General features: G+C 39.3%; 6 protein-coding genes and 1 long non-coding RNA gene across 15 annotated transcripts in view; 3 read left to right on the plus strand and 4 right to left on the minus strand.

The window, feature by feature from the left end:
- Nucleotides 1–706: 706 nt before the first annotated feature.
- Nucleotides 707–38,335, minus strand: slc38a3b (solute carrier family 38 member 3b). 2 transcript variants are annotated; one of them, XM_012855984.3, is made up of 17 exons: nucleotides 38,061–38,335; nucleotides 18,819–18,994; nucleotides 18,445–18,465; nucleotides 18,259–18,340; nucleotides 17,917–18,032; nucleotides 14,912–14,985; nucleotides 13,967–14,059; nucleotides 13,034–13,115; nucleotides 8,128–8,210; nucleotides 6,054–6,112; nucleotides 5,798–5,971; nucleotides 5,598–5,677; nucleotides 5,407–5,507; nucleotides 3,550–3,674; nucleotides 3,306–3,450; nucleotides 2,070–2,173; nucleotides 707–1,956 (listed from the first exon to the last, which is right to left on the minus strand). In XM_012855984.3, the coding sequence occupies exons 2-17, from the start codon at nucleotides 18,920–18,922 to the stop codon at nucleotides 1,852–1,854; spliced, it is 1,548 nt and encodes a 515-aa protein (XP_012711438.2). In that variant the 5' UTR covers nucleotides 18,923–18,994; nucleotides 38,061–38,335; the 3' UTR covers nucleotides 707–1,851. The 2 variants fall into 2 exon arrangements, with proteins under 2 accessions (XP_012711438.2, XP_012711439.2); XM_012855985.3 differs by lacking the exon at nucleotides 18,445–18,465 and having other exon boundaries at nucleotides 38,061–38,332.
- On the plus strand, nucleotides 36,221–47,759 carry LOC110367267. Of its 4 annotated transcripts, none has more exons than XR_002427347.2 (3): nucleotides 36,221–36,887; nucleotides 42,699–42,777; nucleotides 47,673–47,759. It is a non-coding gene; the product is annotated as an uncharacterized LOC110367267 (long non-coding RNA). The 4 variants fall into 4 exon arrangements; XR_002427348.2 differs by having other exon boundaries at nucleotides 42,699–42,795; nucleotides 47,673–47,752; XR_002427346.2 differs by lacking the exon at nucleotides 47,673–47,759 and adding an exon at nucleotides 45,212–45,433 and having other exon boundaries at nucleotides 42,699–42,795.
- On the minus strand, nucleotides 44,118–53,044 carry rbm5 (RNA binding motif protein 5). Of its 4 annotated transcripts, none has more exons than XM_021312559.2 (25): nucleotides 52,891–53,043; nucleotides 52,588–52,635; nucleotides 50,937–51,111; nucleotides 50,703–50,858; nucleotides 50,536–50,605; nucleotides 50,055–50,128; nucleotides 49,297–49,380; nucleotides 48,988–49,048; nucleotides 48,511–48,576; nucleotides 48,266–48,426; nucleotides 48,053–48,150; nucleotides 47,853–47,940; nucleotides 47,702–47,770; nucleotides 47,443–47,512; nucleotides 46,896–46,990; nucleotides 46,686–46,815; nucleotides 46,220–46,311; nucleotides 45,950–46,129; nucleotides 45,730–45,870; nucleotides 45,547–45,633; nucleotides 45,247–45,435; nucleotides 45,082–45,156; nucleotides 44,897–44,997; nucleotides 44,665–44,794; nucleotides 44,118–44,569 (listed from the first exon to the last, which is right to left on the minus strand). In XM_021312559.2, the coding sequence occupies exons 2-25, from the start codon at nucleotides 52,602–52,604 to the stop codon at nucleotides 44,444–44,446; spliced, it is 2,535 nt and encodes an 844-aa protein (XP_021168234.2). In that variant the 5' UTR covers nucleotides 52,605–52,635; nucleotides 52,891–53,043; the 3' UTR covers nucleotides 44,118–44,443. The 4 variants fall into 4 exon arrangements, with proteins under 4 accessions (XP_021168234.2, XP_012711442.2, XP_036007240.1 ...); XM_012855988.3 differs by having other exon boundaries at nucleotides 50,703–50,861; nucleotides 52,891–53,042; XM_036151347.1 differs by having other exon boundaries at nucleotides 45,547–45,630; nucleotides 50,703–51,111; nucleotides 52,891–53,044.
- A 757-nt stretch (nucleotides 53,045–53,801) lies between these two features.
- Nucleotides 53,802–57,059, minus strand: brk1 (BRICK1 subunit of SCAR/WAVE actin nucleating complex). Its single transcript, XM_012855991.3, has 3 exons — nucleotides 56,894–57,059; nucleotides 54,621–54,703; nucleotides 53,802–54,538 (listed from the first exon to the last, which is right to left on the minus strand). The coding sequence occupies exons 1-3, from the start codon at nucleotides 57,009–57,011 to the stop codon at nucleotides 54,512–54,514; spliced, it is 228 nt and encodes a 75-aa protein (XP_012711445.1). The 5' UTR covers nucleotides 57,012–57,059; the 3' UTR covers nucleotides 53,802–54,511.
- A 1,258-nt stretch (nucleotides 57,060–58,317) lies between these two features.
- Nucleotides 58,318–59,692, minus strand: gpx1a (glutathione peroxidase 1a). The gene is made up of 2 exons (XM_012855992.3): nucleotides 59,367–59,692; nucleotides 58,318–59,048 (listed from the first exon to the last, which is right to left on the minus strand). Exons 1-2 carry the CDS (start codon nucleotides 59,589–59,591, stop codon nucleotides 58,698–58,700), a joined length of 576 nt encoding a protein of 191 aa, XP_012711446.2. The 5' UTR covers nucleotides 59,592–59,692; the 3' UTR covers nucleotides 58,318–58,697.
- A 1,496-nt stretch (nucleotides 59,693–61,188) lies between these two features.
- On the plus strand, nucleotides 61,189–113,391 carry LOC105920391 (testis-expressed protein 264). The gene is made up of 4 exons (XM_036151349.1): nucleotides 61,189–61,651; nucleotides 70,631–70,852; nucleotides 99,359–99,524; nucleotides 111,825–113,391. The coding sequence occupies exons 1-4, from the start codon at nucleotides 61,400–61,402 to the stop codon at nucleotides 112,082–112,084; spliced, it is 900 nt and encodes a 299-aa protein (XP_036007242.1). The 5' UTR covers nucleotides 61,189–61,399; the 3' UTR covers nucleotides 112,085–113,391.
- A 7,423-nt stretch (nucleotides 113,392–120,814) lies between these two features.
- grm2b (glutamate receptor, metabotropic 2b) overlaps nucleotides 120,815–144,179 on the plus strand; it is a 49,683-nt gene continuing 26,318 nt past the window's right edge. Inside the window, exons 1-2 of one of the 2 annotated variants that reach the window (XM_036151680.1) lie at nucleotides 120,815–121,409; nucleotides 125,905–126,520. In XM_036151680.1, coding sequence (XP_036007573.1) covers nucleotides 126,011–126,520 — 510 coding nt within the window. In that variant the 5' untranslated portion in view covers nucleotides 120,815–121,409; nucleotides 125,905–126,010. The remainder of the gene's footprint in view (nucleotides 121,410–125,904; nucleotides 126,521–144,179) is intronic. The other variant, XM_036151679.1, reaches the window with a different exon arrangement.

The raw sequence follows: 144,179 nt of genomic DNA on the forward strand, positions 1-144,179 counted from the left end.
AGTATTGTAACGCAATTTCGGTTCAGAATTTCAGTTTGTGGAGGTATTTGGTTAAATCTGCAATATAATAATTTTTTTTTACAGTCTTCATTATACTACAGCACAGACTAAAAGTATATTATAACATCGAAAGACGAATAAGTCACTTTGCAGTTCACTACAAAGGACAATAACATCGTAGAAAGGCTGTCGGTTCAGATCTAAGCATGTACCTTTAAAAGCACAATAAACCAGTATCATCAAAACTCTGCAGCAGAATCACAAAGGCACAGCACTACTACAAACTACCCACTGCGGGCCAGGCACAATTTAAATCAGCACATTTGCCTTGTAGTTTATAAACATGCAGAAAGGTGTGGTTAAATTACTTTAAGCTGTGTACAAAAAAGAGTTCAAAGTCAAATCACCAGTGACTTTTAGACTTCTGAATTTGGGTTTATGTTAGTGTTCAGATATCAGTGGGACTATAGTATCAGTCTCATATAATTACCCTAAACATTTACTGTGACCCCAACCCTGGTAAATATGTGTAAAAACTATCAAAATTAATTCATTTTTGTAGCACCAATGAAAAAAAATTAATAATAAAAAATGTATTTAACTTGTATATTTACTGAATGAAGGGAACATAGCTAAGTTTTTTTAAATACTTGTATTTACCTTACCACTAATAATCCCCAATAAAATTATAGTAAACACTCTTTACTTAAATCATTCTGACTTTTAATCTTGATCGGAGGTTCAAGGTTTAATTAGTAATCAACGACTTTCCCTGAGGTATACATATGACCCAGTGATCAGTTTTGACCAGTCATTCTGCGAAATGGGAAAAACTAAACAACACGCCTAGTCAAGTAAAGCAGAAGCATGTTAATCTTTATAATTTTATGATATATAATTTATTTTAAGGCTTTTTACACCTCTTTACCAGGGATGCCCATAAATGAGGAATGGAAATATTACAAATACATGTTATTTAACTAGTAAGGTCAGCATAATCTACAGTAGGCTTATTATCAAATCCCAGGATGTTTGGCCTAGAGATTTGATAAGAAGAAGTATCAAATTCCTAAATCATTTATACAGCCTTGTCAGTCTGTAATGCTTTCAAAAATAAAAATCAAGTACAATGCATTGATTTTTTAGATGTGATCATACACAGCAGTTAAATACACATGATTTTAAATCATTAAATCATAAAAGGACATATCTCTTAACTAAATAAATATACAGTTTTGAATGTGTGCGTGCCACTCTGAATGATAAAAGGCACAGCGGTTTTAATGCATACGCAGAAAAAGCTTACAGAAAAGTACAAACATCACTTCACTTTAAAAGTCTTAAAGCTTTTCATAGTCTTAATTCCACACGATGATGTTGAGCAGCTCAGACTGATTCTTGGTTCTAGGTGAGATCACCTCACTGCTTTGTGCGTCACATTGAGAATAATTGAAATATTTTTCGTTTTCTAACTCTCTGCACAGATTCAGCTGATTGCGTGTACGTAAAGCCTTAGCAGCAGGACGGGACCATTTCACCATCCCAGGTGGATTCTGTTGTGTAACCGTGAGCAACTGTATTAGAAATTCTATGTAATATCAAAAATAAATTACAAAATGCAGCAAAGACAATATTTTTGCTTAGATATTTGACAAGATACAATAACGGTATTGATTCCTTCCACATAATCTTCATTATAGTGTGTATTTTGTATTGGTGGCAAACCCAGACTCGTGTGCTGGAAAGCCCGCTAATGCGTTCGACTGAGGTGACAGCACTCCCATTTCCGCTGAACATACCGAACGACTCTTTTCCAAACACCGCACACACAAGCATGCACGGAGGCTGCTGTTAGTGACCTCCCGCAGCCAGGCTGTTCCCTGACATCCAGTCGATGAAAATGAAGCTCAGACTCATCACCATGAAGGAAACGCCCAGAGCGGCAAAACAAACAGCCTTAAAAAAAAACAACACAGAAAGCATAATTACTTAGTTTTCAACACGTTTTAAGCTGTCAAATATCTGAAATGAGAAATAGAAATGTCTAATGAAAAATGTTTATCCCTCACCAGTATTTTCGAAGTGGAGGTCATGGGTTCATCCTCTTTGGGAACGATGCGGATGTAGAAGACGGCGGGGAAAATGAAAATGAGGCAGGGAGCTGATGTGGCGCCTGAAGTACATAAAGATAGAAAACTGGTTTTAGGAACTTAACATGTTTCTGTTTGAAAGGCTTTATTTGACCCCCTGTCATGAACTTAGTGAATGGCACCTGCTAACGTTATACCCTGCCATGATCCAGAACAATTTGTTTTGACCTATCTGTATAATCTGATTGATTTTGTAAAGTGCCTCGAGATGACATGTTTCATAAATTGGTGCTATATAAATAAAATTGAATTGAACAAACAGGTCATCATATTTGGTCATGTAGCTGTGTGAGTTTTTATGTGATATATATATATATATATATATATATATATATATATATATATATACATACATACATACATACATACATACATACATACATATATATATATCACATAAAAACTCTCAATATCTATATCTATATCTATATATATATATATATCTATATATATATATATATATATATATATATAGATAGATAGATATCGAGAGTTTTTATATATATATATATATATGTATATATATATCGATTTATTGACATACACCGGATGTCACCTTTCTAATCAAATTACTTTCTATAAATATGTAAATATAATAGGCTAGTTGACATGGGAGCTATTTATGAAGGCTGCATCATCGTTCTTGTTCTCGGTTTATGCGTTTATGTATGCTCCAGGTGTCATGTATGCTATAAATTTTTGTTGGAGCAGGTAGAGCTGGTTTGAAGATGCTCTCTGAGGTCTTTGATGTTTTTTGCCTTACAGCCCACTAAATGTGGCCTCTGCTCAAGGGACAAGCTGTGACATAATATTGATTCTGTCTGTCACTCTTTCCAAGAGCGAACACGTGGTGGTCACATGTTTTAGTCTTCACTTCTAAGCACTTTCCTGAGCGGGCAGGAGTCAATAATGCATAAACCTACAGCGCAAACTAAAGAGTGTTCATAATCGGCTACCTTTGTATGCTTTCTGAATGTATAAAAGATTCTATCCATCTTGGTAGGGGAGATGTTTTTTTTTTTTCTCCTTTCTCAACCATGTTTAATCATGGAAGATTTAAACATTAGGAAAAGGAGACAAAGCCAGTGATTCTGTGTAATACACTCTGCACGTAGAGAAGTTTTAATTTCGCACAATTTCCTGTAATATACTAACCAATGATGCCGAAGATTCCCAGAATGTTCGGAGCAAATATCACGAGCAGGTTGATGAGGACGAGCAGAACGAAGGCAATGCCAAAGTGACGTAACCAGTTGAAAGTCTTGCTGGGAAATATCATCTCCAGGATGGCTCTACGCACCTGCGGACACACATTTTACTATGAGATTAAAATACACCAATATTATTACATATATTATGTTTGTTTAAATTTCAGAAACAAAAAATGGTTCTAACTTACAGGGAACAAAACAATTGGCACTGTCAGCGTCACAGCGGTGAGGACGGCCACTCGAACACACAGGATCAAAACGTCGTAGGGATCGATGCGGCTGTAAGTATGCAGCAGCTCGGGCTCCACGTTATCTGCAGGGACATCAAAATAAAACTTAGTCATAGAAACATTTGACCAATACCTCTGACTGTGGATTGGGCAGAACTTTATAAGAGCAACCACTAGAGGGCGCCTGCAACCTGTGTACAGGATTAGCTTCTCCATCATGCAGGGAAGAAAGTCAAATGTTTTGCCACGTTAAATTATTGCAAGTTACTTTATTTCAGCAATCATTTATGTTTTCAGAAATAAAATAAAAAATTAAACAAACACTTAAAATATATCACTCAGAGTTTAACCAGTCTTCTGGATTATATCACTGAAATAAACTTTTCAACAACTTTCACATTTTTTGAGATGCCTCTCTTGGTGACAAATTCATTCCAGAAGGAAAACTTTTTTCCCTTTTTAGCAATATGTATAATAATTATAACTATACATTATCTGCTGCTATCGCTGCCATTATCTTTCTCGTTTTTTAAAAATAATCATAGAGAGTACACCTGACCTAGCATTTCTGTTGAGCTGTGATACCTACCTGAAGGGCCCCATGGGTTGAACTATTGCTGCTTTGCCATTTTGTGTTTCTGTTCTATAGGCCAACTGTAGGAGCTATAGCTGTGACTACCTATTTGTACTTCGTTTCATCCTGTGGGTTTTTCTGCAGACCACATGCATGCTCGATAGAGGGATTTCTGGAAAGTGAACAACTTGGTGGAATCAACTGCCCACTGTGGCCACATGCTTGTTCAGGAGGAGGGATTGGTGTAAAGTCAGTGACTTAAGTCAATAGGCTGGGTTTACTTACACAGAAAACGCTGTAAACAAAGGGGGTTTGAAGACCAGGCTCACTTTGAGTAATTCCTGAAGTTAGCTGTCCTTTGAAAACAGATCGTCTCTGGGTTATATTACATCTAAAGCATAGCAGCATATTCCTCTCACTCACTTATGTTTTCATTGGAAAAAAATTGCTCTCACTGAAATATTCAGTCTGGGCATTATTAATTGTGTTTCTGGTTAAATTCAGGGTAGGGGTTGTTGATTTGTCAAAAAAAAAAATGTTATATTGTTTACAATAAAACAGCTATCTTGATTCAGCCACAACTACAAAAAACACAGTCCTTAAGCAAAATACAAGACAGCATTCAGCATTCTAACCCTAACCCAGAGAACATATGAGTACCCAAATTGTGTCATTTAAAATTAACATTTCTAAATAATCCTTAAGACTTAATTAAATCTTGAGTTAAAAAAGAAACATAATTATTCTAAAGGTAAACAACAGCAGGAAGACTCAGGGAGAGTGCAGTTCCTACAGAAAAGCTAGTTTATGAAGCTGAGGGAAAGGGAGGAAAACAAAAATGAGTCTGAGCAAGAGCATAGAACCGTAATGAACAGAATGAACCCTACAGTCAGTGTTGTGATCTCTGCTTTTCAGCTCATCAACATTTTCTAATCCTTCACAATCTACTACTTTCATATTGTTCACCTTCTAATTTAAGGGCAGCTAATGAAAACATTTCAGGATTAAGTGTTACAATTGGGCCAAGGCAATCATCTTGCTTCTTCTTTTGCTAGTTTCATAACAATAAATATATGGACCCAAAATCAGTCCGAAGATAGAGCGTTCCACAGTTAAAAAGCAATGTACGTAAACGGTCAGTTCTGTGGATACGTACTGAACTTTATATTAGGTCAAACAAACGATAAAAAGAGTTAACTGTCTGCCATTCTGTTTCTCTATTGGTTGTCAGCTGCTCTCACCATAAAATGTCAGGTAGCCAAAGAGAGCAGCCAGAAAGTACATGGTGTACATAACAAGGATGGAGACGTTGGAAACCTTCTGCATCTTCTTCTTTGATGGACTGAAATCAGAGATTGGAAAGTTATGCGAATGCCACGTTCTGCAACTGCCGTGTTTTTAAATATCAAAGGGCGAAGTGGGGGCGACTCACTTGCGTAGCTCGGTGTAGATGGGCAGGACCTCGGGATGGCAAACGAAGGCGAAAGCCAGGATGGGGATTGTGTACGCCGTCTGTAAAGGAGTGCACAATCACACAATGATCTGTTCAGCAACCTTATACCCATGGTTTAAAAAAAACAAAAAACGAGACGTGAACAAACGAGCCAACGTTTCTTCACTTCAGCTGCCCACCTGTGAGTTGATGGTGAACATGCGTGGGGTGCAGTGCGAGTCGTTGTCTTCGTGAAGCAAACTGTTGCTGTGGTCGTGGCTGAGGCTGGAATCATTCAGGCCGAGATGCCCAGCGGTGCTGTTGGCCGAGAACTCCTCAAACGGGCAAAGGATCTGAAACTTCTTGTAGGTGACCTGCGTTGAGAAAAGCAGGGAAATGTCGTCAGACAAAAGTCTCCAAGGATGCTGCTTTTATGTGAGAGCTGGGCTGACTTACAGCAGACAGAAAGAACACCATGCAGCTGAGGGAAAAGCCACTGGTGTAGCCAAGGTAACCTGTAATTAAAAAAATGAAGTAGTGGGCAATAGAGCACAATAAACTGAATTTATACCCCTGATTCCCATGAAAAAGAAACCTACAAGCTTGTCTCACTAGTATTAAAGGCGCTACAAAAAGCCTCCGTCAGAGCCACCTCACCGCTTTGACAGACGGGGAAATAACATGTTTTTGATTTTTGGTCATGGACGGATTATACTGGACGTGAGGGCGTGATTATCTCAGGGTAATTCGGCAGAACCTGCTGCTCTCGCAGCTGGCAGCAGGATAAAAACACGCTAATTGCTTCGTGTCGATGTAAGAGCTCCATCAGAGTGTAATTATGAGAGCTGGCTTAATGTAAAAGGACATCTCTGATTAATCTGTGCTTAACAGAACTAATGTTGGGCGATGAAACAAACTTCGGTGAAAATCTAAACATGTTCCAGCTGTTTTAATTTACATTTTGTCCGTTAAAGATCCCACACAGGTCAGATTTGAGCAACGTTAAAAAAATTATTAAAATTAACAATAAAATAACTGTACAAACACTACATTCTCGATACTACAGTGAGGATTTAAAAAAGGACCCCAGTGTCTGCTTTTTTTGGACCGAAAAACTAAAGAGAGTGTGTTTTCCTGCATGACTTCTGCTCTTATTTAAAGAACACACTGGTCTGTTATGAGGAAATGTTTAAGAGGTGCCAGATAGAGAGAACGCTGTGAAGCAAACATGTCAACAAGCGTTAGTACTGCTCCTCCTCTCAGAAGAGAGCTTCTAAAGCATGCCAAAAAAAACACATTTATGTCAATCTATATTAGAAATTAATCATCCATAGATTATGTATAATAAATACTGTGTGAAAAGACAGGCAGCGCTTCTTCATCACAGTCTAAGAAAAGAGTTTCAATGTTTTAGGTCAGTTAACATTCCTAAATTCCATTTTATTTGCTACAAGCCAGATGATACATATTTATTGCCTTTTTAAAAAGTCAAAAGTGCCCAAAATTTAAGCTTTTAACCAATTAAGGAAAGCTCAGATAATGATGTCATGGCTTAGTAAGCTTCTAATAGGTTAATCCCAATCATTGTAGTTAACTAACTGTGAGGTACAGAAGGGGAAGCATCGTGATGTTGAGTTGTTTGTTGCAGGAGGGACAGATGAACTTTACAAGCATGTAAATGGCATCATGGGAAAGGAACATTACGTGAAAATATTGAAGAAACACTTCAGTACATCAGCCAGGAAGCTAAAGCTGGGGCACAATTGGTCTTCTAAATGGATAACGACCCTAAACCACAGCACCAAATTACTTACAAAGTCATCTAAGGACAAAACTAAATCAGTGTTTCAGAGTGACCATCACTATCTCAATTCCATTGAACAATTTTTGGGCCCCGCCATGCGAGCAACAAAAGAGACTGAACTGCACTGGAGAACTGAAAGAGATCCTCAGATAAAAGTCACTTTTATTTGGTCCCTCTTGTCCCTCTTGGCTCCTGCTCTGCCATGTTTGGCATCAGTTTGAACATAATACCATAAAAGCATTGAAATAAATCAAGAGCTGGGCGACAAGGGAGGATTTTTAGACTCCCTTGGTAAAGCAAATATGTTTGACGTAACTACGGCAGGCGGAGCACCATTCTGCTTACCATGAAGCCAGATATGACAAGGGAAAAAATGAAAAAGAAAAAGAGGAATGGGCCAAAACTTCAGCATTATTGAGGAAGAATTTCTCGTGTTAAAGGTAGTTTTACCAAAAACTACAGAAATGTATCTAAACTGTGGAATTGAATTAAGCAAAACTATATTTCTCTGTATCTTTTTTGGGCCAAATAGAAATATTTGAATAACTGCAACTGACCTAAGGCAGGAAATATAAGCATGATTAATGTCTTAGTGTAGAAAAAATATACGTGTTTATAGACAGCATACGAGAGTAGCTGGTTTATTCTGTATATGCTTACAGAAAACTAATAACTCCTTAATGCACGATTGTCATAAATCCAAGTTAATACGTTAAAATTACTCACCAAGTTGCTTCATCAGAGCTAGGGGCAGGATGATGCTGGCTGACACCATGATGACCAGATAGTTTCCGTTCAAGTACCACAGACTGTTTGGAGAGAAGTGTAGTTTACTTTGGTGAGTTCAGTCTTACAAACATTGACACTGAGAGACAGAGGGAGAAACACACACAGAGGAATGTTCAGGATGTTAAACAAATGGTAAAACAGTTTGTTTATGAATAGCCATGAAGCAACCGAAGTTACAAAATCTGCAGCGGTTCTAATGTCTGACTAATGCTAACCTGCTGGAAACATCCTCGGCCCTGTGGAAAGAACGCGTGTGCTTCAGTTGCTATCATCAAAAGTACTGGAATAGAGCATTACATAACTGAACCAACCAAACGCTAAAAATATTCAGCAAGTATGCTAGCGCCGACATCTGTCAAACGTCTTCATTTTTTCAAGCAAGGCAATGAAACAACGGGGGTGGAAGGACTTATATGATCATGGACTGCTTGAGCTATTTGCTCTTTTCAAAACCAACATCCTGTGGTTGGTCCTAATCAAAGAGGTCCGTCATGCATGTACCATAGGCATCCCGTGTAAAGTGTGCTCTTCACTAAAGCAGTCGGAAGTTTACATCTGAACTAATGTTTTGTTTCGAACCAACACAGAGGTCCTGTTTACCAAATCGATGGTGAAAGGTTTGCGAACACTCACCGTCAGCAAAAAAAAAATATCCCTGGATTTAGAACAGCACAGAAATTGTTCAGTTGCACAAAAAAAACAGCTTTGGTGAATGTAAAAAAAAAAAACAAGAACAGTTTGAGCTAGTTTGAATTAATTTTAGGTATTCTTTAATCAGATATTTACTTCACCCCCACTAATATTTTGCTGAAGACCCCAAAGCAAGTTTCACACCGACTACCATGTTTTTACTGCTATTAGCAAAATGTCTGCTAAAATTCTGGCTGAATGTCTACACACTCTTGTTGCTTCTTGACAGAAATGGTCGAGTTTATTTAAAGTGCTTGTTTCTTGGGTGGGACCCTGGAGTTTGAACATGGTCAACATCAATAGGGTTTAGTTCAGGGCTTTGGATATGCAACTTCGGGGGGCAAAATATTAGCCTACTTTATCCAAACTCAGGGCCATGTTCCCAAAATGTTACTCTTAGAGAAACTTTGGTTATTATTTTTCAAGATCAGGCCAGCAAAGACACAGAATCAAGTCTGACATAAATTGAAAATTGCTGGAAGACTAGTGTCACCATCCACAGAGAGTGCAGGCCAAGAAAGAAGTCCTCACTCCAAAATTGACACCTAAAATGTGAAGCTACCCATATGGATTCAAAAGCCTTCTGGAAACTGGTTGTATGGTCACACAAGACAAAGAGGTGTGTTTGGATGAGTCAAGGTGAGGGTTTCACAGTTGAGGACACTACAACCAAGCATGGCGGTGGCAGCATCATGCTATGGGTCCAATTAGCTGCCAGTGGTACATTAGAAAGTTTGTGGGATAATGAAGATGCAGAACTGCTTTCAAATTCCTGTACTTTACCTCAAATCAACAGACGGAGGGGTATAACTTTGGTTTTAACAGGAAAGAGATCCCAAACACATCAAAACTGGTTTTTGAATGGCTAAAGCATGAAGCTTCTATAATGACCCCAAATATGGCCTTACTAAAAAAACTGTTTAAAGGCCATGTCCATGCCAGGTGATCAGTTTCATCGAACTCTGTCAATTCTACTGATAGGAGCGGTCAAATATACAACCAGGATTACTGTATGTCAGAAGCATTTAAGGTAGTGATTATTTCTTTTCTTGTTTTATTGCACACAGGAAACAAATAGCAGGAGGTTCACATGATTAAAAAAAAAATACTGTCTTTATTCATGTGCAATACATTTTAAACCATCACTGGCGGGGGGGAGTCATCTCACAAGCGACAAGCAGCTTAAATACATTACTGTCAATCCATTTAGTGCTATTGTTGCCTAAATCCTGTGCACAGAGAGGTCTTTGTGCCCCCAGAGCCGCCTGGACTTTTTAAGCTGCTGAGCCTGTTATTCTTGACCCTGAAGGAAACACAAGCAGGGGGGATAAACTGTCTGTTACAGGTCTAAAGACCTGAGCGTCCAATGATGTCTGACATAAGCTGTGTGCGCGTGCGTGTGTGCGTGCTTGGAAGAGTCCCTTGAAAGCACAGGAAGTCACACATATAACAGGTCATGAGTTTCTCTAGCCTTTTGCTCGGCTTTCACCAGCAAGAGTCACGAACGGAGTCCGTTCCAGCCTGCAGTTTAGCACAAAGTCAAGTACTTCAAGGTCAGTCCAAAGCTGTATTTGAGTCTCTGTCAGAGTCTTTAGGGTTTCTGAATTGCAGCGGGTAACATTGAGTTCAGACTGATTTTGATCACACTACAAGCATGTTTTAGAATAAACTCAGTTTGGACTCATATGGAACATCTAACACGGTTTCTTTTTTGTTGCAAATCCATGTCTAAATTAAATTCAAGAGAGATTTTAACCACCTCCAAATGTGTGCTAAACTTCACAGAACACCTCAAATTTAATGTAATCACCTAATCTATAAACTCATCTCCCAGCCGGTGCAGCACATGCAATGGGTTGAAGAGTCCAGCCATTTGCCACAGGTCATTGCTGCCCATTTACAGAACCACGGGTCATAAATAAAGCTCCTGGCCAACCACGCAGCTCCCATTAATTTCTGCTCCTTTGACGCCACTCATTTGGAAAACGGTGGGAGCGTCGGGTGGAGACAAATAGTCAGAGCCGGCCCTAAGCTGTCCTGTCCTTATGCTCAGCTTTGGAATTTGGCAGCGCAGTTTCACGCCACCTGCTGCCGTCGCTTGAGCGAGTGCGTGTGTACAAAACAGTCATAACACTTCATGCATCAGTTTTAACTGTAATGAGACCGCAGAGGCACCTAATAGTTGTGCGGATCCAAGAAGCTAAATGAAACTGCGATTGTCATGCAGTCCCAGGGCAAACCTGTCTGAGTCTTCGTGGAATCACGGAAGAACTCGACCAGCTCAGGATTAGAAGAAGGGCACACCATCTGTTGCAAAGATTTCTCCAGTTGCTCAGGACAGTTCTTTATCTGATTCCAAATTTGGGACTTGCCTGGCGCTACCGTGTGATGGATGGTGTTCTAAATATACTTATTCACTGTGCAAAATGAATCAGCAGTACAGGATACCACCCCATGTCAGACACACAGTACACTGCAAATCTTTTAAACCTTCTTTCCTAGATTTTTCGTTACAAGCAGCCAGACTTTTTATTTATTTTTTTATTATGATAATTTTTTCCTCTGTCTTTCTAAACATCTTACAAAGTTTGTTTTTCCCCCTTTATTTCCTGCCAACTCCTTGCACGCTGGCTTTTAACTTCAGACATGCCGATCAGTAGGCCAGCCTTTGCCTTGTGTTTTCCTTTTCATTGTGAATTTTATTGTTTTTATTGTGTTGGCATTGCTTACTGCTTCTATTATTATGGTTCTACCTGTGCAGCTGTTTGGGTGGCTTATGATATGTTAACGCACGTTTTATATAAAGTTTTGATTTATTGACTGATTGATCATGACAGAAGATTTTAGAGTGTGCATACTTAAAAAGCAAGAAAAATGACAAGTGAGGTCAAAATAATATGCTTTAGGCTGCAAAACAAAACTTACTACCAAACATTATCAATATCTTAGAGTGATATCTTTAAAAATTAGGAAAATAATAGTTCAAGACTTTCTTATAATTATTATTGTAATAAGGTCCGGCTGATTGGAAGCCATTTATTCAGAATTAAGGGTTAAGTTAACGGTACTTAACGTAAATTCCAGGATTTTTGCAGACCTCTGCCCCCTCTGGCAACAAGTTGAAATGAAATCAGTGTTGTGCCCATGCATGGGAGAAGAGGAAAAACATCTGCCACTCTACTGGTTTTTGGTTTAGAGGTGAGATGTCTTCTGAGGTAAGAAAATTATAAATATTTAAGTTAGACCCTGTTCTCTCGCTAATGCATCGATTACGACGGAGACTCAACAAAGTAACCAGGTGAATGAGAGCGTGCAACGCATCACACCCACGCACATGCCCAGTGAATTCGGCCCCAGTCACTCACTCGTAAACCTGACTAATCCAGCCAACAGAGGCAACTGCGGCAAAGAGGATTTTACACATCAAGCAATTGTAAGGGCATGTATGGGAAAGAAAATCAATAATATTTAACTAGTCACCTTTAAGGATTCTGTGCAGTAAGTGGCCATTTTTAATATGGGCAGTGTGGCTTTCTGTCCAGGGCAGCATATCACAGGGTGGTACGAAGAGCAAAAATAAATAATGAACATATCAGTTGCTCATTGATGGTTTTCTACGCCTTATTTGCAATTCCATTGAGCAGCATTGGGTAACCCTGCCTGCACAGTGCAAGCAATGTAAAAATGAAAAAAATAAAACTAAATAAAATACTGTTGTGACTTATGAGGCAGAAGTTGATATGTGGTTAGCAGCTTATGAATCTAGAGATAATATTTGAGAAGTTAAGGTATTAATGGTCTAGGGATGACGCGTTGAACACTACTTACTAATTACTAATTTCAAGTACTTTTTTGATAACCGTATTAAACAGGATATTCATCAAAGACAAAAACATCCTTATCATTGACCTATATATTTACAATCAAGACCTTCCTAAAGCGCAACCAATTCTAAGCATTCACTTTTTTTCACACCCCGAACGTGACTGAATCAACAACATGTGGAAAGCAAAACTTTTGCCCCACAAACAACCGCCAGGCCCCCTGTCCCACACACAGAAACTATAGTCCGGGTCAACGACCAGCGGGACGCACGTGCCTTTCACTGGAACTGGCCCACTGACGTCTGTGATGACGAGCAAACAATACTCACTCAGAGTTGGGGTCCGCCTTCAGGAAAGCTTGGATGACCAGCGGCAGCTCTGATTTAACGATGTACAGGTAGCTGGACATGGCTGTGAAAAGAAAACCAGAAGATGCAAACTAAAGGTTATTCAAAGCTAGCCTGAAAGCAGCTACCGTGGCATATTGATCACACCCACATAGCAAATGCTATGTCACGCAAACACTTATCAAGCCTGGTTTACGAATGCGGCAGCATGGCGTCAACTGCTGATGACAGAGCAGTGATTCAGCTTAAGGTTTTAGTAGCCTGGTAGAGGTGACTATTATCACTAATCTAACTTTTTTTCACAGTTGAAACATTAATTTGAGCTGTTTATTAAAATAGTAGAAAGAAAAAAAAAGGCAGAAATCTAAAGCGATTGTTTTTTAACAACTATTTACACAGCCCTGTCACTGCCTGGGGTTACTAAAGTACTTTCCACTCAGCTTTTAGACTGGATGCACATTTAATAACCCATTCATGTCCAATAATCTTACCTCTAAATTCATTGGGTTAATTGGATCTCTTTGTGCTGAAAACGTTTCATAAAAACCTGCCAAAAGTCATTAATCACAAATTTTAGCACAGAAGCCAGTCTGTCTCTGAAATGCTTCAGTCTGAGATTTCAAGCCACACATGCTGTCCCCGTACTACAAGCGGCTGTCTTTAACTTACCCACCACAAACAATAAAGCTTTTTACCAGCAGATTTTTAACTGTTTTCTCGTAAGACTTCCCCCACACCCCATACTTATAACTAAGAACAAAAACGAAAGTAATGCCGGTGGCTTAAGCGGCTGTCGTTGTCTGTTTTGGGGTTTAAAGTCAAACCACTTTAATGGTCCATAATTCTTGCTTTGACAGTCTAACTGTAAACAATCAAACTCCCAAAGGACATCACAAATTCAATGAGTGCGCTCACCGCCAATGTTCTGCAGGGTGATTGCGATGCCAGCAGCCATTTTTCCAGGAGTACCAAAGGCCCTGTTGCCCAGCTGTTCATAAGAACGAATACCTGGAAGCAGATTACTGGCAATTACATCCAGACAAAGCTGCTGAGATGGCCCTCAAAGCAACGCAATAAAATCACAGTAAAAAAAACAATAAAACATAATCGGATTGGTCCGATTCACTGGTTCAATATTTGTCAAGACATTTTAAAATTTGCTTTATGTTACATGATATTTTTCATTATAAGGTTCTCTCCATATGAGCTATTCAAGCTTTCAAAAAAGTTACCAGGTAACCTAATCTGTTAAATGCAAAGCTGTGTGGCATGGACGGAGTTAAACAAAATGACCAAAATCTTTGCGCCAGTGTTGTTTTGTCCATAAACTTTCAATTAAAGTTCCAATGGCTTCTTTTACAGTCATATTCAATAAACTAGAATATGCAGTTCCAAGAGGCTTGTTTGTCAGATTAAAAGTACCTTTTAACTAACAAAAAAAAAAAAAAAAAAAGACAGGTATGAATCATTCTTTTCATTAAACCCCCATTTCTGCCTGAAAAATGTTTTATTGGTCTTTATTTATCTTCTAGTCCTAAATGTTGTGTATTTATTAGCTGGATGTAGGGAAAAAAATCATAATTAACAGAAATAAAAGCTTTAAAATATCATCAGTTTGTGCTAATTGATATGTTTCCTTTAGTGAACGGAGTTACTGAAATAAATTGTTGTTTCAATAATATTCCAATTTATTTAATATGACTGCATATTAAGAACGGATTCAGTTTAAAAAAAGAGTTTAAATGCAAAAAAAGTATATATTTTCATCAATATCCGATAGAAATCGTCTAACCTTCATAGACTCTAGAAACAGGTTCAGGATTTGATTACAAAAAAGGTGAAAAGTGACACAAAACTCACCCACGATGCCAGAAGATTTGAGCAGTAGATGAATGGAGTAGGACGATAAGGCTGCAACTGCAGTCAAAAGAAACCTGCAACAAAGGTTCACCAGAGACAAACACAAAGTTGATTGTAAACCTGTTAATATGTCAAGATTAATTTGTATTTTGCTTCTACACCTTATTCTATATGTGTTTTCCGGTCTGATCTTTTTCTTTTAAGTCTTAGTCTATATCTAATATAACTGATATATAACCTGGAAGAGTACTTAAATGATGGAGATCAATTCTCATTTACACGCTGTTTCCTATGTTGTCTATAAACGCACAGAAACCAAAACACGTTTGAGCACGAATCTCAGGTCATTCCTGCATTCCTGAAAAGTCAGGCTTCGTTCATGACCCCATCCTTACACAGACCTTCCGAAAGTGACTTACATGCATTATTATATATTGGATTATCGCGGCCACGGCAAATATAAAAGTCATTACAACTGAGCCAGAGGAACTGATATGTTGCATCAATAAAGTTATTTTAACCTGGAGTTTCTGAACTGTTTGGAAATGACTGCTTCTCAGTGTGAACATTTGGTTTTGGTTTCAGAAGCTATTAAACATGACAGAAGTTTTACTCTCAGTCATTATTTTGGGAAAATAATAGTTTCATATGATAAGGAATAATTTTCTGAAATAAATTAAATAAAATTTAGAAATAAATGTTGGCCCAAATTGTCAATGATTTATTGAGAGCTATGGGATTTGACACTAATAACACCTGATCACAGTATAAATGTACATCTACAAGGATACTTAGCATTTATTTAAGACAAGGTTCATACTTTTGGTGTATTTAGAATACACCAAACGTATTTAGAATATATAAATATGGAAACACTTAAGTAGCTGATTGATTCAAATATAATATTACCTTGAATACATATATATATTTATAGAGAATGTTTTGAGGGAACTAATGTATAAATAAAATTGATTGGTATATACTGCTTGAAAGAGTCTCTTGGGTCTTCCCTATATTTTATCAGTTTCATGATGATCTGTTTTGGTTCTTGTTCAAACTCAAAAAAAAAAAATTGCAGCTTTTATTATGTTTATAACCAATAAAAAGCCCACATAAATGTACAAAAATATTTTTTTTACTGCCAGATCCATGCTTTGCACATTTACAGTAATCACATACATGATTTTTTTTTTCTTTCACAGTTGATATTTTCTTTACCCTGCACTCCATTCAGCCCTTTGCGTTCTCGTCTGCTACACAAACACAGACTACACGACTGAGACGTTGAGAATCGTGGCGTGACAGCAGCAGTCTGCACAGAGCGGAGGAAAGTAAACGAGCAGTCCACATGTCTCACTGCCGTCTGGAGGTTTGGTTATTCTGAGACGTGTCTTTTGCCTGACCTATCTTTGGCAGCTAGGGTAGGATCAGGGTCTGAGAAAAAGACAGTGTGACTAGAAGTGGGCATATCACAGAGTGCTTTTTAAGCAATATGCTCAGTGACAGGCTGTAAATTAGCCCATCACAGAACGGCAGCATCAATACAGGCTGCTTGTTTAGATTTGATTAAGCAGCTCATCGCAACAATGACTAAGGATTATTAGAAAAGATTTAGCTAAACAGCCAAATCTAGTGCTAAGCCTTTCTAGTAGAAATTTCTAGCGATATTTTTAGCAACATGTATGAGAGCTTTTGACTTATTACTGCAGGAACATCATAAGCAGAACACACTACAATGGCTGCTAGATGATAAAAACCATCTGATGACTTTTGAAGCAACGTAAAACTTAAAGGAACTATACCTGATTCTGCACGAATTGGAATTGTGAGTGACGAGAACAGTTTACTTTGAACTGTAAGCCCCGCCCTCAGCAGTTTTTTTTTTTCCAAATGAGAAACCCTAGACATGCATGAGACATACACATAACACGCGCCTCAAGCTTGTGCGTAATACTCTGGAGGAAACAAGGCTACTTCGAGGGACTTTTCTTCATTTTCTTAGACATAAATAGCTATGTCTCGGGTAAATGATATTTTCCTTTGTTAGTGGTCGACCCTTACATGCTGTTCTGTTTACATACCCTGTCATGCTCGCGATGGAGGAGCTGCTGCTTAGTAACGGCTCTGCAGCTCATTGTGCCATTGGCAGAGAAAATGCCGCAGGGTGTCCCCAGTTCACTGCTATTTCCTACTAAAAAAACAACCTGGACTTGCTTGATCACACTATCAATTAGTCAATTTTTATTATCAAATTATGTCTTTTAATTCATAATACATTGCATTCTTGATCAGGCAAAAATAAAACCAGGTATAGTTCCTTTAAATTTTTGAACCGCTACCTGTCTAACTTCCTGCATCAGTTAGCTGTGCTGCAGGGCCGCCTATCGCTTGTGCGTTAAGGGGAACAAATAGGGATATCAAGGTATGGATTTTATTTGATGTTCGATTCACAATAAAAAAAAAACATCTTTAAAGCTGCATCATCTGTAAACCAAATGGTGCAAACTTTCAAACAATCCACTTTAATCCCAAGTTGATCCTCAATTATGAAAAGCAGATGATAAAACCAGGCAGTGCTGTCACAGCAGAGTTTTGTACCCCATTATGAGACAGTAGAACACTGAATACCACACCATTGATCCCAATACTCACACTCTATTTTTCCTTAAAAAGGAACAAACTTCAAAAACAGGAATTTATGATCCACAAATCTATGTAATTTGTTCATGCCTTGACCCATGTGACATACAACTTTCAATGTGCAACATACTTGGGATAGCATGCTTTAAATATTAGGAACAAAAATACAAGACAGTGACGTCACAACGATACCCAGGAAACAGTGTGACCACTGCTTTAGCATCAAACTCCAGACATTAAGGTAAATTAGCTTTTTTCCCTGTTGTCTAGCATTTGAGAAACTGTTCTGGACGTGCACAAATTAAAGTCATGTAATTCAAAATCACCTAGGAAGTTGCAGTTAAAATGAAAAATGATTTACTCACAAAAAGAGAAGTATGCCAGTGTTAGCCATGGCATAAGCCAGTCCTAGGATGCCACTGCCCATAATCGCATTGCCAAGGTTGAAGACTGACATACCAAAGGAAGTCTTTCCTTCAAACTGGGAACGAGTTTGATAAAACGGAACAAGTGAGCTCAGACTACTCCTTAGCAAACTAACATTAAACATAATAAACCTGACAGGGTGCTGTCGTTCACTTGAATTTAATGTTACTACCCTCTCATTCCCAAATATACATTCCCAAAGCCAAATCGGTGATATTTTTAAATAAAATGTTATGACAGCAAACATGAAGCTACAGTGTCCTTGAATTAAAAACACTTACATCAGTGAAACGTGTGGGCTTCTTTCCATCTGTGCTGGGCAAGAACTCCTCACACTCAAGTGCTCCTTCTGGGTCATCAAATCTGGAGACCAAAAGTAAATAGATGAATTTGTAGTCAAACCACCTCTGACTTGTGAACACATCAGAAAAAGAAAAAAAACTCCTCATAGTTCTTAACAAACCTACCTGACAGATTCAGTACCATTTCTGCACAAGGATCCATCAGATGAGGTGAGCACAAAAACAAGGCAAACATGCATTTAAAGAAATAGAAATGTACACAAGAGTCATACTTTATGTTTCTAACCACACCTTTTATCCCACTCGTTGTTAAACATAAATGCAGAGGTCAGTTTTATTATTTGCAAATAAAAGAGAGCTATTGGCTCACTAAGTTTACTGTACAGTACCAAGGATGTGGTTTTCGCATAAGTATAACCACAGAGAGGCAACAAGGAGGAAAGAAGAGTAAAAGTTTTTGCTACATGCAGTGTTAAAAAAACAAGGCAGCCATTCATCTATGTGTAAAAAAAAAAAAAAAGAAATGTAAGCAAACTCACTGATCCTCTGCTAGCAACGTCTTCATTGGCACACCCATGTCATCTCCAAGATCATGGGGTTTCCCGTTGGATAATATGTTCATCTCTGACTCAGCAGGCTCCATCTTCCGAGAAATATCAGATTCTCTTTGGCCTGTGTGTGCGTTCACTGAAGGAGGGCTTCAGATCTTGAATTTCTAAAAACAAAGCAGTAGAAATGTAAGTAAGACTGTTTATTTATGTATAGGTATGGACAGGTACAGTGTAGGGTTCTCACAGAAGGATAACCTTAAGTAAAAAAAATACACGGGTTTCATGATAAAACCGTATCAACACAAAAGCTTCAAATCAAAACTTCACTTGATGTGACTGTTTTTATTTCAGAACAGAAAAGCAACAATTATTCCTCCTAATAACAAATTGACTACTATAGTTAGAATTATGTTATCTGTGCTCTCTTCTAAGTAGTCCATGTCATTAACCACACCTTTCCTCAGTATATAGGCTCACTGGTGGGTTTGTTCCCGTTTGTTCCCCGTAACCTTTGTTTATTTTTTCTTGTTAAAACCCGATAATTTTACTGCTCTGCATTTTGGTTCTTCCTAAACTGAACCAAGACACTGGCAGTGTGCAGCAACAGGAGGGGTGAGGGAAGCGCTTTTGGTACCCTATCCTTCATAGAGCTACAGAAAACTCTAGTAACAGCACTTTTGCTGGAATCTTAATAAAGTTTTTTTTTTTTTATCAGAATAAAGATGCTGGTCAGAACTGGAGCACAGCTAGCTATGTGTAGTCTTAAGGCTGCCCAATTCTTAGCGTTTCTTGTTACAATTTTTGGCACAGGTGGTCATTCATCATTGAACAACAAACAGCAGACTGGGCTCATCCTAATGGGGTTTTAAGTTTCACTGCAGAGCGCTGGTTTTGTCAATCTCCAAACGACTGCACTCAGACAACATTTCCACTAACTTTCTCCCCACTGGGTAAATCAGCCTGGAAATCTTCACTTTATCACTTCAAATTTAACCTAGAGGCCTTGCTATCACTATTAATGGCTTCGGTGGTCATTGTATTTCGAGTGATGCCGTGCTGTACACTGTTCTGCAACTTTTGTTATTGTACAGCTTGTTCTGGGGATTTTTTTAAATGAATTATAGATTGAAATGGGTTCAAATTTAAATTCTAATTACAGTAATTGTGGTTTTGACCGTTTATAAAACATTTGATTTAATTTAAACTAATTTCACTTCAATTTGAAAGAGAGTTTGGAGCAAGCACATATGACATAACCTGACAACAGCCAGCTGCATGTATCGCTCCGCCTAGCTCCACTCACATACATCTGGGACACGGCTCATTGAAAATGATTTCCCCAACCAAATTTTTGGTCTGGCCAATCAGGACGCAGGGCGGGTGTTTCATGGATGTGACGTAGTGGAGAAGCCACCGTGAGATTCCAACAACAATGGCGGCTCGCATCGAGGAAGCAAGCGTTAGCATTGATGCTGCTATTTCTTCCGTGTTGTCCAATCTACCTAATATTGTTTCATTAAAAGAACATCAGAGAACGGCTCGGGCGGTCAGCCCGGGATCGACTCCGACCCGCGGCGCTTTGCCGCCTGTCTTCCCCCCTCTTCTTAGCGCCTCGGCTCGCGGAGCGGGGGGGTGTACGACACGTTTTCCGCGGACCGGCTCGCGGAGCGGGGGGGGGGGGGGGGGGGGGTGGACGACACCTTTTCCGCGGCCGCCTTGCCAAGATAGCGCTGCGGGAAACCCTGCACTACAGCCGCAAACACATAAAAAAATAATAAAAGTTGTTTTTTTTTCCGCGTTTAGCACGTCGATAAAGATGACAGACAAGTGGCTTATCCAATCATATGCAAGGAGTTTTGATAAGGCCCAGCCTTCAGTAAAGGCAATGCCTATGGCCGTGTCCCAGATGTATGTGAGTGGAGCTAGGCGGAGCGATACATGCAGCTGGCTGTTGTCAGGTTACATATGCCTAACCTGGCTCTGCCAGATAGATTTGCTCCGCATATCCATCTGGAAACCTTCCGTTGAAGTAATTTTGGGAAGGGGCGAAAATACTGGTTAGCTGATTGGCCTGTGTTGGTGATAGACGGGCCAAATAAACCAATCAGATTCGTCGTCGCTTACGAGCGACGACGAAAACACAACCACAAGCCAAGCTACTCTTGCTGCTGCAGGTAAAGGCTCGTTAGCTCAGCAAAGAAATACTCTGTAATTCCGATAAAACTTGCTCGATAGCCACGCTAACGCTAGTTTCATCTGCTGAAGCCGCCATGTTGTTTAGACTGAACTGACGCGCTTCCCGTTGCGTCACACCTCAACCCGCCTCAAAGCCAACGCTGATTGGACGTTCGTTTGGTGAACGGCTCCAAATTTTCTTCAACGGAGAGTAGCCAGACTGATCTGCGAGTGAAACCTTGAAAGCTCGCGAGATCAGGATGGTCTCACGAGGCTAACATATGACAGGCATTAAGAAAATTAAATAGCACAGTTTTGGAGCTTGTTTCGCATGCAGGTGAATAACTAACAGACTTCAGTTCAGCAGAAAGCGTATTCCACAGACTTAGTTGAGAAGTATCTCTATCATACTTGAATCTGATTCAATTAGAGCTCACTGTGACACTACAGCTGATTTTTTTTCTGCGAATTGGGTCATCAGTGTCAGACTGAGGCAATTTATCTGTTTTATATCTGTCTGTTCAGTACACAGACAGCAATCACTAACTTTTGACATAGTGACCCAACAGACTAAAGGACCTGCCGTCTTTTGGTTCTCATTCTTATCTTTGCTGAAACATTTTGCAATACATACACTCATGGAGAAGGCTTAGACCTGAAAAGAATCACAAGCTGTGATAATATCCTGAAAAGTTTGTAGGAGTCTCATGTTTCAGTTTGGAGTAAAGCAAACAAGTCAAGGTTATCACCACACAGTCAGAGGTCAAAGTCTGTTCGAGTTTTCAGAATTTTGTTTGCCCATTCATGCAGTAAAGACCTACAGATTGTCTGTGCTACTTTCAAAACGTCACAAAAAGCCAAGGTTGTACAGTACTGTGATAAAGTATTGACCTCCTTAAAGATTTCCTTTGCTTTTGTTTTTTTGACACATTTACATATTTAGAAAGTTTAAACAAATCTTAATCAGGCAAAGAAAACCAGAAATGCAGAAACAAAATTCAGTTTTGAATAATAATTTCAACCTGTTAAAATATAATAATCTATCTAAACCCACCTGACTCTTTGTGAAAAAAATACCCCCATCCATCTGAATCAGATTTAAGTCTGGACTTTGACTAGGCCACTCATTTCTTTTGAGCCATTGAGAGGTAGATTTGCTGGTGTGCGCCAAACCATCAAAGAAGTGTTTCAGTAGTCCACTGAATATACCCCAAAATGTCTTGAGGGTTAATCAAGATGCATTTGTGTTTGTTTTAGTCAGCTGAGTTTTAGCCTTGGTGCTCTTTCGTGGAAGCCATTTTTGCCCTGTCTCTTTCTTTTTGTTGAATCATGGACGCTAACCTTACTGTAACTGAGGCAAGTAAGGTCTGCAGTGCTTTATGTGTTCGTTTGGGTTCTATTGTGACCCCCTGGGTAAGGGGTTGTTCACCTCTGTTCCGTGTGTTCGCCATTTGTGGATGATGGCTCTTACTTTGGTTCACTCATGTTCCAAAGCCTTAAAAAAAAGCTTCGTAACCCTCTTAGACCGATTCATAACTGCAGCTTTGCATCTCGTCTGTTCATCAATTTATTCAGATCAGGGCATGATGTGTTGCTTTTGAAATCTTTTAGCCTATTTTCCGTCATCAGACATGTTCTATCAAAGTGATTTCTAGTTTGTAAAAGACCAGCTTTATTTAAAGATTTGGGTGTGGCTTGCGAAGTTTAACTCAGCTTTCCAAAAACTGTTGTTAGTCATTTTATTCATTATTTAATACAAGAGAAATATAATTTTGCAAATAGAACAGGATTTGGATATTTTTCCCTTAGATGTTATCATTTAAAAACTGCATTTTGTGTTTACTCGTGTTTTCATGCTTGAAACATTTAAAAAACTGAATACACTTAACATCCTTTTTCACAGCACTCTATTTATTGTGAAATATACTAAAGGGATTAAACAGTCTATAAATCGCTCACAACATGCCTAAAATTCCTGAAACAATATTCATTACTGTAACCTTTAAATCTCTTTATTATAAGATCGTATTCACTAGGGCTGCTTAAAAAAAACAATTCTCCAATTATGAACCAAAATTCAAGGAGTGGATTTGGTCCTTACAGTCGCCATAACTATTTATTTTCTTTATTAATTTGCTGTTAAATGTTAATATAATACTAGTATCAAAATGTTGCATAACTATACAGTCATGTAATTCAGGTAACAGCTAAATACATTTTTAATACCAGCAATCCGAATTGAGATTGGATCGGATCGAAAAGAAGCGATTCTAAATCTTGAGAATCGGAATTGAATAGATTCTTGAAATATAAATCAATACCCAGCCCTAGTATTCACGGTAATACATATTCATTGCCATAAAAAGGCGAAAAAAGGAGAAGAAAAAATGTAATGTGTTGTAACCAGTTGAAATTCCCATTGTAGCATTGCAGAAGGCATCCCTATAATCAGCTGTACATCCGTCCTATACATCGCCTCTCAAGGCCTCAGTAGCACAAATTAATATTCTTCACAGTTGTACAGTGTTAACTTACGTAGATTGTGTTTTGTTAGCAGCTTCCTCTGTGAATTATGTACAATGTTCTCATTGTCCTCTCACTATAAGATCGTTCATGGTGCTAGTCATACTGTACAATCAATTCAGACACAATTCAGCTGCAGCTATAGCAGAAACCTGAGGTATAAGACAAATAATGTAACACTGCATAAAACTTAAACACAGATGAGGCCATTAGGGGCCACGTTTTCATTTACAATGAAAAGTTAAATTGGAAAAGTAAAAGATTATGGCCTATTTTCTGAATGAGTCATTTGGTTTGCTCAAGTTAACCTTTCCCTTATCAAAGCTTCAAAACTTAAGTCCCTGCTAGGGCTGGACGATATAGGAATAAAAAAGCACATCGATAAAATAGAACTCATATTGAGCAATATTGATAATTATCAACAAATTCAAAACATTTATTTTAAGTGCACCCCTGGCTATTTTATGCTGTTGCTTAGGGACCTATTTTTAGATACAGAACACACAAACACTGAATTCAAACTCAACCAACCTTTACCAAAACTGCAAGTTTTTAAAAAAGAAACATAAACATGTGGTCTGTGAACTCTTTGAAGGGAGATGGAGCGTGGTGACGGAGTGTTTCCTGGGTCTGTGTTTGTGATTGGTTGGGAGGATGTAATGATATAATATAAACCTACATGGCTAGAATGCAAAAGGAAGGAAAACTGTTATTCTATTTAACTTTTTATTTACCCTTTTTTCTATCATCGATATACGTCTATTGATCGATATATAATGTTATGGAATTATCGTCCAGCCCTGGTCGCTGCATCCTGTTTCAGCACTGTACACTGATAGTGATAATTTGTAGGTGGAAAAATATTTGATGTGCCGATTCAAATCTAAGTCACACTGAGGATTTAAATTCTGAGACAACCCCCTCTTGCAGCTGATGAATGAATTAGGATGCTTCTACACCAGGACAGTCCAGGGAACTGGGCCTGGCATAGAAAGGTGTGCCGAAAAAGTTTTAAACCTTCATTTTGTTTTGTTTACTTTGACGTTGCACTTTTAAAAGAGCACCAAACCGTGTAGACAACTTGATGCAGTTACAACAGCTGCACCGCTCTTTTGAGGCGCTATCACGACAAGCTACCCAGGTGAAGTTACACGCATGTTGCTCTGTTCACAAGATATGATTGCAGCAGTACCTACAAGGACTGCAGCAAGCGACAGACTATTGACTCATTCTCAGAAGTCAGATTTTCCAGGTTCTCAGACTGAAAATTAAGGGGGAATCCCAACTGTAGTCAAAGTTTCTATTTATTAGCTCTTTTGACTGTTGATATCTAATTAAACTAGAAACACGCATTGTGCTTTACATTATTTATTTGTGGACATGTTCTTTCTGTGTTTGAATGGACAAAATTGGGAGAAACACACTATTATCACCTTGTATTGTTAATAGTAGCATCAAAACAAATCCCTCTTTTCCAACTTCTCGTGTTGACTTTCCCTCTTGAAAGTCTGACTTCAGCTGGTGGTCTTGTTGTTTCGACAGGCAACAGAGAGCAACATGTGACTTTCTGCTTTGATTAGACAGACAGACTGAAGTATTGAAAGGTTTTTAACGTTTTCAGGTCACATATATGTGTCTGTAAATCATACGTCACTTCCTCCATTTGGTTCACCTTCTGTTTCTGGATCACTGGATAGGCTGTTGCTTTTTCTTTGCAAGAAAACCAAACTTCCAACTAAACCATGACCCACGTTTTCAGGCGTACCAGAGTTCACTTGTTCGGCCGCACCCGTAATTAAATGAGATTTCACACCTGCCCAAATGAAGTGGCCAACCCAAGGTACAAGCTCTGCCCTGGTTAAAGTGGACCAAACGGGGCTGGTGTGAAAGCGCATTTAGGGAAATAACACAAACAGTGTTATCACACCTAACCCCGGAGAGATCATAACCACTGTTTTCATTTCATGGACATAATTAAGAGGATTAGTGACTTTACAGTAAATACAGAAGGAGGTCCGTTATCGGTGCTGGTTCTTAACCGTCTCTAACATTTATCACGTTCAATTAGATCAGTTCAGTGCAGGAAATTAATATGCAATGGAATAACCTGAAGTTCGGAATCACACATGTAAAGGCTGAAAAGTACATTTAAACCATAAAACACACGTACTCTATGACTTTAAAAGCTTTCCTTGTGGAGAAAGCAAATCATATCTGTTCTTTATCTTTGCAGCAGCAGAGTTTAAAGAAACCACTGAGGAAATCCATTAATGAAAGAGACAGTGTCTTTCACATTTACTGGAATTAGTTCCTAGTTTATTATGGTAGCATGATGCCACACAGAAAAATGTCCACGCAGTTTCCCAACGGTGAGCTTTGGAGATATATTTTTAACTCTCTTATCATCCTGCTCATTGTTCATGGTGGCAAGATAACATGGGGTCCTACTCCAATCTGGTTTTCATTAATGCAGACGGTAAATGTGGGGCAGTTCAGGATCGTATTTTCCCTGTGACTTTTTTATAAAATATCAATATCGACATATTTGTGCTTTACTTGAATGGTATGTTCTCTTGCCTTTCCTATTTTGAAAAGTGGTTTAGAAAAATGGGCTTTCATGCAATGTTATATTTAAACCACAGAAAGCAGCACGTGGTGAAAGTATTCATCTATGTATAAATATTTGGAACAAAAGCCATTAGAGAAGCTTAAAATATAAGAACTAACGAAAGATAAAAACACACCCCTCATTTAGAAATCTTGCAGTCATAACAGAAATTATGGAAATAGCACATCAAATTGTCACCCGTCACAATTTAAACACACAATCATCAGAGTCACATCGACTATTATGGCCTTTATTCTGCAGAGACAAACTATATCGGCTATCTGAATGGAGAAATTAGTAGTATAATTTCTGTCATTTGTATGAGAGCTAGTAATTTGACAGATGTAATGCATGATGTGATTATTGTGAAATCTGTTTTATTTTATTGTGATTACAGTATTGTTAAAAACTGCTGAGAAACTAACATTTATGCTCCTGTTAGGGTTAACCCACCCATGCATTTTCCGTCTGATCAAACATTTTAGGCACTAAAATCTGAATGTGTTCATGTGTTCATCGGTTGCAGTGGAAGCCAACACAACAGGCCAAATATTGTGTATTTGGCCTGTTGTGTTGAAATGAATAAAAATTAATTTCATGTACTGTAAAGTATAAATGCAACAGAAAAACAATAGCCAACCAAATATTGCAAACAACCAGCTGTTTGCTACAACAGAGTCCCACACATTGATACACAATAATAATTGGGATTTAATAGATTGTACAGGTCCATCTGTGATTATTATAATTGCCAGTATTTATATTTATTATGTTTAAAGTAAACGTTTTGAAGAAAGTTTGGATTTTTTAAATAATTGAATTATCAATGAATAATAATTTTGAAAAAATTTAAGTTGATAACACTATAACCTACATAAACTTCAACCTGGTATATTAGGCTGTCCTCGTTTAACTTATTCTGGGTTCATATCTTGTGCGGCCAATGGATAAACAAGCCATTTTCACAGAAAGCAAAATGTAAACTCCATCAAAGCCCTGAATGTCGCTTGATCATTGCACCGTTAAAAACAGATAAATAAACCAAAAAGCTAACTTGTGAATTAACCCAATCCATGCTGAATTAATAAATAGTTTTTAATGGCAACAGAAATATGTCTTAAAAGTATTAATTCTTATTTATGAGAATGGACACCGTTTAATGCTGCTTAACTGGGAGAAAAGGGTCAGTTTGATATTTTCCTGACAACCAGAAAAACGACCTTAAAGGTTCCTGGAGCTGGACTCGGTTCTGTTGTGCAACAAACCAGCCCCTGGCATCACATGAAAGTTAAAGGTCACATTTAGTACTACTGGATCTGTGTGACATTTGAAAGGTTTGAACAAGAAGATGGGTGCATTCTGTTTCCTGTTTTGGTTCTGTTTTTATAACATGAAATGTTCGTTTAAGCTGTGAGTGAAATAAATAATTAAATCAAATCAAACGAATAACACTTACTGAAGGTGATCTTACATTGTTACAGGGCAAGTCCCTGTTAATAAGTATCAAAACATATGGAGCATTCCTCCATAATTAGTTGCCGTTTATTCGTGCACTGTTTTAAAAGCAGGCAGCAATGACTGTGGCGGCAGTTTGTGGGGCACTGGTGCGTGGACGTGAGGAAACGCACAAGGTTCCGTCAAGTGCGTCTGGCAGCACCATCTTATCCCACAACACGTAACTGCTGTGAATAAAGCTACCCGTGCTCACGTCCTGTGTTATCAGCACCACCTGAACTCAACTGGATGCTAACTAAACCCTGTGTTTACAACACTTCCCACTAACCAAAGCCCTGGGAATTCATCCCGCTGTTTATACCTCTAAGCAAGTCGATGAAAAATACACTACATTGCCACAAGTATTTGCTCACCTGCCTTGACTCGCATATGAATTTAAGTGATATCCTATTCTTAATCCACAGGTTTCAATATAACGTTGCTAGATGGAAAACTTTGATTCGTCACCCCGGAGAACGTTCTTCCACTGCGCTAGAGTCCAGTGGCAGCCTGCTTTACACCACCACCTTCAATGCTTTTCATTGCACTTGGTGATGTATGGCTTGGATGCAGCTGCTCGATCATGGAAACCCATTCCATGAAGCTCTCTATGCACTGTTGCTGAGCTCCTCTAAAGGCCACCTGAAGCTTAGAGATTTGTAGTGATTGTCTCTGCAGAATGTTGCCGACTTCTGAACACTATCTTCCTCACCATCTGTTGCCCCCACTCAGTCACTTTCCATGGCTTACCACTTCATGGTTGAGTTGCTGTTGTTCCCAATAGCTTCCACTTTGTCATAGTACCACGGACAGTTGATTATGAAATATTCAGAAGACAGAAAACTTTGTGACTGAATTTGCTGCACAGGACCTATCAGAGAACCACAACGGAGTTCACTGAGCTCCTGAGAGAGACCTATTCATTCACAAATGTTTGCAGAAACCGTCTGCATGTCTGGTGCCTGTTATACACATGTGGCCCTGCTGGAACAACTCATTTCCATAATTTGGATGAATGAATGAATATATTTGGCAGTATAGTGGTAGATTGTAAATGGCTTGTACTTGTATAGTGCTTTATCAACTCTGACAACCCCAAAGAGCTTTACACTACAGTCATTCACCCATTCACAGCCTGCCTGTGGTGAGCTATGTTTGTAGCAACAGGTGCCCTGGGGCAGATTGACAGAAACAATAGTACATTTTCAATATGCATCAATATTGCAAATTAACCATCATTAAAGTAGATTATTCAAAACTGACCACATCTAAATTGATAAATACATTTTGTGTCCCAGCAATTGCATCATTTACCCAAATTCTGAATTTACAATATATTGTTGAACATACCCTACTTTCTAAAGTTTTTTTTTTTTTTTTTTTTGGAGACGTATTAAAAATAAAGCATGTATTTTACATACAATCAAGCCACAAATTAATTTTATCCTTGTCATGTTTCAGTTTAGATTGAATTTCCAATAACCAAGAAGATTGTCTGTGATTGGAAACAGGATACATGTCTCTCAAAAGATAGCAAAGCAATGGAATTGGGTATTTATTTGGGGGGGGGGGTATGTTTTTATTTATATTTCAGTAAACAATGACTTGATGTCAAAACTTGTTTATACTCTTAAAAAATCATAAAGAATATTAGCATTATAACAAAACACTTCTCATAAATCCTGACCTTTTGGCAAGTTTCTTCTAGTATTTCAAAGATTTCTCTTTGGCGATGAGCACCAAGTCGTTGAGGCTGGAAGGCCTCCATACCTTCATCCTAATCTTTAGTCCCCTCCAAAGACTGTCAAACAGATTCATATTAGGACTCTGGCTGTCATGGATTGTGATGAAGGACCAAAGCGACAGCAAGACATCGGCAGGTGCATATTGGAGAGAATACTATTTAATGGAACTGAAGCACACTAAACTCAGTAACAGGGATGGAAAACAGACGATGCAACAAGAAAGGAACAGAAACACGGAACTTAAATGCAACTGGGAATCAACGGAAATTTCGTACAATACAGGTGAGTGCGATTAACTAATTAAGACCAACAGCCAAGGATCATGACTGTGGCTGTGCAACTCCAAAATGTTCATATTACTTTCAATCAGATGAAACATGTAAACATTAACTTTACATTTGCCTGGGGTATGAATAATTCTTGCTGTGACTGTAATACCCAACACAACTGTGAGGACAGACAGCAATGTCTTGACGGAAGCAAGAAATCACTCACTATGTTATGGCTAAAACTGCATTACAAAGGAATACTGGGATAAATTTGTGGATATGGTTCTAGGCTGCTTCCTTTATTGATTAATACTGTGGGCTATTAGTTGCTGCACTCCTTTTCAAATGCAATAAGAGCTAAAGATCTGTGTACGTCAGAAACCATTGATGCCCATTTTAATGACAATGGATCAGTATACCGACTAATGAAGACTGACTCTTTTTATTTGAATGTCTCAGTCCAAAAAATATATATAAAATCATCTCAGCTGAACAGCAGACAGGAAGCAAAACCATGGTTTATTATGTTTTCCAAGCAGTAAATACGGTTTGCGTTGGCAAAGGATTTAGAGAAGATCTCCAAACTCAATCTGATGATGATCTGCAGAGCAACTTCAAAACAACACAGCAATCCATTAGGGTTCTATTGGTCCAATTTAGGTGGACTCACAAATAATTACAGAAAAACAGCCCAGGAAGTTGGAATGATTGCTCGGGATGTATGCAGGAAGCACATCTCTACTAAATGCTGATAACAGTTGCTCTACTCCTACGGGATGTGTGTGGATCTACTGCTTGTGTTCTCATTAATGTGTCATTTAAATTGCTTTGAATAAAAGAAATTGACAGAAAAGACAAGATCATCAGTATAAAAAGAAGGCTTCGAGTCACATTTGCAGTCCACACCAAGACACCAGATTTTACCTTTGACCTAAAAAAATGCTTTCTACCAAGTCCCTTTAAACTGCCTTTGCAGGATGTTTAAAATCTAAAGACAATCTTTTATTTCTCACTTGGTGACCCTGAATGTGCATAATATGATTACTTTTATGACATCAAGAGTTATCCATGCAGTTGAATGAGCAATTATTGCATCATATATTTTAAGTTTATCCCCACCTCCACTGTCAATAAAAGTCAAAGTCTCTTTAGAAAGTCAAAGAAAGCTTTTGGGGGGAAATCATAGCTAGTGATAACTTTAAGAACTGATTGTCCTAAACTCTGAAATGTGAACCTGTCATTCTATTAAACTGAACAATCACATATTTGAAACCTTGAATGTAAAAACAAACCCATCGTGAGTTAGTTATTTTATCTACTGTGACAGTTTGTTGACATTTTTGGGTTTGTATCTGGTCTAAATAATGTGGTTCGAAAGAAGGAACTTTTTTTCATTGCCGTATAGCCCATATGTAATCCAAAGTTCATTTCTGATTGACTGATCAGTCTCTCATCATATCTTTTCTCCTGAAAGCTTCGGCTACAGAGGACTTTTGCTGTATTGGCGAAGACTCAACCGCCCAGAACCTGATAACACAGCAAGAAGCTCTGCCCAACCAGGACTGATCTCCCTCCCTGATTCGTTTTTTTTATTTTATTTTTGCATTGTATGCTTTGCTACATTCGTCAATTTGTTTTCTAATCGCCCAAGAAGAGTGTGCATCGTCACTTTCTTCCTCCAAGAGCATTCTTCCCTGGTCTCCAACTAGATTTTATGTTTAAGGGGAGGAACTATACCAACACATCCAATGAACTGATCCACAACTGGCAAATAATTACTATATATTTTTTACTATATATTTTATTGACAATAATATATTCATTGTGGATTACACTGACTGTCAGCTCTAGGCAATTTTTTTTCCAACCTTTTTTTTGCAATTTATGTGTAATCACGTTTTTGTTCATCTTACATAAATCTTATATCTTGATAAATATCCAAGAAGCTCTTCATTCTTCTTTAAATAGTTCAGTAGATTGGTAAATAATTCCTTCACCAGACAGATTTTTTTTAGAATTACAACACATTCATGTCAAACAATACTTTTTGATATATATAGAAGCAACCCACATTGTTCTGAAACTCTGGCTTTAGAGTCTTTGACACCGAAGCCAGCGACTGTTACTGCACTACTCTTCATTAAGCCAGATTTGTTGTCTACACTTTCCTTTTTACCTACAAATATTGGGAAATATTTTTTATTAAAAAAAACAACATTCCAATAAAATATCACTTTGAGTATCTCTTAGCTTTTTTCTTTTCAGTAATTGTGTTTTGGTCCCATACTTGCTTACTAAAAAACAAAACCTTTGTCAGTTACATAAAAAGTCAATTACCTCGAATTAACTGTGAGTGTTGTTGAAATGTGACAGGACTTTCACCCTCTGAAAAAAGCAGCAGCTAACAGCAGGAGACACTCGGCAATTATTCCCCAGAAAGCTTGGAGCACATGGGTCCACTCTGAAACTACATACAGTCTCTCTTTGACTTAAATTTTAAATGCTCTACTAATATAATTTTATATGATATTTTAGGGCTGCTCGATAATTCAATAACAATATATATCTTGATCGATAGACGAATATCGACGATAGAAGAAAAAGGCTCAATAAAAAGTTCAATAGAATAATATTACAGTCATTACATCCTCCCAACCAATCACAAACGCAGACCCAGGAACCAAGCTCCGCCCCCTTGAAAGAGTTCAGAGAGCCCGCGCTCTTTTTTTCTTTTTTTAAAACTTGCAGTTTTGGTAAATAGTTGGTTGAACAAAGGGTTGAGTTTGAATTCAGTGTTTGTGTGTTCTGTATCTAAAATTAGATCACTAAGCAACAGCATAAAATGGCCAGGGCTGAACTTAAAATATATGTTTTGAATTTGTTGATAATTATCGATTTCAATCAATATGATTTCTATGTTATCGATATGCTTTTTTTCTATATCGTCCAGCCCTATGATATTTTACAATATATAACACTTCTAAACAATAAAATGGCTTTTTAATAATCTTGCAAACTTTTTTAATGTACATTTCTCTGCATATTACACAAATGTTTACAGAGAAAACAAGAGAGGTGTTGATGGTGCTATTATGTGCTTTAGGTTTGGGGAGAATTCACAGTAGTAGCCGGCACTGTAATCAACACACAGTAGCGTTGAAAATGCCTATAAATAATCAGATATTGAATGTGATTTCAATGCAGATTTAACATGTTTATGCAACAGCTTGATAAAACTCACTGGTTCATTTTATATTTTAAATCAAAATACCATCCCATCAGGAAAATCTGCATCGAACTGGAGGTCCGGATATCAGGGTATGAATATGATAAAGGCATATCATATGGTATATAAAGTATCTCAAGATTGTAAACCCATAATAAATGTTTCCTTTGTAGGACCATAAAGTAAAGCTAAGCCGGCCCTCCCCCACCTATTGCTGTGCACTTCCAGTCGACTGGCTGAAAGAAGACTACTACACTACAATATACCAGCTAATATGAGCGTATTACAGTTGCATTGCCTAATAAAGGGGAGAATGTCAAAAAAGGATTATGTTCCGTGCAATAAGCACTTTACTACTGCCAAATCTTTGTTTAAGTCAGTGTTATAGAATGACAACAACAGATAAATGTTCTTTATAACATTTATGCAGTTTAATTAGTTTTTGTAAATCATTTTAGCTGTGGTATGTCTAAATATAGTTTCTTGTTTATAACGATTCATTGCATTAGACATTTTGGTTTAACTACTTTGAAACCATGGTATTTTTCCTCAATTTATACCCTTAGAATCTCATACCCCAACACAATATGCAAAGTGTGGTCCCTCATACCTACAATATCAGAAGACATCAAGTCTCTGATGAGTCAGAAATTAGAACACATTCCTGCAAGGATAACGTTTTTTTCTGCCTTCCAACCATTAACATAGCTTGCACTTAAACACTTAAAAGTTGCAGAATTGCTGTCTTTGTTAATTGATTTTAACTCGTCAAAAGTGCTGTCAAACTAAAAAAAAAAAATAACCCTATAGTTAAAAACCCAAATAGTTGTGTTTTTCAGATTTCTAACAAAAACAAGAATTTAAAGCAGCTATGAGGAAGAAAAAAAAAGCCTAGCTTGAACGACAGTTAAATATGCATCCCTTCAGAAACAACACTCAAATTTTTTCCGAAACAAAAACGACCCCTTTGAAACATGCCAAATTATTAATTTGAAAAGTATTTATAAATGGCACCAGTGTAGCAAGGTTCATGTGACATAAAGCAGGAAGTATTTTGTCCCATATAAGACCTGCTGATGAAACAACTCTTTGTGGCTTGAAAGGAGTCTCTTGTTTGACAAAAAGTGAGGATAATTGTTTCTCGTCATTCTCACATCGTTTAGATCCAGAATGAGGCAGGATAAATGTATAATTATTTAAGAGACAAGTGTGTCCATCTGTCACTCTTCTACCCACAGCAGGATAAAACGGGAAAAAATAACTCCGAACTCAGACCCATATTTAGCCTGTGCACCCAAAAATTCTAATGTGGCTGGAAACTATTATCAGACATAATTCTTCTGGTGAGTAAACTTGATGCCAGAATGCAGCCTAAATCAGTCTGATTTACCAATGTGAGATCAAGTCCCAAATTTATTGGAGTCCTGAGGGAAAATATTAGCCAAAAATGAGCAAAAAAAATGCAGACATAAGAGTAGCTATGTGCTGGACAAACATGCCCACATGTTTTACTGAAAACATGAACAAGTTTGGCCTTCAGTGGGTGTTTGTCCTTAACTCGTCATCATAACATGAGGTTGTTACTTAAATACCTTCTGGAACATTACTTCTATGCTGCGGTTTTCATGTTTTTAGTCAAATATTTCACCCTTACCGCTGACCTACTTTTACTCAATGTTTTTTTTTTTTTTACTTATATATAAATAGTTTGCCTGCTACTAAATGTAGCTTTAAGCGAGAAGTAAAACAACACAGTTTCAGTACAGAAGAGGATATAACTTATATAGGAACAAACTCTATGTGTACCAGTGGAATAAAAATAGATATTTTAGCACTGAAAGCTTCCAGGGTCAGAAGGAAAAAGCTCAAATCATTACCGTGTAGAAGATCTACTTTAAATACATTAAATTCCTTACAAAATGACTTGCAATGACTCCAAAATAAATCCTACACAGCACATGATACAGTCGGGTTCAGCTCGCACAGATTATGAGCCCCATGACAAAGATAATTATAAACCCTGGAGGGGCTGACACTCAACACTCGGGCAGACTCAGATACAGATATCCGCGCATCTCCTTGGTGGGACTGCAAAGCAGCTGGCTGTGTCAGGAACGGATAAAACATTGACTTCCACACACTGTGCACCTGTCCGCTTGCTGTCATTTTGACCGCCGCACGTGTCGAGGTCACTGACAGCACAAGGGTTTGTCCGTTCTTTTCTAAATGTGATCAACCCACCGCTGAATATCTCTAAGAGGGCTTTAAACGGCGACACAGAATAAAAACAGGAGCTCCAACTTTCTCTCTCCTTCCTCGGCGGCTATGAAAAATCTTTTGCAATGTGTCCGGTGTACCAAAAAAAAAAAGAAAAAAAAAAAGGTTGCTTTACCCAGGTTGGTGTCACTGTGATGTCAAGTCAACGCCCACATTTGAGCAGGTGGGGGTTATGGACCTCATTTCCTGCCATGTCAACAGTTATTGCAACAGCTGCTCCACGTCCCAAGGCTGGAAAACATCTAAACTACCAGCTACACTAAAACGGCTTATGAATATGAAACAAGTCATCTTTTGGAATAGGAAAGTATCTCGATATGACTCTGAATCTTCAAGAGCATGGCAAATGTAAGCTACAGTATAATAAATAGAAAAAAGGACAATAACCAGGCCATCAATTCACTCTTTTTCACTACTATTGTTTTAAATAAACTCAGGTTCGATCGACTCCACATTGACTGCTTGCGTTCAGCTTCAATCAATACAGCGAAGACACATGATGTTAAAAAACAGTTCAGAATGATAACAAGCTTGCAGGCTACGACATGTAGAGCATTGCTTAAGCTTTAGATGGTGAAAAGTGGTCGTGATCAATATTTATGATTAATAATTTATTATAATGGCTCAGATGATTAGAATTTGTTGCCAAAGGGATCTTGTGGCGTAATAAACCAACAGAGACCATCTCCTCTTTCAAGCTTAAAAGAACATGTTTAATCAAATTTTATTATAGTTTACTGAATAGGAAAATGCTTGTATTTGCGCAAACTAAAATTAGAATAAAGCTCAACACATCTAAAGGGAGAGGCAACCAGCGGAGGATCCACTAAGACCATTGGATATCGTTCCTATTCTCTCTTCTAGTTAATATCCAGAGTAAGCTAAAAAAAACACACTTATAATTATATAGCACATTTGATCAGTTTAACAACTTGCTAAACACATTTTAACACACTGAGAGACCAAGGCAAGGTAGCACTTAATTGTGATGTGAAAGGAAAAATGTTCTTGAAATGTTATAAAATGAAGAATCTGAATTTGTATTCCTTTTTTTTTTTTTTTTTTGCATTTATGGCTGCCAGCTTTACACCAATAACACCTAAAACCAAAAAGAATACTTCCTGAAGTCAGGAATCTGACTGGGGAATTTGAAGCAGCCCCAAGTTCAGTAACCAATATGACTGTGTGCATATTGAACGTTGTTGCTGGTATTAAGTATTTACTAGCGCTTCTCAGGGTTTGTAGCTCTTTTTGGTTTGTAGCTAGGTCACGGTCTCGCTAATCGGGGCTGTCGCTGTTTGTGGAGCCAATCAGTGTCCCTGGAGTTGAGCCAGGCTCCTCTGTCTGTTCTCCATGAGGAACCTCAGCAGCTTTAAGTCCTCCTCGATGATGCCAATAGCGGGGTTGGCCAAGGATGTGGCGGCGAGCCAAGACGCATGGGGTCGGTAGGTGCATTCCCGGGGGTCCTGGTTGGAGACGTGATAATACCATCTGTTGGTCACAACAGACCCGGGAGCCCTGCTGTCAAAACCGTCGACTCCCTCCACCGGTGTCGTTTCGAAGGCCAAACTTCAGGTCGCTAAAGGAGAAACGGAGAGGATTGCCACACCACACGCAGCTCTGTCTAGTGGGAGACAGACCGATCGTGGCGGAGGGGCTTCCGGAGAGACCACGTGGCTGCAGCTGCTGGACTCCGTCTGCAGCCTTTAGGTGACCGTTGTTGGTGATAGAGGAGTCAAGGTAAATAAAGGTGCAGCACCTACACTTGCTTTAAGCCTTCACACGTATAAGCTATGGCGAGCTGGTATATGACATCGCCGTTTATGATTGTAGTGCGACTAAACGTTATACAACTTCAAGGTGCGTAAAGCATAAGTCTTAGGTAATCCATTGATATTTACAGTGCTAATGTTTTTTTTTTTTTGAGAGCCTAATAAGTACCACTGGTGGGACTCGCACCACAGTTTGAGAACCATAAAAGCCCTCTCCCTTTCGCGATCATCAGGCACACAATAAAAACTCATTAACGAAACGGGAGACGGGAGCTATGAGTGAAAATGTGTATCCGTGTATCCACTTCCCACACAGGGCGCTCTTTGCCTTCTCTCCCTCTGCCTCCACATGGCTATGTTTAGGCTACAATAACAAAAGGAGAGGCGCTTTAAATGGCCTGCCCTCGGTAATGGTGTTTGCTTTGCTCGTGTATGGAAGAAAAGAAAGACACCATCTCTCGCTCGCTGGCTGGAACGGTGGATAGTATTCTCGGCAGTGAGGAGAAAAGTAGATCAGAGAAGATGTAGGACTGACTGGGAAATTGTCTCACTTAGAAGCAAGAAAGTGACGTCACGGCACGTCGAAGTTAAAAAAAAAAAAAACAATCTGGCCTCGCAAACCCGAAAAACTGGGGGATTACCTGAGCATGCGGCAGAAATGTGTTTGCGTGTCACACTATGAGACTCCTGCAACTTTAACCAGGCGGCTTACAGGGGAAAGTTTGACTCCTCGAGGCTCGTGGGGGGAAACGAACGCCCCGCGAACAAAAGATGGACACCAGCAGTTTGTCACTTAAAGCGCCACATGGTCCTCCTGACACATCCGAGGCTGGCGCTCACAGAAAGCGGGGGAAGCAAGCATTGTCCTTATTGATCAGCTCCGACAGAGAAAAAAACACCCGTTCCTGCGGCCGTTTCACCGTCCAACCATTACGCGCAAGAGTTTCCACCTATTTCTGCTGAGATCATTGCTCTCACCGGGTCTCACAAATGATGACTCCCAGCAGACCTCTTCACTTATCTAGCCTTAAATATAAATAAAAGCAGTTGATTACGAATGATAACCTGAGCCGAGTTACAAGTGACAATTTCCCTTTAATCGGAAATTTAAAAAAAAAAAATCAAAATTATTGACTCTTACCATGCGCGCCTGTCTTGGAGGAGTTATTCCACTGATCTTCTGGGATATGAGAACGAGCAGCGTTGTTTCCGTTTCTGGGAATAACCTCTCCCCTTTTCTGTGTTTTCTGGTCTGCCTGCTTCCGTGCAGGTTTTCTGTGTCTTTGGTATATTGGGTTTTTTTTTTTTACGCGCAGACGGATTGTGTCTCTTCAACGCGACGGGTTCAAGTGTGCTCTGGGAAATGGTCGGGATCGTAAAACCATCTTCAAGCAGAGCAGTGGGGGTCGCAACATAGGTCCGCCTCCTGAGTGCGCACCCCACCACCCCACCCCTCTCCCTCCCTCCATCCCACCCACTGCGCGTCCGTGAAGCCACTGAGGGAGGTGAGGTTTCCACACTTTTGGGAAGAAGGGAACACAGCTGATAAGACTGAAGACCTACTGACTCTGCAGTGCCCATTGGAAAACTCACACTTTTGCACGTTTATTACCTGCCTGACATAGAATAGCCATTTCTTCCAAGGTATAAGTGCGCAAAACGCGCGCTCAAAGTCGACAACCTCCTATCTCGAAGAAACGGGAAACTTTTAAGTTCTGTGCTGTCTGTAAAAGTGGTCCAGCAGCCTTATTTGGCAGCTTTCAGTGGAATGTGCTCTGCTCATGGGTAAACAATAGATGGGCAATTATTGAAGAGGTTAGTAGGTTGGACTTATTATAATTTTTGCTTTTAACTTCTTACTGTCCCGCAGGAAACGATGACTGAACCAACTTATTGCGTGTGGCAGCTGTGTAAAAACGTAGTTCTAAACTTGATTCTAAACCATGTTTATACACAAAATTACCTTCAGAAATAATACAAAATTTTGAATCCAAAAATTTTGAATAAAATCAATGAGGTCATCAAACAGAAAATAATCTTTTCTTAGTAAAAAAAAAAAAAAAAAAGTCTCTTTAGCGGCCTCTAGAGGCCAATCTGGTGTCGAAGCCCAAATGCCGAACAGTAGGCTACAGTAAATTAAAGTAATTGTATCTGATAATCTAAACAAAATGGTAATGCATGCATTTAATAAACAAATGTATTTATCCTTATTGTAAAAACGATGTAATGATTTATAAAGTATATTAAAATATTTGCTGTGGGGTAGCAGAGTTATGTTACAGCCTGCATGTTAAAATAAGGGCTGTAGGGTGGTCAACCTGGTGGCATGGGTAAGTATCATGGTTCCAATCCCAACACAGGCTAACTCTGCCTTAAGTTTACATGTTCTCCTTGTGTTAACTGTTAACATGTTAACTGGTTAATGGTTGTTTTTCCTGTCTGTCTCTGTTGCCCTGTGATGGTCTGGTGACCTGTCCAGGATATACTTTGCCTCTCGCCAAGTAATTGCTGAAGACAGGTACCAGTCTCTCTCCCCCCCCCCCCCCCCCCCACACACACACACACACACACACAGACACACATAATCCTAGACCATAGAGGATATTTCAAGAATTGCAAGTAGAAATCATAAATTAAGATCTGAATTCACCATACAATACGAGCATCATTATTTCAGTATTTATTTAATCATAAATTATACTGTGCTGTGCCAAGGACCACAATCCAACTAGTGGTTTGTTAAATAATTATTTGAATATGTAGAAGAATGGAATAGAATAGCAACATCTTTTATTGTTATATTCAAAAGGCACTTTAACCTGGCACTGAGCCTCATCTGTTTAATATGAGAACACTGAGAACACAAACATACAATTAATCAACAGCCTTGTCTTAGAAATACTAAATATTTCATACAGACTGTCTTTCTTGTGCACTTGTATTTCATCTTTCATAGTTGTGCAAGGCCTCCATAATCCTTCATGATGGAGGATGCTGATAGATGAACTGATCCAGATTAGACCAATAAAAATAAAGTTTTAATCATAGACTGGAAAGTAAACTCTGCTTGTGTCCTTGGAAGGCAGCAAGCTCCCCGGTTCAAATCCAACACACTGCCCTAGCTGTGTGCTGCCACTGTGTTGGACTGGTGACCTGTCCAGTTGTACTCCTTTGTCTCACGTAATGTCTGCCGGGATAGGTTCCTGACCAGTAGTTCTCGAAAGTACAGCTGACAACAAGATGAAATTAAATAAAGATTTTCCAAAATAAGAACAATTTCACAACAGGAGAATTTTTTTAAACTTAACATTTCACAAAATAGAGTAAAAGCAGAAAGCAAAATCACAGAACCATCTTGCTGTTTACATTCATGTGACCGAAACCCCTGTGCAGACCCCCTGCAATTTCTTCCTCACATGTTTAAAACTGAATCAGTCAAAGTTCTGTAGACATTTAACCATTAAGTTGATGTAACCACAAGCGCTGAATTTTAAATAAACAAACTAAAGCTCAGCAGGGTAATGCCAAATACAGCTTATAGGACTGGACTTTTGATCCTGTGAAACAAATCGCTGGTGACAGAGTTAGAATCAAAACTTTAATTGCCGATAAGTGGCTCTGCTTAAATGAGGCGAGTCGAAACATACTTTTACACTTACTAATCACCTCTGACTAATAATAACCCATCCTGCTTCTTCATTCGTAGAGCAGAAACCTTGTAACGGCATGCCCCGACTCCCCAATTTAACACAGCTCAGTTTGTGTTTTTATCTTTAAAAGAGGTCTTACTTTAAAAACCTTTTTGTGAGTCCGCGCTAAACGTTGAAATATTATAAAACATGTGAACTGCTGAGCCGGCTCTCACATTCTTTAAACGTGTTTGAGCTGGTATGGACTGGATGGACTGGAAACACAGACTGCCGAAGGAATCTTTATAAATAAATTTGGCTCGGGGACAGAACAAAATAGGAGTTCAGAGTAATGCACTATAGTTTATTGCATATTCTCATCAGACTACATATTACAGTGCCTCGCTAAAATGTTGAAATATCTTGATGTATTTTTTTGATTGTTTCTGTCAGATTATAATAATACACTTTAATGGATTTTATTGTGGATTTGGGTGATAGATCAGCCCAAGGTAGTGTATAGTGGAGAAGTGGAAGAAAATATAATTTTTTTAAAATGCAGCATCCAAGTTGTATGGATGTGACCTGTAACCTGTGAAAAAAAATCCAGTGCAAGCGATTGCCTTTAAGAAGGCCCCTGATTAGTTGATATAGTATGTGATTTACTCTGTGTAGTAATGCAACCATTTTCATGAAGAATTCAGAGGGTTTTTTTGGGAGTAACACTGAGGAACAAGAATCATGAAGACCACTTTGGGGAGGCTTAAGGCGGACAAATCATGCTTTTTAATTCCTTCTATTTCACATTTAAATCATTCAGTTGTGGTCTATATAAAGTGGAAATGCAAAGCTTTGGCCTGAATTCCTCATTATTGTTTCCCCACAGCCACTCTTTTGCTCTGGTTCTGTTCCACTCCACCTCGTTCGGCCATTTTTGTAGGAAGCTATGGGACGATGTAATGAATGTTTGTTAAAACACTCAACAGCCTAACCATTTCACTTATCCACCTGTAGCTTCGGCATCCTTTAGTTCGGAATACAACATCGCTCAGAGAAATAAAAATTTGAGGATTTGGGACACTGGTAAACTGGATGCCCCTTGCCTTATACAGCAGCTCCGCAAGAAATACTGTGATGCAATTGTTAAAAAAAAACATAATAGGGAATAGAGAAAACTGAACGGCTTTAAAAATATGACCAAAACATGTGGGGGAAGTTTTGGTCTGGTTAGAGCATTGAGCCTGTGTCCCCTTTAAAGCAGGGTTAGGTTAGATTTGAGAATCTCATAGAGCAGTTTTCAAATCTGAATGTGGAGAGAGTATGCCATAACCTTTACACCTATGAGAGCAGAATATGAATAATAATAAAAAAAACAGCTAAAAAGCTTATGGTAACTCTGGAGGAACTACATGAAGACACCACCCCTACAGTGAAACACGGCGGCGGCAGTATCATGCTGCAGTGATGCTTTCCTGCACGAGTGACAAAGAAGTTGGTCAGAGTTGATTGGAAGCTGGCTGAACATATTGCCATCCAGGAAAAAAACAAACAGTAGGGTAGAGATTTACCCTTGAACAGGACAACAACCCCAAACATACGGCCAGGGCTACAATGAAATGATGTGGAAAAAACACATGCATGTGTTAGAATGGCCCAGTCAAAGTTCAGGCCTGAATCCAATTGAAAATCTGTGACAAAATGTCAAAGTTGATGCCCACAAACACTTCCATCCAAAAACCACCTCAGATTGGACAAATTGTCTAAATGTTCAATGAGACATTCACCAAAAGACCAGCAGCTGTCATGGCACTGAACGGTGGTTCTGCAAGTATTTACCCTGTAGAGCTGATTAAAAATGCACACCACACTTTTCAGATTTGATGTTCAGTATTTTTTTTTTGTTCACTCCATGTTTACGCATTAGTCACTTTTGATTTGTCAGTAAAAGAAAATATATCCAAGTAAACTACAGTCAAGTTTGTGGTTGTAACCTGACAAAATGATAAAAAGAAGTTCAATGAGTATGAGTGGTTCTGCAGAGCACTGTAACTGAGGTATTCCACAGTTCTGAGGCTCTGTGAGGATCAGAGTGCACAAATAAAAAGTAATGCAAACAAACCCTGCTATTGTACTTTACTGCTTCATTACAGCCGCTGTGCAGCGGTGGACGTGAGATTCAGAACATCGCTACCCTGAGGCGAAACTCCCAGGAACCTTGGAGAACAAGAGGTTCATGAAAACACCAGGGTGATGTACTGCATTATGGGTCATTTGATAATGTACACAGTTTAAATAAGGAATGCCAGCAGGGGAACAGGCAGACTGAGCGCCTAAAACTCGTAGTGAAAGACATTTCCTCTGGCAGCAGTCATAACTGAACTTGAATTAGGGGTTTTCACTGATGGACTCCAAATGTCCAGATTTGACTTCTCAGGCACTGCTGAATGTACATTAACTCCTGGGAATTTTGTTCCTAAACATAAAAACTAAGGTAGTTCCGTAAGTCCAACATCTCGTTAAGTGTAGGTCTTAGTATTATAACAGTGATAAGTGATTTTAGCAAACACCTTGAGAACATAATCGGGATGGAAACGGACATGAAAGTGTTTTAAAGTGTAGTTTAAAGATTCTGTTAGGAGCCAACTGGTGCAAATCTCCATTTAGAATAAAAATAAAAGCAGTAAAACACATAGTGGGACCTACTCTGTGACCTGGATCATATTTATGTTTTATAAAAGCAGATGTTAAGCAACTCCACGTTGCAACTCTCATTTAACAATAATCCATACATCCTCTGTGGTTAGAAGTCTGCTGACCCGACAAGCAGTTCTATGACTAGAGCAGGTATTGGTGCCTTTGGCAGTGTGGGCAGGTGCCAAGCCCTATTAGAAGATACAATCATGATCTTTAAGCTCATTAGCAGAGGTAAGCATGGATTGTGCTACCACTGGACAATGGACTTGATAAAAAACAACAAAAAAAAAAAAACAATGGACCACCACCAGCAAATGACCTGGCCGCCATTTAACTACTGACTGGAAACTTTACAATGGACCTCTAGTGACTTTGATTTGATAAGACTCTGCTCTGTACTCTGGGACCTTGATTTTCAATTAAACATTCACTCATCTAAAAACCTGAGGAACAGTCCAGTCCTTTTGCTCCTTAACCTGGGATAGATGCTTCTGAAGTTGCCTCTGGTTTAAGAGTGAGTTATGTCCCACGATCGTTCCTAGACCAGCGAGAATAGATCTCATGGTTCTGTTGGTATCCCTCATAAATTATTAAAAACCAGCAATGGTTTTAATTTTTTTTTAAAACTCATTATCTGTGCGCAACAGTAACTGCACCGCATTCAATGTGAGCCCGGGGCAAATGCCAGCTAAAACCAATCCCCCATTATAGGTGTTATGTATCCAACTTGAGAAAATGCAGGCCATACCCCTTCTGTTAACAGATATAGTCTGAATGTGTATCGTTGTAATGAGTCTATAAATGCACACAAGCTTCACTGTCTGAGTTGAATTACTTTAGTAAATTAACATTAATACAAAAGATCTGCAACCTTATACAATGATCCCAACTGAAATCTTGCCTTTTATTTTCTTTACATTTTGACAAGATCTAGTATAAACTGTACATTCATAGCATGCCAAGACAAGAAAAAGAAATAGCCATGTAAAACAATCAAGACACTCACTACTGATATGTACAATTTATAAATTATATCATTTACAACATCAGGTAACATTAACATGTTTCATGGTCCATTTTGTGACAAAGTAGATCCAATCTAAATTTACAGGGAGCTGGTATTTATTAGCAAGTCCATGGTCTTCTGTGGTTCAGCAGATATTTCACAGCTCTAATCAACACCATCTAGTCGGAAAACGACTCATTCCAGTTCTGTGAAGCGGGCGAACATGGCTTTCCGGACTGCGTCTTTGTACGTATCTGAAGCGGACAGGGTGTAGTTGGTGCCCTTGGTGCCGAGCCCAGCTCCTTTGGTTCTTAACTGAGCCTGAGGAGGAAAAAGGCATATTGGCTCTTTAGATTTTACTGTAATTTATGACGGTTAACCAGATAAAAGGCCCACATCAGGTTTGTCGCACGTACCTCAATCGGAGCCGTGATGCCCTGCTGGTTGCGACCAAGTCCTTTGCCCTCCTTCCAGCCCATGGCCTGCAGCATTTTGTTTCCAATATTATCACTGGTAAGGCCGTCTTTGGTGGGCTGCTCGTAGTTCCTGCACAAGGGGGAGAAAAAAAAGGAACAAAAAGCATTATTATTGTGTAAAAAAAAAGAATAAAATACAATTTGTGTCGGCAAAAATTAACAGAGAACTTACACAGCTGGTGTTGGCTGGCTGAATTTCTTCTTCTTAGGAACAGGCGGTTCTGGGATGCCGTATTTCTCTCTCCTCTCTGCTGCTCTGTCCCTGTATTTTTGCTGATAAGGTGGAAAAAATAAGCCATTTTAAAATTTGAAATAGTTCAAACTAAGATAAACATGTAAATGAGTGCTTGCTCAAACCTCTGTTTCTTTCCTTTCCAACTCTTCCAGCTCTGCTTCACTCATTTTGGATCTTCGGAGAACTTCTAGGTTTTTCTAAGAGAGAAACCAGAGAATTGTTTTTATTTATTTTGCCCGTCGAAATTTGCAGCGAAGCAGTCTGAAGACGACAAATGACGGCGATACCTTGTGAAGGTCGGACAGCTGCTGATGTCTTATCAAACCGTCTTTGTTGGGAAACTGTCTCCTACACAGCAGACAAGCCATCTTCTTCCAGTCGGTGAGCTTGTCCAGACTCATGTCGCCAGCGTCGGATTCTGCCGCTCCTCCTTCCTCTGGGTCACTGTCTCCGCTGTAGGCTGCCACCAGGCCACACTAAACCACAAACAAAGAAGCAATGTCCCAGTTAACATAAATCCCAGCACCTAACTCGGTTGGGTTATGCCCAATAAAAAAAAAAAAAAAAACTCCAGAAAGAGGAAATACCTTGGAAGAACTGGCAGAGCTTAAGGGAAGCGCTTCCTCTTCAGCGCACCTCGCCACCTCTTGCATGAGTCTGTCTAGACCTGCCTGCTGAGAAATAAAAAAAATAAATAAAAAAAAATCCATCAGCATCTTAATATACGGTAATCAAGCTCTGACATTAAGCTCGCGGATGTTATGGGATACCTTCTTCTCGAACAATGTGTATCCAGCATCTGCAGCCGCTGCCTCTTTCCTGTCTTCTTGACTAATAGGCTGAAAGCTACTTTTAAAGTTTTCTTTCTGCTTATTGAGACTTTTAGCCCACCGCTCCATGTCTTTAGCAATCTGAAACATTCATTCAAGCATAAAGTCAAAATACAGTGATAAACCAGACCAGATGACGGATTCTAACGTATTAACATACCTGCTGGGCAGTCTTGCTCTTAGGCTTCTCCTTTTTCTCTTTGGGCTCCTTGTTGCCTCCTGCTGAGCCATTTGCTGTTTTATCATTCTGCCCAGTGTTCATGTTGCCAGGGACCGGTACGTAGGTCTGTTTCTCACTGTCCCAGTACAGGTACTGCTGAGTCTGAGTGTTGTAATAATACTGAAAAACAACACAGTGATGTACATTATCAAAACAATATCAGATATCACCCACAACACGGGCTGATATTGAGGACTGCGTGTTACCTACATGTGAATTTGGGTCATAGTAGAGGCCGGTCTGAGGGTCATAATAATAGCCAGAGGACTCATCATATTGGTAGGCAGATGTATCAGGAACAGCTGTCAAATGTAAAAACATCCAGTCAAACTGTTAAAATCCTGTAATTCACATTAAAATGCCGTAATATCACCACAATCGGATAGTTTATTACGGTTGTTTAAGACACTAATGAAAGATTCAGCAGAAGTGCCTCAGGTTTATCTGCCCTGATCAGTGAGTAGAGGACCGACTCAGTGATACTAAAATATGATAAACCAAGTTGATTAAAAGTCAGAGGAAGAAAAGCTACTGAAAAGGAAACCATTTTCCATTCCGCTCACAAACAAATCATATTTTCAAAGCCTTGGTAATACAAAACAAATCTACAGAAATACAATTCTCCACATTTAGCAACACAACAGAACTGATTTTAAGGCAGCAGATTAGTCCATACCACTGGAGGTCTCGGCCGTCTGTCCTGAGGCTGGGATTGCGCTGCCTGCATTAACGGGGGCAGCCGCAGATTCAACAGCTGCCAGTCCTGCCTGAGGTTTAGCATCCAGATGTTGGGCCAGAGGCAGCGCCTGGAATTAGTGTTTAGGTCATTTACAGACTGACAGTTTTTTTCAATTTGATGTTATTCATTACAACTGACTAATATTACCTGTATAGCGGGCTGTGCAATGATATGTGGTTGGTAGACTTGTGGACTCTGTGATATCACAACGGCAGCCGGGACAAGCTTTATACCCGGAGCAGCTAAAACGACAAAACAAGTCAAATTATTAGCGCATTTAGAGTCCTTACGGCCTTAAAGGAGCGAAAAGACTCAAGAGTGTTGCTGTGTTATGTGCTTAAAGTTGTCATGCACATTTTAAAATGTGTCCCTCTTTCACCACAGCTGAATAAAATGTATGGTTTATTTACAGGCCTCTGCAAAACCTCACATGCTGAGGACATTCAGCCATTTTGTTAAAGCGAGAACAGATCTAAAACATTAAAATCAAGAAAAAAAATCTAAAACATGAATGACATCCGCCCTCAGGGATCGCAGTTAAATATTCCCGCTCACATAAAGCTCAAATCTAGCCTTACTCTGACGCAATGGCAGAACATTGCAGTCGAGACAAAAAACATAAAAAAAAAAAAAAAAAAGTTAAACCATTACAGTTACATGATCTAATGTGAAAAAACACAAAAACAACATTTACCTCCTAGGATTCCATTTCCCGGACAAGTGCTGGCTGCTACTGCTCCTTGTTGATAGTATGTCTGGTATTCCTGTAAAACATCCAGAGCAAATGTTAATGCATACCATTCAAAAATGTATTATGAGATCTTCCATCAGTTAAAACACAATTCGCTGTTTTTGATCCCTTTTGCTATTCAAAATACAAAACCCACACCAACACATTTCAAACGCATCTGCTTTCATTTGCAGATCAAGACACTTTGGTCTGATGAACCGACCTGTGAGAGAGGGGCGTAGCCTTCTTGCAGACAGGCATACTCCGACATCCCATCTGAGCTCTGCTGCGGCTGTAAGGTGCAAAACGAGTCGTTAATGTCGGGACCGTGACAGCAGGAAGTTAAACAAGGTGTTCAGAGAAAATAGGCCAACCTGAGCTGATGACCACTGCGCTGCTGCAATGGCTGTGCTGGCCACAGAAAAAGCACTGACGCGATTCCCATCAGGCAGTAAAAGGTCTCTGGGTTAGACGAAAGGTTGAATCACTTCTCAGTGTGCAACAAAACGGGTCATTCCATAAATATACTCAATGTGTCAAATTGCCAGTTTAAAGCATTACCGGAATTACTCACTTTCTAGCACTCTTGGCATAATCCACCCCGATTGTTTTGCCGTCCAGTTTCAGGGGAGGCTGCAGGCCCTGTAAGATGGTCAGCAGCTGGGAAGCCTCCTGTCAAACGTTGCAAATTAAACATATTTAAACTGTGAACATTTACTTTTAGACCACTGGGTTGTGGTCTGTGTTTGACAAATGTCTGAGATGAATGTATTTAAGGTGTTTTTACCAGAGGGGAGGACAGCTGTACAAAAGCAAAACCTCTGTTCTGGCCCGTCTGCTTGTCCTTTATAAGGCGAATGTTATTGAACGACAAATTGGCATACGGTGCCAGTGCTGTCAAAATGGCGTCCACCGTTGTCAGAGGAGCAATATTTCTCAAGATGATCGCTGTAAGGGGAAGACAGGACTCCCATCAAGAACAGCCCGCACAACTGTTTGAGATACTGAAGCTGTAAAGAGAAGGGCGCTTACTGTCGCCATAAAAATCCCCAGTGGGTTGAAGTTCAGTGACCCCGGTGACACCGCCGGCTTCACCTTCTGTTAAGGGAGTCATAGAAATAAAAGCTTCATTAACATAACATTTAAAATGTATAAAAAAAGAAATAAGCTAGGAAGACCAAGTTTGGGTCATTAAAAATATAAAACGCAAAGTTAGAGTTATTAGGTATAATAACTAATAACTAGTTGTTAGCTACCTAGCATATGGTAGCTAACAACTACACTCTTTTTGGCATTGCCATACTTCAGGGACATAAGACAAAATACTCGAACAAAGGATTTCCCCTCCTGCTTAAGACGTTTCCTTCTCCAAATCTTAATGACAACAGATTTAAGAGTCAAAGTCCTTTTTACGGTTCTACAACACATGTTGTGCTGGACCTCAGCACTTTTAGCCCGGGCTGTCTGGACGTCTGCAGTGGGTGGCCTCTTGCTGATTCAACTACTTACCGGCTTTGGCAGCTCCACACCTGAAGCACTTCAACCTCCTCCGGAAATTGTACAGGCCACACTGCAAGTAACCGTTCAGATCATTTTTATTAAACAGCTACTGAAGCCCAGAACAGTGGTGCCGCACAGAAAAGGAAGTCTTACTTTAAAAGCTCTACCAACCCGAGACATCTTAACCTTTAACAATTATACTAATGCAGAAGAGATGGAAGGACTGAAAAGTTACAGCTAGCAAGCTAAATACGTGTGGCTGATGTTCAAGTGAAGCATCGCCTGGATAAATGTGACCGTGTCGACAGATTTACTTACAGTGTTGCAGAGCCAGTCTTCGTACTTGTTTCTAGGGTGACTGTAGTGCATGTCCACGACTTTGCCTTGGATGACCAGACGTTTCTGAAAGAGGAAAGAAAAATCAGTCAAGGGTTCATGGTGAGCTAACATCTAATCAATTGGGGCAAGCAGTGTTGGAAGGGAGAGAATGGGGAGAGGGACCCCCAACAGACAGCCTTTGAGTTAAAGACAGGCACATGATGTATAAATGAGCATGATGTAAAAGAGGTTTCTTTAAGTGTTTGGGACCCGCGTGCCCAGACTAGGCTGGAGCAGAGTGTATAATGTGATCCTAAAAGACACTGCTGACTGCTTTAAAAAAAAAAAGAAAAAAGAAAGAAAAAGTATGGGAGTTTCTATTAAAAAAGAAAAAACATTTAAAAGTTCCCATTTATTGAAGGCTAAAGCATTAAAAAATTATGACACTTAAGTCGTCAAAGGACATGAAAGTGCACATAATCCTTAAATACAGGGCTCACAAAATGTGTCAAATCTGCTGTTTAGTATCAGTGCTAACAGTAAAACTAAACACTGTTAATATCAGAAGATTTCAGATCAAAATCATCCAGACATCTCTGGTTATATTTTAGTCAGTAACAGTTTTTGATGTGTGGTATTCATTTTATGAGTTATTTTTCCTAGTTTCCACACTTCATATTGAACACATTCTGGTTGCCTTTAGAGTCATTTCTCCAGATCCCCAAGATTAAAACTAGACTTGGCGATTGTGAAGCAACCTGATTGGTCTCCATCCATCTGGTAGCATCTTGCAAGTGATAAAAGTCCACGAAGGCGAAACCACGGCTTATACCTAGAGACAGCATTCAAATATAGACGGGAGGTGTGTTAGTTAAGAGTCCATGGGCATATTATTCAAAGTCTTCCACAAACTGCTTCACGACCCAGGCCAAGTTTGGTACACAAAAGGCCACTCCTTGGGAGTTTTACCATAGCAAGAAACCCTGCTGAATACCGCACTCTTAAAGTGGGTCAGTCAACTGACTTCTCAATAACTATTATTGCCGTTCTTACTTACCTTGAACAGATCCACAAAGTACTGAAACATTAGGTCTTGCATCAAAGTTTTTACATCTGTTTGTTTCACACAACTCTCCTATGTGCTATGGGAAAATGGGTCTGAATGGAAGCAGATTGGCCCTATGGTCAAAGCCTGGGGGGGTTGGGGAGTTAAGGGTCTGGGATTCAGCTGGTTCTCACCTGTTCTCTTTTTCATCAGTCTGACATCTACTGGCTGGGGTCCCTCCAGTTGGTCAATGGCAAAACGAATCTAAATGACACAAGAATAGTAAACTTTACATTAGGACATCCACACAAAAATAAATAAAATCACCCAAAATAAGATGAATATGCATAAAAACACCTACATCTTCCTCAGTACTTTGAGAAGACAACCCTCCAAGCATGATAGTCTTACTCTTCTTCTCATCCCCTGGGTCTCGTCTATAATCCTGCTCTTGATAGTCACCATCTGAGTGATAACCATCTTCTGATCTATCACTGTTTCGCCGTTTCCTCTCTCTCTGCTTCAAAACAAAAGCGTCAAAGGTTAACATCAGGTACCAAAATAAAATCAAAAGTCTGGACACTTGGACAGATACCTCCGGGCTGTCTCGTGGTCCTCTACGGTCTCCATCATAACGATCGCGCCTCTCTTCACTCCAGCGGCGCGAGTTGTGGTCACGCTCTTGGTCTCTGTCCCGCCTGCCTCGCCAGTCTGGATCATCACGGGGCTGCTCTGAACCATATCTACCGCTACGCTCAGTTCGACTGATCCTTTGAGACAGCAGAGAAAAAAAGATTAAAAAAAGTCATTACAAACAACCACCAGACACTTTATCATTCTTAAAACATATTACTCTATATCTAAACAAAACTGATACTTTAATAAAACAAACTGTTTTCCATTATTAAAACCAGGAATAATTGGTAGTCGCCACCAAGTTGAAAGTAATGAATCACACGTTGCTAGAGTTACACTGTTGGTCTTGGCAGGACAGTGGCCATTAACCAAGCTGAAATAAAATGGGTCACTCGCCCTGTTGCAATTAATTTAAGGTGCCTTTTCACCGTCTATTGGATCTTTTCCACCAAACTGGTCCAAGTGCACTTATATAGCATTAGCTTTTGTTAAACTGAGACAAAACCCTAGATATAAGCAAAGAAAACCGATTCTGTCCCAGCCCCAGTTCACAGATTGATTAATCAATTGGTGAGAGGAAAGGAACGCTTTCCTCAGAAGATTGGGGGGGAGGGGGTGTCATGGAGAACAACAAGCATTTAAAAACACCGTAAGCCCCATGTTTAAAACCCTAGACTTTAGCCTTTGAATATTCAAATATGGAACATAATAGCAGAAACGCTGCACTTCAATAAAAGGAAATAAAATACCAGGGATAAAAGCACCGTCTCATATTCCCTGCAGTTGTTCTTGAAATACCCATACCTGTTATTTCCAACTCAGTTCTTTAACTCGTGTGTCTAACCCTTTAGACTGGGAAAAGCTCACCAGTACGATATTGCTGGCTTGACTTGTGATTTATCAAACGCCAAGAGAGGGGCTTGGCTTTGCTGGGTCATGCAAACACATTGTGTGCTTCAGGACTCTGGCATGCCACCAGCTGTAAAGGCAAAATTTACAGCTATATGTGCATGAAACATTCGTTGATTTTAACATTTAGACTACGTACTCTATAGCGTCAGCTATGGCTCTAGCTAGCCCATTCGCATTTATTATAACCATCTAAGAATGTGATTCTAAAATTTTCTTTTATTCATCTCCAACATGGTGGTTGTTGGTTAGTAGGGAACAACAAAACAAATCACTACCTCAGCAACAAATGTGGCTGTGGACACGTATTCGATTTATATTCGTTATTTAAATGCATAACATTGAATTTGGAAAAAACAACAACATTATCTCCAAATTTGGCCTTGACATCAACGAGGTCCTAACTGAAGCAGATATGTGAAACAAGCCGACTGCAGCCGCTAAATGGAAATAAATGCGGACTGATCAAGCATATAATAAATATTAGCACTAATTCCCTATACAGCCATGATGTTAGCATCGACGTCCATGTCTGCATAGTTTCGAGTCGAGGACACATAAGCAGTTTCCGCGTTACCATTGATGTAACTAGTGCACCATTTTACAATCGAGCTCGGCCGTTTCCTAAAATACCTATAGGCTGGAGGCCATCTTGTGTGTCAATAACACTGAAATAAGAATCACTTCGGTTAAAAACTTACCTTTTATCGGCGCCCATTTTCTCAACGGACTCGCCACTCCCGCAAAACCTAGACGACAGAAACCAGCCGACGTTTACTTCCTTTCTCTTGAAACAGTCTGTCTATTGTGCTATTTCATATTATACAAATTCATCGATAAACCAATTTGCTTAGAGTCAAATGAACGCCGTGGTGACAACAAAGTTGTTGTAAATCGTAACATGGAGCCCGAATTTACGTTTGAAGAAAGGACAAAAAAAAACGCAACGCCACCGAGACACAAGAAGCTGCGATAAATTCAAGCTTAAAAGCCCGATAACTCACCGATGTGTGTATTGTTTGCAACAATACTCGTTTTCAATGTTTACTCCCTCGCAAAAATTGTCGTTAAATTACAAGAAATAAAACTAATTTCACGTCGAAGGACTGCTGACGACATAGACGACGATAGAACCTTCTTTATCCCAAGATGCATCGGGGCAGAGCCTGGAGAAGACGAGTTTTTTTTATTCCCTATTTTTGCCTCACAGGCAGTCATTAGTCTCGAAATGACTTTTAAAATTGATGCCATTGTTTTGCCTTTGACGTTGCGTATAAATTTAATACCACACTCGACTAGAAAATAGTTTTAAAAACTGGATTTTCATGTTTCATGGTTAAACAAGTGACTGTGTACCAGTGGGTGTTCTTTGGATTCTGCCTGCAAGGCATTACCGAGGGATATAATACCAACAGCTCCATTTTGCCCGAGCCATAGTCATTATGTAACTTTTAGATTTTTTTGTGGAATACACCGTCTCCCTTTTTATGTATATATATATATATATATATATATATATATATATATATATATATATATATATATATATATATATATATATATACCGTGCCTGTGTTCAGTATGTTTTAAAGAGTTAGTTTCCATGTCATTTCACATAGAAGCCTTTAAGTTTCTCCATGGGACTGCGATTTAAGTGGGTTTTTCTGTCCAGATGGACCTAATCTAAGGCCAGAAAAGCCTTACAATCTAGTTTTTAATCAATGTACTATTTATTGACGTTAATATTTCACAAACCAAAAACAGTTTTCTTTTAGAAACTGCCTTGGAATGTGCCCTTTAATATGGTGCTACTTCTGAAACAGCTTATTGAGTGATAATTTCAATATCAGCACCAAACTATGATCTAATAGCTCCACAATGTGACATTTATCTTTCATAAAACATGACATTGATGTACTAGTAATTATTTTTTATTAAAAAGAAACAGATTGCACCCCGTTTACAGAAGAGCAGCCAATGCTGCACACATTTGTCACATAGAATGTACGTAAGCTTTATGTGTATTTAGGAGTTGTATACGTTGCCCCTCGTATTGCTCATTGCAGAACGTTGGATCCATTGGAGTTCTTAAAAGTTATGTTCTTGATTATATATCATCTATTTCACATATCAATTTTAGCTGTAAGCAGAGATGAAACAAAACAACTGTTTATAATTTATTACAGTATTTAAATTTTCATTAACACTAAACAGTTAATGTACAGGCAGGTTTTCAATAAAGGTGACTACACAATTGTTCAACTTGGCACACAAGAATGTTTCCCCTTTTTTTTCTCCATTAATCTCTGGTTTGGTAATGACACTGTGTACATAATGTTTACAGCAAAAAAACATCACTTAGCCCCAGAACCTGTTGAAACCAATACTTGGGCTTAATTTCAAAAGAAATAATGATGCTTGTATCACACAAACCCATATTTTATACAAATGTGTCATGAGATTAAAAATAACGCAAAATTCTGCCGTATAATATAAAAAAAAAATGGTCCACATGATCCCCCCCCCCCCAAAAAAGTTGGTGGAGTCCAGCACATTTAGTTCAAAAGCTTCAGGGTGGAGGTTGGGGAAGTAGTTTGAAGACATTAGGAATTCCCATGATGAGATCTAGGTCAGGGTCTCTCCTTTGGTCACCTGTAAGAAGATACAGTTTAATTTTACTGTTAGATCACTTTGAGTATACCGGGCACAAGGTCAGTCTGGTTCCTATACTTACTCTGGCCTCTATGTATTCGATCCTCCTCTCCAATGCTGTTAACTTCTCGTTGAGGGTAGCCAGACGAGACCGACAAGACATATCTGTTGGGGTTAGAATAAAATAAGAAGTTAGGGTTTGATGGTATCTTTTTAGCATGCCTGAGATACAGATTTTTAAGTATGAATTTTGATTTTTTATCAATCATGTTAATTTAGTGTAATACGTTGGGACAAAACCACAGTGAAGTAATAAAAGCGGCCAAAGAGCAGTATGTAAACACGTAAACTTACATACAAAATGAAACATGTATGCAAATAAAAAGAACATAAAGCAGGTCGACTGTTGATTCTAGCACTCATAATGTACAAAAAAAACCAAAGCGAATGGATAAATTGGTTAGGTAGCTCAGGATGCTAAGAAATGCTAATCACCCATGTATCACGATGTGTCCTGACCTTATTTTGGTTGTTTTGAGAATCATGGAATCCATGTGATTATTTTTAGGGAGAAATTAGAACATTTTGATTTGTGTATTAGAAATGTACACATAAGAATGAGAAACGCGTCATACAATCGTTCTCAGATTTATATTTACTGATTATAACTTCAGGTATGATAAGCTGTCATTTCTTCAAAATTTCTAAGAGAAAGCAGAATAAAAAAAAAACCTAAACTGCGGCTGAACACAATCTTACAAAAAGAGCAGCTAGTTCAAGCATCAGTGTAAGTGGAAACAGTTGCATTAAAATGGGCTGATCTTACAATGAACTTCAATTTTCTTTGAGATACAAAACTAATGAGGAATTAACCAAGCTTTTTTTCAACTTAGATTGGTAAAATATATTTTGGATACCATCTTGATTTGATACGGGAATACTGTCACTTTGTCTTTACCTTTAGTGTCTCTTAGGCAAACTTCTCCAATTTTGATATTTTGTGGTTGAGTGCTCATAGTTCAGTGAGTTAAATGGTGTTTCATGTGCTCATCTAAACCCGGGGGGATTGTTTCTTTAACAGAGATCAGTTCATTTAAGATCAAATAACATATTTTTGAGGTTTAAAACAAGATACGACATTTTAAAAGTACTTTTGCCAACAGAAAAGCCTTCATAGCCACGTGAAACGTTTATGTTATTCAGATGTGTTGAGCCAAGAAAACATCAAAGACATCCAGGACACCCGCTTTTATATGTCCTCTGTCAATAAAAGACATCCACCACTGTCCATAGATTGCCTTTAAATCAATAACCAAACTGCCCTCCCTCGTCAGCCACAATAATTAGTTTGAGCTTTTCGAGTTTAAACGCAGTGACGCACAACTTCCTCAAATTACTGTTCAGACTCCTAAACTTCTGTAATGTAATAAAACACACAAAAGACTAATTATGTGAAAAGATACTTCCACTTTTAAATCACAGGGTAGGGTGCCAGTTGGTTAGGTCTTATTATTAAGACAAAATTTTGCCTGATGATAAATGGAAATATTAAACTTTACTTTCTGAACTTAAATTCAGACAAGAGTCTTTGTCAGGTGTCAACTGTATTATGCAGGTTCACAGTTTAAAACATAAGGTTATCACTCTTTGACAACTTTTTTGCTGTGCTCTTGGCTGCCTTGTGCTTTTTAAAATGTATTTATTTTATTAATTTATCAATTTTGGTTCTGAAAATTAAAAGTCATTATGATCTATAGGCTTAAACATCATTGAATATTGAATATTATGATATGAGCCTTTTAAATTTAAACGGGGGCAATTTAGCTCTTTGAAAAGAGGAAGAAATGGAAAAAAAAAAAATCACCATCGTCAAATGGATCTTTAATTAAAACAATTCCATTTCCAATCTAGGCCTTATTATACTTTGTTCGTTAACAGTAACATCACAAAGTTATTCTTGACAATATACATATGGGCAAAAATACTTAACAGGCCAGCTGGTGAGATTTAGATGCAGCTCTAGCTATCAGCTGTTTGACCAATAAACACGGCCGACGAAACGAGTGAAACCTGTTTAAGACAAACATAGCGCTATTTACACTGTACTGTCTTTCGAAATTTGAACTAATTTTAATTCTAAATCTAACAAAAAACAAAACAAAGATTAGCCTCAAATCGGCGTTTAGATGTCCCAAAAATGCAGGAAGCTCGAAGCTAACAGCTAGCTGGGAGTGGCCATTAAAGACATCAACAGCTAGCAGCTAACAGCAGCTACACGGCTAGCTCGACTAGCTAACCTGAGCTTTCCAATCACATTTTACACACTATTCGGGACTTCGTTCGCTGGAATCTTACCAAACGAGTTGAGGAAGTCAGCGATTTTCTTAATGCTGCTTGTAATCACTTCTATGTACTCTCGATTCGCCCAATCTTGATGGATCTCTCTCTGCACGGGATCTTCCTGGCCAGCCATGTTGGAGGATGAGATGCAGCCGCGGCTCGGCGTAGCCTTCAAGCAGGAAGCGTCTCTGTCCACTGTCACAAAACAAAACAAAAATACAGACAAGAATTTCAATCAATGGGGACGCTTACTCGGAACTTTTTTATTTTTATTTTTTAAGACAGCATTTCCCTGCTACTTATGCTTCACCTGTATTTTAGTAGTTTTCAAAAAAGCAGTGAACATAAGTTAGGTAATCAGTGACCTAACTTATTTAATTTTGAGATTTTTGGACTATGCTGACGTCATGGCTTAATGGTATTATTATTATTTCACTACCCAACACCTTTCAACCACACACCCTCTGTTCTTTACGTCATACACTCACCTCCGACCACTTTATTAGGCACAGCTTGCCAGGAGAAGTGGCTCCCCTTTTGCCCTCTGACCTACCTGAATTCTCCTTGGCACAGATTCAACAAGGTCTTGCAATCACCTCACACATTTGTGTCCACATTTTACACGTTAGAACGTCCTAATTCCAATAACCCGATTATTTGAACTTTGTGACCCGGGTTATTCTTATCAGAAATTGTCTTCGTTGTTATTGTTGTGGACCTTTGTGCTTTGCTTTTACTGATTACCTCACACAAAAATGGTGAAACTCTACATATAAACTATTTAGTATTGTGATTTAGATCCACCCAATGTCAGTGAGACACACAGAACATTCGCCTATTCATGCACAAACTCACACTTAAGGGGGAGTAAGAGCCCAATTAATTTAGAAGTCATGTTTTTAGACTGAGGGGGCAGAGTACCCAGATTGCACCCACACATGCACAGGCAGAACATGAAAACTCCATAAAGACCTCAGGCTGGGATTTGTAGCTGACCGACCAACTGTGCCACCGTGGAGCCCTGTAGAGATTTAGATGTCATCCTTATATTCTTAAGTGACAATAAGAATATATTACAGCTATGTAAAGACTTTCGCTGCACATTCTGATTGTAATTAAGAGCCTGTTCTCATTGATTTAAATTTCTAGATGACTTTGACACAACAATGTAACCCTGTTTTGTTTTTTGATATATTTGGATTGTGTTCATTCCTATTTGACAATATATATGTTTTTTGTATTCTTGGTTTGCTTCCTTTTTCTTTACAGCACTTTCTCCCACCTTGCTTGGTTTTAAATGTAACTTTTAAATAAACCGACATAGTCTTGGACAACCCTGCAACACAACAAATGCATAGATATGTAATAATCGGTTTCTGATTTTTTCTGCCAGAAGAATCTGTAAATAGATTACACAACACTTTCTTTGTACACACAACTTATCTGCATTTAGCATATATGCTTTTTATTGCAATATAAAAAGAACGTCTTACAAAAAACATGCACAAATTTATCTTTTTGTCCAAATATTGTAATTGTGGTACAGACAGCGGTAAAGGCAAACATTTACATCTGCATCAGAAACTCCCTACACAAAAACGGTTTCCAGGAGTGTCGTCATTAAGTAAATGGGTTCAGGAACCAAGTGCGTATACCACTGAAGGTATCACAATCTTCAGAATGCGGTTTTACTGAAGCTGTGAGCTGGGAAAAGCTTGATAAAAGTACCCAAAAAGTAGGTGTGCCTGCTGATAAGTGTGTCTGAGTTGGAGTGGTCGATATCTTCAACAACCAGACCACCAGAGTGTCGTTGCACATTCTACTTGGTCCTCTTCAGCAGCTCTTTGATGTCTCCCTCAAGATCAATGGTGAGGAAGTTTCTGCTGTAGCGCTTGTAAGGCTCCCCGTCAGCGCCGATCAGGAACTTCTCAAAGTTCCAGGAGACGTCGCTCCTGCACACGGGGCTCCAGATGACGAACTTTGGATCAGTCATGAGAGACACGGCGTCGTCGCTGGGGACTGGAAGCTTCTCCTTCAGATAGACAAACAGGGGGTGGGCCTCCTTTCCATTCACGTCCACCTTTTCAAGGAGCTGGAAGTTTGGTTCGAAGCCATTCCCTGGACGGACGTACTTTAGGCATTTTAGAATTTCGTCGTTCCTGCCATTCTCCTGTTGTGCAGAAACATTAACATGGATATAGATGAGTTGAAACGCATCAGAGAAAACAGAACAGGGCTCCCATGTGCATTGAAAAATAAGAGTAAAATAAGCAATGCAATAAATAGTTTGCCTCATGTAATCAAGTGAGATTTGGTAGTTTAGGGAAATAAAGTTAATCCAACAAATTCAGCCTACTGCTTTATTAATATTTTCAAATAACACATAAACAGTAAAAGGCATAATAAACCCTTATTCCGCCAACTTGTATACACAGTCTATATGTTAAATATATTATTAAAGATTGAAATATATTTATTTATTTTTTACCTGATGTCCAAACTGATTGCAGGGGACACCCAGGATAACGAGTCCCTCTGCGGAGTAGCGAGAGTGAAGCTCGTTCATCTGCGTGTAGTCCCTGATGGTTGTTCCTCAGAGAGACGCCACATTCTCAATGAGAACTACCTTCCCCTTCAGCGCCGAGAAACTGAACGGGTCACCGGACAGCAGCTTGGCTGTCAGGTCGTAAAACCTTTTAACGCTCCCAGCCATTTTTTGCGATTAAAAAAAAAAGTTGGATAGAGACGCTGTGTACTTTCCCTGTCAACAACTTTTCCTCGACTCCAACAACGCTTTGAAGGGAGCGGGGCGGGGCAGGGCAAGCTGAATCAAGCGCTCTTCAAGGTTTACGTGCTGCCTTCACGTCGCCTCGGAAGTCGGAACTCCGTTCTGACAGGTGTCAGACCCTAGGTTAGTAATAGGGCTAAGAGAACAAGCCTTTACAAAAAGATAAACGACATATGCCCATAACACTACAAAAACCTAAACAATTTACGCTTGAGGGCTTAATATAGTTTCTCAAAGACAGTCATATTTAGCATAGATGTGGCATGTGAACTAGTTTTCTGACATACGTGTTATACGGCCTTGAGTCCAGTCGTGATATTTCAACAAGATATTCCACAGCCAAGACGTTTTGGAAAATGTCATGCCCCCGACTTTGTGATGATGGCCCTTTTCTGTTTCAACATGATTAAGTGAACAAAGTTCTTTAAAGACATTAATAAGCATATTTTGGCATGGAAAAACTTAACTTGCAAGCTGTCCTGACCTCAACGCGACATAAGACTTTTTGGATAAATTAGAGCCGAGACGGAGTGAAAGAATGGTAAAAAAAGAAAAAAAAATCCCATAAATACAGTCCTTTGCACAAGAGTTGAAGCTGTTATAGACTTTCATGTCCATATAAATTAAATTGTGCAGCACTGTCATTCAACTTATTTGTGCTATGTGAATATAGTTAATATTGATATTAACATATAACTGTGTGCCAAAAACATGTAACATCCTATGTATTAAGATTGGTATTCCACTCGAGCTCATGACTTTGTGAAAATGCAGCAGATGTCACCATTTTTTACAAAACGTTTATTCTATATATTTATTTTTTGGCAGAAACAACCAAAACTGGACATTTTTGAAAAGACAAAGGGCAAAACATGGACCGATACTGTGTATGGTTCAATGCAATACCAACTGTTAAAAGTGTAAATTTTATTCACACCTTTGGATAAATCTCTTAACTGCAGAAGTCATACTGGATAATACGCTTAAATAGGTGGCTCAGGTAGCTACCTTCAACTTAATTCCGACTTGGAAAGTTAGGGGGGGCCGTTGTATTTCATGTTCCTACTTGAAGCTCTTAAATTCCGAGTTTAACTTGAACTCACCATTACTCTTACGAGCTACTTTTTGATTTCTCCCTATTTTTAATGATGAATTAGCGGCAAATAAATATCTCCTAACATAAAACTCCTACTAACAAGGAAAATATTATTCATAATAATAACAATAAAAAAAGAAGTGTACTTTGTGCAATATTTTTTGTTTTTAAGACATACGATAGAAGATATAATATAGTTTGACGGTAAAGTAGCAGCGGTTGTATACTGTTTGTTTTATTTACCAACAGTAAACGCGAACAGGAAGTCACGGAGAGGAAATGAATCACACAAATTTGCAAATTTGATGAAACGGCGGACACACATCCCCGCAACACCGACTCGTTTCCTTTACAAGATTTGAAACTGTCACGTCCTTCACCCCTTTCTTTTCGGCATAAATGGTACATTCCAGGAAGTCCCTTACAATGTGTAATCCAGTGTTTTTTTTTTTAATCGGGTCTTTGTGGGAGGAAAAAAAAAACATTTTGAGTAGCCTAAACGACGTATTTAAACAACAACAACAACGACGACCAAACACGTTTCGATGCATGGTCGGCCCTTGAAAGAAATCCCAAAATAGTTTCCAGAGTTCAGCAGCCGCTGAACCGGTGCGCGGTCTGCTGGAGAGGAGCTATCATGCCAGACTGCTTCGGTCTGTGCGCGGTCCTACTGGCTCTCCTCGTTTTAACCGTAGCAGGCTGTGTTTTTTACTCAGGACTCTTTGCGGATATCGTTGTGCAAACCTGCTCCCCTGCCATAAAAAAGCTAACTTTCGCCTATAAGTTCAAAGAAGGAGCATACAGAGACAGCGGGGAACTTTTTAACGAGGCTCGCAGAGTCGGACTTGGACTCCCGTGTCTTGGAGTGTTTTATAGCCATCCTAAAAAGGTAAACATGATTTTTATCCCCCACCTCCTCCTTAATGTTTTAGATCTGTTTTCTTTAGATACTTTAATTCAAAAGAGATGGGAAAACGACTCTGACCGCATGTGGACAACCAAATAAAGATATCTGTTCATTAACCCAATATCAAAAACAAACAGATACTTTCCTCAGACTACGTTTGTTATTAATGCAACTATTTGTTTTTTTTTAATTAAAATATTTTCTAAAAAGGGAAATAATTTGTCCATCATACAATGAAGGTGTATGACAGACAAGCAGTTGTCTGTTTAATTCACGATTTACTGAAATGTCAACTTAAGATATACCGAATAGCATGCGCATATGTATTTTCTTTATAACTAATATACAATAAAGTGTAGGTATATTATTTCTGAGCATGACATATGTAGATTAGTTTACTCAGGCGGCCGCTAGATGGAGATAATGTCATTCTGGAATCCCTTACCTAAACAATAGATTAATAAAATTGTGAGATCCTGTAGTTTCTTTTTTGTTATACTCTTACATTTGGGACATAAATCAAAAAAGATGTTTACATTTCGATTTTTAAAATCTCTTTTTATCTAAGCACTAGTTTATGCAAACATGATTTATATTCCAAAAGTCGATATAAAGTTGTGGATGTGTTATAGTATTTAATGTTTGACATAATGTATATGTTTCAGGCTTATAATGTTATTAATGTTTTTATCAAGAGGGGTTAAGTAAATCATGGCTTATGATCTAAATGTGTAATTCTCAATAGTTGTTGTTTTAAACTGAACCTATAGGTTAAGTTATGTTGTAGTTTTTAATCCTTTTTTTTTTTTATTTATTTTTTTTTTTAGTATGTTGCTTCCCTAAATGATTTGTGTAAAACGCTGTAAAGCTGCACTTTTGTTTTTCCTGTGTTTATCATCATTGCTGGCATGAAATGTTGCCCAAAATTTCAGATTTAGAGATGTGGTCTTAAATCCTGCTGTGTTCAATTTAAATGAAAAATATCTGCTGCAGGATCATTTCAGCAGTAGCCACATAGAGTGTGTGAGTCACAAACAACAACAAAAAGTCGGCTATGGGATGCAATGGGTACATTTGAGTGGCTATATAGTTATGTGGCAAATGTTACAACTGTTGTGTAATTTTGCATTTATTTATTAGTGAGTACAGCAACTTTTCTGCCTTGTTTTGCTGAAAATACCCTGTGACAGAAAGTTGCCTGGCTTATCCTGTTAGTTGTCACCAGCTATAATGAAGTGATGTCATATGCAATTTTATGCTGATGGACTCAAATAATGAAGATCATATTATTACAGATACAGTTCGAACAAAGCAATTACAATTGCCACTGCAATGTAGATTTGCATAGCAATTAGAAAGTCAGTGAACTGCAGCTAATATTATCTTAACAGTTTTAAAATGCAATAAAACCCCAAAATTATGGGTTTCAAGGCTGTCAAACATTTTACAGCCAGTCTTTGTTATCTTGGATGGTTCATTGAAAGGATCAGAGATATTTAAATATTAATTTAATCCTTTAAGTCTTAGTTTGTAGTTTTAGCTTATGTATATGGAGTTAGCTTTTAATTTGCAGCTCTTCATAAAGTTTAAGTTCTGCAAAAGGAAAGGATATATGTTCAAAGTATTGAACATATAAACATGTTTTTTTTGTAAATGTGTCTGATGGAGCTGTTGAGATTAAGCTTATATTGCATAACAGCAACAACCAAAGTAATCCACAAAATTTCCCCATAAATGAAGTTATGTGTAATAAAATGGAATGAAGGAGAATGGAAATTGAACACATTAACCCTTTCAGGACTTGAATGAAATGAACCTGGATTTATTTAGATTTTTACTGAGTTGTCCAAAAACATGGTGGATGGAGTGACAACTCCAATTTTCAGTTTCAGTTAGTTATTCAGTATCACTTTGTGTTTTTGATCGTGAGAAACAATTTTAAAGGGAAAACAAAAGCAGCAACTTGTGATGGGTCAATACAGAGACCTCTCAAGACTTTTGCAAACCGTCTTTGCAAACCATTTTGTCGAAACCCCCCCCAAATAGATAGTTGCAGAATTGCTTCTAAACCTCTACATTGACACGAAAGACCAGGTGTTTTCACAGGTTTTGTGACAGGAGTCGGAAAATAATCTGAGGAGTTGTTTTACGTTTGCAGCACAACATTTGGACAAGCCAGTGGTAAATGATGTGGGAGTAAATTCAGGTCAGATGACAATAAAATTTAATTATTTGGATGTCATTGTACACACTAGTTTGAGAGGAAATAACACAGGATATCACCTGAAAACCAAGTCTAACGGCGAGTTGCCTTTACCTCTGTTTTTATATTTTAAATCATCATATTTGGCATGCTTTTTGGAGGACAGTTAAAGCCTTATTGTTTGGTTATAAGATGAAGTACTCAGCTGTTGTCTTGTGGCGCGCTTGTCTCATTCAGCGTAAGCCTGTCTCTTCACTTCAACATTCACCTACAATATACAAACACAGAGATAGATTCATATAACATAGCACAATCTCTTTTGGTTGAGTGCTGTGCATGTTTGGATAAGTCTGGTAATTGTCAGGTAGTAAATCACAACTTTTATTCACAACTGCTGTTTCCTGGTTTCAGTGTTGTGAATGAAGAAAACTGGTTCCATGGACCTGCAAATAATTTATTGGTTCTGGGAGGATGAGAATAGAGTATAAAAATGTATTCATTCACAGTATAATTATCATTCATTATTATTTTAAATGTAGGGAGAGTTATAAATATTTGTATACGGTTTAAATAATGACGATATATATACACAAATTATAAAACTGTATGTGTGTGTATGTTATTATGACTTACACAGTAACATGCATAATAATAAAATGTTGCATAATATGTAAAAAAATTTGCATCATCTATAGTTCTGCGTGTGCCCTGCAAAATGTTTCAGTCCAGTTAGTGGAAAATCCTGTAAGGTTATTAAAAACTTTCTGCTCCATTCAATTATGAAGGCTGTGGGATGGTGATGTGAAAAGTGTTTTGGATCACGGTGTTGCATCTTGACTGTTTGCCTCCATGGCGGCTTGACCAAGCTAACACCAAGCATAAGTGGAAGTTTGGAAGTGGGAACATCATCACTGCTTCAGCATATGTTTACAGGTATAAAATTGAGGGAAGGTTCAATGGGTAATTTTATAGAGATATTATTGACAATAATCTAAAGCTAAAACAAAGGTGGAATTTAAAGAAAGACTATGACACTGGAAACAAGCGCGGACAATTAACTGTGTTTTTTTTTTTTTAGAGGAAGAGCTGTTGGAATAGCCCAAGTAACTTCTGACTTGAATCCGATTTAAAATCAATGAAAAAAGAAGTATATCAGAGAACATAGAAGAAGGGCCCCAGAAACTTCTTAAACCAAAGATAGAATGACTCAAAGTTTTACCAGATGGGTTCATGGGATTCGTTCCTCCATTAGGGAGACATTGAGATCACTGAAATTGTCATTTCCAGAAAAAGTTTTTTTCCTTAAAGCATTTCTTAAATCTCAGTGTTCAATATCTATTGCCTATGTTGTTCCACTTTAATACACAAGGTATTGATTAATTTGTTTCAATTTGTACATGTGGAATACTTGTATTATTACCAATATTGAGAGGTAAACTTAATGTCAGTTGCCCCTTCAGAAATATATTCAGTGAGAAAAAAAGCTGGCATGTTTAACACTTATTTTACCCGCTGTAAGTTTTGGAAAGCTTTGCCTAGAAACTGTGGGCAGTATTTTGAGTGTAGATGCATGTAGTTTACCAACAACAAAGTCACAAAGGAGCTTTCAGATTAATATCATCAATGTTATAACGGCCAAACCCAAACATGTTGATGAGACACTGAAACTCATCAAGCCCTGGAGCATTAACAGTTAAGGCCGATCTCTTTCGCGAAGATCTTCTTTGCTAAATCTCCTTGCCCATCCGTTTTAATAGAAAGATACTGTAGACATACATTTCACAGTGAAATATTCAAGCCATAAGTCAACTTGAACCTTAGATTCAAAAGTTATTATTACTAACTTAAACAATACAACATTAGTGACACTGTGCAAACTTCCCATAGCAACCTGATGGAATGTAACCAGAGTTTAGAGATAAACTCTTTCCAGCTCTGCTTCAAAACGCCTTTGTTATGCTCATCCCATTTTTTTTTCTTTCCCCAAGCCTGCAATTAGAGCGGTGGGTCCTGTTTCCTCTGCACAGTCACAGCCAAGTCTTGATCTAAGTTGGAATAATTGTCGTAATGATCTCGGCTCATTAGCGACTGAGCCTCGGGATGTCATTCAGTAGCCGGAGAGAGTGCTCTCATACAGGAGCACTCTGGTATTTGGTGTCCAAGCAGGCAGACGCAGTCCGCTGACATTTGCAACGGGAAGCTCTTGTGAAAAAAGTCCCGCTGACAGAGGACGCACACCTGCGTGGCTCTCATATTCTGATGTCTACGTCCTCACTTTTACCTACTTTAATCACTTCCTTTGGAGAAACAAAAGACCTCGATGAGAACTTGATTTGGTCCTGAGATTGTTGCCATGGATACGGGGCTCGAGCAGCTCGGTCTCTGCTCCTTAAAACGGCGAGCTTCACATTCTGGGCTACGCTCACTGAAGCTTCTCCAATCAGCCTCTTCACAGCCTTCAGCTCTACCTCTAAGGCTCAAAGTATAAATCCAGGTGTGAGGGAAAACCCTTTGTCCTCGAGGAGTCTGTAGGAGAATTAAGCACAAATGTTGTAATAAATACTTGCATTCTATATATGAAGGTCAAGGAAATAATTCCTTTACTTGCAGCATATGCTGGATGTTGTGTACATATATTTAGCCCCTTTTACTCTCATACTGCTAAATAAAATTCCCTGCATCCGATTCCTTCCGATGTACACATAGTCCTTCTGTGTGTAATTTATTCTCAGTAAGTCCAGCTGTTCTGTGACGGCCTCCGATGTTTGTTAGAGCACATTACTGATCAAACAGCACCATCAAGTCCAAGGAAAACAGCAGAAAGGTCAGCGATAAAGTTGGGGAGAAAGGTTAGGTTATGAAGCAGTACACCATGTTCAGAACATCTCCTGGTGCACTGTTCAATCCATCATCCCTGTTGTGCAATTAAGCGTGTTTAAAGTTATTTAATGTTTATTAAATAACTCTCGGTCTGTTATTGTCCGGTGAATATTAGCTCAATCAGCTGATATTAGGACAATAGTTTAAAGGATGAATCGAGCACTGGCATTTGTGTAGCTGCACACTCTGCACACGTATGGAATAAATGAGTGACAATTTCTCTTCAAGTACAAGAACAGAAATAAATGAGCATCCAGAGAACTCCATGATATAAAGTTTTCCTGAATTAACTATATATATTTCAATCAACAGATCCTCTCTGGCTAGTGAACTTAACTAAACTACTAAGCAAAATTAAGAAACTAAGGAATTATGTACCCGCAAAAAAACAAAAGGACAAACAAAAAATCGCCATTAGAATGATTCAGTGAATCATGGGTTCATTGCAGATCTAAGTTAGAGAACCAAAGTTCATCTTAAAGAATATGGAATGAGGTTAGGTTAGCTTAACTAATTTAGAAAAACCTTTGGCATCTGTTCATCCCATTCACCATGCAACTCCCAAGTTAGATAAAATATTATTTGAGGAAATAACATTTTAAAGAATGAAGAATCCCCCGGTGAACGCTGGAGATAGGCATCAGCAACCCCATGAGGGATTAAGCAGGTCAGAAAATGGATGGATGGATGGATTTGCTAAACAGAAATTAATAAATTTAAGACACTCAATTTTTATCCAGAAAATAATTAAGACTCAGAGTGGTGACTTAAGATGCTAGAGGGCGCTGTAGGCGAAAGATTGACTGGAAATGATGTGTCAGGGCACATCTGAGTCATGTGGTCATTAGCTTGATGAGTTAATCTTAATTTACACAAAACACCATTAAATTGACATTAATGTTCCCTATTAATGCTGTGCTAATGCCGTGGCACTGTCGGACGATGGTGGAGTGAAACAATAGCGAGCATTATGTTTTAACAAACCGTAGTTATGTTTAACGGGTTGGTAGCAAGTTATTAAGGAGGCTGAGAAACAAACAGCCAATTTCCGTGGTAGTCGGCTGCATAGTTGTCAACGTTGACTTCACAGAGGGCAGGCTGTCCTTAGCTTCGATTCTAGCCTGCGCACATGTGGTTGCGGGTCTCCAAACTCCATTAGGGCCCGCGGTCGCTTTGTCCTTCTCCTCACGAGATCCATGGAAAAGAGAAAGCGTCTCTCCACATGCAGCTGGCCTTATAGTTTCAGTAAGCACCCTGCTGTGAGAGGCAGTCCCTTGAGGAGGGAGTCTCTGCTGCTTCTTTTAGCATGAAAAACTGTCTTATTTTATTTTACTTGGCTGAAATCACAACATCAAAAAGTGAAAAGCATCTTGCGCAACTGCAAATGCACCAAGATACATGGTTGGCACAAGCCGTGTCGGGGGACACAGAAAACATTTGGGATGAGATGCTCTCGTCAGATGAGACCAAAATTCAAAGCTCCTTGCAAAATGCTATGTGTGAAACAAAAATAGCCCTGCACCTCACCCTGAATACAGCCTGGTCACAGTGGCACATGCTGGTGGCAGCATCATGCGGTGAGGATAGTTTGTCAGGGAGGCTGGTCAGAATCGATGGGAGGATGAATGGAGCTAAAAACAGAGCAATCCTGGAAGAAAATCTGTTAGAAGATGCTACAAACATATGCAGAGCTTCACCTTCCAGCCGAACAATGACTCCAACATACAGCCAATGGAGATTAAAGCTAATCAAGGATGTGTTTAAATGTTTACAAAGCACTAAAACCACTCAGAAGTGAGAAATAATCATAACCATCATATAACAAAGACTGAGGTTTTAAGCTTCTTCTTCTTCTTTAACTTCCTGCAGTAAGTCGCTGTGCTGCAGCACAGTGCTTTCAACTGTTCCTTTTAAATTCACATTTGAAGTGTAAAAAGTGCCTTCATTGTTAAAGACTGCACTTTGTTTACTATTTTGAAGAATTAGTGGAAAAAAAATCTAATTAAAGATTATAAATTATACAGCTGGTATTCATACCTCCAAATTGAGACTACGTGAGTTTGTATTGTGTTAACTAACACCAGGCATTATAGCGACAGTAAACGATTCATATTAAAAAAACGACGGTACTTTATTCATGAGCATAGTTTTTTTTTTTTTTTAAAGAAACAACAAAGGAAAGTGAATACATGAGGGGGGTGTCTGCAAGATGCACTGTACAAGACACCGAGAAATGTGATTTATTCACAGAAGAATTTCTGACACCAGTGAAAATACAACAGAAGACAATCCAACAAATACCCAGATGAAAGTAATGGGTAGATCATACTGGAATACTTGATACTCCTTTTCAGTGTTTTAGGGCAGTGTTTTGGGATCTTGGGAGAAAGATTGAGTGAGATGACAAGTAGAAAAGCTGCAGATTGACAAATGCGGTTGCCCATCATCTGGGAATGATGTCCGTGTCACGGCGTGATGAAAGCTGTGGGGATGGCAGCGGGTTGAGGGGACGCTCAGGAAATGAATGTCAGTCTTTGGGGCAACTGATGAAATCTCCTCTGTACTTGTTCTTTTAGAAAGTTATTTTTTAAACATTTAAGACTGAAGCTTTACACAATCTGAGAGCATAAAAATGCTTTGTATGCTGGAGAAGACACTCAAACTGTATTTTTTTCTGTCTCCTCTTGCTTCAGCAATGCATATTCTGCTTCTGCGCAACTGAGACTAAAGACTACAAGATTCCTGGAGTTAAATTTTTAAAAAATTTTGATTTTTTTTTTTTTTAGAGCCATCAATGTATTGAAGAAACATCATAAGGTATCACAGCTCAAGCAGTGAAAACAAAGACTGAACTCCTATTAGTGTGAGGCATAGGCAGATTGTTTACTGCACCGTCTACCCTTAAATGGTCTCTCCTGTTAACCGAGGCTGCCAGAAAACGTTAAATAATACCAAGTTTGATAGTTCCACCATATTTACTAAATAATCCCCCAGTTGTTCTCCTCTCATTGCAGTCGAGGAAACTCTTGCCTTTCTGTGGAGCATTCATTTAGAGAGTGTCTCTTTTAAAGTGGGAGTAAGGAACAGGGACTGCTTTTCTGCCAATTACCCCAAATGCTGCTCAAATAAACACATTTATCTTTTACTTAGGAGTCTGGCTGACAGCTCAAGATTTTAAAATTTGTGTTCTCTAACTTCATTGAAACTGTTGCTTTTCATAAATGCTTTCATTAACGTTGAATTTAAGGATTATTGTCAATAAAACCAGATGATCTGAAAATTTAGAATAAAATATTGTTTCTATAATTCAACTTTATAAACTTAAGTTTTTCAAACCATATTTTTCTTTTTACAAACAAGAGGCTTTCCGCTGGTGACATGCCCCTAACAAAGCATACGAGTTCAGTGTTTTTCTATTTCCGCAGTCATGAACTTGAAGATTTAACATGATAAGAGAGGCCTTTAGAACTTCTTAAGATGTTGTTCCTGCTTTTTTTTCTTCTTTTTAAAAAAAATATCTCACCTCACTGGATGAGCATGTTTGCTTGGACGTGCGCTCCTGGGAAGACTGGCAGCTGTCTTAAATATTTTACACTTGTGAATAAGCTTTGTTGCTGTGGGATGATGGACTTTATCATTGAGAAATGCCCTTCACAGACATCTTTAAAGGTCATTGCTGATACCTTTCCGGCTAGGCATCGTGCGCACACCTGACTGAAGTTTGCTGGTCCGGGAAAATACAATGATCACTGTACAACAAATTCACTTGTTGAAGATGTCAAAACAAATATATTTATCTTCAATATACTCCTTTTTTTGGGTAGCTTTGGCTTTGTATTAATTATTATTAATACATTTTAAAAATCTTTTTTTCATAGATATCTGCTCCACTGTGCCGCTATGCTGTTGGCTGTATTCTGAGTGAGGGAGAAAACAAAGTTGACGAGGAACTTCTACAACACTGCAAGGCGTCGGGGTTTAATGTCTTCTCCTTCCCCCAAGTCACCCATGTGATCGCTACCTCATTCCCTCACCGAGCGCTTTTTTCTACGTTCTTCAGAGAGAGAAGAGTCTACCCACAGCTTGAGAACTACATCAAGGTATGTAGAGTTTAGGGCTCTTTGTGACAACTGAGGTTTTGTATGAAAAGTAATATCATCGAAATTATGCACTGAATTTTTATTTTTCAGTTCAACTGTAGGGAAATATTTAAAAAAAAATTAACACTATAACAGCTGAAATAGATTTCAAAAGTAAAACTTTTAAGTTTATGGAAAAATCTATACTAAAACCTGAAACATTTTACAATACAAACTAATGTTTGAAAATGCATTAATCCACAAAGCTGTAAAATCATATTTGAACATTTTAACAAACAGCAAAACAGAATGTGTAACCAGTGCTCTAAGTGGCCCGGTGTTATGCTGAAAAGTGCATGCCTCCCGAGATTTGCATGCTTTGTCCCTGGAGTGCGCGGATTAAAATATGAAGGTGTTGCTTGTTCTTATATTGCTTATATTAACGCATTTCTTTTCTCTATACCTCTTGGAAAAACAGTGGTAATTTGGCATATTAGTTCACAACAGTATGGTTTATGAACACTATTAATTCCAAAGTTTTAAATGTCTTTGCACCGGGGTTTAAAAATACAGTTTAGATTCCCTGCTTTTCCACCAACAGAACAATATTTGAAGCACTGTGTCACAGAACGTTTTCTGTAGCTGCCCCCTCCCTTTGGAACGCCCTCCCCAAACACATCCGAGACTGCACTGCTTTAAATCTCTGATAAAAACCCACCGTTTTAAAACTTGCTTTTAAAGTGTAGCTCGGTGTAACTGTTTTGTGTTTGAGTGTGTTCAGTATATTATTTCATACTGTTTTGTTGATTTGATGCACTTTTTTGTGAAGTGTCTTTGAGTGTTCAGAAAAGCACTTTTAAATAAAATATATAATTATTATTATTATTATTATTATATGAAAGACATTATTGCGTTCATGCATTTGGACTCAAGGTGTGTTATTCACCGTTATACAATTTCAAGACACTAAGTTGGAGGCTCAAAACAAAAAACAAACAAACCATTAATTAAGTAGAATATAATGATCTCTCATAATTAATCGTTCTGGTAAGGAAATAAATTAAATACTTTCTGCTGGAGTTATTTTTTTAGACGATGAATACATTTGCAGCCTTTTTTATTTTAAAGCATCTATAATATTACTGTGATCAAAGGACCAATTTACCTTTCAATACTCCTCTATTCTCCTCTCAGAGCTGTGCGGAAAGAGACGTTCCTCCTCTCGTTTTTTTTTTCACTTTTTTTCTCTATTTTATGCTGGTTGTTTTGCCAAATATGACCGCTTTATACAAGCAGGCAATCTCAAGAACATGCTGACAGGTGAGTGCGAATTAATTTCAAATAAATTAAGTGGTTAAATGACCAGTATGGTGAGTAAACATAACAAGTACATCAAAAATAATGATGAGGATGTAAATAAGGTACATTCAAACATTTTGTGCTGTGTGACAATTATTGAATTTCGCTAAGTATTTTCATTATGTCACACATTTCTATCCAGTTAATTTTTTCTAGGAGCACATTTGTGTGTGTGTTTTGGTTCTAGCAACCAATCAGAGCTATTAAAAGACTCCTCACTAAAAATTAAACAAAAAAATTCTGTCGTCTCCTTACTCAGAGTCGCTCTTAGCAGCTTTCTGAATCATCCATCCATCCATTTTCTAACACGTCTATCCCTGTTGGGGTCGCGAGGTGTGCTGGTGCCTATCTCCAGCTATCAGTGGGCGAGAGGCGGGGTACACCCTGGACAGGTCCTTTCTGAATCACTCTTAAGCTAAGATTCCTTGGTAGGAATTTTTAGGCCAAGATAGTAAGAGCTCTCTCTGAGGACTGAAAATCTTTGTGAAGCAAAGTTTTTTTTATGGTAAAAAGTCCTTCATTTAGAAGAAAAATATTGCTTTACAAAACCAAACTTAATATAGCATTAAATGCTATATAGGAAATCTGTGGGGTGAATCAACTGCAATAATGTGGGTGCTACAAGATAAGAAAATAAATGATTTTATTGTCCCACAATGGGGAAATTCAGACATGACAGTGGTGAAACACAGACAGGTACACCCGATTTTCTAACAAACAAGCTAATCTAATCTAAAGGTAGCTCTAAAACAACAGAGGATGAGCCTATCAGAAGCCAAAATAAAAGTGAAAATAAATACTAGAGTAATTATTGCACAATTATTGATAACATTACATACACAGGTAACAAAAAATGAAATATTGAAGTTAAACTGATGAAAAACACCAACCTATTTACAGAACATTATGAGATAATATGCAATATGCGTGATAGTACAGCAGCATCTGGGAGTAGCATAGTGTACCTTAGCATTTGAGAGACAGTGTAAACAATTCATGGGCAGATCAGAACCTGTGCATTAGCATGTTGTAAACATTTGTTGAGTCTGTTGTGAGCAGCAAAGATTCTAAAGTCTAGCAGCAGCTGGGAGGAACGACCTGTGGAAGTGCTCCTTAGAGCATCTGGGGTGCAGCAGTGTGTCACTAAAAGAGCTCATCTGCTCTGCAACAGCTCTGTGCATGGGGTGGGGGAGATTGGCCGTCAGTGATGTGATGTTTCTTATAGTCCTTTTGTTGTCCCACCGCCTGCATTGGGTCCAGGTGGCATCCCAGGACAGAGCTGGCCCTCCTGATGAGATTGTCCAGCCTGCAGAGGCTGTTGTAGGTAGATTTTCAAACCTACCTACACTCGAACAACCGTCAAACATGGTGATGGCAACATCACACGGTGGAGCTTGTTTAGCAGTCAGCAGGATTGGTGTGTTGCTTTAAGAGTCAATGGAGTAAAGAGGAAGGGCATCTATTGCAGTCACCTCAAATGAATGCCTAGTGTTGTGGCCATTTATGATAAATTTTGTGGATTGTAATTTCTACCAATTTAGTTTTCTTCTTTGGGTAGTTAGAATATATTTAAGGTAGTTTGGAATCAAAACTTGTAATTCATTTTTATATTTGGAATTGTTTGAATTAGGTTGTTAATTGTTAGACCCTCCCATTAATTTGAGTAATTAAGAACACACCGGGTGCTTTGTGCAGGGCTATTGTTTGGTAAATGTCAGGTGTGTTGATGGGAGGTTTTGTAAATTATTTTTTGACCACTTTTAGAGCTTCAAAGAGCAAATTGAGATTATTTTTCGTATTCAACAAGTTGCAAGATATTTTTTAGTCATTACTTTGTCTATATTTTTTCAAGAAATAAATCACATATTTTTACAAATCAATCAAGTCGGAAGTGCGTGCAAATCAAACCACCTGTTACCACCCACGGCCTATGTTGGAATTTTTGTTTTTTTTGGAACATGGAAGGCCGCGACACCTAGATAGTTGAGACAAGGATATAGTAAGCTGTTCTACCAGAAAAGTTTTTTTTCTTTGTGGATTTCATGATTTGTACTATAAATACTGAAATAAAAACAGCAAGAAATGTAATACTCATTGTTCACATACATAGAAAACATTTGTTTTGATTAGAATTTGACATTTGCTTACTGCAAACTCCATTCAATTCAATTTTATTTATATAGCGCCAATATTCAATAGATAATTAGGAAATGTATCAATGTAGCCATTTCTATATTTAGTAAAAATTATGAATACAATCAGCTTTGTTTGCCAAGTATGTGTACACAGACAAGATATTAATCTTCAGTTTTGCTTCTGGTCTTAGTGAAGATGTTTTAAATATGAATATATATAAAGGAAGTAGAAATAATTTTTTTTGTAAATACTGCATAAATATAATGATTATACTAAACTGTAAGCTGTAACTGACAGACAAAAGACAGAACAGCAGAAAAAGGAGAAAACTTAAGAACTTTTTAGTTGTCTTGTTAAAAACAACCAATTAAGAATTGAGGGTTTAAAAAATATTTTTTTCCTCACTATTACTGTTTTCACTTAGATTTTTACTTTATAAAAATTGTTTTTGAAGTTTAAATAATCCTTTTGCAAATGTTATAATAAATAAGCTTTATATTGTGCCTTCTTTGTGGTTATTTAAGGGAAGGGAACGTTTGATATAGTGAATCACTGCAAACTCTAAGCAAGCCTTGCTTCGACCAATGCAAGTAAATGATCAATATTTAACCTCCTGATCCCTTCATGCATGACTAAGCCTATCTGAGTTTTTTTTCACTGGTGGAAACAAAAAGTATCTCTCGAAAGGTTTTGCACATGAATACTTTTTAATATGCATCCTTTTTTTTGCAAGATCCTGTGGAGGATTGGACTCTTGTGTTAGGAAGACATTTATAACAGATGAAGAGACGGAGATGTGATGTGATCGTGAACACAGACGAAGAAGAGAAAAGATGAAAACAACAGTAGGAGTGTTTTGTGAATGATGTATCTAAGTGCTGCCAAAAGGATGTTAAGAAAGTGAGTCGGTCTGTGATGAGCGGAGGACTCCATGAGTATGGTGGAACAGTGAAGTGTGCTAAAACAGGTGGCATCGCCGTAGGCTGTCTCAATCGCTGTACGCCTGCTGAAGGGAGGGAAATGTTTGCGTGACCTGTCTGCCATCTGCTTGGAAGCTGTTTCAACCTGGCTTTCCTCCAGTGACACTTAGCCTGTATGAAAGGTCAGCTTATTAGCTAGTCCTACTTGTAGAGCTCAGTATCATTTGAAGCTCTGTCACATTTCATTCATTAGTATTTTTTTAAGCATTTAAACAGAAATATAAAATGTGTAATTTGTTGATAGGGTTACTTATTTTTGTAGTTATTATCATACCTAATTTGAACGTTTTCTTAACGAGCTTGTGTCAGTCTAAGCTAATTTCATAGTGCATTTATTTTCATTAATTTTGGAGACTGTTATTAATAAAGTTGTGGGCACAGCTTTGTTTTCTCGAATTTCACACCAACCATTGCATTTCCTGTGATTTCTAATAGCATTAACTTTCATGAAAATCTTGCAGTGCCCAACATCTTATTCATTCTGATAGACCGATTCTTTCGAATTGCATTATTCATCCACCATAGACTTTTTAGCTTTGAAGAAACTTTGTGAGGCAAGAAACTTAAAGGGTCATCACAGGTTTAAGTCATCTGTGAAGTGAGTCATTAAAAGTTGAAGTGTATTAGCATAAGAAAGGAAGTTTAAACAGGGTTTGTCTGTTTCCTGGAAAAACCTTAAGTTTGATTTTAACAATTTCTAAGTCTTGATAAGGACAAAGAAATTGTGATGAAATAAACTGCAGCCTGAATTTTATGACACTGCTACAACGAGCTTGTCTTTTACATAGATTCCATCCATCCATCCATCCATCCATCCATCCATCCATCCATCCATCCATCCATCCATCCATCCATCCATCCATCCATCCATCCATCCATCCATCCGTCCATCTTCAAATATTTATATTCTATCTAAAGGGCCATATTCCTAGAATAAATTGCTGTTATTGAAAGAATATTTACAAAAGAAACAGATGAGTGAGGAAAGTTTTCCGTAGCTTTCTTTCTGTGAATAAGTATTCTGTTGGTGGTTCAACATATCCCAAATGAGGAGACCTTTTCAAACAAGCTCATTAGCATTTAGCATGCTTAGCTTGTCATGGCAGAATGATTTCTGTCTGTTACACTTTGAATGGTTGCCCCATGGCCAGGCGTGATATTTGCCCTGTCAGACCATCGATTGGCCCCAGTGTTTTTCTTCTGTGCCTTGGCTCTTTCGTCTTGGGTTAGATCACAGAAGCATTAGCATCTTGAGATTTTGTTTTCTTGCATAGTGGCCAGGCCTGCAGATGGGGGTGGATACTAAAGAGGGAGGGCGATATTGCTGACATTCACAGAGATCTAAAGTTTGTGAAAGGCAGATGATGGAACATTTGTTTGCTTGGGGCCACTAAAGTTTCTCGCCAGCACAGAGGTCCTGTGTTGAATGTGAAGCAAGATTTTCTTTGCTCAGTAGAATTGACTGGTTTTAGACTTGTGCTCTGATTAAACTCTGCACAAAGGCTTCTTCTGTTGGCCAAGAGAGGGATTCAAGGGTTAGGTTTTGGACTTGCTGCGCTTGCTCTCAGATTGTGTCTTCTTGTTATTTAAATGCGTGAGGTGGATGTGAAGAATAGCATAGATGCTGGTCCACAGGGCTTGTTAAACATGCAGACTTTAGCCAGCTGTGACGTCCATTCAGAAAGGTCAGAAAAGGTTGTTGGGTTTACATACTCGAAAATGTCATGAAGTCAGTTTCCTGCTAAAAAATGTAGAAGGGTGGTTAAATTGTATAGAAAGGTTGCTTTCAAGATTATATTTTTATGCACACTTTCAAATGTATGGAGTCCTGTTAACATTATTAAAACCTTTGAAATCTTTTAATCCTGTGGGTTTTACTCCAATGTGAACTTTTACGCAGACATCCCTGTCTTCCTAACAGAAACTATTGGTATTCTTTATTTGTCCAAGGGGCTTTCTTTTGTTCTATGTCTGCCATTTCTGCTGCATTGCAGCACTGAGTTGGCCAAAATGTAGACAAGTGTTATAAAACTTCTTTCTAAACATAAAAAACTAAAAATATAAAAATAAATGATGTTAAAAAAATCTAAGTGTCACTCCTTTCACACTGTTATCTCTCTGCTTTTCTCTACATAAATCAATTTCAAGCTATCCTTCACTGTCTGCACTGACAAAAGTTCTTTCACCTAAGCATGTTTATATTTCAGTAAAATTGATGGCTTGATCCCTTTCTGATTAGTTGGGCCAGTAATGATCTGAATGCTTGAGGATACTCATCTAATAGTCAAAGTTTAGTTCCCTGATGTTCTACCCACAGCTTTCTTTAAGAAAGTTTTGCCTGTCATAGCGTCTGATTTGACTCAGATAATAAACACGCCCCTTCTGTCAGGAGTTTGCCCCCAGTTCCTTAAAACAGCAATTATCAAACCACTACTGAAAAAGAACAATTTAGACAAACTACTACTCCAGAACTACAGGCCCATCTCAAACCTCCCCTTTATCAGTAAGATTATTGGAAAACCTGTGTTTCAACAATTAAACAATGAACAGCCGCTTTGACGTTTTTCAGGCAGATTTCCGTGCTCACCACAGTACAGAGAGCCTCGCCTCTGTCAGTCTGCCCCAGGGCAGCTGTAGCTACTAACATAACTCACCACCGTCAGGGTGTGAATGTGTGTGTGTGAATGGGTAAATGACTAAACTGTAGTGTGAAGCACTTTGGAGGTTGTCAAGACTAGTTAAAGCGCTATACAAGTACAAGCCATTTCCCATTTATCCTGATACACGGCACCTCCTTCAGGATACAATGCTTGAACCATTGGATGCTCATGGTCCTCCAGAATGGTTTAGTAGTCCTAGTAGTGACGCGCCCATCTAGCACATGTATGGGGCCAAGGGAATGCCATGATATGGCAGCCCGAACCATCACTGATCCACCCCCATGCTTCACTCTGGGCATGCAATAGTCTGAGTGGTACGCTTCTTTGGGGCTTCTCCACACCGTAACTCTCCCGGATGTGGGGAAAACAGTAAAGGTAGACTCATCAGAGAACAATACATGTTTCAAATTGTCCACAGCCCAAGATTTGCACTCCTTGCACCATTGAAACCGACGTTTGGCATTGGCACGAATGACCAAAGGTTTGGCTATAGCAGCCCAGCCGTATATATTGACCCTGTGGAGCTCCCAACGGACAGTTTTGGTGGAAACAGGAGAGTTAAGGTGCACATTTAATTCTGCCATGATTTGGGGAGCCGTGGTTTTATGTTTTTTTCTTGGTGGTATGCTGACATTACCCTGGATGCCGTGGCTCTTGATACATCACAAAGACTTGCTGTCTTGGTCACAGATGCGCCAGCAAGACGTGCACCAACAATTTGTCCTCTTTTGAACTCTGTTATGTCACCCATAATGTTGTGTGCATTGCAATTTTTTGAGCAAAACTGCTCTTACCCTGCTAATTGGACCTTCACACTCTGCTCTTACTGGTTCAATGTGCAGTCAATGAAGATTGGCCACCAGGCTGGTCCAATTTAGCCATGAAACCTCCCACACTAAAATGAGAGGTGTTTCAGTTTCATTGTCCAACCCCTGTAATCTAGCATTTAAAGGTAGAGTCTGGGATTTTTCTAGAAGTTTCCCCAAGTCCCTTTTTGAATAACTGTGCATGTGCAAGACCTTCATACCTGCTCTTCCCCTCCTCACGGGGATCGTGTGAAAATAAATCTCCCACATTCACTCTGGTCTTATTTCGTTCTACTGAGGCTTCCTCTTCTTCTCATAAACTTGTACGTGGTTTGCTTCTTGTGACTGTCAGCCATCTTCAAAGTCTACAGGGAGAGCAGCGGCACTACAATGAAAGGGGAGCACCGAAGCTAACTGCTAAGATAACTGCTAAGCTAACCGGCTACATAAACACTAGAAGTGCGCATGCGCAGCCAGCAAGCGGAAACTAACAAGCAAGGTGCAAGCACTCTGGTCTTAGCACGTCTCAATGATTGGCATATGGGATAACCGGACTTAAGGGACAGAAGGGTGTGTGGTTAGGACCAAAACCTGCCAGATTTGTCAGAGTTTTTACAGGCCTGCAGCTTTCACAGAAATCTAATTATTTAACCTCCTTTTTCTGATTTCTCATTACATGTATATACTATTGTCAGGATTTAAGGACCATTTTACCCAGTTTAACAAAAAGTGTGTCTGAGCAAGATTACCAACTATAGTTTTAAGAAATGTTCATCTTCAGACTCACTATAAGGTCAATCTGGTGCCTATTGCCATTTCTAATTGGTATTCAAACAAGACAAGTAGCCAATTATGTATTGTCGCTGCAAATTCAGTAGACCAACCAAAGGTTGCTGAGAGGCTGAGATCGAGCCATTCTTTGTCTGGTTAAAAATTTACTTCAAACGGTTCAATAAATCTGCACATGAGAAATATTTTCTTTTGTTTTTGTTCTTTTGCTTTTAAAAGCGATATAATTTCAGGAATAAGAGCTTTATTGTTGTTCACAGCAGCTTTTCAAAAGCTTTTGCTTTTCAACTTTATTCACCAAAGCCTTGGGAGTCAGTTTTATTTCTCCTTTACAGCTTTCCATTGCAGCATCCAAGCTTGTTAAACTCCTTTTCAAACTTCAACTTCAGATTTCAGCAAATTTGTTGCATCAGAACATCCACAGATCACAATTCGTCCAATAGAATTAGATACAGAAGCATCTTCACATACAGTGCAGAAAACTTAATTTATGATGAAAGGACTCTCAACACAGAGGATCCTCGTGAGCACCCTTTGGACATAAACTCTCAGCAGGTAATCAAAACTTTGCAGAAAAGCAGTCAGCACTGCACAAGCCACATCCTTTGGCTGTTCATGAACAGCTTTACAAACTCACCCACAGGTGTGCTCACCTAGTTTCCAATGTATTCATGGTATGCCGCTCCAAGAGTTGATTAATGTACCTCTAAATGGTACATTAAGCGTCCTTTATCTGCAGCTGATTCCTCATGCTGTTTTGTTTTGACAATCTTGCAGCGACCTCTGGAGACAAACACAAGGCCATTGAGAGTTTTAGGGTTAAAAACAGGACAGCTGACACCAAACACAGACTTTAATAAATTTATTAGGGGAAACAAATAAACAGCTTAGAATAACATCTCCAAAATATAGCTTTACAAAAAATAATTGCAGTTTTCCCAGTAGATGGTGATGTCAAGTCAAGTGAAATGGTAGTGGCACTCAAACAGCGGCTATAAAACCTTCTGCTGACCTATATGTTGATAATTAAATAATAAGAAAACTAGATCATTTCTAAACACAAACAAATAAACATCTGTCAAATTACCTTAACTTATTTATGGCTTCTACATACATTTATACACAATTTAGAATCTTGTGTAGTAATAAAACGGTGATACTAAGTGGGGCAAGGGGAGAAAACCAAAACGGAGACAATGCCATGAAGACAATAATAGATGGCTTTCAGTTTAAAAAAAGCTATATAGTTTTGATTTAAACTTTTACAGCTATGATCAACTATATCTAATTCTGTTCCTATGCATTATTTGTATTTTAAACGATGACTATTCTAACTCATCCGGCCAGTGCTGCGACAGGATAAAGGCAGGTTTTCTTTCATTTATGAAAATGTTGTGAAGTTGTATTATATGTGTTATAGTAGTAGAATTGTTTTTTTCTTAAACCAACACCTAAATGTGGTTGAACAGTCTTGCTACTTTCTTGTTTTCTCTAAACCTAAAATCAATCTTTGCTGCCATACAGCTATCCATTTCTTTACATTTCCGCAGTTATACATTTCTTTTAAAGTTTGATTCGGTATAAGAAAATTTGATTTATTTTGACTTGAGACAGTTTTATTAAATCAGCATCCCTTGTACTGTATATGGATTCATTTTTAACAAATTATTCACATTAACATAACATTTCAATGGGCCTCTTTCTATTCAATTGTGTTGTATCACGACCCTGCAAGCCAACTCTTCCCTCAGGAGGTCCTGCCTGTTAAATGTTCAAACATGACTTTAATCCAGCAGCAGCTGGGAATCTACTGTTGGTGCTAAATGTCACATCTACATATGATTGATCTGATTTAAACTTTATTCACTGTTGCTCCGTCGCTCTGAATTAAGATCAGGCAGCGGGGTGTGACTGCATTTTTGGAGGCTCGGTTATTTTTAGATTTGTGACAAACAGTTTTCGTGCCTGTGGCCGACCTATCAGTTCATTAAGGAGCGGCAAATGGAGCAAAACTTAAAGGACATATGCAGTCTGTGTTGATGCTATGAGTCTGTTACTAGGGGTTGTAAAAGGTTTCACTCGCTTGAAATGTGGACGCATATGTCAAAGAAAACAACTAGAGCTGTTTCCTAAATAAACAACACGATCAAGCTGTACTGACTAAATAGAAATTACAAAAAACTGAGCTTATAGTTCACATCTGGCGTCTTTAGAGCTGCTGGCAGCTGTACGCACATAACATCTCAATCTGTTTTCAAAAATTAAGTATGACTGATCAGATGTCACATGAAAATTGGTTAAAATAAGAAGACTACAAGGACATACCTGGATATATACTTCCTTTAAAAGTTTACTTATCCTTGGCATGAATATTAGACTACCTTTGTGTGTTTGATGATTTATTTGAACAATTTTTTTCCTCATAATAATTATTAATGGACTCCACAAGCTTGGATTTATTTTGTGGGTTTTCCTTTAATCCACATCGGGTCAGAATTACATACAGGTAAATACAGACTCAGCTTTATGCAGTACATAACGCCCATTGATATTTTCATAAATGTCTCTTAGCAAGCTGCAGAAATTTAAACTTAACTAATTTATTGTTTTTAATAATCACTGAAGTTTGATGTTGTGTAATCATTCCACTCTGTTCAAGTTAATGGACTAAAATGAATATAACATCAATTCTGATAATGACTAGATGTAAAGTTTCGACTGCAACTATTCTTTGGCATTAAGAGCTGAGAGTTCTGGGATTTTGGATGATTCACCAAAGGGACATCCAAACATCTTTCACAGATTGTGAAATATGTTGCTCTGTTGGGGCAACATTCTTTTTAAATGAAAATACTTTCAACACCATCTGTGATTATGGCTCTGCTATAGAAAATAGCAGACATAAAACACACACACACGCACATCCTTGTTTAAAATACAAAGTGAGGACCGTGCCTTGACTTTTATTCCTTTTCAAACCTTTCTATGGCCTAATCCTGAGTCTAAACCTAACCCTTTAACCCTCACCCTAACCTAATTGACACCTTAGTACTAAACCCACCCCCATCCTAGCCCCGAAAAAAGGTGAGGACCAAAAAAGGTCCTCACATTACATCTAAGTCCTAACTTTAGTAGTAAAATGAGCAAAAATGTTCTCGCTCAGCTGCAAGTACAAGAACACACACATACACACACACATCTATTCTTTGTCTGCGTCCTTTATTGAAGTAGATATGCAAATTAAATAAATTTGCTTAGTGTCCTCTTGAGGGATTTTCTAAAAAGTAATTCAAGAAGCAATTTTAAACCGTTCAAGTATGAGTCCGACAACTGGGTGGGGGCATCTCACCAAGGTGTGGGGTTTTAGGACCCTTAGTGAATGAAATAAAGAAAATGGGAAAGATAAAAGAAGGGGGACTTAAGCCTTAACTGCTCTGTTCTGCTCAGTGACTTCAGACAGGGCTTGGTCATTTGTCAAGGTTGAATACATTTTTGCAAAGACTGTCACTGCTTGACTGACACCTGGATTGTTCCTCCTGGCAGCGACTACTGTTTCTTATCCTGCTTCAGACTCTTTCAACCATTGTTTTCCTTCACTTTTATGAAATGAAACGAAGGCTGTAATTGGGTTGTAGAGATACCGTGTTCCCTAATTCTGTTCTTTATGCGGAGCTATCAGACTCTGAGCAGACTGCTCTACTGTTGGAGAATCACTTGTCATTCTGCTGCTTGACATTTGAAAAAAAAAAAAAAAAAAGCAGCGAACAAAGCAAACTGGTGAGCTAATAGCACTAATATTAGTGGATTAACAGTTTGGCATAAAGTTGAAAAATAAATAAAGACAAAGTGAGCAGTGAGAGGAGGCAAGGACATGTGCCTCTGATGGACTAGTGTCTCGCCAAGCTTACCCTTCCCTCTTAACAACATGAAACCGTTAAATGTCACATAATTACTCATTCTGTTTTCCAGCTGAATGCATGCACTTTCATCGCAGTGCCTCCTCGGCTGTATATTACGTATTTAAACAGATTAAAAAAAAACAGTGTAAGGCAACTAATTCAAAACAAGTACATTTTTCTAATCTCTTTCAGAATAATACTTTAGACATTTTTGGGACCCCTTAAATGTAATTTACATCTTTCTTAGCAATTGGAGTCAGCCTAAAAAATCCTTCTTCAAACTGAATAAAAAAAGGTTTATTTTAAGAGAAACTGTTTGAACCATTTTCAAAAAATTGGTTCCAAATTTCAGATTGCAGTGCAGGAACATGAGTATGCTGACTCGCTCAGGGGTCAACCTGGATCTTCTCTTTGATGCATTACCCCCAGCCGCTGAGAAGAGACAATTGGTGGAAGTAAAAATTGCAGGAGTGAAGAAGATTTATTATTTTGCCAGTGAGGCCAAAGTAGGCTATTTCCCTTGATTAGCTTACACTAACATGACAGACTTTATGTCTTTAAGATAAGTTTCTGTGTGACAGGCCTCAGCCCATACCATTGAACAATTAAGAATGAACACTAACATAATTTACAAAATATACATTCACCTATTTTTTGTTTTTCCTGTGAAATGCTTCCAAATGATTAAATCGTACCTATTAAGAGTTTCTGGGTGCTTGTGTTTTGAAAGATGCCCTGGAAGGGAAGCTCTAATTTGCAAAATACACATTCACCTCTTTCTCGTTTTTTCTGTGAAACGCTTCCACACATTTTGGAGTCTTGCTGACATTTCTTCCATCTTTTTCCTCTCTCCACTTTGCCTTTGCTGTGTTTCTATTTGCCCTGAGCACACTGATAGCAGATAATGAAGGATGACCTTCCCCCTCAACCTTACTGTCATGGATTAGTTAAAAGAAAAAACATTTAATAATTTATAGTGTATTGTTTTCACTAATAATTGGAACAATAATGGAATTGCCAAAAATCTAATTGACTCCTACCGCATCATATATTTGTCATATATTGCACTTGCTAATCATCTGAGATCATCATTCTTTGATTAGAAGCAGCCAAAACAACTCAGGTAAAAAATGTTTTTACAGTCGGTACAGGTTTTTCTTTTTGGGATATTTTTTTAGATATTACATTCAAACTAGACCAAAGCATTTCTAAAGAGATTTACTTTGGTTCCCTTGGAAAACATTCCCAGTGCAGTCTGTTGTGCTGTTGACTCTCATGGCTCTTTCAATTTTGATGCATCTCTTGCCCTTTGTCCTTGGAGGCTGTCTTACTTATGTGCTTACCATGATAACTAAACTTCCTCTCTAGGCACCTCGAGCCCATCCTGCAACTCTTTTGTGTCATTGATTGAAGTCCTTTTTCCTCACAATGTACATCGACCATATTTCTTTCTTTTATCCTTTTTTTTCCCAAGATCTCTTGGTCAGTGTCTGGATAACATCATAAACTGTTAAAACTTAGCTGTTATTACCTCTTTACCAGTGCCATATAGTCTTTGGAATATAATAAATAATGTGATTTGGGTTAAGAATTTTTTAACTCCATGTTGTGTTCTGTATAAGAAAAATGTTTTGCTGTTTAAAGAACTTTGTAGAAAAACTTTCCAGTTTTGCTTAATTGACTGACTGATTTGTCTTCCTGAAGATACAGCAAATTCTGCTATTGGGATTTGAAAATGCCAATAAATCTGAAAGGACTGTATATTAAAGAAAGGTTGTGTAAGACCTCTAGATTCTCCCGAGATATCCACATGATGAATTGCCTTTGACATAACCTGAGGCAACAATGGCAGGGGAAGGATTTGAAATTAAAATAATCCTGAGATGTGGAGTTACAGTGAATTCTGTAACTTGTTTGAGTGACATTTTTGCTGTGCATTAAACTATCATGAGTTATAAGCTGTAAAGACACACACACATATGTGTGTCTGTGTGTGTGCGTGCTTGTGTATGTGTGCGTGTATATATATATATATATATATATAATATATAATATATATATATATATATATATATATATTGTGTAGATATATATATATTATAATAATGTGTGTATCTATATAATATATATATATGTGTATATATCATATATGTGTATATCATCTGCTATATTCATCTATGTTGTATCTCTCTCTAAACTGTGGATCTCTTCTCTCTCTCTATCTCTATCTCCTGTGGTGTTCTACTGTCCTCCTGTCGTGTACCTCTCTCTTGTCCATCTCTCTATCTCTCTCTCTCGCTCTCTCTCTCTGTGTGTGTGTGTACTGTACTGTCATGTTAATGTGTGGTGTGAAGTGTGTGTGTGTGTGTGTAATTAAAGCAACACTTTAAGAGCACATCAGATCTCAGAAGAAATGGAATGATTAATGTGTTAATAACAAAAGAACACCACATCATTTGATGAAAAGGAATCTTTTTAACCCACAGTGGGTTTAATCTGACCAGACCAAGAAAGTGGAACTGGAAAACTGATGCAGGCGGCTATTCTATGAGATCATGGATGTGTTCCTGGGGCATGTCTTCTCTGACCCTGACCAGAACATCACTGAGTTCCCAGACGGTCTGAGGTATAGCGCTGAAAGGGCCTCAACATGATGCTCCAGAGATGTTCTATTAGATTTAGGTCAGGGGAACGTGGAGGCCAGTCAATGTTATTAGGTCCTTCATCCTCCGGGGACTATGGCCATATTCTTTCCACATGAGTCTGGGCATTATCATGCATCAGGAGGAACCCAGGACCGAATGATGTAACAATTGGTCTAAGGTTTTTATCCCAATACCAAAAGGCAGTCAGGATGCCATTGTGTATCTTGTACAGGTCTGAGCTACACTCTATGGATGTGCCTCCCCAGACTAACACTGAACCACCACCACCAAGCTGATCATATTGAACAATGATGCAGGCAACATAACATTTACTGCAGCTTCTACAGACCCTTTCTTGTCAGTCACATCAGCTCAGAGAGAACCTGCTCTCAGCTGTGAAAAGAACAGGGTGCCAGTGCTGAACCTGCCAAGTCCAGTGTTCTCTAGTGAATGCCAGTCAAACTCCACAGTGCCAGGCACGGAGCACAGGACCTACCACAGGACGCCAGGCCCCCAGGCCACCCTCGTGAAGTCTGTTTCTAACGGTTTGGTCAGAAACATTCATGCCGGTGGCTCTCTGGAGGTCACTTTTTATGCCTCTGGCAGTACTCTTCCTGTTCCTTCTTGCACAAAGTAGCAGATACCAGTCCTGCTGATAGGTTAAAGACCTCTGACAGCACTGTCCAGCTATCCTGGGGTAACTCCCCGTCTCCTGAAATCTCCTCCATGCTCTTGATATGGTGCCCAGCAAACCCCCTGGCAATGGCACACATTAATGTGCCATCCTGGTGGAGTTGGTGTGCCTGTGCAACCTCTGTGGGGTCTGTAGGGTATCGCCTCATTCTATCAGTAGTGACACTGATCCTGGTCAAACGCAAACTACTGAAAGCCATCCAAAAAATGAAAGAGAAAAAATGCCTGTGGCCTTCACCTGCAAAACAATTCCTGTTTTGTTGCCCCTTTGTTACACCTGTCGTTAATTTAATTAACTCCAAAATGGCTTAACAATCCCCTCTACTATTTAACTGACCAGAATACTATTCCAGAAGTTTAACTGAGTTAATGTTATATTAGTCAACTCATAAAAAATTAAAAGGTGTTACTTATTTTTAAATATATTTGTATACATATCACTGTCATGTAAGATCCATGTATAATGTCCTAAGACAAAACTCTTAAAAGTTTGTGATATTTATTGTCATCCTCTAGCAAAGCGACTGCAACTTTGAATGGGATCATGTTCAAAGAAAACAACTCAAAAAGCATTGTTCAATCTCATGCCAAATGAAATGTTTGTTATTCTGCAAACAACAAGATGTTGTAGGTTTGCCAGGATCAGCTCTGTATGCATGTGTCTGGCAGCTTCACAAAGACCACAGACGGGAAAGTGTTGCTTGGGAAGAAATAGCAGAAGGAATTCAGCTATTTCAGTGTTGAGAGCAAAATCCAACATGATGTTGCATCCATTTCTTTAAAAGTCATGCCACAAACTCTTGGTGTTGTTGAACATGCCACACGAAAGAAGGGGGTACCTTAGTTTAGATCACCTAATAGAAAGTCATTTAGAATAGATTGGAGTTGTTTCCACAGTTGAGTTTACAAAATCCACTGATGGACAGAAAGCATGTACACTTAGTTCTTCATTTGTGGATAATAGATGGCTTTTAAGGTGGTTCACTAGAACCTCTTTAGAAGTAACCTTTTTGCCTTTCTCAGACTGATAGATGTCAATTACTTTGTTTCTCATCTTTTTCAAAATGTTGAACAAACTGGCTTTAAATCTGATTAAGATGGGTTACTTTTTGAGATGTTTTAATTTACAGGTTATATTAAGGAGATTTATTGATTTGATAAGTCTGGCTATAATCAGGCCTAATGTGAAACTGAAATTAACTTTCCAAATAATGCGATTAACCATAGTTATTTCATGATTTAACTAGTGCCTTAATCCATTGACCCATCATTTGAAAAGAGCATTTTGTATTTACTCTGGCTTAAGATGTTTTTAACAACACTTCTTAATTTTACAGATTATCCATCTCCATCTCAAAGCAGAGCAATAATAGGAGAGTATTTCTGCTTCTAGAAGTCTGCTTGGCACACTGCAGTCTAAAACTAAGTCCTTTTTAATGCCTCACAGAACGGAAGAAGTCATACAGTTTTTGTACAGCCCTTTTAATGTCTTATTACTGAAAAGTGCTATATTAATAAACTTACCTTACCCTTACAGCAGTTAGCCAGTGAGGGTGGGTAGGTGAAGTGGCTTGACAGAAATCACTTTCCAGGATCGGCCCTATGATGATGTCTTGGTGACCTTCTACCATGACAGTAAAGCATTTTATGAGGCCATAGAGCTGAGACAGGAGTTGGTTCTTGAGTTGTCCTTTTCATATTTTGATGTGAGTCGGCAACCAGCTGAAAGAGGTTGCACAGACCCTTTGACAATTTGCTGTCTGATGAAGCAACACTACTGAAACCTGATAAATGTTCAATTGAGAGCTCGTCTATGGCTCCTCTTGCGGAATCCCCTTGTCAATGTGCATGACTCACATCACACAGTGGAAATTTAGTGAGAAATGCAAAAAAACAACAGCAAAAGCAAACATTTGTGCATGTAGATTCATAAACAAAATGATAATTTAATTCACCCAAAACCAGGAGCACAATAATCTAGGAAGGTTTGAAAACCTTTTAAAATCAGCTGCATATTGTGTTTGCCTGATCTTTGCCCCTTTGCTCAGCTTAAGTCTGGCAATTCTTGACAACTAGATTCATATTGAGAAAAGCTGCTGTAAAAGTGTAACCTGAAAAGCCACTTGTAACATTACATCATCCTCCCTTGTAATTATTTTTCAATACCATCAACTTCAAATATGCTTAGAGCCATATAGGACAACACTTTGGAATAATTAAATGAAAATGGAGAACCGTGGACATTTTAAATCAATTCCATCTCTTATTGTAGAAATGTCTGTAAGTTACTTTTATTAAAACCACCCCCCCAGAATCTAACAATAACTTGCCGGTGAGATTGGATCCTGTTTTCATGTGTCTGTGTAAACCGGTCAGTTTCATTTTCCAATTTCTGCTGCTCTTTGTTCAGAAAAATTGCAGTGTCCTTTGGATGGGAGGAGCAGCACATAGTTGTGTTATCTATAAAGAGATTCTCAATTCCCCACAGCTATTGAAGGCTGCTGGTAATATCGACCATAAAGCGATTTTTTTTAATAACATTTGAGGTCTTCTTAACTTCAAACTTTAGAAGCAAGTTATCTCATGTTTGCTCTGTTATGTACAGTCGCTGAAGTTCTTTCTATGCTGCAAGCATTTCTTAAGCTAAACCTGATGTATGTCTGCATTTCCACTGAACAGTATCAACAGTTATCTGAACTCAAACATGCCTCTGGAGATGTGACCAGAGTGAACCTGAAATGCCAACTGCTCTCAAAATTGAGACAAATATATTCCCTTTGTGGAGTCTCAGTACATGTCAAGAAATATGAACAGTGTTCACATTCTCTAATAGTTTTTAATCCCCTATGAAGAGCATAGGGGATATGAACTATGAGCCATTGAAACATTTCTGTGATCACTTGTAAGAGATGCTAACTCTTCTCCACAGAAATGGCATGTCAGCTCATAACAGCACCTCGTGTGGTTGTAACTTTATTCTGACATAGTTTGGCTAAATCCAAGCAGTTGTTATTGGATTCATCTGCTAGTTACAGAATCCCCATAACAAATACCAAGTCTGAGCACAAATTGATAGTGTTACTTGCTACTGGGCCACATTGGGGCAAAGACTGATGAACAATGTTGTTGTAATATAATTTGATCTGAGGTGTTATGCCTCAGAAACTCAGGTAAATTGATGGGTAGAGTTGTCAACTGAAGTTTGATCCAGTGGCAAGGGGTGCTGGCAGATAGATCCGGGAAAGCCAGATGACTGCTGGGAGTGAACTAGGATTGGTGAAAGACAATGTTCAGGAGGTTTTTAACTCACTGCTGGGAGATATTTTCTTATGTTGGTGGAAGTTGGGCGTATGGAAGATGAATGAACCATGTTCCGAACCCCCATTGCAGATTTGGTGTAAGGAAGCTCTGACCTGAAAGTCTTTGATGCTTATTGTGGTGGCAACACAGGACTGGATTGTGGACACCAGGGCTGATGGAAACCATCAGTCTGAAGAAGGATGTCTTAAAACTCTTTTTTTTTTCTAGGGAGTCCTGAAACTGCAGACTAAAACGTATTTGATTACCTATAGGCAAAGATCTGGGTTGAGAGGGATTTGGGTGGGTATGGGGGAATATACCAAAATGGGACTGTAGAATGTGTTGCAACCACTGCACTCACCACTTAACCTCCCAGAGAAAGCCTACTCTAATTATTAAAAAAAAAAATGTCTACTTCATCCTGCTGATGGAACAGTGGGCTGTATGTTTACAGTATAGTTACCAAGGTAGTTTGTGTTTGTAGATGTGGATAAGGCTAAAGACTGTGTTGCCAGAGGCCTTTTGTGAGGTGTGATGTGGTTATGCAGTGTGCCGGGGATGCTCTAAATTGGAATCTGGTCTTTGCAAAACCATGTCATGGGTGCTGCCAAAGTGGGTTGGACTCCACCAGGGCCGCCCCTAGACTTCAATCACCTGTTGTGGTAAAGAAGGAGCTGAGCCAAAAATGAAAGCTCTTGATTTACTGGCCCGTTCAGGGTTCTGGCCAGCACATTTTGGTGTGTTGGCGCTGTCAGTTATGAAAATTAAGCTGTAATTAGGCTGTTACGCTGATTGAAATTTGACTGACATTTAAGCTCCCTTTTCACAGGGTTTCTCCCACATCTACCCAAATTGTTGCACTTCTCAGATAGTTACACAGTAACTGCATAAACTGAATTATCAATGTGTAAAAGACCACAATTAAGCATATGCAAAGATTCTACAGCCTTTTGGAAACTGGTGGAACCGGTGAATGCTGATTGCAGGCGGGATGTAGCTGAGCAGGTGATATGAGTGACTGATCATCACATGACCTGGTCATTTGACCTGCAAAAATCAGATTTGGGCCACATTTGCCTGCAGTGGGAATGGGCCTAATTGACCTAATTTATTCAGTAAGAACATGTTGGAATCATTGTTATGTGGTATTGGTTACTAGCGATTCAATTTAATCAATCATTTTAGGAGCTGCTGAAGACCAAATCATTAAGACCTTAGTGCTAACTAAAGTTGTACCCTGTTTGTGTGCTGCATTTGGGATATCTAAGCAGAATTCCACTGAATGTATCCTCTCCCAGTCTGTTTTTGTTTCAAACTTCTCTTTTGGGATCGTCTAGCAACAAAATGTAGGACTTTACTACTAGTAATAATTGTATTTACCTGTAATCCATTTGGTGCCTAGGTGCTACTAAATGGTTATTTTGCTGTCTTTGGAATCAGAATAATAGATTTTTCATTAAATTTACAGTGGTATTTTACTGAGCAAAGATCTTTCTACAGTAAGCAGTAGCAATTAATAATAATTTTTTATCGTTGTAGTATCTGGTTAGCTCTGTCCAAGTGACACATACATCTTTGTGTCTGTGATTTATTATAGTGCATTTATTTGGCTTAAAAGTTTATCCCAAGAATTTATAAGACTGGGAAAGTTTGCAACAAGCTTTTAGTTTATAACAGTTTAAATAACTTGGTTTTGTGACATGCTTGTTATCAATAATGATGCACTGTGCTCAGACCATGTGCACACAACTGACTTATATTTTAAATGGTCTGTTACAAATAGTTGATAATAAAAGAAAGGTGTTGATATGTCATTTCCTGTGCCTGGACTTGTAATGAGGCTAAAACACAATCATGTTTTCGTGCCAGAGAAATTAAAGAGCTGATTTTTCTCTGTCCAAATAGCCTTTCCTGTGCTGCCAGGGAAAAACACACACACACACCTTTAATTGACCCTGTTACTGTGGACTGCCAGAAGGGCCCTCCTGGGCCCTGAGGTCATCATACTGCTGGGAGGGTGAAAGAAGAAAATCAAACAAAAAATAATAAAAAACACCTAGCACAATCCTCTACGCAATTATAAGCTCTAATATTAACCGCCTGTCTTTTCCTTCAAGGATTCTATTTAAGATGCAGAGAAACTGACCTCATTGTATAGTTAGAGCTAGTGGGTCAGTCTTTTGTTTTACTCCCCTGCCAGTGACATAAAAGCTGTGGGGTGCATGCAGGGATGCACAACCAAAGCAAAAGTGCTCTCAACAATAACAATACAAATTTCAAAAGGCTGTAGTATCTTGCTTAATTGTGGTCTTTTACACATTGATAATTCAGTTTATGCAGTTACTGCGTAGCTATCTGAATGGGTGAATGGGAAACTTAAAAACCACATTATCCTTAATATAAGTTCTCAGGCTTTTAAAAATACATATTTTGGCTTATTTTCATGTCGGCAACCACTCGTCTTATAAAAAAAAAAAGCCTATTTTAAAATAACTATGCATTTAAGTAAAGATGGTGAAATATATGGAAAGTTGTCTCACCTGCCACTTCTGTGTTGATCTGTCATGACACTAAAATCATAAAGGCCAACACACCATCTGCAGATTCTTAGATTCATAACGTTGTTAAAAATTCATCACACGACCAAGAGGGAAAGCAATGCGTTGCTGGAGAGGATTACTTCAAGGTAACAAGAGACATCTTAATTTAAAAGCACGTCAAGGATCGAATGTCTAAATTAATTTTCTTTCTCACCCTTTCAGTTTGACTCAGAGTCGTTGCTCAGTCATTACTTGCGTTTCACTTTAAATGCAGGTGCATTTCATTACATTAGAATATAATATAAATCACAGAAAACTAAATTGATTTTCATAAATCTACTGAAAAAGTGAAACTCATTCATTAAACATAGAGGGAGATATTTGCAGTTAATTTAGATGATTATTGCTTACGACTACTAAACACCTACAATTCAGCTTCTCTAAAACTGTGTATTATATAAGAGTAGTACAGCATTCTTTGCATAAAGAAAGGTTCTGTTATGAGAAAGGTATTATATTAAACTGACACTCCACTCTAGGACAGCGAGTTACAAATGATCATTTCCAAAGAAGCCGGCCTTTCCGAATGCTGAATCCTAGCATGTTAATGGAAAGTTGAGTGGAAGGAAAAAGTATGGCAGTAAAAGGTACTCAAGCAACTGTAAATGGACTGAACTTATATAGTGCTCACTCAAAGCGCATTATACTATAGCCACATTCACTCAGTCACACTCACTACACACTCACATTTATACGCCGACGCGCGGATCTGTTGGCAACTTGGGGTTAAGTGCCTTGCCCAGGGACACACTGATATGCAACAGGGAGAATCTAGAATCAAACCCACAACCTTCCAATTGTAAGAAAACTAATCTACCCATTGAGCCACAGTCGCCCCACAGAATTGCAAAGCAAAGCCTATTCAATAGTTTGAGGATAATTCAGGAGGTGTAGACTGTAGTTGGAATCAATGCCTCAAGAGCTGCCACACAGACATTTCAAGGGCATGGACTACAACTGTCACAGTCCTTTTATAAAGCCACTTCTCTTCCAGAGACAACATCATAAGTGTCTTACCTGAATTTAGGACAACAAGGACTACACTGCTGTTTGGTCATCCAACGCATTCAGATTAAAGTCGATTTTGGTTTTCATTTGGAAGATCTCAGAGTCTGAAAGAAGAATGGAAAGGCCCAGAATCCAAGTCGCATGAAGTCCAGAGTAAGGTGCCCACAGTCTCCACTTTCAAACACTTTATGTGTCCCTGGTGAGAAGCTTTATGGAGATGCTGATTTCATTTTCCTGCAGGACCTGGCACCTGCCCACACTGCCGAAAGTACTGATACTTGCTTGAATGGGCAGGGTTTAACTTTGCTTAATTGGCCAGCAATCTCGCCTGAACCAAACTACACTTGACCTGTGGACTATTATTGAGAGGAAGATGAGCGACACCAGAGCCAACAACACAGGCGAGCTGAAGCTAAAGGCTTTAAAGCAAACTTGGCTTCCATTACCCCTCAGCAGAATCACAGGCTGGTGGCCTCTATGCTGCGGCACACGCATTAATTCATGCAAAAGAAGCCCGATTAAGTATTAAGTGCATATACTGCACAGAACATAGAAATATATTTGAATAAGACATCAGTTCTATATTATAAATCCTTTTTTATTGGTCAAATTTCTTTCTAAGAAGGTTTTTCTTTAGCTGTAAGCCAAATTAATTAGAATTATTATCGTATTATGTAACAATGAATCTTTATGAGTTTTACTTTTGGAGTTCAGTGACTTCAATAAATTAACGTTTCAATTATATAATTATATATATTGTTTAAATGCTCATTTTTACAGTTTATATGCTATTTGCACAGTCATTGCTGCCAGAATAGTTGCTTTTTTTTTGCCTTACCATAGCATTTAGTGTACCATATAACTTTAACTTTTTATCATGTTTATAAATATATTATCTGCTCTGTTGTCTAGTAAAATGTAACATTATTTATATAAGCGAGTAGAAACTGTTGGACCTGTGAAGCTGTTAGATGTCAAAAACGAAATCTTTATCATCTTGTATTTACCAATAAACAAAGATCTTATTTTAGACACCAGGCTGAAACTGCACGAACACAGTATTTGTATTTTTTTCAATATGTCTATACAGAATTGATTATCCTTCAGCTAATGTTTTGCTTCGCTAACATGAAAATGTCAGGGGCATTAATTGGCTTATTTTCTACCGCGGAGCTTTTTTGTTTTGACGATAATGAAAATGACATTTGCTCTGGTGCAGCTTCTGTCTATATTTTTTTAAACTATTAATCAATCTGAATTGTGACTGATTTCTAGTAAATCTAGATCTAGTTCTATTTGGTTATTAAAATAGATGTAAGTATGAATCACTCAGCTTTACTCAAATTTTTTCCAAGGTAATTTTTCCCCCAGATAATGACCAGCATGACACTTCCTTTTGAACCTTATTTTCACGTTGCTCTGCATTCCAAACGATTACACTTTGTAATCCAGGGTAGACGTTGCAGTTATAGAATGACTCCTTTTTAAATAATTATGTTTTACTTTCTGTGCTGACTTATGTTTAGCCTGTTTTACCTGATTGCATTCATAAACATCATGACAAGGTAAATTCCCCCACAGAAAGCCATATATTGCTTGCTATTTTCTCTTAAATTTCCTTTTCACTTCTGATCAATAATTGATTGTATCTATTCTTGCAAACACGTCTGTATATATCCATGGAGATCTATTCATAAGTCTGTGTTTAGTCTCAGGATGATGGAGGAAGTCAACGTGACTGTCCCCATATTTCAGCGGAAAAAGGCACCAATAATTCATACTGTTGAAATTTCGGCAACTGACAGCATTGTTCCTGTTGACAGCAGCGAGGGAGATTGCGTCTGCTGCCATAATTGGGTTGAGACAGATGGTAAGAGAGTTGATTGGACATACTTCGTCTCTCTTCTCTCTAAAAGCCTGTCTTGCATTGGTTTGTCAAATCTACAAACCTGATTGTCAGATGTCTGCTGTATTCCCCCATATAAGTGTCGTTGGCTGCCATTTCTCCCACCTTGCTTGAATCTGGAACAGCAGCTGGAGGCGCTGAGACTGTAGTCGTAGGAACTGTCAAGAAAGAGTTATCAAAATATTCAACTTGGGGAGAGCAGAGATGGAGAAATGATAACTTCTTTCGTGCTTGTGCTAAAATATTAATGATAATTATTATTACAGACGCAGGTGGTGTTTGTTAGCCACCATATGTGTTGTTTTTGGCATTGCAGCAGTTTAAGCCAGAATGTTTTGGCTGTGCATATGTAACCACAGCATAGCATACAGTATGTTTATGAAACATAGGGAGGGAGGTAAGGCCAGGAGTAGTTTGAAACAAATAGAGTGACACTGTGGAATACATTCACAGTGATGGCTTGAAGAAATTGAAGTTGAGGTACTTGAGAGAGCTTTTCCTCATATTTTTTTAGTTGCTAATGAAATCAAACGATACAAATAAAAATGTTTCGGTTACAATTGACTGAAGGAACAACTGAGGGCACTGCACATATAGATATACTTTTAAGTAGTCTGACATTTCTGTATTAATACCCTTTTTCCATTGTACTTATGCAGTACTCTAATTTTCAGAGAGAATGTAATTGGTGTTTTCATTAACTGTACACCATAATCATAAAAATTACCAAAAAAATAAAAACTTGAATACATATGAATACAATTGTCACTTTTAACCTAAAATCACATTTTTACTATGTGCTAATTTGGTAAGATTCGCCCATATTAGTGTAAAGGCACAATCTGAGGTTTATTTAGCTACTTAAAAAAGATACATGATTTCTCTAGAGACAGTGGCACTGAAACGGTCTGTTTCAATAAGGTGACAAACAGCTTCAGGCTGAACCCTAACCCTGGCTATTGGAGTTTTGCGACCCTGGGAGGGAAAAACTTGCCGTCTAATGGGACAGACGATGGCAGGTTGGCAGAAACATTTCCCCTAGAGCGGAATGAGGTTCACGCCCTGTGTTCCTTCAGAGTGTAGTACGTGTGGAGCTGCAGGAATAAATGGCCAGCAGGTTGTCAGTCCTCAGTTTAGGAGATGCAGTGTGTGCTTTTTGTTGTGGAGCTCTGACTGAGCTCTTTACCCTCATAAGGATCATGGAGGAGGCCACTTTGGCTCACACCTGTATCAGACAGGACTGAGAGGAGGCGATGTATTATTATGTTGATGCGGCACATGCAGATTATAAATCCAATTTAAGATTTCATTAGTGAATGGCACTGTGTTACATCAAGCTGTGTAAGCATATAGTAATGTTCACAGTCCAATTTGTCACAAATCAATCAGGAGGATCAATCCATTTCCTTTTATTTCACAATATCTGTTACATACTAAACAGAGAATCAGGAGATTCTGTATATTCCTCAGGAATTTGATTTCATTAAGTATTAATAATAAAAATGATTAATTCAACTGAATATTATAATCAGAATCCACAACAACTGAAACAAAATCAATAATCTATTTAATGATCAACTAATATCTACCCGTTACTGATTAACCAAAATAAATGTGATGTGTTCAGGAGAGCTATGAGAAACGGGGCTTTCAGTTGTTCTGATGCTTGCCACAGAAATACTTGAAAAACTCGAATAGTACTAGTATTGCCACTTTAGACTGCAAATGTAAAAAAGCACAATATATTGAATACATTTGGTGTAATGCCCAGCCCTACCTTCATTGTCTATGGAGGACACTGGAATCTTGGACAACTTTACTAAAAATAAAGAAATGTAGCAATGTGTCTGGTACACACAAACAGTCAAATCCTTTAATAGAGCACTTGTGACCTTCTTAATGGGGACTTAGTTTTGAAGTATCCGAATTCTGATCATTAGCTAAATCAAATTCTGGGGGAGGAGTCATCACGAGGGACTGATCAACTAATCTGTTCAAATGGACTTGGGGTAACATGAGAGCTGCGTCATGTTAGACAGCCGTGAATGAATGGATTCTAGCTTTTTTTTTTTTTGAAACACCTCTCTTAGACTTCAGAGAAACCTCCTCTACATATTTCTACAGCCATTAAAACTACTGAACCAGATTAAGCCATTTTAATCGTCCATTCCAGTGAATGAAAGACAGATTAAAAGTTTGACACTTTGAACATAATAATATTGATGGTTCCTTATGGGTTATTTTAAAACTAAAAATAAACAGAATCTGATTATTCAATCCATCCATCCATCCATCCATCCAAAAGAAACTTTTCACAACTGTTGGCCAATAAAGAGCAACGCCACAAGAACTCTGGTTGTGTTGAGCGATAAAGATTGACAAACCTATCTGTTAAACACAGAGGCTAAGACTACAGATTTTGTTTCTAACCTTAAAAAAACTGTTTAGAAATTATGAAATTGATCTGCAATCATCTACTGAATATGTATACTCACAATTAGAGAAAAAAAAAAAACAATGTGTAACAACTTGTTGATTAATTCACACAGTTTTAATGTGCAGATCTGCATTGATTGATGCAGGTTTTATGTTCAGATGCCTGTCAGGTTTGTTCATTGCATCCTTTTCAGTTGCTTTTATATTATAATTTTAGCTAAGTTAATTTGATGCTACTTTCAAGAATAGTTGTTTGATAAAAAAAATAAAATACTATAGCTATATTGTCACATGCAACAAACCAAAACCAAAAAAAACCAAAATGACAGTTTCCAAAAAAGCACCACCTTATTCTTTTGTTTTTGTTGACATAAGTCAGGACTGGCCGTCAAACTCACCTGACGTCCCTCATCTGGTTTGGGAATCCCTCCATGTGCCGCCTGATCAAGCGGAGCATTTTGTTTTTAGGGAAGATGGTCAGGAGAGCACAGTTTATTCAAAAGTTAAACGTTTCTTATAAATAGGATGCATTTTATTGTCTTTAATCGTATTTGCACAACGTTTGTGGGAATCCTATGAAACATTTAAATTGATCTTAATTCAATTTATATTATGTATCATTTCAATTTAGATTTTGCTTCTGTTTCAGAGTTTATGTTTAACAATATGTGATTTTATGTTTCATTTTTTCTTTTGTATTTGCTAAGGAAGTATGAAATTGATTAAAAGTAAGAATTTAAAGGCTTTTAAAGTGTTTAAATCGATCTCTGGTATTTCTTTATTACAATTATGGATTTATTTTCTCATATCTAAAGATTCAATTTTGTCTTTGAGTTGTTTAACAATTATTGTTTGGTTCTTTTATATTAGGATTTTCCTGTGTTAGTGTTGATTGTACCTTGTGTTACATTTGACTGTATACAAAATTTACATAAAGTCGGATTTATTTATGACTTGGTCAACCAGTCCCACAATGGCACTCATTTGAAGCAACAGCATAGGAAAGAAGCTTGTTAAATATCAACATAAAGACAGTTTTACTAAAATACTCTACAATCTGTAATCTACGGTTTTCGTCAGGTCATTATTATCATCCTCAAAAGAATCTAAATGTCTCCTCCACTTAAAACTTGGAATTATGTAAAGCAGCTAGACTGTCTTCCTTTTTATCCAGTGGCATATTATTTTACCTGTCAAATAAATGGTTTGACATTTAAAGCACAATTAACTTTTTTACGTTGACTTAATCACCTACTTAAAGTATTTCTTGCATATCAGTAACCACATTTTGTGCTCTGTTTCTCCCACAGGAACGTAGGCTGTGTGCTCACCCGTTCCTTGAGCTCTACAGAGATGGTCAGATTCAGTTCATCGTCCCCCTGGCTCGGCAGGGGGATTTCTATGTGCCTGAGGTACGACAGGCAGAGAGAAGGCTGTCAGAACAAGAGGAATCTCACAGTGATACAGACATCTCAGGTACACCGTCCATTTGTATGCCGTGCTGCACTGGCACAAACAGATGTCAGCGTTTTTCTTAGTTTTCCGTGTCTGAAAAGTCACATGGCTTGAAGCTTTTCATGTGAATGAAGGTTTGGTATGATGAGAAAAAGGGCACATTTCGCTTTTTTTTTTTTTTTTTTTTTTTACTTTTTCCAGTTACAACCACAATCTTTATGTCTTTTATTGTTTTTTTTTGTGATAGTTCAACACAATGTAGCTCATGATTGTGAAGGGGAGAAAAATGGTATGCAATGTTTTTTTTTAAATAATGGAAATCGGAAAAGGGTCATGTGCATTTCAATTAAGCTCCCCAATAAAATCCAAGGCAGCCAACTGTCTTGAGAAATCACCTTATTAAGAAATAGTATCTGTTTATTGCGGCGTGACAAAAAGAATAACATTGTTGGAAGAAAGTCCTAAATCTGTGGTGACTAACCATTTTGCCATGAGGGCCAAAACTGTCAAGTTGAAAGCACATGGGGCTCACAAACAAATGTTTTTTTTTTTTTTTTTTTAAGTTTAAAAAAATGACTGTCTTTTGTGGAAGAGGGACTTGTAATTTGTTGTAGATCCAACACAAAGAGAGTTTTTTTTTTTATTTCACGACAGTGTTATACTTTTTCTGGGTAAAATATGTTTTTTTTGTCTAAGTTCAGCAACATCAAATGGAACATGGGTCACTCTCCTCTAAAGCACTGGCTGCATTAATCAATTTTGAGGGGCACCAAAGTGTTAAGTAGACATTAAGATAAAGGATACAAAAAAAAAATGTCCATCTGTATCAACGGCCTTTGCTTGCATGGCAGATTTGCTCAATTCCAAAACTGTGATTGAAGACCAAAAAAATTATTCAGAGGGCTGCAAATGGCCCCCGGGCAACACTTTGGCCAACCCCTGGCTTAAGTTGTCCCATGTGCAGAAACATGGCCACAGGTCCTGCAGGAAGCAGAAGAAGGTCCCCTTTTCAGATGAGATAAAAACTGAACATTTAGCTTCCCTAGTGGGGCTTAAGACAAATGCACGATATACATTTCAGATTTTAGTTTTGTAAAATAAATTAAGAACTATGTTTATTTTTTTCTTCCTCTTTCCAATCCTGCACAATTTTGTGTTGTTCTGTGACATAGAACCCCTATAATAAAACTGTATAAATCAAGTTTATAGCTGCATTATGAAAAAAATGTCAACGAATAACAATTCAAGGTATAAATACTTTAGCAAAGCACTGTATCTGTGTTATGTAATTTCTGTTACTGACAGTATAGTACTCATTCAAGCATAATACATTAATGGAAAAGCAAACTTATTGAATTTCACTGTTGTTATTTTCCAAGAGACCCTTTCCCCCCAATTTCCAATTAGGAATTGCTTCCGTTAAGCAGCTAACCTCAAGCACAGCATTGCTCCACACCGTGAAATTCAACCTGATCTTCCTACATCCAGTGCTACACTGTGGCCACTATAATGCACACAGCTGCCATAGTTGTTTTTTTCAATATCCAGTCTGTTCGTTTCTCCTCCAAACTCCTGAGGGAAATATCTTGCTGTTAAGCTGCTGTTTGCTTCACTATGTTTTCAAGCTCAGAGCCTTCCAGCTGGGGAAAATTAAACAAAAAACAGGCAAGACTGTAAATGCAAATCAGTTGAACTGATGGACCTTTAAAAAGCTGCACATAAATTGAAGAGAGGAGCTGCTTTCTAAGAAGGCCCTCTTGCTCTGCCGTCTGTTCCGTCGGGGTCCTTGATGTTTTTGGCTGGAGTGGGAGAAGTGGACCCTGTCTTGAGAGCTGGTTTGTTTATAGGCAGCTCTGCAGAGGTAAACCGTTACTGACACCTTCTTAGGTGTTAATGAAAAGCCCAAACACAACAGCTTCCGCTGGTGATGTGCTGCCGCTCACCAAGAGGGCGGCCGCAGCTTGCAGGACACCATATGGAAACCCTGCTCTCAGAGAAACTGCCGCGCACTCACTTAAACAAAACTCATACTATGAGGTATAAATGATCTTAAAGAAGTGGATGGCGTTATCATTGGTGGATTAAGCCAGTGGCGACAGCTTTGTAACAGGATTAATGCTGCTTTTATGCCACAACGCTTTGTTCACTTCAAGTCAACCTTGCATTAGGAAGATAGCAGGTGGTTAGCAACAGCAGTTTCACCGAAGCTAGTTAGTTAGTTCTTAGGAATATAAACAAAAATGTACAATAATTTTAGCTTGGGGTTTAAAATGACGACCAGTCTCCCTTTGTAGCGGCTCAGCTTCAACTCTTCTGGGAAAGTTTTCTGCACGTTTTAGGGCTATGTCTAGGGGAATATCTCACCATTGCTCTTGGACAGGGGTCCTCAAGGTTCAGTGTGCTGGAACATTTAAATGTGTGATCCAACACACTTGAATCAAATAATCAGCTCATTAGCAGGACTCTGGAGGACATGTCTAAAAGTTCAAGGACACCGGACCTCGAGGATCGGGATTGAGGACCACTGTTCTAAGAGAACCTTTGCGAGGACACACACTGATGTTGATCGAAGGGGCCTGCCTCAAAGTGGGGCACAGGATTTGGTGGAGACCACTCAAGAATATCCACACCAAACTCATTAATCAATGTCTTTATGTCTCTTGCTTTGTGAGCTGGTGGACTGTTATGCTGGAACAAGAAGGGGTCCATCCACAAAACGTTCCCAAAGAGTCAGGAGCTGTGACGAAAACGACACCGAACCAAAATAAACATGGCAGAGCAGAAGGATGCACGCATAGCTGCTTTTTTTGTGTTTTTTCTTCATGCATGCTGCTTACGTTTTCATTTGATACCGTGTTCCACCAATGAAATCCTTTCCATGAGTTTCCAGGCTTGTGGCTACTGACTGAGCAGAAGGTTGGTGAGCTCTGTGCACTATGAGCCTCCCCTGTTTTTTTTTTTTATATGGCTTATCACTTAATGATTGGGTTGCTGCAGTACAAAATTGCTTCCACTTTGCTATAATGCCACTATCAGCTGACTGTGATATATATATTGTCAAGGACATTTTACAATTGGATTTATTGCACAGGAAGTATCCTATCCCAGTACAGAACTGGGATTCACTGGGATCCTTAGCAGGCACACACACAACAGTACTCTGTTGTTTTAAATAGATTTTAGTGTCTCAAAAAAAAAAAAAAAAAACATACACACGCAGACAAAAGCTACTACACAAGTGCAACTCTAATTTGAAATATTATGCAAACTGAGAATCATAAAGCCAAACAACATGATACTGATATAATTAATTTATTCTGCTTCTGGGCCCGCTGATCATATTTAATGTTTCAAATTTGTTCTAAAATAACTAATTTCCAAAGTTATTACTGATATGAAATTGCTTTTTTTTTCATAAACAAGAATTTCCTTGCATAACTTAAAATCTGATGCACCAGTCGATCAAACAATAATCAACAATCCTCATAGAAAAGCTAATGCAACTCCATCTGTGTATTTTTGGGTAAATTCTTAAGAAATAAACAATAGCTACTACAACAAAATCAATAATTTTAGTCTTTATAAGTTAAAACGATTGTAGACTCTGGGTTAGGGGCACTTTAAAACGTATTATTGGGTGTTTATGTTTATCAGCATGTATTCCAAAGCCAGCTGTTTGACATTCACAGATTTCTAATGCAATACATTTTATTATTTTAATGTAGGGGTTTGAATATAATTTGACAAATCATCATACAAGCAAGAAATAGGTTTCCACCTTTGTTTTAAAAAGTGTCTGACAATGTAAGATCTTTTTTTTTTCTTTAAAGGGTGTATTGTCTTTGTGTCGCCAGATGTTCCCAGTAACTCTCGCATGGATTTGTTTGTTTTTAACACCCTAAAAATAGCTTTGCAGCAATGAGAGCTTCTTGACTGCACTGAGGTTTTAAACTGTTACCAAATAAGAATGGCGGAGATCATAATCATTTTCAAATTTTGTAACATCTTAACTAATTAAATCCCTCTTGTTGATAAGGTATTCAAATTTAGTCTTGGAGTGAGATGACTGTTCTTAAAATTGAATAATTTCAGCAACCCCTTTGCAACCTTTTTCTGAAAATCATTCGGATGTTGCTCTTTAATAATAATATAAGGCTGATGTTTTGTTGAAAACTAAAATGTCTAAATAGCACCGGAGCCTGAATTGGTTAGAAAAAAACAGTAACAATACAAATCAAGCAAAAACATGTGGCAGAATTTTAAGACATACCTCGTAAGATTTAATTTCTATTTCTATCCACCCAAATTTGGGTCAAATTTCTCTTCCAATCTCCCTCTGAGTTTGAACATAAGACCAGACCTTAAAAAGTTCCCCTCTGAATCTTCTCTATTTATATATATATTTTTTTTTTCTAAAGCGGAGAAAACAAGAGCGCTGCTGACAAATCCCGCTTCTCGTGTGTCACGGCCACAGTGCAGAGTGGAAGTGACATTCAGGTCCATGCCTCTGAATGATAATGTGACAGATAGTTGTGCTCCTGTCACGCTGGGATCTGCTCAGCCAGAGTGAGCCAGCGGAGCATTCAGGCCACTGGAAGCTGCCTCGGTCTATTGACACCCCGCTTCACACGCAACTCGCACTCGACCACCCGCCACCGCCTCAACCCCCCCAAACACTCGATACCAATCCTGTCTCGGTGACCTTATCAACCCCCCCCCAGTCTCTGCACACAGGCCTCCTCGTACTGCCAGCCAGCATTCTAACAATTATCCTGTCAATCCCTGCCATACTTTACTCAGCTGCAAAACTGGTGTTGCATTTTGGATCAGTGGTAGGTATTTAGAACCATGTTGGAAGTGCTGCCTTGATTTGATGTTTAAGGCTTTTGGGAATAGTTTTACTTGAAGCATCAGATAAGATTAAGGGCATAACTCACAGTAGAATATATATATGATTTAGAGCTCAATAGTTTGTTTCATTTCTGTTCATGAACCTATTTTATTTGTGCACTTCTGTCTATTCACCCCCTTTAATACAATTTTACATTTCAATTTACCTAACGACTTAATGAAAATCATAGACAAGAGAAGCAAGCAACTGCTCCTAAAATGTTACTACGTAAAAGCAAATAGGTAAATGTCACCAAACGTACACTCACCCGCCTCTTTATTAGGGACACCTTGCTAGTATTGGGTTGGATCCGCTTATCCCTTCTCATCTGCTTTACTTTTGCACGCTGTAGTTTCTACAAGTTATTGGAAACAGTCCTCAGAGATTTTAGTCCATACTGACGTGATAGCATCCTCCAAACCCTAAAACTATTCTCTGTAAGTCTCAGTAGGATCTGGATTGGAAGACTCTGGAGGCCATTAGAGCGCAGCACACTTGTTGTCATGTTCCAAAAGCTAGTTTGAGATGATTTGAGCTATATGACATGGTGCTAGATCCTCCTGGGAGTATCTACCAGAAGATGGGCACAGTGTGTCCATAAAGAAATCCATGTTGTCAGTGACAAAAGTCAGGCAGGCGGTGGTGTTTAAACAATGCTCAGTTGGTGTTTAGTCACCCAAAGCATGGCAAGAAAATATCCTCCACACCATGAAACCACCAGCCAGAACCGCTGAAACAAGGCTCCATGGATCCATGCTTTCATGTTGTTTACCACAAATTCTGAAACAAGCGCCTGAATGCTGCCGCTAAGACGGAAACTCATCAAACCAAATATCCTTTTTTTTCCAGTTTATTGATGTTGAACATTACGGAGGCAGTACAACATGTAGCCTCACCTCTTAGTTCTGACCTAACAGCATTAGGACCCAATGTGATACTCTGCTGCTGTGGCTCATCTGCATCAAGGTTCAACATGCTGGCTGTTCAGAGTTTGTTCTTTTCCAATCCTGCTTGTAATTTGTCGTGATTTGAGCTACTACTGCTTTTCTATCATCTCAAACCAGTCTTCCCATTCTCTTCTGACTTTTAAACAACTGCTGCTCCCTGGATATTTTTTTCTTTTTCAGACGGTTCTCCCTAAACCCAAGAGATGGTTGTGTGTGTGGAAATCCCAGTAGATCAACAGTATTAAGCTAATCTGGCACCAACAACCATGCCTTCTTAAAAGTTACAAACACATGTACTTAATAAACTGACTGTAGAATGTATATTTCTTATGGTCACTAAGTCTAACATCTATTCTTACAGAAACAACATAAAAAACCTGCCACATCCCCATTTCATACAGCCACTTTGCCATTTCGGGCCTACCTAGTTTCACTTGGTACCCATACAAAGGGTATTTCATAGCTGTCTACCAAACTGTTGAGGATCAGTAGCTTTCTCTTGGGAATTAGGTGTTCGGATTCATTATGCAGATAAATGTTCAGACAAATCCCCAAATCCAGCGTGCAGTTCTGAAACATCTAGAAAAGTAAGGAATTTCATTTGTTCATTATCCAGGTCCGGATAAGTATGAAAATAAGAAAATGTATGGAATTGTTTCTAAACTTTATTTGTTATTCTGTTATTTAAATGCAAATTATGTCCTTTATCTTTGGATTCCAACATTTTTTTCTTCCAACATGTAAGACTACATTGTCATTGTTGTTTTTTAGGGCTCCTATGAAATCCCATAACATTTTTGATACTGTTTTCTTTCTCCGAAATGTTTTTTTTGTCCTGGTTTTCTGAATTCTTTGTTTCAGGAAGTGATCACATTTCTTTCAAAAAGTAAATGTGAAATTTGGTGTAAAAAAACAAGCAGAAAGAAATTAAAAGGGGTTTTACATGGCCCTTGTTGACCAAGAAACACACCAAAAAAACATTGATTATTATTTTTTTTTTTTAAAAAGACAGTTTTGCTCCTTTTTTGGCATCTAGACCTTCTTGGATCAGTTTTAGACTGGTTTCAAAATTAGTTTTGGTTTAGAAATCAAACTAAGCACTGTAAGTCCTGTTTTTTACACTTTTACAAATATGAAGTATCAAAAATCAAGAAACTATTCTCAAGGCAGGCTTTATTTATTGTAGGATATGCAATTCAGATTTTACAATTCAAAGTTTTTACAATTTGAGCTAGATGTGATTTTACTTTGGCCCAAAAATAATTCTAACAACTATACTTCCGCTGATCAGCAGCCAGTCTCAGCAAAACATAGCTTTATAATTTATAGATCATACATTATTCTTTGTACTCCAGATGTCCAGAAATAAAATAGAAATTTGCATTTCGAAAAGTATTTAAATTGTAGACGAATAAATTTAGGAACTCTTTCAAATCTCGCGTTTAACTGAACTTGATGTTACTCCTAAGGATCTTTTATTACATCCTAGCTCCATTGACTGTGGTTTTAGTCTTGTTTGAGCCACACTTTATGAAATATGGAAGATTTTGGATCCTGACATAAAAAATTATGAGGGTGCTCTTGCTGGTAGATGATTAAATGTAGGTCACATAAGCACATTTTTTATTTTATTTTTTTTACAACAGGCTGTTATTTGATTGTATACAGTTGATTTAAATCATTGGTTGTCAAAGCAGGTGACAAATGCCGTCATGGTGGATAAGAATAGATGCATTTTCAGCATGACACATCCCGTGGAGGATGGTTCCTTTTCGTTCCCCAAAAAGTAGGACAAGAAATGGCGAAGAAGTGAAATGATCAGAAACCCGCACCCCCACTCAAGGGAAATTGTGGGAGTTATTAAAAAAAGACTATGATAAGAGATTAAATAGTTTTTTTTTTATATTTTTGAGGTTAGGAAGAGTAGGAATAAGATTATGAAAATTTTATTAATAAAATATAACACAGTAATATTAGAATCTGCTCCTGCATTAGATACAACTATTTTGCGTAGCAGCTTTTCCCATTGATGTTATTTTGCTCACAAAGTAGCAATTTTCCTCACAACGCGGCTTCTCACTTACTTTCCCTTCTTGTCACCGAGGAAACCTTCACAGTTTCAGACTTGCCTGCAACATCCCCTCCCCACTGTTGCCAACTTTGCTGTTTCTGTGTTATACTTTTTCATAAGCAGCTACCATCAAATCCCGCGGCTATCTGAGCAAAACCTTAAACACATTCTGCCTAAGAAACCTGATGGAGCCGCCCCTCGGGAAAATGTCTCGCTCTTTCTCCGACACCTCAGCGTCTGTCCTGCAGCACCTTCATCTAACCCAACAGCAGCAGTGAGCTGCACGTGTGAACCAAATATTTCACTGCCGGATCATTTTACGCATCCACACCTGTACAAAATTAAAGAATATTTATGACAATTCTCTTAAACAGTTGCTTGTGAGGAATCTGTGGCGAAAATGGATGAAAATTTGTTTGTCCTTAGCCACTACGTATCCTTTTTACTCTTGTGACATAGATACTGTCATATCTAAGCCGAGGCAGTATTATATTGACATCAGTCTTGTGAAAGATATTTAAAAGTAGATGCACAGGATACGCTATAGTTCCTTGCAAAAAGGTTAATATTACTTAAAGGTTAACATCTTATTTGGGGCGTGCTTTGGTGGTGCAGTGGTTACCGTGCATGACCCCTCTACGGAGGCCTTAGTCCTCGATGTGGCCGACCCAGGTTTGTTTGACTTCGACTTGTGGGCCATTGCTGCATGTCTCTCATACCCCCTTTCCTGTCAGCCCACTATACAAAAAAAAAAAAAAAAACGAGCCACTAGTGCCGCAAAAACCTCAACAACAAAATTGTTTTTTAAATTTTTGTCACATAACAACCACAGCCTTCAGTGTATTTATTTAGGTCTGCTGTCTGACTGGACCACTCTAGCACACAAACATGCTTCGCTTTAAACAATCCCATAGTAGATCTGGCTTCATTTTAGGGATGTATACTAATGGAAGGTGAAAATCTGCCCCAGTATGACGTTTTCTTTAATAGATTATAGCATTTGTAATGAGTTTCCCCTCACTTCTCTTCATCCTTTTTGTATCCAGTCTGATCAGCTTCCATGTGGTTGCTTAACGGAACAATCCCCACAGCACCATACTGCCACCACATTGTTTCACTATGGATGGTCCTTTAGGGGTTGTGTGCAGTGTTGGTTTTCAACTAGAGGTAGTGATTTGCATGCAGGCGAAGGAGTTACTATTTGGTCGCTGTTAGCTGTGTCCCATATGTGGCTCTTAGTAGACTGAAAATGGGAATTCATTTCCGCAGGTTTTTAAATACCCATACAAAAGTTGTTTTTGTTTTCTTCTTGTTGTTTTTTTTTCTTGGAAATTTTGTATTTTATTAGCATTATTGGCCCATACCCTCCTTAACTTTGACCTTTGAATCATTCAGATGCAGAAAGGCTCCTGAACTGAAGAGTTGATGATGTTGCTGAGCAATGAACCAATGTGAAATGTGGTCTTTAGGAACATCAGCCTGTCAAAAATACACATTTTGTTTTATATAATTTTTTTTAGTAATACCATAATGCAAATAATTGCTTAGATAATAGTTAAAAAAAAAGATAAATGCAACAATGAATGACTGAAGTTAAATACAATTTGAGCTTGAATATAATAATTCCCAAAGATCTGTTAGCTGAAAACATGGCATGCCGTAAAAGATTCAAGACTTTTGTGGATTTAATATATTTAATATTTTAAAGGTATAATTTTAAGTTTTTTTCATCTGTTAAAGATATGCCACAAGATTTTGATCATTGTATTTTTATTGACTTTTCACACACACAAAAAAATCCCATCCTTGATTTGAATACTTACTGATCATACCCTGACTTCATTTTCAACCCTTTCTATGACCTAATCCTGACCCTAACCCCTACCGTAACCTTTACCTGTACATACCTAACCCTAACCTAAACCTAACTGACACCTTAGTGTTAAATCTAACCTCTAGCACAGAAAAAGTGAATACCAAATAAAGGTCCTTGCTTTACATCAAAGTCCTCACTTTACTAGTAAAATGTTCTCGCTCAGCTGCAAGCACAAGAACGCACACACGCACGCACGCACCTAAGGGCAACTTGGAGAGACCAATTAGCCTAACACCTAACAGTCATGCTAGGTTAATTGGTTAATTGGAAGCTGGAGTACCCAAAGAGAACCCACGTATGTACTGGAAGAACATGCTGAAAAACCTCAGACCAGAATTGAACAGTATGAATATTAATGTTGTTTTTAAATAACCGAGTTTGAGTTGTTAATATTTAGATAATAATTAACTTTGATAGGGTTTAAAAGGGGCTTTATTGGAAGCGCTAAAAATGAAATAAAAGTGGATTGATTGAGACTCTCTGGGTTTTAAGCCCAGCTCTCATGATTATCCAACAAAAAGCATTAAAGATCTTACTTCCCTCTTCGTCTTTTAGTTATTAACCAGCCGTCAGTCACATTTTATCTAGAGACCAGAGCTTAAAGTCACCACTAACCCATAAAATGCAAATTCTCTGTCCAAACGAAGACGGAACGCCTAATGTGTGTTTCCCACTTTAGATGGGATTTTTCTTTCTCCCCACTGACTGATTAAATTTAGTGACTTGCTTGAGGGGCTTCCAGCCAAACCGCTGCTCTTTTTGTCCCCATTCTGATTATATATTTTTTTTAAACTTAAATTTTTCTCTTTCGTCTCATCAACCCCATACATACGAGGTGGCTCTAAATTAATCACACCGAGCTTCTGGCTGAATTCTACTTTGCTTTTCTTTGCCTTTTTCTGCGGCTTTTCTCAAATAAAAATAGCACTTCGCTTTGTTGTGCACTGTGATGGCGTGCTATTTTCCATCAGTATGGCTTCTCTGACGCTGAAGCAGCTGAAAAAGCATCAAGTTCACTGACTGTCAGGAGTTTATAGATGATCATTTTGCTTTCATTGTCATTTAGGAGGCATTATTTTACCCAGACTAATGTTCCCTGTTAACTTTTACCTATATTCTCCTTCTAAAGTCATCTCAGGAATATAACACACAGCAGTTTACGTCTTTCTCAGAATAAAAGCAGTCGAGAACACTTCTGGTCAGAAGTTGATATACAATTGTTATCGTATTATAATATAGTAATTTGGGTTATTTAATGATGTGTTAGAGATGTTTTTTTTTTAACAAATTGGAAACGATTTAGAAAAATAAGCACTCTGTGCACAAGTTTGTAAGTTTTTGTTCTGGAGTTTTTCCTAATCCACAAAGGGCAAAAACATACGGCCAAGCCCCAAATTATTCATACCCGTGGCAGATTTTGCTTTGAAGTAATCTTTAAATTTTGATAAGCTCATTCTTCAGTCTGGCAGTAATGGTGACATTTTGAAGGGGCCCAACCAGTTTCCCAACTTTGTTTTGTTTTGGCTTTAAAATCTCGAATGGATGCCATTTTTGCATGCGGGGTATTTCAACAGGAGCTCATTAGAGGGAGGTTCAGCATGTATCTTTTTATCCACCTTTTATCATGTCTTGTTTTCAGGTTTTAAACAAAGCCGGTAAATCCTCTTTCAATATTAGATTTCTCACTTTGGCGACCTCGGAGATTTCCTCCTCTGCCCTGTTTAAAACGTGTAAAGGTAGAGTTAGTTAGTTTTAGCTCCTAGCTACAGTACGCTTGCTGTCATCATCATGTGTGATGCTCAGAAACGGCTGCCTTTGTGTCGAGAGACGTTGATCTGAAAAAAACACGTAGTGTTGGAAACACTTGCATCCACACAGAGACGAGAGGTCGACAATCTGAATGAATCACTTAGACGTAAAACTGGCCTCATTAGCCTGCAAGAAATTAACTGGAAAAAAAATTCCTCCGAGGAGTGAAGTGCTTGTGCTGCTGATATCATCGCATCCAATTAAAACCTTTAGTTTGTTGAAGTTTCTAATTAACAACACCTCGCTGCCTATTTTTGGTTTCCGACTCCAAGTAACAGCGCAAGGTGTTGAAGTCGCGAATTCGTTAACAAACGGTGAAATGTGAGAGGCAGATATGGTATAGCCCTTTCATTAAAAAACAAAATAAAAAAAACGAGCACACAAAAGGGAGGAAGAAAAAGTGAGACTTTTCTTTTCTTCTAAATAAACTGAGATTCATGCAATAAGATAACCGCAGTAGGATTTATCTGTTCATAGGAATAATTTGATGTTTTCTGCGTGTTGCATAATTGATTGACACGTTTTTCTGGAAGATAACGGCAAAACTTGTAAGCAAGAGCCACTCTGGACGGAAATCAAAGTGCAGCTCAAATGGCTTCCTGCGGTGTTTTTGCTTGAATCCCAGCGTGGAGATTTTGGGCAGTCTTTCATTCCTCGTGTGGTGTTTGTTTATAGATGTCCTCTCACCATCTGTCCGTCGCCTCCTTCTGTTTCATTGCTGCTTTAGGTGCAGACTCCAACAGCGAATACAGTTCAGGGAGCGGCGTTGTGGAGTCAGACAGCAGAGAGACGTCATCGGTGGTGTCCTTTGTCCGCTCTGCGCCTGTCCGAGATCAAGAGAGTGAAGACAACAAAGGGAGAAGCTCCGGGGGAGCCCAGTTTCAAGAGCCGAACTGGGAGTGGACTGGTGGAGATCACGACGAGTCTGAGAAGGAGAGCCTGGAGATCACGCAGGAGTTGTGGGGTGTCGTCGGAGAGGAGGAATAAAGATTCAGAGCTGAGAAATGAAAGAAAATAGCAGCTTTGCCGTACTTTGTCAGAAAGATCAACTCTTCTGAAATGACCAAAGCTCTGAACAGTGTTTCAAGACTTTTAATTAGTTTTTTTTTAAATTTACAATTGTTGAGATATTCACTGGTCTTATTTCAGTTTTTATAACTGAAGTGTGTTTTTGGTTGTACCTTTAAGCAAAAAACAACTGGTGCTAAACAGTGCGGATGTACAGCAGGAAAGCAATTCATGAGCTTTCACAAAGTTACAGGGATCCAAAAGTTTTGGGATTTTTTAAAATCGTTATAATAGCTATAATAATAGCTATTAGGCTGTGTCAAACCTCAATAGGCTGTTGTGGTGTTGAAGGCATAGTTTTGTCTCTTCATTTCAAATGCTTTGCTGTTATAAGAAGGATTTTTGTTCTTTTTTTAATGTCTCAAATTATTTACATGTATGTTTTCACATTAGACATACATTTAATTAAATAAAAACCCAGGTACCCTAGATTTATGAAAGATTTTCACTCTATGAATAAATTAATAAAATAAAATGAAACTTTTATTTACTTACCCACTTTTGGTATTTTGTCTTGCCATAGAGAATGATGGGAACATTTTTGTCCACTTTTCAGCATTTTGCTTTGCAAAAGTTAAATGGACCAATTTTACAGTGATTTTCAAAAATATAATTTCTACCGACCATTTTTTAAGGGCAATGTGGGATAATTCAGAACCATGTCTAAAGTAAAGCAAGACAGGAAATCAAAATGAAAGATTACAGTTCATGGAGAAATCCAGGTATCTGCATTGGCAGTCACATTTCTAACCTAAAGCCTCCACTTCTGTACATTTTCTGAACTGAATTGTTTGTTACTAGTTTGCCAATAAAAAAGTTACACTCTACCTCATAAAAATATGAATGATCTAAAACCAACAGATTTAAGTCTTGTGAAAGTTGGTCAAAAGTTAATTGACTCTCAATGCTGATCCTTTTAGAAGTAATGCTGTTGTTAAGCCTCTTGTTTAGACCTTTGTTGCTGAGTACATTAGCACTGTACTCTGCCTTTTCGTGTTGCTCTTGGATGAATGGCTTCTTTCATGCTGAGTGGCCTTTAAGTCCATGTTGCCTGTTTGCCCCCAAACGTGTTCAGGTCTGTGACACAGAACCTGTTATTCAGATGGCCGAAGGTGCCAGCTTCTGATGTCACACAAGGAAGAGGCGTTGCCTTAAAATACATCCACAGCTCTATTTACCTCAAATGTTGTCAATAAACAAATTAGGGAAACCGTACCAAAAAAAAATCTCTTGTATGAACTGTTTCAACTGCACAACATGCTCTCAAATGAAGGAATAGATAATGGTTGGATGATTATCTAGTGTTACAGTATTGCCTTCAAAGCATTGGACCTCACAGGACCTCCACTGTGCTTCACATGTGCTGATCTCTCCTGTTCTACATTTTCACTCATTCTGGGCTGTAAAGCTCCCGTCAGGATGTTCGGTGTTCCCTGACCGGCTGTGCTTGCTCACGACCAACTGCTTACTGCTTTATATCTGTTAAATCGTCCTTTTCAATGAATGTTCTCTTTAGATGTTGAGATTTAATATTTTGGTGTTTAGGCTTTGCCTATTTTGTCCTTGACGTGCCTGTTAAATGCTCGGTGAAAAACATTGTCTCCAGACTAACCTCCTGTCTCTGCTCCTGTTGGCTGCTTGTTTGAAATCTGGTTACTTATGCCTGCAAATAAATGCATGTATTTATTTGTCCACCTAGAGGAGGATATTTCCCATTGTTAGGTATTGTTGGAGAAGAGAATATTTTGGAATCTATCTATCTATCTATCTATCTATCTATCTATCTATCTATCTATCTATCTATCTATCTATCTATCTATCTATCTATCTATCTATCTATCTATCTATCTATCTATCTATCTATCTATCTATCTATCTATCTATGTTTATATATATATATATGTTTATATATATTTTTTTCATTTACTCATGTAGATTTTCTTCTGTTCAATGTTGAAGCTTTGTGTTGCACCTGTCTCACTTGATCCAAATCAATATTCAGCCATATTCTTCCTCTTCTCACCTGTGAAGCTGAGAACGGGATCGCAGTCACTGTGCAGCCGACACAAGTGGGCTAAATCATTAATATTCATGTCACTTCGAGCGAAAGCAGAGTTCTGAAACAAATTTACAAAATCACTTGAGATCAGGCTGCTAGCTTCCGTTTTCTTACCACAGTCATCCCTGCACTATTTGATTATTTTTCGTCTGATAAATGAATGATACTGTGTTCTAATACAAAAAAATTGTATTCGTCACTGTTAACAAGCTCCAGTGAAGATTTTATTTTACAGACCAGCAGGACGTTGTTGATGACAGTAAAGTGGAAGCAAAATGAAACAAGGTTTACGCCAAGACATCTGAAAAGTGTGGCATGCATTTGTATTAAGACTTCTTTGCTCTAATATCAGAGCCGTAGTCCATTAGTTGGACTGAATATAATCCAGTCCAACTAATTACCTCCAAAAGTCACTTAGTTGGTAAACAGACTCCACCTATGTTTAATTTGATCTCAGTATAAATCCAGATGATCTGTGAAGACCTCAGAAGTTTGGTGGAGAACATTAATAAACAAACAGCATCAAGAAGACCACCACACACACCAGACAGGTCAGGGACAAGGTTATGGAGAAGCTAAATGCCAGTTTGGATTATAAAACAATATCCCAGAGTCCTTCAGCGGAAATGGAAAATGTACATGACAACTGCAAACCTACAGAGATGTGGCTGTCCACCTAAACTGACAGGGTGGGTAAGAAGAGGATTAATCATAGAAGCAGCCAAGAAGTACATGGTAACTGGAGCTGCTGAGATTCACAGATCAGATGGGAGCTTTTGTTGACAGGTCAGCTGTTCACAACTGGCCTTCATGGAAGAATGGGGAAAACATTTGCTCAACCAAGAACACTATTCCTCTCAACCCACACAGGGCTACAGGAAACATGTGGAAGGAAAATAAATTTTTAGGCTAACATACAAAGCACCTGAAGACACAATTCTCACAGTGACTTATTAGAGTTGAAGTAAGATGGATACTTTTGGAGGGTATGTTAAGGCTGCATTTATACTTTCTGTCCTCCAAACACATGAGATCTAGTAAATATTGCTTTTTTAGATCGGATTATATTTTAACAGGTCCCAATATTTATTGGTCATTTAAGACTGAGAATAAGGATGTTTTATGTTTTATTACTTTATCATACCAGATGGGATTATAGATGCCAAAAGCTGACATTTCAGTGTAAGAATTGTATACCTAGAAATTCATGATTTATAAATGTTCAACTTGAGAATTTTTTTTTAAAAATCATAATTTCAGACAAAATCTTGTAAGAATGAAGTTGGGATATCTGAAGTGGCCACAGCAAAATCTAAATTTTGCACTCAGAACAACTCGATGAAGTACATGGACAGATCATTTATATACTAAAATCATCGATGACTCTCAGTATGCTATCTTGCGTGGGAGTGAACAACTTTCTGTTGAGCAAACTGAGGATTTTGTTTCTCTGCAGGCGTTTTACAGAAAGAATCAGAGTGAGGGGAAAAAGGTGATGAACTGCTGCAGTAAATACCATGTTGTCCACAATCTAAGAGATAACCAGCTTCACTGAAATAACTTGGGAATATTAAGTAAAGTACAAACACCAGGTGGGGACTTCTCCAAGAGAGCGTTTGCATTTCCAAGCCTCTTCTGTCAGTGTAATGTCTGGAAAAAATGGCAATGGAAATTATGAGCTGCCTAACCATTCCATACATTTCTATTTTTTCTGACGAGCAGACCTTTGCGGTCTCTTAAAAGAACAAGGAAGCAGATAAAAACACCAAAGCACAAACGACAGAGCCAGGCTCACAGAGCTTCAGAGGTCCATCAATCTGTGGTAAACTGGGCTTTTATTGTTAATTGCCAGCTTGCTGAGCTTTTACCCAGCAGATAATCCCCAAACAAGATGATCTATAGGATGTGTTTACATTTTTAATCTAAATGCTGATTACTCCAAAGATAGACTCAAGATCCCACGGGAGAAACTTAAATGGGATGGATGAGTTTCGGAGTAAACGCTGAGATGTTTTTTTTTTTCCCTGTGTAATTATAAAATCCTCTCCAAAAGTGAGTGCACTTTTTGTTAAGTGTACTCGAGGTTGTAATTGTACATTTTGTGCACAAGATCTACAAATTCTGTAATCTTTATTCTCTGTTTCATTGTCAGTGATGGTTTGAGATTGTACCAGTGTCTCTTGTCTCCCAATTTAGGTCGAAGGTTACTAACATCGAGAATAACTTTAGGGCAAAGTAGCTGGTGGGAGCTGACGCCAAGGTGAAGAGTAGACATCTGACACGAGATAGGGGAATGAGCACATGAATAATCTTCCACGGTTAAAAGGAGAAGGAAGCAAACAGACATCCAAAATATGAACTGCAATTATGTGCAACCTCTGCAGATAAGATGCTGTCTTTCCTTGTAGCAGATTTTCAGATGCTTCCTGTAATTGTTAGATAGAACGTTACCAGTGCAGCAGCTAACACGTGGCTTTTATTTTCTTTATCTAAAGGAGCTCAACGCCACACAGTTCATTGGTTTAATACAGTAAAACAGATAAGAAAACAGTTTTCTAACTTCTTATTCTTTTTTCTTTTCTTTTTATCTTTTTTTTTAAACTTGGATTTTCTAATTTTTTCACAGTCTGAGTCCGTGCACGCAGATCTGTTTATCTCTTGAGGTGCTCTTTCTGAAGAAGGTTTTCTTTGGAAGTCGGCTGCTTTTCTTAAAAAGCAAAACAAAACAATGACCAAAAAAAAATAAAAAAATATATGAAAGTGGAATCAGACGGAATGACTACTAAACATCTCATGACCTCATCATTCAGCCGGTTTTCCCAAGTTCTCAGATAACTTTTAGTTAAAATTCAGCTAATTTAGTTAAGAAAGTAAATGATTAAACATTGTTTGGAATTTAAAGGGCACATATCAAGCTTTTCAGTTCTTCCTTTTCACATTGAAATCATTCAGTTGAGGTCTATATAAAGTGCAACTGCAATACTTTGCTCTGAATTTGTCCTTACATTACGCCCAGGTTCCCCCCCTTTTACCCCTGCTCTGGGGTGCTTCAATGTGCAACTCGTTTTGGAGCTGTCTCTTTAAATATAAAGGAGCAACTTCACACCCTGCCCTCCCTACGGGTCAAAGAGCATTCCACTTCATCCCGTTCGGCCATTTTTGTAGTTTCGCTGTGGAATGATGTAAGGAGCAACCGATGGCTTGTCCACTTGTACATTCAGCATCCTTCAGCTTGGACTACTAAATCCATCTGAGGAATAAAAATGGTGGATTTCACGAAATCGGTAATCCCAATGTCCATGACCTTGTTTAGCAGCTCCACAGAAAATACTGTGACGTAATTGTTCAAAAAGCATGATAGAAAACTGAACGGCTTGAAAAAGTAAAAATGTAACTAATTAAGATAATTTCTACTCAGACTTACACCTAAATATTACACCAAACTTAGCAATTTAACTACAACACCACCTTTTATCAGTGTACTTAAGAAAAGGTGCCGCTACCTCCTGAGTTACAAACAATAATTTTCCTTTTGTGAGTTGAAATTATTGCATTATTATAAATTAGTCCACTTCTTTGGCGTACAAACAACAAAAACCACTTGTTTTCCAGGTCTGTCAAGTTTGCCAGACCAAATAACGACAGAGAGGGAATTAATTGTAGATTGTGGCCTAATTGTTCAGTCGCTGTCAACCCTGACAAAAAGCAGCATGGAGACTGATGCGCACTGACCGCTGGCTTGAAGCACTTTCCTCCTCTGCTCCGTAATTTTGCTCGACATTAATTGGCATGTTCCTATCTAAACTCTGTGTGCCACCCACATGCCCTCGACCATTGCAATGTAAACCACAATTCCTCCTCTTCTTTTTTTTTTTTTTTTTTCCTCTCCAGGAGAAAATTGGCCCTTTTGTGTTGGCTGGGGGAAATTATGCAACAAGCAGCAGCACCCGCTCGTCAGTTTTAATTGCCACTGTACTCAGGAAAAAGGTTCTTCCGTTCTCCAATGAAGCCCTTAGAAAATACTGGGATGTGTTTATTTAGCCTGTGCGGGGGAGAGACGAGATGCATGAAACTGCAAGGGGGTAAATTCATATAAAATTGGGTTTTTGTTACTTGCTGAGCATTTCCACCTCAAACTAAAACCTAAATAGGTGTGTGCCACGGTAATCTAGTCACAAAATGGTACAGCGAGCTCTCTTTTTTTCTCCACATTACACTAATTATGTAGCAAGAATATAGCATAATTGTATTATTTTTGTGGTTCAGCCAAAGGTTGTTGGTTTATCTGAAATGGTTTGGCTCAGTCGGGATTTGAATTGGGGGGGGGGGGCTTCCTGTCATGCCTATCGCCCACAACTGACATTTGTTTCATATTGATCTCCCCGGTCTATTTGTGAAAAGCACATTTTACACTCGTTCTTTTGTAGTTCAACAGTGAACCAAAAATGAATGTATTTATACTTCACAATCACGGGTCAGTCACTTGTTTGCATTGTTTCTTTATAAAACATATTTTTTGAAGGCAAACGCTTATGGAAATAAGGTTTTGCAAATAAGGAATATTTCTCTAAATTACTCATGTTGACAGGGAGATTTGTTTGGTGCAGTGTTTACAGACAGTAGAATTAGGAAAAAGGCACTAGGCTTGATTGGTTTGCTGAATTACAAGCAACCATAGTATAGCTGTTATTTTTTTAGACCTTTGTGTGTTTATTTACGCCATGCAGAAACCGTGGATCTGTGTGCAGAAACAAGCAGCTGTGCCACATTCAATTATATAAATATCGCTGAAAGAAAAAAAAAATCTTTACTTCTCATTGTCCACAAGGGATGTCCTTTGGATTTGGGTTTACTTTAAATCCAGATTAATCGACACTTCAATTAAACGTTATAGGCAAAATTTGTGAGAACTGGTGAATGATGTACATAATGGATCATTTGGAATCAAATCCGGATCTACTTAAAATGAAGAATCTGGTAAAACAAACAGAAAAACAAACTCAGCTGACCAGGTCCTGCTACAGCAAAGCACTCAAACCATGACACTTCCACCCTCAGTGCTCTTATCCAAGGATGCTGTACTTGGTTAGAGCCAAAGGGTTTCTCTGTTTTGGAGTTGAAATAATGAAATTTAGGCTCATGTACAGGCATGCATTTTCACAGCCTGCAAGAGCTTCCTGTTGGTCCAGTGATGACGTTTTAGGATTTTTGGAGGTGTCTTTTAGCATCTTGTGGTCTGCTCTCAGGGTGAATTTCGCTTGCACGGCCCGACCTGGAAACATTGGCAGTTGTCTTGAAGATCCTCCACTTGTAGACTTTTCCGTTGAAAGTGGAATAACCGATTTCAAATTATTTTGTGACCTCTTAAAAACTGTTAATCAAGCCTATAGGCAACAATCTTCATTCTGAAGGCCTCTGATAGCTCGCTCGATCTCACCCTGTTGCACTCTCATCTCAGCTGCTAGAAGCACAAACCAAATGTCTGAGGTTTAGATTGGACAAACCAATATGTCAATATGGTGTTCTAATTGTGTACCTGATGTGGTAAACCTATGTCTGACTTTAGCTATTTTAAGTTGGAATAAATGTGAGGTTGTCCAAATGTATCCCTAATCAAACATGTCTTTTATATTATACCTTTTCTAAAAAGTTTTAAAAATGTCTTTTCTTTTTTATATGGTTATATTACTTGCAATATTCAGTATTGTTAAAATTGATAATTCATATATATTGATAGGTACTAAGCTCAAAATATTTAAATCATAATAACATAATCAAGGTCACGGGCTTCAAAAATGCGCTCTCATTTTGAGGGAATCTAGAGGGAGGTGGTTCATGTGCGTCAACCGTCTATTCTAAGGTGTTTAAATTCACTACATTAGTTTAGATCTAAGCCAAATTTCAGTTGGAAAGTTGAGAAAAAAAATGGAAATCTTTTGGATTTTATTGTTTTTATTCATCTGTATTTCAAAGTAGGGTGATACTTTATAAAACCTTTTTTATAAAGTTAGCTCTGGCTCTGCAGTACAACACTATGGGACAAGATACCAAGTAATTTAGGGGAGACTCAGTAAAGTGGGGTGTTTTATAGCCCACCCAGTTATTATGTATAATAAAGACACTGTTTGTAAAATGCCTTGGAACGAATGGTGGTGAATTGGTGCTTTATAAATGAACTGAACATTATTAAATTAAAGGGACAAATCTAAACACACAAGGACATGTGCACATTTCCTTCTCCTATGAGTAGCTGTGTGCCGTGGTGGGCATTTTTTTCTTCTTTTCTAAGTGAAAGGTAAAGCATGCATAGTGCATTTCAAGTTTATGGAGTGCTTCACCACTCACCTGAAGTGTGATTCAGTTTTAATAAGATGGGGGAGAATGAGGACCTGGCCATCATCCCCGAAACGATTGGAGAAAAAGAGAAAAAAGGCAAGCAGATATTTTCTCATCCGTCTAAAATGAGCAGAACCGAGAAAAGATAATTCTGCTCACGTTTTTACCCAACTTGAAATATTTCTGATGGAGAAAACAATAAGTCCCGTTAAGTGGACCCACGAGGGACGCATGATTTCATTGTGTTTTCATTTGATGAGTTGATAGCATTCGTAAAAGGTGGAGATAATCTCCTCAGCCTTCCCTCTGTACAGTAGGCTCATTATTCTCGAGTCCAGGAACAATCGGGGTGGCAATGAGATCGGCGCGTCATTATTTCTGTGGAGGCACAGAGGAAGGTTGCGTCCAAATGGTCTCCAGTAGCATTTCTCCGCAGCTCCTTTTCTTTTGCAACTTAAATCCATTGTAACTTCCCGACGCGTCACGGCTGTAAACCACGAATCAAACGGTTGCTGTTTCATTTAGATTCCCTCCGCGGTCGGGCGGGTAGGGGTCCCTCTGTTGTTGCTGCGGACGCGTCGCGTCTTCTTCCTCTGGTCTGTGGCGAGTGTGGGGCTTGATTGATCGGCTGAGGAGGCAGAAGTTGGAGGGTCATCCGGAGGAGTTCGCCAGTGAGACCAACACTCCAGCACCTAGGACAGATCCCCAACAGCTGGCTGGCAAACATGCTCAAAGTGGCCAACATCTGGACTCGGCTCCGTCTCATGAAGCCCGGCGCGCTTTGCGTGTAGTCCGCCGATGCGCGGCTGGTGCACAGAAGACTGCAAGACAGATATAGCTTCAAAAAAGGTAAGAAAGTATATATATATATATATATATATATATATATATATATATATATATATATATATATATATATATATATATATATATATATATATATATATATATATATATATATATATATATATATATATATATATATCCCACTTTAAACAGTGGTCTATGTTTTGGATGCGGTGACTGTTTGTCATTTTTATTTTATGTTTAGAGATCTTGAGCCAGATCCATGCAAATTACTTATTAGATATTAAAACTTTCCAAATACTTCACACGTTTTGCTGTGCACTGGCATGCAAACAGGAATGAAGAAGCAGTCGCAAAATTGAGTCCTTTGCAACAAAGGGAATCTATTGCATTTATTGTTTTTTTGTTTTGTTTGCGCATTACTGAAACATTCAAACAGAGTAAGACATAAAGACTTTAGGATATCTTTGCAAATACCTGCGCAGTGTCTGAAGATGCTCATGTATTTTTAAGTGAATGAGCCAACCTGTTGTCTCTCGGTCTTTCTCTGTGTTAATCTAATTCCCCCAACTTCCATTTATCCAGGTGGGATTCTTTTTTTTTTTTTTCCTTTTTTTTTTAACTCAATAAAATGTGGATTCTGGGAGTTAGACGGGCTGACAGCCCAGATTTCCCGCCTGTGCGGGTTTGGATCAAATTATGCATCTGATCCGCGTTCAAATGCAATCATCTGGCTCCTGGTCAACCACAGTTGCATCCTAATTCCTGCATCTGACAAGTCCAGGTGGAGGGATAAACTGCCTCTCTGCTGGAGATTATATAATGATGGAAATCATGGAGGGGGAGCGACGGAATATGGAGGGTTTTATTTGTTACCCCCTTCTTTTTAAAGGGGCTTATTACTCTTAAACGAGTATATTTAGTTTGTTTTTTTTAAATCAATTATGTAGAAAGGGTACGCTTTTTCCCCTGGATTATATCTGCTTAATATAGCATTTACACTTGACAATCTGAAAGATTCAAGTACATTGAAGTAGGCTCTGAATTAAATGTCCTGTATTTTATACTGAAGTGCTTGATAAAAGTGGAAACAGGCTGTAACCAGTCTAATTTGACATTTGGTGCAAATAACTTGAGATATGTATGTGTTAAGTGTATGATATATACGGACAAAAACGAATAGTGTTCCTATATTTATCACCTACTATCATCTAGTCGCTACACATCGTATCTCATGAGGCTATTTTGCTGCACATCCCAGTCGCCCATCATCTCTGACTCCCTTCTGTGAGTCAAATCTTGCGTATTAGCTGTTTTTTTTTTGTTTAAAGAGAAAGGACATTGTGAAGAAACTCCTTTCTTTGGGGCTGCAACAGAGATGCATTAGCTGATGGTTCAAAGCTGAGAAGAAGCCACGCTGCCTTTTTTCCTTTTTCTTTTTGAACTCTCCTTTCAGAGGGAATATTGAGCGCAGACAGCTGGAGAGCGCAGTGACTCCATTGGCTGCCGGGTGTGAGTGTGTGTGACAGCTGTTTCAAGATAGTTTTTAATGATGTTATCGAGAAGCTGCTCTGGTGTGGGAGGCAGAGATTTAGCTCAGTGCTGGGTAAGCTCTGGGTCCTCCTCTCATTTAGTCAGTGTTTCAGGTAATTTGATCGAAACATGTGTTTGATGGGTGTAAATAAAGTGCTTGAGTATATATTTGCAGCTTAAGAGGTTTCTCCTGAACGACCAACCTTGGCCTGGTTTGCATAGGTCAGCCTAATTGGCTGCTCCTTATTGGACCATTAATTCACACTGTGACCCAGCCTTTCTCACCATCTGCTCCAGCAGACAACATGGAGCAGCAATTAGACTTCTAACATTGAACTCCTCAAGTTATTTTCTCACCTCAGGTTCTAATAATAGGGCGCGGAAATGCCATCCACCTGTTCTCGCTGTTCCGAGCACAAAGCACCAGCAGACTGGCGACTAGTTCGACATCACAAGCCCCATACGTTATCTGGTGTAATCCTCCTTGATAGGCAGAGGGGTTGCGGATCCAACATGAGCATCGTGAGGTTTCCCACCCAAAAACCTGATGTAATATTTATCCGACAAGATATTCAGCTCTTTGTTACATTCCCCCCCCCCTCTTTTTCGCTTTCTTTTCTCTGTTGTTTGATGGCTGCACCACTTCTAGGCTGTCACAAGACATCTTTCAGGGTAAAAGCGTGCCACAAACCCCATGGCCTTATCTGCGTGTAGCCGCAGAAGCTGGTGTTTTTTCTTGCCAGTCCTTTGCATCTCGCGCCCCCACCCCACCCCACTACTGTGACGGTCTTCTGCCTCTGTGACCACAGGAAACAGGACACATTCAGGTTGAATAAAGTCAGAGAACAAAGCTGATAATGCTGATAGTCTCAACTACAGTCTTATTATTATTGTGAAAACATTAGTAACACGTTCAGCACTCATTTTAAAGAAGATGACAATGCTTTGCTGGATTTACCTATCTACCTGTCTCATTTATTTATTTATTTTTTGTAGATGCATCTTCTATTTGAAAGCATTACAGCTGATATCTGCTTTGATTAGTATGTTGACACACATACCCAAGATTTTTTTTACTTCAGCGGTTTGCATAAACAAGGTTTGCATATTTGATCCAGCCCACCTCGCTGATCCAGACATCACATCCTCTCCATTCCGTGGTCCAAACCTGGAAACCTAACAACATGACGGGAAGCCGGATTAGCATACATGTTTCACTGCCCACCTCCCCCTGCAGTCCCACCCTTATTTTTCTTTACCCTCCATGTTTCTATGGCAACCACAGCCGTTGAGGTGATCCTCCGTCTGTGTGTTATCGCGGTTGTAATGCTTGGAAAATATGTTCCGTAGTGCCTTAACTATGTATAAATGTTTGGTTTGGTCACTCTGAGGGGGATCTCATAGCCTTTTCTTTCTCACGGTGTGATAAAAAAAAAATAAACACCACTTTCAGTTTCATTTCGGAAAGTAAACTCATAAGGCTGATAGGATTTCAGTCTTTCAGCAGAAACAGTATAGGACTTAGTCTTTTTTGCCGCGATTACAGCTGAAAGTGTCTTCGGATATGTCTCTGCCAGCTTTGCACGTCCAGAGAGTAAAATGTTTCTTCTTTTCAAAATAGCAAAAGTTTGGTAAGCTTGGATGAAAAGTTTCCGTACACAACAGTTTTAAAGTTTTGCCACGGATTCTTTGTTAGGTTTAGGTTCGGACTTAATCATTACCTTCCATTGTACCCGCCGTCTTCCAAAAAGACCAGATTTGTAGAGTGCACCGCTGACAGCTATCTCTTTTCAGCCTCACCTCAACTGTGAAGCTCTGCAGCTCCTCCAGAGTTAGCATGGTCCTCTTGGCTGCTTCTCTGATTAACGCTCTTTCTGCCTTGACAGGTTTAGATCCTGGGAGCTTTGCAGTCGGAACACACACAGTGAGATAGTCAAAGTTTGTGTGTGTGTGTATATGTATAGTAAGCAATAACAACATAATTTTAGAAGAAATACATTATGTGTATGCAGTATGGTATTATTACATAAGAAAAAGACAAGGTTAAATTGGAGCACATATGCACATCTGTACATTCATCAGAGAGACAGCCTGGTGAGAGGAATTATCTTTGGTGGCCGTTTTTAGCTCTAGTGCCGACCTGAAGATAGAAGTGTAAATAGTTTGTGTCCAGGATGGGTGAGGGTCTGCAGAGATGTTAGTTGTCCTTTTCATGACCCTGGATATGTATAACTCCTGGATGGAGGGAATGTCAGTCCTGGACAGACTTTTCTTTGCAATCTGGACCAGTCCTGTTTTTTTTTTTTTTGTATGAGCCAAACCACACTGTGATGAACAGACACAGTGTCACCTCTGCAGTCTTGAGCCGGTGGAGCTCCAGTTGGTTCTGATTGTGCTGGTGGACCAGCCGATCCACTCGCTGTCTGTGTGCAGACTCGTCCCCTGAGGTGCAGTCATTATGTGGGACAAGGACAGTGTGGAGAGAACACACCCCTGTGGAGCACCGGGGTTCTTGTGCAGAAGCGGATGCTCCCCAGCCTCATCTGCTGCTACCCATGAGTCAGGAAGTTGTTGGAGGTGGACACAGTGAGCTGGATTAGCTTCTGGTGGAGGATGTTCGGGTTGATGGTGTCACTGGGATAAGTGACTGGATAGTCAAAATGGGGCAGATTGAAATGTAATCCCATGCTCAGGACATCATCCACAGAGCTGTTCGCCTGGTAAGCAAACCACAGGGGTCCAGCATGTGTCAGATGGTTCAACACCGGTTGCTGAGAGAATTTCATGACTGCAGAAGGCCTGTTTAACACTGATGATCTGTTTCTTTCTTCCACTTCCCAATTATGAACTACTTTGGGATTATATTAAGCCCTAATATAATTAAAGTAGTATTCAAGTAGCTTGAATGCTTTTACAATGCACTTTACAACTCCTTCATCGGGGTTTTGCTGTTTCCTAAAGGGGCTAATTAATTTTTTTGATTGCTTCTCCTTCACATTTTCAGGACATATCAGAAATGCTGTGCTCAGAAGACTTAAAAGTACTCCAGTCCTCGTGAACCTCCACCGTCCTGTTCTTTGACCACCTCAACCCTGCGGCCTGATCCTACCATGCTGCATGCAGTACTTGGCCCCAACTGGGGGGCCAGTTTTGCCCTTTATTGGCCCTTTCACGTGTTCCTGTTGGAGGCGCTGATTCCCGGGGTTCTGCCAAGCATCTCCAGATTACCGCCTTCAGCCAAACGTGAGATCATCATGGATGGGGACTTGGTGATCGGTGGCTTGTTCCCTGTGCACGAGAAAGGTGAAGGGATGGAAGACTGTGGGAAAATCAACGAGGCACGGGGCATCCAGAGACTGGAGGCCATGCTTTTGGCGCTCGATGAGATTAATTCCAGCGATCGCATCCTTCCTGGGCTCCAGCTGGGCGCCCACATCCTAGACACCTGTTCCAAGGACACCTACGCTCTGGAGCAGTCCCTGGATTTTGTCAGGGCGTCCCTCACCAAGGTGCACGATCCAGGCTTCATCTGCCCCGACGGATCCAGACCCATCCAAAACGAGGTTCCGCTGGCCATTTCTGGAGTCATTGGAGGATCCTACAGTGATGTCTCAATTCAGGTAAGTGCAAGCAATTGATTTATCTCCCATTTGCAGGTAAATGTGAAGAAAGAAAAAGAAAGCAGTTTCTGCAGTCCGACAATTAAAACACGAAGAAGACAAAAAACAGGCTCTTGATGATTGGTTGCAGTGCACTCTGAGAGCATGCATTTTACTGTTTCTACCAACCTTCAGGTGCTTTAGTTGTTGGCCCAAACTGTACTTGAATAGTGTCAAGTCAAATATTTTTGATTCGTGAATGTTGTTTGATTAAAGAAAAAAAAATTACCACAAAATGGCAAGTGAATCTAAATCTAAAATAAATTTATCTAACTAAATAAGATATCAGCAAAGAAAAAATAACTATTGTTGGTTGATATTCCTAACTCTGCACAGTTACACAGCTATCAATTGCAAAAATGTTCTCCACAGTATAAGTGCAAATAACACTTTAAATGTTATTTAACGTGATTGGTCATGTTATATTTGAGCCCCCTTGGGTAAGAGCTCTTCATGTTTAATATCAGATTTTTCTTTCAACACTTCCTCCAATTAGCATGTGAATACTTCTAATATAACGATGAGATTCTGCTCTAATTATTCTCAGTGCCAATCGTGTCCCGGTAAACAGATACTCGAAGTTGTTAAATTATTGTTTTGGAGTTTGCATAATTAGATTCAGCAGAAATGTCAATCTGCAAAAATGTCAGGCTCTTTGCAAAGATTTTGGACACATTAAACTCTCGGAAAATGCACCCCTTGTTGATTAAATCCTTCCTACTATCAATATATTGTCTCAAATTTTCACAGCCCCTTAAATTTAGACACAGAATCTCTGTGGCTAACTTTTTTTTTTTTTTTCTTTCCGAGTTTAGGGAAACAACCTTGGTACCATCAAGCAGCCACCAATGCTTGTAGCATTAACATTCACAAAAATATTCATCATCTTGGCTGTGATTTCATTCCTGAATTGCATTGAAAACTGACCTTTAACTACTATATATATATATATATATATATATATATATATATATATATATATATATATATATATATATATATATATATATATATATATATATATAAAACTCTGGCTTCCGCCCACAGTCCAAAAACATGACTGTTAGGTTAATTGGCATCTCTAAATTGTCCTTAGGTGTGAGTGTGTGCGTGAAAGGTTGTTTGTCTCTCTGTGTTGCCCTGTGACACACTGGCGACCTGTTCAGGGTGTACCCCGCCTCTCGCCCAGTGAACGCTGGAGATAGGCACCAGCGGTTCAGAAAATGGATGGAGATATATATATATATATATATATATATATATATATATATATATATATATATATATATATATATAAAGGGAGCCAGAGGGAAAGCATCTGAACATAATTAATTATTTTTTTTCCCACTCACCTTAGGCGCAACAATTACTGCAGTACAGAAGCTGTTAGTTAGACAACGTGTATCGGAATGATATGGTCACACTTTCCATTAACTCCAGATTAAAAAATGTCTTTATCATACAATGAGCAGTCGGGCTTCACATGGATGTAGTGTAGTGCTATTTCCTCAAAGCTAAAAGGTTTGCGATTCAACTGTTGGCTGTTTCTAGATAATGGGAGGGGTCCAGGTAATCCAGTTTCTTCATACAATCCAAACATGACCATGTCAGATTAACTGATTATTTTAAAGTATATAGATACTAATGGTCGGTGGTCTTGACAACAAAACAAAACAACATTCTAACAACTACCAAGATTTGATTCGCTCAACCCCCTAACATAAAAACAAATGTTTTCAATTATAATAGGAGTAGTTTGGTAGTTGTCCATGTGGGGGAGAGCCATCAGGTGTGTCTATAAGGTTGGAATATGGTTACAGCTGTCATGGATGGAAACTGGAACGTTCTGCTGAAGTCACTCCCCATCTAACCAATTCCTCCTAAAATCATAATCCTTTGTTTTTGTCGTGTATGACCACCCAAATTATATCTATTTTCTGAATAGTAATGTTAGAAATAAAATCTCAACAGCTGGTCTGACAAAATAAGAGGAATACCAATAAATTAAATAAAGCTTTAATTCATTTGATGGACGTCTTATTTTACTACCCTCCAATAAGTCCACTAATGTTTTTTTTTCTTGCTGTCTTTTCTGATCTGTATCGTCTCCACCTATCTAATATCTTCTCATCCACACTATCAATAATAAAGGAACATTTCAGATTCTTTTGAAGTGAGGTTCTGTGTTGTTGTTTTTTTGTTAGCACTCAGTGTTGTTCCTGAAGACAGATGAACGTGTTTATGAGTGGAGCTCAATCTTCTGAGAGCATTGAACAAACGTTAACATCAGGAACGACATCAAGAGAGAATAAGGTGAAATGAATCAGTTGGCAAAGGCTAGTTTACAAATACTGGGTGATGACATATTCAAAGTGGCGATTGGTGTGGGACTTCATGCCCTACACATGTTTTTTTCCTGACAAAAAACAATCAAGAATGAACATGAAACTAGTTTTGAACTAACTTCAGATTGTTCATTTCAAATCATTTTTATAGGGCTTAACAAAATATGGAACTAGATCTTGTTTAAAGAAGAAGTGGCACAACACTGTCAGCATCTTACCAGCCAGTCCTCAGAGTTGTTTCCATTTTACATAATAAATAAGTTATTTTTGGGGACGCATAGTGGAAAAAGGTCTAAGTCAGAGCTCTTCCATGTTGGAACATTTCTAATCTAACAGAGCTTATAGTTATTCTTGTAAAAAGTGTTTTCTAAACACCGTTGAGACTTTTAGGTATGATTACTATCACGCCGAACCACAGAAATGTGGTTCTGGATGTGTTGACATACTGCAGCTCACAGTGGCGCTCCAGCTGAGAGAGAGAGAGCCCTCTAGAGGATAGCGTGAGGAGATCGGAGGGTCTTTGGAGTGTCCATAAGTCCTGTCATAGCATCTCTTTAAGCGCTGGTGCAGGAGCCGAGCACTGAACATTGTCAGAGCTTCCTCACTCCCTCTCCATTGAGGGTTTTGAACTGCTGCTATTAGGCAAATGGTACCACCGTATCATTAGGAGAACCACCAGCATTATATATAGTGTTCAGCCTCAAAGTGTTAAAGTACCGCTGAGATTGAGGGCTTTCCATTTTTGCACACTATGCTACTTTTTTATAGTTTATCTATTTTTATGCTTCCAAGATCCCTCAACATGTCTTGTTTAGTTCTAGATCGTGGCACATAATAAAACAAGAATAAAGTTTGATTTGATTAAAGTTTTCCTATGTCTAAGAAGATTTGTGCTAAATATCCTGGTGCTCTAGTACAGTATTTAAAGTTATGTGTTGTTTAACAAATCATTTTAAACATGTCTGTCCAGAGTAATGCATTCCTTAAATCCCCCTTGGAACTGACCGCTCCTCTCTCCGGTGACACTGATCTCCTCTTCTTCCAAATTCAGATAGTCCAGGCAGATCTCTAACGCAGACCTACAACCTTCTTTGAATTCATCCAAGCTACATGCTTTTAAATAAACATTTTTATTGTAGTTGTTTGAGAAAATGTTTTAAATGAGGTTTCTGCGTTGCTTTAATTAGTGTTTTATTTTTAACATCTTAACGCTCAATGCATCCTGTTAACACCAACTGACTGGAAAAAAAAAATCTTGTTACTCAGAAACTAACATTTATCGCCTAAAGTTAAACAGAAATCAGGGATGGAAATGTTGGATATATGTTTTTTTATTAGACTATTTTTATGCGTATTTAGAAAAAAAACACAGCTTTAATAATTTTGCCAATTTACAGAACTGGGCTCAAATAACTGACTACCAGATAATCACCGTGAAAATAGCACAAAGGCATCAAACAGTCCACAGATTATGAGGTAAAACACTCATCTCTTACATACAGTCTATACTCACAGCGGTGCTTGGTTGGGCTGATACCGAGTACCAGCTGCACCCCTGTTGCTTTCTGTGGAGTTAATGAAGCAAACCTTCTATAGCTCTGTGACTATCAAATAATCATCATCTTATGTCTGCGTGTGCATGTGTCCACACAGGGAGCTTCTGCACGTCTCTTAACTTTTAAAATATATGCTCTCGGTCTCCACACCAGCGCATCTATTATTAATAAAATGAGAGAGGTCATGAGTGTTGAGCTGGTTGTGGCTGATGGGGGTGGATTACATCAATACAGAAAACAGGCTGACTGTATATGGTGCGTTTCATACTTGATTTTTTTTTTTTAGACCTTTTGCACACCTACTATCCTCCTTCACGTTGTGAGGAGACGAATCAGTTTAATTTTGATAAAATGTATGGCTAGCTCAAGACATCTGAACCATTATTTCATTTTTTTCTGTTGTTGCCACCGGGCATGAGCCTGTTAGCGGTCAGCATCAGTTAACAAAGTTACGGTTTCACAGCCGCTAATATTTATTACATTATAAGTCCTTTCAATAAAATGCAAGTGAAAGATATGATTTCCCAGTCTGCATTGACCAAAGAGCTGTGCAGCAATGCCTCAGCCCCACTTTTTGTTCGTACTTGCTGGCCAAGCTGACTGAAAGAAGGCTACTACACTTCTGTATCATTTACAGTTAACAGTTAACAGCTGGTCTCAAAAAACACGGAGCTTCATGATCTGGAAAGTAATGGAGTACCACCTATCACACTTATTAAGGCAACACTGTTTTGAAACTACGTTTGGCAAGCTACGGGCAGCATATGTGTCAAGCAGTTGACTACAGGAAAGCAGAAAATATGAGGTTGTTAAACCCCCCCAGGGGGGGACTTGGCAAAACAAGAGTAATCCTTCCTTTTTTTGCAACTGTTTTGCTTGCTATTTTCTTTATTTCTGCACCAGCTTCATGAAGCAGATTGCACTTAAAACATGAAGATGCAAACACACCCGTGAAGCCCGGCAGATGGAAGCAATTTGCTCCCTGTTTTGTGTTGGGTCACATATTCTCCTCTTTTCATAGAAATGCAGATCCTGAGCTGATGGGTCAGTCATCAAAATGTAATGAGCAACACCTGACTGGAGGAATCCCATCAGAAAGAGGTTTCTAAATCAGCAAGTGATCCTGCAGATTGAAAAAATACAGGGGAACAGCACATCTCTTTGACTGATTAATGTGGAGATAAACAAAACATTGATTGAAATTAATAAATGTGAGTTTAAGAGCCAAGAAGTAGGGGGATTCATCAGTGCACCTGACTTTAGTTGCACAGACAACTTGTCTTTACAATGTTTATTTAGTTTGAGTTTTGTTCATTAACATTGTTTTTTTCGTTGGAATGTTCCACAATCAGAAGATAGGTGTTCTGTATTTTTAAAAAGTGACTTGATTTTAAACAGTATTAAAACATGTTATTTACTTAGAAAATTGATTTGCATGAAAACCAGGCAGACCTCACAAGGAGATTTTACCAATTTTACCTTCTGTGACGTTCCTCTACCTGGTTTTTCTTTTGTAAATGCGGCAGGTTGCTTTTATCATACTGTTCTATTTCATCCCTACTGACCGCCAGAGGCGGTGCTTTAAGCACTGAATGATCATTCTTGCGCATGCGCAGGTCGAGTACTAATGACAACAAAGTCACCTGTGACCTGCCGGGGACCCACGTGACTCTATATAGTCACGTGGCACCCGGCGTTCAATCCCTTCGTTCTTCTCGCGCGCAGGTATGGTCGTGTAAAGCTGACTGCTTCTGTGTTTAGCACGTGCTAAATCTAGCTGCTTGTTGCTGGTAGCCCCGTGACCGGGTTTGGTCGGAGCTGCGGGTAAGTTTCGCCCTCCAGGGGCTGCACAAGCTGCTTTCACTTTACCAGATTTGCGGTCGCCGCGACATGAACTGGTAAGTTTTGTTCTTTTCTCAGCAGTAGTTTACTGCTCGCGCTGAGTTACCACGGTAATTTTGTGGTTCTTTTTACTCACCAGTAGCGTTGCTGCTCGCGTTGAGTTCTCTATAAGTTTGTTTATCTGACTCACCTGTAGCGTTTTCTGCTCGCGTGGAGTTCACTATAAGTTTGTTTATCTGACTCACCTGTAGCGTTTTCTGCTCGCGTTGAGTTCACTATAAGTTTGTTTATCTGACTCAGCAGTAGCGTTTTCTGCTCGCGTTGAGTTCACTATAAGTTTGTTTATCTGACTCACCAGTAGCGTTTTCTGCTCGCGTTGAGTTCACTATAAGTTTGTTTATCTGACTCACCAGTAGCGTTTTCTGCTCGCGTTGAGTCCACTACAAGTTATTTTATTTGACTCACCAGTGGCGTTTTCTGCTCGTGTTGAGTTCATCCTTAGTTAACAAGCGGACTCGCTGGTGGCGTTTCTGCTCGAAACCTCTAAGGGAGTTTTCCTACAACAGAGTCGCCGGTGGCGTTTCCTGCTCGTGGTGACTTCTTGTTGGTGGCGGGCTGATCACGCCTTTAGCATTATGATGCTGGAAAATTTGTGTTGCTCGACCTGTCTGGCTCCGCTTCAGCCCGACGACGGGCATGATTTGTGTCCCTCCTGTCTTGGTGTGGAACATCTCCGGGAGGCGCTGTCGGATAACGCCTGCCCTAACTGCTCCGTCATGCCCCGGTCGGTCAGACTGAGTCGGTTGGCTGCGCTGCAGCAGCCTACCGACTGGGCTGGCGCTGCGCCGCATAGTCTGTTGCCACCGGGAAAGACGATGTGCAAACGGCCAACTGTGGCTGCACCTTTGGTGCCGCCAAAACGAGCCAGACAGACTGATGCAGGGAGATTGTCCACAAGAGTGGATCATCTCACCTCGGAGCTGGCCGAAATGAAGGCCCTTCTCCAGTCCTTTCAGGCTGGGGGTGATGGCAGCGCAGCTCTCCCTCCCCAGCAGGATGAAGTGTCAGTCATGGATGATGATGATGCTATTTCTGTGGCGGCCTCTGGCACCCACTTCTGTGAGGACCTCCAGGAGCTGGGCTCCGGGGCCTCCGGGTCTGATTCCATTGCCTCCCAGGAGGATGCGGGGGAGTCTGTGACAGCCGCCCTCCGAACGGCACTTGCCCGTTTAAATATTGATGTTCCTCAGACCCAGCCTGCAGCTTCCAGCGCCTTCTTTAAGCGCAGTAGATCAGAGACTGCCTTTGTGGTTCCTCCCTCTGGGGAGTATATACGGGAGCTGCATGCTTGCTGGTCAGACACCAAGGCGCTTTCACGTCTGACAACAGATGGCAGGGTCCTGGCAGCTATGCAGGAGGCACCCAGGGTTGGCTTGGGGCAGATGCCAGCGGTGGAACCTGGCATTGCCTCTCTTATTGTCCCACCTGATGAGGTTTTGCGGCCCAATGCGCGTTGTCCGCGCCCTCAGTGTCGCATTACTGACGACCTTCTCTGCAAGGCCTATGACTCTGGGGCCCGCATGGGCCGGATTGGAAACTCTCTCTCCCATCTTATGTTGGCCCTGTCTTCCTCACTGGAGTCTGTTCCACTGGACCACGCCACGCAAGGCCTGGTTGATGCATCTCTGCAGGCCTTTGCTCTCATGACTAGAGAGCTTGGACGCACACTGTCCACGCTAGTTCATGCTCGCCGCCAGGTCTGGTTGGCGCAGTCGCCTCTTACTGATCCTTGTAGGAGAACCCTTCGGGCCCTGCCTGTCGTTCCGGGGGAACTTTTTGGCTCTGCAGCACTGGAGGCATTGGACCGTACAGCTCAGGCCTCTAGAACAAGGCAGCAGCTGGCAGGCCTTCAAAGACGTGATCGCCAACCAGTCCGCACTTTGGCAGCTGCGGGTCCTTCGCGGAGGCCTTCACGTCCATCTCTTTCCCTTGAGCCACAGGGGCTGGTACCAGCCCAGACATCGGTCCAAAGGCCTGCCCCAGGTCACGGAAACCAGGCTCAAGGCCAAGCTGGGGCAAGGTCATCTCATTCCTTTCGAGCCACGCAGTCTGGTCGGCGTCCTCCCAAGCCTTCAAGGGGCCGGGGGGCCCGCAGATGACGCCTTAGGGCCTGCGGTCGGTTGTTTTACCCCAGGACAGCTCGGCTTCTGGGCTGCCCACACCCCAGATTTGTGGGTGTTGTCCACACTGTCCAGGGGGTACCGTGTTCAATTCCGCCGCAGGCCACCCGTCCCTGGCCGGGTCAGGATGACTGTGATCCGCGACCCGGTGAAGGCACAGGCACTAAACCAGGAAATCTGCACCTTGCTGGCCAAGGGCGCTATAGTGCCTGTGGACCCCCTGCGGGATCCAGGGGGCTTTTATTCAATATATTTTCTGGTTCCGAAGAAGACGGGGGGCCTGCGTCCAGTCTTGGACCTCAGAGGCCTGAATGCGTACTTGAAGGTCATGCCTTTTCATATGCTGACCATCAGGGAAGTGTTGCAGGCAATTTCCCCGGGCGATTGGTTCACTTCAATAGATCTCAAGGATGCCTATTTTCATGTTCCAATCGCTCCGCCACATTGGCGGTTTCTTCGTTTTGCCTTTCAGGGGAGGCACTTCCAGTTCAAGGTCCTCCCGTTCGGACTTTCGCTGTCTCCCAGGGTGTTCACCCGATGTGTCGCAGCGGCCCTCTCTCCTCTGCAGGCACAAGGAATAAGAATCCTCCCTTACCTGGACGACTGGCTCATTTGTGCCGCGACACGGAACCAGGCAGTCCGAGATACCCGGTTAGTGCTCCATCATGTGGGATGTTTGGGCTTGCAGGTAAACATGGAGAAAAGCAGTCTGACTCCCTCACAGCAGACTGTCTTCCTGGGCATTGCCATGGATTCTGTGTCGATGACCGCTTGCCCGTCACCCCAGCGGGTGAACAGCGTATTGAGCATCCTTCCGGAATTCAGGCGTGGCATGGCACCACCTCTTGTGCGGTATCTTCGCCTTTTGGGCATGCTCACAGCCGCATCCGCCGTAGTGCCCTTGGGACTGCTGTCATTGCGGCCCCTCCAGATGTGGTTGAACAGCTTCGGTCTGGACTCCACACGGAACACTCATCGTCTCAGACGACTTCGGGTGGGGCCTCAGTGTCTTCAGTCTCTGTCCCAGTGGAGGGTCAAGGCGTTTATGACGACAGGGGTTCCGCTCGGCTCCCTCCCGTGTCGTCGGGAAGTTGTGTTTACGGATGCATCCTCCACGGGCTGGGGTGCAACCTGGCGGGGCCAAATGGCACAAGGGACATGGTCCCAGCGGCAGTGCAGGGAACACATCAATGTCCTGGAATTGCAGGCTGTACTTCTGGCTCTTCAGAGCTTTCTCCCAGGCTTGCAGGGAAAGCATGTGCTAGTGAGGTCAGACAACACTGCTGTGGTCTTTCACATCAACCACCAAGGGGGTACCAGGTCAAGGAAACTGTTGTGTTTGACTCAACAGCTGCTAACCTGGGCAGCTCCATACTTGGCCAGCCTCAGAGCAGCCTACATCCCCGGGCCAGAGAATGTGCCAGCAGATTTTCTATCCCGCCAGAAGCCGCTTCCAGGAGAGTGGAAGCTTCACCAAGAGGTAGTGAAGGACATCTGGAAGGTCTTCGGCAGGGCGGACGTGGACCTCTTTGCCTCAAGGGACGCATTTCACTGCCCCCTGTGGTTCTCCTTGGACGACAGCAGCCCTCTGGGCCACGATGCGCTGGCACACGACTGGCCCCGGACCCTCCTTTACGCCTTTCCACCGTTCAGTCTGCTTTTTCAGACTCTCCTAAGGGTACGCCAGGAAGGGCACAGGGTTCTGCTGGTGGCACCCTTCTGGCCAGCGAGGACTTGGTTTCCTCTACTGCACGAGCTCAGCTCCGGCTCGCCAATGCGTCTCCCCTGCAGGACGGATCTCCTCTCCCAGCTGGGGGGTCAGATTTTGCACCCCAAACCAGACCGGCTCCAGCTCTGGATTTGGCCCCTGCAAGGCCGGGGTCCACTTTCTCGAGATACACTGGGTCAGTAGGGCATACAATGGCTAATGCATGGGCGCCATCCACACGAGCTGTCTATGATAACAAGTGGGCTCTCTTTGCAACCTGGTGCCGTAATAAAGGGCAGGACCCGGTGCAGTGTTCAGTCTCTGACATACTGACCTTCCTGCAGGAATTGCTGGATCAGGGGCGGTCTCCATCTACCTTAAAAGTATATGTAGCTGCCATTTCCTGTCGGCATGTCGGGCTGAATGGTTGCACAGTGGGCCGAGACAAGGACGTTGTGCAGTTTATGAGAGGTGCTCGGCGTTTGCATCCACCCAACCGCCCTGTGGCACCGGCATGGGACCTTTCTCTGGTGCTTGAAGCTCTTCGATCCCACCCATTTGAGCCCCTGGCATCAGCAGACCTCAAATGGCTCTCACTGAAGACAGCGTTCCTTTTGGCGATGGTTTCAGCAAAGCGTGTGGGTGAATTGCAGGCTCTCTCGGTGGCCGAGCCCTGCTGCCGGTGGAATCCTGATGGGTCAGGTGTCACACTGTGGCCTGACGCAGCGTTCATTCCTAAGGTGTCACTGGGGGCGGACGGTAACCAGCCACTCCATCTTGCTCGGTTTGATACGGGATGCCCCTCCGAACCACTGTGCCCTGTTCGTGCCCTTGAGGCATATATCAATGTCACGGCATCCTTTCGAAAGACAAATAGCCTTTTTGTTTGCTACGCCGGCTCACGGAAAGGTCAGGCACTTTCTAAGCAGCGACTGGCACACTGGGTTGTGGATTTGATCTCCAAGGCTTATGCCTTGCAGGACCAGCCTCTGCCGACAGGAGTGAAGTGCCACTCTACAAGGGGCATGTCGACATCGTTTGCTGCCATGACTGGGGTGCCGTTGGATGTTATATGCCGTGCGGCCTCCTGGAAATCACAGAGTACCTTTACTCGGTTTTACAGGGTGAATGTGGCTGCGCCTCATCCCCTTCAAAGAATTCTGGAGCAGCATACATCTACAACACGTTAGGTGAATATTGCTGATTCCTCGTGACCTTGTTGACATAAGTCATCCAGTGCTTAAAGCACCGCCTCTGGCGGTCAGTAGGGATGAAATAGAACGAAAGTTACTGCTGTAACTACGGTTCTATGAATCCCGGATGACCGCCAGAGTGCTTGGTCCCTCGGAATCTCTGCTTTTCACGAGAAGATTGAGGGATTGAACGCCGGGTGCCACGTGACTATATAGAGTCACGTGGGTCCCCGGCAGGTCACAGGTGACTTTGTTGTCATTAGTACTCGACCTGCGCATGCGCAAGAATGATCATTCAGTGCTTAAAGCACCGCCTCTGGCGGTCATCCGGGATTCATAGAACCGTAGTTACAGCAGTAACTTTCGTTTTTCTCCCCGTTCCATAATTACCACAAGCTTTCGGCAGACAGTATTTTTCCATGCAATCTGCGCGACACAATCAGCTCTGGACTTTTAGAACCCCAAGCTATTTGCTCTCCTACAATTTACATAAAAAGAAAATGATAGATATAGCCAGACTTTACCTTAAATGCAGATTTAATGCATCATTGCAGTTTGGTAGTTACAGTGCAGAGTGGCACTGTTTGTCCGGTTGGGCTATTTTGGAAGCAGACATGCCTTCGGATCTTGTTTAGAAGGTCATGAAAACACAGGTTTGCACATATTTAGCACCTGAAAATGATCTCATGAATTTGCCTCTGTGTGTTACAATATGCATGGCAAAAGGATATAAAATCCTGTGTAGAGACCAATTTAGCAAGTGTTTATTATATTATTTTTTTAGGTTTATGTATCAAAATCAAAATATTTATAAATAAACATTTTATTAGCAGATTTAAATTACATTGAAAGACCTTTGTAACTATTCTCAAAATCTGTTTTGCATAGCTTTTACAGTGTTGAGCACCTTTTTTCATTAATTTAACTGGCATTTCTCATTCATACTCATACTTTGCACACAAAATTCAAAGATTTGTTTATGGTCTGAAAATACATGACTCTATTCTCATCTCTATTGTTCTATGTATTTCATGTTTTCCATGTATAATTTTCCATCCTGATTCTTTGTCGTGCTGCTGTGAGCAACCAGCCAGCCTGTACCTCGCTTCTTGCCCAATGACCAGTAATAGGCACCAGCCTCTCTGTGACCCTGTTAGAATGAGCAGGAGTGGACAATGCAATGATGGATGGATCTGCCCTAACTGTTTCATAAATGCAATTTTGAATAAAGGCAATTAGCTCCCATCCTCTCCCTTTCATTGGCTGTTGGCAGCACATTGGGATCATCGGGAGTAGACTTCTTGCAATCAGAAAGCTGTGGCTTCGATTCCAGCTTCCACTCCCGCCAAATATCAGCATGCTCTTGGGAAAGACACTTAATTACACATTGCCTACTGATCTGTTTATCAATGAACATGTGTGTGTGTGTGAGTGTGTGTGTGTGTGTGTGTGTGTGTATAGCTATCATTTTGAGGACCAAAACCTGACAGTAGACCAACGTTGTGTGGACAATTGGCATTGTGAGGATATTTTGCAAGGTCCTCACAATAAAAATAGGGCTAAGGCTTAGGTTTGGGGCTAAGGTGTGAATTGAGTTTAGGTTAAGTTTAGGGTTACGTACGTACCCGTGACCGTAGGTTTGGGGTTAGGTTCAGGGTTGGGGCATAGAAAGCAATAGAAAATGAATGGAAGTCAACATATAATGACAAATGTGTATTCCTGTACTTGCAGCTGAATGAGAAAATGTTTTGCTAATTTTACTTGTAAAGGACTTTGATGTAAAGTGAGGACCTTTTGTTGGTCCTCACTTTTTTTCTTGGCTAGGGGTTAGGTTTAGAAATAAGGTGTCAATAAGGTTTAAGTTAGGGTAAGGTATATAATGGTAAAGCTTAGGTTTAGGGTTACGGTCAGGGAAAGGCCATAGAATGGGTTAAAAATGAATGGTCCTCACTTTGGATCCATAGACTTGCAGATTTTTGTGCAGTCCTGCTGTTCTAAACTATAGCGGACCAGTGCAGACTTTCCCCAATTAAGAGTAAAATATGCATAAAGAAAAGAAAAAAAAAATCTTAGAATATAGAGCATCACCAGATTTAGATAATGCATGCATTTTGTTTTGGTATAAACAGCATGATATAGCTGTGTTTTCATGCAAGGTTAACACAACGTGAGAATCTCATAGTGTCCCATGCCCAATTGGCACCCAGAAAGGAAAGAGGAAGACCCTGCTTCCTGTCTGGGTTGAGTGCTGCAGCCAGAGTGCGGTTCATTGTTCACTAAGTTCTTGTAAGAGTCTGCGTTGATGAAAGCTTGATCTCAGGATGTTAAAGCTGAATGGAGACTCTGACAGGCTGAATTGAGGATACCCTCCAGCATATTATGGTAGTTTAAAGCCTCCATTATTGTAAAAAGGGCTTCCTCTCACACATCTATAGATCTCTCCCTCCTGAAACGTTTTGTTAAACGCTGTTTTAACAAAAGACCAGCATGTTTCTTTGTTGTTGTTTTTTTGCATATCTCGGCGTGAATGCCTTTTCAACAAGCCGAGACTCCAAAAAAACACCCCCTTGTACATACCTCTTCTGTCTTTATGTGAAGAGAGTTTTTTGTTTGGCTTTTCCTTCCTGGCAACAAAAAAGTAGGGGGCTGTGAGAGAACAGCTTGAAGTCCATGGCTGTTGTTTTTTTTTTGTCTTTGGAGGTCACTGGTTTTCACAGTCCCTGATTGTCCCAGTGAAGCACTTTGTGAAGATGAAGGGCATTTTAAAAGTGAGGAGGACGAGTGCCAGGGGCCATCCTGGGGGAACTTTGAGACGAGCAGCTTTTCCCATCTGTGGGGTTGCTCCTCTGTTGGCTGGCAGGGATGTGTCCACCTGCCTGTGACAGGCCCAAGGATGAGCCATGGCAGCGATGGTGGGAGACGAGCCTGTTTCTCATTACCCACAACGGGACCCGCTCATAATTAGCCCGGCAATTTTTTTTTTTTTTTTGGAAGCTTTCACGGCCGTCTTACTCATCCAGACACATTTTGCTGTCCTTGTTATTTCTTCTCTGCGTTGAAGTTCTTTAAAATAGTTTTAATTGCCATCAGGGATGTTAGCTATGTAAACCAACCAAGCGTGATGACTCAGACTCTTTAGCTGCCCACACATTTTACAGCTATGAATTTAAACCAGAAGAACGATAAGAGAGGAAGAACAATGAAATCCTTTTCAGCTGTAGTCCAACACGCTTCCGGGACTAATAAAATGAACATTGGAATCCACATGGTTTCTTTGCTTCAGAAACCTCACAACCATCAGGCCAAAATGCCTCTGAGTCATTGGGTCAGTTCTTCCAGGACATAAACTCACTCCAATAATATATGGAGACAATGAATAATACATTTCGTGGCATTAATCACCTGAGAAACAGTGAAGCCTTCAATTTTTACACAGTGTTATGCAATCATTTTCATACCCATTGAACCTTTACAGATTTTGTAACTTTACAACCATCAACTTCAATGTCTTTTAGTGAGATTTTATTTGATGAACAGAACATGTTAATATTTCTAAAATAATAAAAAAAAAACATATTTCTTATGGAGATCCAAAAGGTTTTGCCTTTTTATTCAGCCCCCTTTACTCCGATTGCCACCAAATCAATTCCTGTGCAATTGACTGTCTTCAGTAAATGGTCGATAGAGTTCTGCGTCTGATTTAATGTTAGTATGAATCCAGCTGTTTTGTGAAGGCCTCAGAAGTTTGTAGGGGACATCGGTGAACAAACAGAATGATGCAAACACAGCAGACAGGGCAATAATAAAGTTGTTAGGAGGTTTAAAGCAGGGTTAGCTTATAAAAATGTTGTCAAACATCCTCCCAAAAACACTGTTCAATCCTCGATTTGAACACTGAGGCAGTACACCTACCAAAGTGTCCTTGTCCACTTAAACTGACAGCCCAGGAAAAGAGAGCATTAGCCAAAGAAGCAGCCGACAAGTCCATGGCACCTCTGGAGGAGCAGAAGAGATGCACAGCTCAGGTAGGAGAATCTGCTCAGTTGTGTTATGTGCGTGGTAATAAGATAACCATTGTTAAATATTGCAAAAAAAAGTTATTGGAGGTTCAAATTGCCACAAACTACGCAGAGGACAGAGCAATCATGGAAGAAGGTGCTATGGTGAGATAAAATGAAAATGTAACGTGCAACAGGCCGTGTGTAGTAGAAAACCAATGCTAAGCATTACTCTGAACACACTCACCCTTAACTGAAACATGGCATTGGCAGCATCATGCTGTGGGATGCAAACCTTGATCAGGGAAAGGACGATGGTCAGAGTTAATAGGAAGATGGGTGGAACAAATTTGTGAAATCCTGGAAAAAAAAAAAAACCTGTTTGGGAATTAATGTTTAGAAAAGCTTGAGCAATTTTACAGAGATGAATGGGCAAAAATCTTTCTCTGTAGTTCTGCAAAGCCAGTAAAGACGTACCCTAAACAGCTTGCAGTTGTAATTGCAGAGAAAGTGGGCTCTGCAAAGTATTGCATCTTGGAGGCTGCGTATGGGAGAAAATTACCCAAGAGTAAATTTCACTGGAGTTTGTGCTTGTAATCTGGAAAAATGTGAACGGTTTAAGAGATAAGATTTATTTATCTCACATTGGAGAAATTCACTTGCCACATCGGCTCATTAGTCAATAATCAGAAAAAGGTGCAAAAGTAGGAAAGGTGCATCAGTTATATACAGTGTATCTCCGTATATACAGTGGATCGGAGAAAAAGAGAAAAATAAGAATAAAAATACAAAAAGAAATAGGAATGGGCAGATGATGTCTTATTTATATTCACGGTGATATACATATATATATATATATATAAATATATATGCATATGTATTGACATATATTCATGTGGTGATAGCAGCAGAAGTCACTTATTTCAGGATTATTGCACGGGTTATAGCACAGTGTATTAAATAGATTATTGCACATTAGTTATTGCACATTAGTTATTACAGTTATGGTTACAGTTATATTGCAGCATTGTATAATCTGGTAGCAGCAATGAATGAATGACCTGCGGTAGCGCTCCTTTTTACAGGCAGGATGTCTAGGGTTTAAGGAACATCGTTGCAAGAAAACGTCGCCAGACCTGGTCTTAGGGAAACATAGTAGCCTGAGAGGAAAGAACAAAAAGGACAAAAAAAAATCCTGCAAGAAAATTAGACACAACCTTTCATGCCTCGGAGAAGCCTGCTGGGAGAGCGCCTCAACAATGTGAGGTTGTAATATCTGTCCAGTTATAAGCTGAAGTTTAATATTTTTTGGTTCACTGTGTTTTATTAGCTCTGCTGGAGTGTGTTACAGTGGGCGAGGAGAGGGTCCGCCTTCGTTCTGTTTCTTCCTCCTCGGAGTTATACAGACGGAGGGAGAAAAAAAAAATCCCGCTTTGGGGTTGACTTCAAAAAGCCCCTGTTTATCATGTGACGCTCTCCGTGAAGCTGTTATGTAGCCGCATTCGGAGAGCACGTCGCTGCTCTCTAATTATCGCATCCCAATGTCATTCAGCGTGAGGGAAAACACTGTAATGACTGGAATTTATTTCGGAGTTGCACTGTTATTATACAGCAGGCGTATCTACGTCTGAATCCACTTCTGTTAATTGTATCTGTCTTGAAGCTGTTGTTCTCACATAGTATCGCAGGTCAGTCTACATTCACAGCCTGGAGCTGTTGTTTAGGATGTACTAGCCGTGAGACAAAGAGAAGAGCGTTTTGCTGCTGAATTAACATAGTTACCACGTTTATTTCGACAACGCCATAGGCTAGAAGTGGTGTCTTGAACCTTTAAGCCGGCAAAACTAAACCGTATCTTCGTGGTCTTGGGAAGCGCTTTGAAAGGTTGTTGTGATGAGTTTTGTTTTGCTGGTGGGAGGAAATAATAGACGTAGGTTTGATGTGAAGAATGTCTTGTTCCTGAAATAGTCCGTGCGAGCCAGTTGGCGTACGCTCCTCTCTCCCAGTGCATCGCCAGTAACACAGACACCAATATGAGGTTCTCATCAGACAGCTGTGACCCACAGACATATCTGTACACAGTATATGATCAAATCCGTCGACACAAAGGAGAACAGTCCATTTTGCCACTGAATTCCCTAAATTACCTACTGTACATTTTCAAGATTTTATCTTTATTTCCTAATATGTTGGCTTGGAAATATGTCAAACAAGTTGCGTATTTGAATAAAACTCTACTCTCTTAAACAGAATATTTTTGAAATGTGACATGCAAAGGCAACTTCAAAACACACGGTGTATGATTCACTGTATAAAAAAACTTATTTTTATGTCTTATTCAGGCTGATTATACAGCTTCTCATTTCTTTCTCGGGGAAATAAAACAAGATGCGCTGCCGATGTCTCTATAAAGCTGTTCAAGCACAAAAAAAAAAGGGACTCCCAGGAATGTAGCAATTAAACACCAGCTGCATAAAAGTGTTCTGAAGTTTTGCAACTTGGTGAAATGACAAGCAAAGCTGGTGCATCTCGGAGTAATAATGACAGCAAAAGGATGGTGTTAAGATAACGCCATCATGTGAGGAAAAATAGTACAAAACGTTTGGTTACCAGGGAAACCAAAGTATGGATTCTGCTCAAGAGGCCAAGTGTCAGCTATTAGACGACGGGCAGCTTTCAAAGCGTGTCCTTAAAAATGAGTCCCAAGAAGAAATGAAAGAAATCTCACGTTTGTAATAAATACACAGTTGAAACCACATGTTTACATACGATATATGAAAAACACCTTGCTGGTTTTC

Source organism: Fundulus heteroclitus, chromosome 20 (assembly GCF_011125445.2).
Source record: "Fundulus heteroclitus isolate FHET01 chromosome 20, MU-UCD_Fhet_4.1, whole genome shotgun sequence".
Taxonomy (NCBI): Eukaryota; Metazoa; Chordata; class Actinopteri; order Cyprinodontiformes; family Fundulidae; genus Fundulus; species Fundulus heteroclitus.

Excerpts from the sequence above, each read along its gene's own strand:
- LOC105920391 (XM_036151349.1), top strand. The coding sequence starts at position 61,400 with ATGCCAGACTGCTTCGGTCTGTGCGCGGTCCTACTGGCTCTCCTCGTT. Across the intron at positions 70,853-99,358 it reads AGCTTGAGAACTACATCAAG|GAACGTAGGCTGTGTGCTCA; the intron begins GTATGTAGAGTT and ends TTTCTCCCACAG. Across the intron at positions 99,525-111,824 it reads CAGTGATACAGACATCTCAG|GTGCAGACTCCAACAGCGAA; the intron begins GTACACCGTCCA and ends TTGCTGCTTTAG.
- rbm5 (XM_012855987.3), bottom strand. Across the intron at positions 45,634-45,729 it reads ACACATTGTTCGAGAAGAAG|CAGGCAGGTCTAGACAGACT; the intron begins GTATCCCATAAC and ends TTTATTTCTCAG. Across the intron at positions 45,157-45,246 it reads AGCTGTCCGACCTTCACAAG|AAAAACCTAGAAGTTCTCCG; the intron begins GTATCGCCGTCA and ends TTTCTCTCTTAG.
- slc38a3b (XM_012855984.3), bottom strand. The coding sequence starts at position 18,922 with ATGGAGCCTGCTGAGTCAGAGATGAACATATTATCCAACGGGAAACCC. Across the intron at positions 3,451-3,549 it reads TGCCAATTGTTTTGTTCCCT|GTGCGTAGAGCCATCCTGGA; the intron begins GTAAGTTAGAAC and ends GTGTGTCCGCAG. Across the intron at positions 1,957-2,069 it reads CCTCCACTTCGAAAATACTG|GCTGTTTGTTTTGCCGCTCT; the intron begins GTGAGGGATAAA and ends TTTTTTTTTAAG.
- brk1 (XM_012855991.3), bottom strand. The coding sequence starts at position 57,011 with ATGGCTGGCCAGGAAGATCCCGTGCAGAGAGAGATCCATCAAGATTGG. Across the intron at positions 54,704-56,893 it reads TGACTTCCTCAACTCGTTTG|ATATGTCTTGTCGGTCTCGT; the intron begins GTAAGATTCCAG and ends TAACCCCAACAG. Across the intron at positions 54,539-54,620 it reads TCGAATACATAGAGGCCAGA|GTGACCAAAGGAGAGACCCT; the intron begins GTAAGTATAGGA and ends ATCTTCTTACAG.